Source organism: Podarcis filfolensis (assembly GCF_964270895.1).
Source record: "Podarcis filfolensis genome assembly, chromosome: 12".
NCBI classification, from domain to species: domain Eukaryota; kingdom Metazoa; phylum Chordata; class Lepidosauria; order Squamata; family Lacertidae; genus Podarcis; species Podarcis filfolensis.
In genome coordinates, this window is record NC_139614.1 from 36,909,930 (window position 1) to 37,013,095 (window position 103,166).

The 103,166-nt window shown below is 45.2% G+C and overlaps 3 protein-coding genes and 2 long non-coding RNA genes across 6 annotated transcripts; 2 read left to right on the top strand and 3 right to left on the bottom strand.

Annotated features, from left to right (window-relative positions):
* The first annotated feature begins 1,118 nt into the window (after positions 1–1,118).
* Positions 1,119–11,373, top strand: LOC310746219 (methionine-R-sulfoxide reductase B2, mitochondrial-like). Its single transcript, XM_083580068.1, has 5 exons — positions 1,119–1,324; positions 3,053–3,165; positions 4,101–4,177; positions 8,095–8,242; positions 9,669–11,373. Exons 1-5 carry the CDS (start codon positions 1,183–1,185, stop codon positions 9,774–9,776), a joined length of 588 nt encoding a protein of 195 aa, XP_083436194.1. The 5' UTR covers positions 1,119–1,182; the 3' UTR covers positions 9,777–11,373.
* On the bottom strand, positions 7,159–21,588 carry LOC310746309. Of its 2 annotated transcripts, XR_014540610.1 has the most exons (3): positions 20,876–21,588; positions 19,828–20,166; positions 7,159–7,269 (listed from the first exon to the last, which is right to left on the bottom strand). It is a non-coding gene; the product is annotated as an uncharacterized lncRNA (long non-coding RNA). The 2 variants fall into 2 exon arrangements; XR_014540611.1 differs by lacking the exon at positions 20,876–21,588 and having other exon boundaries at positions 19,828–20,707.
* Positions 21,589–30,344: 8,756 nt separating this feature from the next.
* LOC310745293 (pancreas transcription factor 1 subunit alpha-like) lies at positions 30,345–32,791 on the top strand. Its single transcript, XM_083577482.1, has 2 exons — positions 30,345–31,199; positions 32,403–32,791. Exons 1-2 carry the CDS (start codon positions 30,515–30,517, stop codon positions 32,603–32,605), a joined length of 888 nt encoding a protein of 295 aa, XP_083433608.1. The 5' UTR covers positions 30,345–30,514; the 3' UTR covers positions 32,606–32,791.
* Positions 32,792–37,751: 4,960 nt separating this feature from the next.
* On the bottom strand, positions 37,752–44,702 carry LOC310746355. The gene is made up of 2 exons (XR_014540665.1): positions 44,542–44,702; positions 37,752–37,889 (listed from the first exon to the last, which is right to left on the bottom strand). It is a non-coding gene; the product is annotated as an uncharacterized lncRNA (long non-coding RNA).
* A 1,850-nt stretch (positions 44,703–46,552) lies between these two features.
* Positions 46,553–92,524, bottom strand: LOC310746084 (uncharacterized protein C10orf67 homolog, mitochondrial). The gene is made up of 16 exons (XM_083579794.1): positions 92,286–92,524; positions 89,290–89,410; positions 88,021–88,164; positions 86,530–86,604; positions 85,393–85,542; positions 75,703–75,844; positions 73,789–73,847; positions 72,046–72,117; positions 69,021–69,092; positions 63,150–63,302; positions 62,093–62,172; positions 61,915–61,980; positions 60,591–60,675; positions 60,056–60,139; positions 57,401–57,506; positions 46,553–46,917 (listed from the first exon to the last, which is right to left on the bottom strand). Exons 1-16 carry the CDS (start codon positions 92,453–92,455, stop codon positions 46,853–46,855), a joined length of 1,644 nt encoding a protein of 547 aa, XP_083435920.1. The 5' UTR covers positions 92,456–92,524; the 3' UTR covers positions 46,553–46,852.
* Positions 92,525–103,166: the final 10,642 nt, after the last annotated feature.

Consider the following 103,166-nt stretch of genomic DNA (forward strand, 5'->3'; position numbering starts at 1 on the left):
TTAAGGGAAATTCCCTTATCCCGAATAGGATTCCTCGCAAGAAAAGAGGAAAGTTGACAGCTATGATGGGAGAGTCTTTAAGTTGAAATATTGAAGGTACAAAGGCAGACAATTCCTACAAGAAAAGTCGGAAGCACTTAAAGAAACTGGTGTGGCTGCCTAAAGAACTTACAGATGAGCTGAGATGTAAGAAGGGCATGTATAAGAAATGGAACCTTCTGACATTGGAACTCCCTCGAGAGGTGATGCACTGTCCTTGCTTGGAGGTTTTTAAGCTGAGGTTGAAGATGTCATGTATGATCTAGTTGAAATTCCTGCCTTGCAGGGGATTGGACTAGATCGTCCTCAACATCCCTTCCAACTCTACAATTCTATGAAACCCTCAAACTAAATTGGGGTCTGGAACCATGGGCAGTGTCTCACACACACACTGCTGGACTGCAGTCATAAACCCTCCCCCTTATCTTAACATCTTAACATATGGGACACAACTTGCCCACCTAGAAATATACTTTCCCCCTTCTGTGCCCCCGGAGTTTTCTTTCTGGTGCCACCAGTCAGGAAAGAAGTGTGTTGCTTCTACTCTTCATCCTCATCTTTGCCTTGATACGTTTCATTTTGCTGGGAAGAGTATGAAGATTGGGACCAGCCCCACCATTAGAGTGAAACCATTGCCTCAGGCGGATGATTTGGGGTGTCACAAAAGGTCATCCAAATGGTTCATTATTTAATGTTACAACAGTAGTACTGCAGTAGTAGTAGTAGCTTTCCTGCCAAGGAGGTGGAAGAAGCAGTTGTGGAGGAATTTGTGGAGGAATTTGCCTCCTCAGGTGCCAAAACAACACATTGACGCAGGGCGCTCGTTTGCTGCCTGTACCTTAGGCGGCGAAACGTTTTGAGCGGATTCCGACTTGCACCTCCTGGATTCCTGTCAGACAGTCGTCTACGCCCGGCTTGTTAACAGCCTTCTGGAGCGGCGGCCCCGCCTGCCTCCCTCGAGGAGGAGAGGGCCTTTTCGCGCGCATCCTCCTCTCTCGGGCCCGGGAGCGAAGCAAGAAGCCGCCAGGCCGCGCGCGCGCGCAGAGGGAGGCAAAAGGGCGGGGCGGGGCCTCAGTCCAAGCGCGGAGCCCGGGAGCAGCGCGACGCAGCCGCGCTCGGCGCTCTGGGCTCTCGGAGGCGGCTATGGCTGCCGCTCGAATCCTCAGGAGACTTCGCGCCCTGCAGCCGGTCGTGCAGGCGCCGCCGCTGTTTCTGCGCGCTTCGCAGGGGGCAGCCCGGAGCGGCGTCTGCCATGGCCCCCGAGCTGCGCACACCGACACCGGCGGTAGTTGCTCGGAGCTGGCTGGGCGGCAGAGGGGTGCGGGGGTGGGGGTTGCGTCTCCCTACGGGGCTTCCCGGCCTCACGGGGAGGGAGCGGCGAAAAAGTTGGGGGGGCGGTGCTCCTTCGGTTGCTGCTCGGAGGCAGCTCGAGGCGATTGCTCTGGTCTTCTTATGCGTGACTTAAGAGTTGATTTAATTATAGCAATAGCAAATTACCCGGGTTTATTCGTTAGGGAGACGAGTTGCAGTGCAAAGGAAGGACAGCGTGTGCGTGTGCGCAGAGCAAAACAAAGTGGGAAGGGGTGGTATCATCTTGAAGTGGTAAAATAGGCTATACTACTTGAGACTACAAGTCATACCAGTGTGATTTTAAAAAACACATTTTTTTAATTTTTACAGGTATAAAATTAGCGCCACAGAGAGGCTAGCTGGTATATTACATTGGTGTATTAGAAGTTTTTGGTTCGTTTATTTACTTGCACAGATTATTATTATTAAGTATGGGAGCACTCAGACCCAGTACTTCACTTGCCACTTGCAGCCGGGAGTGGTTCAAATCACCCCAGCATCTCATTCTGCTGCTTGGGTAGATCAGGCCTCTGTTTAGTCACACAATTGCATTGTTTCACTGATACAGTCCCTGGAATGGGCCTTGTTTTGTCCTTTCGCATTCTGGGAGAGCCAGAATGGGCACCAGTTCCTGAATATTTGGATGTGGACCATGGAGTGCCAAGCTTGTTTTTAATTGCCCATTAAATCACTTGGGCAAATAACTATATTTCAGACTCAGTTTTTCCATTTGCAAAATGAAGGCAACTGTAATATACTTCACTGTGTTTTAATGAGGGCAAACAAGATGGTGTGTGTGTGTGTGTGTGTGTGTGTGTGTGTGTGTATATATATATATATATATATATATATATATATATATAATGTTTTTAAATAGACCCCCCCCCCCTTTTCATTGTGCCAGTTCCAGGCTATCATAGTCTGAGGATTTTACCGCTTTGGTGATCTGTTGGTCCTGAAACACTAGCCATCACTAGGCAGCTTCCCATCCACCAGTGTTAAGCTGGGCTATCCATCACACTGGATCCCTTTCTGGCAGTGCAACACACCATCCTGGCAAGTTAGAATTGTGCTTTTAGCTTTGCCAAATACTGCTGGTGTGCAACTTGCCAGGCAGCTTAATATGCTTAGACCAGTCAGGCACACTAGCCAAGCTCTGCAACAGACGCAGGTCAGTTTGCGAGCTTGCAAGTAAATTTGTGTGCACCAGGAAGAGGGGAAATGGTGGTTTAGAAGCAACCTGTGTGTTGCAGGATTGATGAGGCCTCTGGGAGATGGAAGAGCTGTCGATTCGTCAAGGGTGATATGAAGTTTATTTGAAACCATTTTCTTTACAAAGATTCCCCACCCCTTTAACTGTATGCAATATCTTTTTTATTGTTCTCAAGGCCCCATTAAACAACTCCTCCATGAATATGAGCCTTTGACCATTTCCTAGTAAATGCCACCACTGTGGAGTGACGCTTCTCTCTCAGCAGCTGTTCTAAGCGCCTTGTATTTCAGCAACTTGTCAGCTGTAATTGCAGGCCTCCATGTATCGCCTTCTCTTGGCTCTGGATGTAATTACTGTTCGCCTTCTGGTGCAATCTGGCATATAGAAATTTGTTCTGCGCACAGTGGCATATACTTGTTGGTTGAATTTCTTGTTCTTCTACCTTTCTAGATAAAGATGTGGGTTCTTTGACAAGATACGATGAGTCGAGTGTTACCACTGACTGGCAAAAGAAGTTGACTCCTGAGCAGTTTTATGTCACCAGGGAAAAAGGAACTGAACTGGTAAGCCAAGAGTTGTAATAGTTTCCAAGCAGGTGAAATGTATATTCAATGCAGACATACATTGCATAACTATTCCTTAATTTGGCAGAGTTTTGGCTCTGTTCAGGATCTCAACCAGGAACCCCCAAGTAGAATCAATCCCAGGGTGGCTTGCATTGGGCAGCAAATGTAAACAGTACTGCCTGCAAGCCTTGCTGCCACTTGAGCACTCCTAATGATTCATTGGCAGCTGGGGCTTTACCTCTCCTGCACTTGATGTCCTAGACCTAGGACATCAGATGAGTGACAGGTGGGCAGGGCTGGCTGAAAACAGCCATGCAAGTCAAATTTGCCAGACTGGCAGGCCTAATTTTTTCCTGCAGGCTGAAAGTTCCCCACCTCTAATAGATGAAATAGATAGACCTCTTCTTCTTACATGACTAAGTCCGTTTTTAAAGGCATCATCACAAATTGTGGCAGGAATAATAATTATAATAATAATAATTTATTATTTACAGTATACCCTGCCCATCTGGCTGGGTTTCCCCAGCCACTCTGGGTGGCTTCCAACCAAATATTAAAAACACAATATAGCGTTATAGGAAATCCTATAAAGTTCCGTGAAGAATTACTTCTCTTTATCCATCCTAAACTGATTGTAGTGATGAGCACAGATTCTGTCTGTTTAGACAAGAGTGATGTTGGGTGCTGTAAATGTGTGATGACCACATACCTGAACCTGTAAGATTCTGCTCCTTGGTTTGGTTACCCCCAGGAGAGTAAAAGGTGGGAATGAAACTTCTCAGGGTGACAAAGAACATGCAGGTTGAATATCCATGTTACACTGGAAGTTCCCACATATGAGCCTGCTTGATGTTTGGTTTTGCAAGCTGACTTGGAGGTGGAGGGTGGGAAAGATGGCTAAGAATTAGAATATTAACAATGCATGTTTGAAGCCTTTTAGTGGAATCCATCTGACTAACACAGAGCCTGGGATGTACCACTGCATATGCTGCAATGCTGCGCTGTTCAGGTAGGAGTCTAATTGCAATATACTTTTTTCAAATTTACATGTGTGTGTATGTCTGACTCTCTCTGGAGCTCAGGTACATAATGCTTTCCCTTCACAACAAACTAGTGAGGGTACAGTAGGCTGAGAGAGCGCAACTGGGCCAAAGTCACCCATTGAACTTCACTGCTGTGCCTGGATTTGAACCTGGGCTGCCCAGCTCTAAGGGTGCATCTACATGCAGCAGTGAGGAGACCCTGATTCAGATCAGGACTGCGACACTGGAGGAGGACAGGTTAATTTTCCCCACTGCAAAATATTACCAGTTAAAATTCCCCCAACACTGCTATTCATCCATTCAGGGAGAGAGCCTTTTTAGTCATCTCCCCACTTACAGACTACTCTTCCCCATGGGGCTCACCTGGCAATAGCATTAATATATTTTAGTGCAGGCTAAAACTTTCCTATACTGCCAGGCATTTGACTTTGCATAATATTAGCGGATTAAGTTTTGATTGGACATTTGTTGATCGTTTTTTGTTTCGGTGGTGACCAGGCACTTTTTTTTTGTCTGGTGGGTGTTGTTGTTTTTTCCTGTTTACATTGTTGTATCATTGTCCTATTCTTTTAATTCTTTTATACGTTTGTACGTTCTTTGTAAAATCCATGAGATTATTTTTGTAGAAAGCAATTAAAATTTAGTAAATAATAATAATCATACTGTGATCTATGTAGGATAAGTCCCTGGAAATTGTCTCGAACAAGGATAGCTAAAGTGGTGCTCTCCAAATGCTTTGGACTCTAATGCCAAACAGTCCCTACCAGCACAGGCAATAGTCACAGATGATGGAAGTTGTAGTCCACAACATCTGGACATCCCCAGGTTGGCTTCCTCTAGTCTGGAACCTTTAACTAGTGCAGAATTCTCCCTTTTGATTGCCGGGAGCAGTAGAAAGCACAATAGACTGCTATCTCCCACCGGTTCTGACTGCTTAGGTATTCGGGGGCCTGGTCTGAGCTGCTGGATATTATTACCTGTTCTTGCAGCCTGCTGCAAGTAGAAATAAGACCCACATTCAGATTATTGGAAGGAGTCTCCTCCCTAGCTGTATTGTGTTTACTGCTGAACTGTAGGCAAAAGCAAGAGCTGCCCCTTGAGAAGCATCCTAATCTCTGAGCATGCAAAGTGTTTCTGCAGGGTATGTAGGTTACTGCTTTCTCGTATGAAGAATTCACTAAGGATTAGGAATACATGGAACATAAGCCTCAGGTTTTATAGATAGCAAATCACAGAATTTTAATGGAACATCAAACCTCAGCCCAGTCATAAAATTATAGGCAAGGGTCATACTTCTTAAAATCATCTCAACTACATTTGGGACAGCTAAAATGCAGATCAAAGTAAACAACATATGTTGAAGGAATGGTGTATTAAGGGCTAATCTAACACATATGTTTGGGGAATGTCCATTTATCCACAAATGCTCTGGTGAACTACTTCAAAGAACAAATAGAATTTTGAGCAGCAGCATTTTGGTGGCTACTAACATGTTTCTAGCAGACTAAGTGACGTACTTATAAATAAACCGCACAGGGATATTTGTGGTGAGGAGCTATTTTAATAGGGCAGAAAATTGGCAAGGTTGTTGGGGTTTTTTTTTTACAGTAAGAAAATGTAGACCTGATGTAGAAGACACAGTGAACAAGACAATTTTAAACACCTGTTTGAAAAGCCATAGTCAATGGAGAGAGTATAATTGCACTGGTCCCAATCCAGTGGTAGTTCTCATGCAGCAATGAGCTGTTCCCACTGCTTTACATAAGAAGAGCCTGCAGGATCAGGCCGGTGGCCCATCTAGTCCTGCAACCTGTTCTCATAGCGGCCGACCAGATGCCATGTGGAACACCCACAAGCAGGATCTGAGCGCAGCAACACTCTCCTCTCCCTTAGTTTCCAGCAACTGCCATTCAGAAACATTACTGCTCCTGACTTCCTTTGCATAATAAATCTCTACTCTTGTGCACAAGCCCTGTTTAACCCTTAAATTGCACACTGAATGATCCCTGCTGTTGCACTTTCAGTAGTTCAAAGTGGATCTCTGGCATACTTGTGAGCCTCTCTTCCCTGCATTTACATTGTAAGATGGAAAAACAGCTAGGAGTCCCTCTGGTGGCACTTTCAAAGACTAACACATTTACTGTGGCCTAGGGTGTGTTTTTTTTTTTGAACTAGAGTTCACTTCAGGTCCGCCTTTCTTAGAAGATTTGTTTTTATATGCTTTTTACTGTTTTGTTGGTTTTAGGCTCTGTAATGGCATTGTCTGTTTTTATATTATACACTACTTATAAAAAAATTAAATAGTAAGAAGTTTATAAATGTTTTTCGATAAATGAAGATGGTGAAAGAGACTCTTTTCACATGGGTGTCTACTTTCTCTGCTTTTCTTTCTTTGGTTTTAGAACAGTGCTGATTTTGCCTAGTTTGTACACCTTGATCCAGGAGTTTGCAAGTGTGGCTGGACTAGGCATATCAGACAGATTTTTACAAAGTTCCTACTTAATCAGGCTACAACTAAAATGTATATGTCTGATTGAAACAGGACACAATTTCCCACCTGAATGTTTCTTGATAGATCCACATTTCTGAAAGTATGAAGAATACAAAACGTTTTTATTTTGTTAAACCATGGTTGCTAAAAATGTAAATGTCTATGTTTAATTGGAAGACATAGACATGTTTTGTTTGTTTCTTTGAACTTTTCATGTGTCCTGTTCCTTAAAGGCATATGTGGGCAACAGCATGAATATTCATGTGTAAGTCTTCCTGAGCTCAGTGGTGCTTATTCCTATGCAAGTGGGTACAGGATTGGAGCCTCAGAAACTTTGGACACAGTCCAGTCAAAGCTGCACAGGCTTAAGGCTGTTGCGCTAAACTCACTCACTAACAAATACACCCAATAGAAATCTGTTGTACTTACTTATGAGTTACTATGCTTAGTTCATGCTGTGGTTCACTGGTTTTCATGGAGAAATCAAGCATAGGGTTAAAGTCTTCTCTGAAATCAATGGGCTACAGAAGTCCTTAGTTTTTGGTTGAATTGCTCTCCCTCCTTCATCTATTTATTAAAAACAACAACACATGGGCTATAAATAATCCTGGGACTCAGCTAGATTTATATGCGATATAACATTGTGCCACCAGATGGTGATGTGGAGTCCCTTTTTCTCTACCTGTTTTCCCTGTTTAAATTTACAATGCTTTCAACAAAAATGCTTCTATGATGTGTCTAAATCCAGCCCTGATTATTTCCATACTGAACATCTATTTAAAAGCAAAACTTCATCTTTTTAGCCTTCCATTTAAGGATATTCACATGTTATACAAGATTGCCTTTTTAATAATGCAGTTATGGTTGTCAGCATTTTCATCCACCTGCCCACCCACCCCTAATATTATTAAGAGGGTCTCTTCTCCAGTCTTCAGAGAGTAGCTGGAAGTGGGGAGGCAGAAAAAGGTCCTCCTTTCTTTCCACTCTGCAGTTTTAATCTGAAATCTTAGGCACAGTACTGTGTCAGAAACTGCTTGCGCTAATGAAATTCCCTTTTGCAAAATGCACTTAGAACAATGGGAGTTTTGAACACTACTACTGCCATCTTTGGGGTGGGGAGAAAAGAACAAGATAAAAAGGCAATGTTATTTGGGAAAGCAACATCCCTCTCCAAGCTACTTTCTTGCTCATAGGTGAGAGATAAATTTAATGATAGACTCCATGCATCTATCTGTCTGTCTGTCTGTCTGTCTATCTATCTATCTATCTATCTATCTATCTATCTATCTATCTATCTCATCCTCTGTGTGTGCACGTGCGTGCATGCATGTGTGTGCGTGCGTGCGTGCACCACAACCCTTCATTCATATGCAACTTTGCTGTCCTTTATAGCTCAGAAACAAAATATGATTCTGGCACAGGGTGGCCATCCTTTTCAGAAGCATATGGGACACATGGCACAGATGAAAGCAATACTAATATCTTGAGACGTCCTGATAATTCACTAGGAACAAGCAGCACAGAAGTCATCTGCAAACAGGTACACCTACCTTAAAGAAAGCATATAAAGTTCCTTAAATGCAAGTCTCTTATTCTATATGTGTCACAAAAAGCGAAGTGTAGCCGCATTAATACAACTAAATACACTTTCATGAATCATGAATCCAGTTACAGATACGTAGCCGTGTTGGTCTGCCATAGTCAAAACAAACAAAAAAATTTTTCTTTCCAGTAGCACCTTAAAGACCAACTAAGTTAGTTCTTGGTATGAGCTTTCTTCATGTATCTGAAGAAGTGTGCATGCACACGAAAGCTCATACCAAGAACTAACTTAGTTGGTTTTTTTGTTATGAATCATGAAATTAGCCCCAGGTAGTGGACCTAATGTATGAACTTCTGGGGCAAATCTATAAAGGTAAAGGACCTCTGACAGTTAAGTCCAGTCGCAGACAACTCTGGGGTTGCAGCTCTCATCTCGCTTTACAGGCCGAGGGAGCCAGCATTTGTCCGCAGAGAGTTTTTCCAGGTCATGTGGCCATCATGACTAAGCTGCTTCTGGCAAAACCAGAGCAGCACACGGAAATGCCGTTTACCTTCCCACTGGAGCGGTACCTATTTATCTATTTGCACTTGATGTGCTTTCGAACTGCTAGGTTGGCAGGAGCTGGGACCGAGCAATGGGAGCTTACCCTGTTGCGGGGATTCAAACCGCCGACCTTCTAATCGGCAAGCCCAAGAAGCTCAGTGGTTTAGACCACTACAACACAATCCTACACAACATTAATGGTCTCATTAAATCGAGTAGGACTTACTTCTGAGTTGACATGCATAGGATTTTGCCGCACTCTGGTGCACATTTCCAATGGGAATAAGCCCGGTTAAATACAACAATATTTACCTCTGAGTAAATATGCAAAGGATCAGGCTGCACATGTGAGACAGTTGTATGATGAGTGCATGGGAAAGCTGACCTTACAAAAGTTGAAGGAAAATTTATAGATCTGCCCCTTGAGTGATTAAACTCATAGAATCTGCATCAGAAGTCCCAGTGGATTTCCTGACTGACTCACAAATTTAACAATGGTACTGTATTCTGACTGGAATGAGGGCATTCTCCCCCCCCCCATACTATTAATTAATACTGATTTTAAAGTGGTATTCTCAATAAGAATGGGGTTTTTTTTGGCATAGAAAACCATTTTATTAGCACTTAAGGTATCTTTTCCACAGAAAGCTTACCCAGGAGAGGCCACACTTTACACCTGGGGCATTTGCATGCATGCAAACGTGAGCACACTAAAATGAGTGGGCTTCGGAAGTTGGCTCTAAACACAGAAGGTATTGCTTATATGGCAGTTGCAGACTTAATTGGCCCCTTTGGCTATGAAATCAGACTGTTTAATTTATGTAGATACGCTTTAATTTAAAGAACTGGCACTGCAACTAAGTCTGTTATTCTCTTGCAGTGCGATGCCCATCTGGGCCATGTGTTCGGTGATGGTCCCGAGCCATCTGGGCAGAGGTTCTGCATCAACAGTGTTGCATTAACATTTAAACCAAGCTCCAAGCAGTGAGACTTTCCTTCTTTACAACCTGTGCATTTGATACCACTTTGATGCTCTGATCTCCTTTGCCGCAAAGGGCCACTTTGAAAATGTATCGGGAGCCAGGTGCCTGTGCCTATTTTGTGTATACATAGTGATGGTAATTAATGAGAATGCATGTGGGGGGATGCCAAACCATTGATGTGAGATGTGCTGCTCTTATTCTGTGATGGAATAGGCTCATCTAAGGTAGCCAGGCTAGTCTGGAGACCTGTGTGCCCTGCTTATGTGAATGCAGAGCTCTTCTGCATGTAGGCAGTTCCATTAAATCCAGCACAGACAGCATATCTACACATACAAATTAATGTACATGCTGCATTTTTTATTTAAAAAATAGTTGATTGCCTCGTTGTTAATTGGTGAAGCAATCAATTACAGTGGAACCTCGGTTCTCGAACCTCTCCATTCCTGAATGTTTCAGCTCTCGAACGTCAAAAACCCGGAAGTAAGTGTTCCAGTTTTTGAACGTTCCTTGGAACCTGAACGTCTGATGTGGCTTCCAATCTGCAAAAAGCCTAGCTGTCAGCCAGTCGGAAGCCGCACCTCAGAATTTGAACGTTTCAGAAATTGAATGTCCTTCCAGAATGGATTACATTCAATTTCCGATGTTCTACTGTACATGCAAATCACATTCACAAATTTCTAAAAAGGAAATACAGGAGCCTTGTACATGCCTCTTAAGTATAATGTAAATTAAATTATAAATACAATTTTTAAATGATTGCTCATTGTTGGAGAGAAAGGCCACATTTTGTGTTACATTGGTGCAACCGACTCAGTATGCCATTTCCAAGACAAGGATTTGCTAAAGAGGACTCCCAAGACATCTGAAGGAGTGAGTTTGCTCTAATTCATGTTGGTGCAGACTCCATTTATTTCTAGAGCTGCGTTTTCCAAAAACAATTATTTTAGTAGTTATTATGAGGCTTTCTTGTTCACAGCACAAACTAAAATCCACCAGTAGATTTTTAAGACCCAGATAGGAAAGCATAAGTAGCACTATGTCATCGGACAACACACCTTCCTGCTTCTAATTGCCGGAGTGAGGAACCACATCATTAATGTGAAAATTAAAAAGCATAGGGGCCCAAATCATGAGATGAATTTAGAAAGCACGATATTTGAAACCAGTGAAGCTGTGGCACTATTAGCACCTGTCTTCTGACAACTTCACCTTAGGAAAATTCAAATTAAAGGCTACAAGCTACTTCTCCCGCTGTTTCATTGTTCTGCTGAATGCTGGGGACTTTTTGAAAAATATAAATGTCAATGTTGATATAAAACAGCAGTTATCCATCTGGCATATTCTGCTGCTGCACCTTTTCTTTGTAGATCTCTGGCAATTTTGGGAACAATTTTTATTCCCTACTAGTCTGCATTTTAGATTTTATTAATGGGGGTTGGGATGCATTGCAATTCATAAAATAGTATGTCTTCATTACTTTTTTTTTATTTATAAAATTATTCCCTCCTCCCTCAAAAGAAATAATGCAAAACATAAAAGGAGTGTTTACTGCTTCCTGTTGTAAATGCTGGAATAAAATGTTTTGTTCACGGTGGTTTTTAATTTATTCTTGATGTGAGTCACTTATTAAAAGACAACATAACGAGGATCAGATGTGGTGCAGTGTGCATGCAAGTGAGTCAACATAACCATCTCTGAAGCTTCCCCTTACTTCCCTGTCTTTTGTTCAAGCGCCTGGATTTTGCTTCCGGTAGGGCAGCATCAATAGAATATACGGCAATGGAATTTTGCAGAATTTAGGCCTGCAGCTTAATCTTAGGAGGCGCTGCTCTCATAAGATCCTGACTTCAGCATGAAAAAGTTCATTTGCACTTATGTTTGAATCTTTGGTTGACATGAGCCTCTTGAGGCGATGCAGCTTTAGAAACAACACCAGTCTCAGGATTTTGAAGGTTGCCCGGGAAGAAGTAAGACATGACATCAAAAGGAATACTGCAGAGCTGAAGGAGGTTCCGAAAAGAGAAATCAAAATGATTTAAGGGGTAGGAACAAGGCCTTTATGGGAAAGGTTACTGCATTTCAGGCTTTTTAATTTAGAAAAATGGGTAAGTAAGGAAAGATGCTATAGCGGTGTATAGAATTGTGCATGGGGAAAGTGGCTAGGAAGAAGCTTTTCTCATGAGTACCAGAACTCCGGACCATCCAATGAAGCTGGAAGTTGGAAGATTAGGACAGACAAAGGAATGTATTTCTTCACACGTTGCATTGTTAAAACTAAGGGATTTGCTGCCACGGAAGGTAGCGAGATCCACTAACTTGGATGGCTTTAAAAGAGGATCAGACAAATTCATGGTCAGCCAGCAGCCTAGCCTGTTGGGACCCCACAGGCAGAACCTGGTGCTGCAGCAGCTCTCTCCCCACTTGTTCCCAGCACTGGTGTTAGAGGCTTACTGTCTATGAAAGTAGAGGAGGTAAAACAAAGCCATTGTGGCTGCAAGCTGTTGATAAGCTGCATCAGCCTATTTTTTGGAGAGAAATAATCTCTCTCTCTCAGACTCAGACACACAAACACACTTTGTGTAAAATCCTTGATAAAAAGTTCTGGAGAAGCCAAAAACTTGCCACACTATATATTTATTTATTACATTTATATACCGCCTTTGTCTTCCAATAATCTCAAGGTGGTATACATGGTTTTTCTTGCCATTGCATCCTCACAACAGCCCTGTGAAGTTGGGTTAGGCTAGTCCAACACTCTAACCATTACGCCACACTGGCTCTCGGTGTGACAATTTGGTTGGCGCCAGCTGTGGATTTTGGAAACGAATTTGCCAAGTCTGCATCACTGGTTGTGTTTTATTCCTTGGCCCACTGGGATGCTGACGTGCCAATCTGAACCCAGATTAGACCACCAAAACGTACAATTTCTGCCCTGAATAATATATCTCTATTCACGCTGGAAGCCACCTGCGCTTGTCCCTATGTACCATCTCTAGTAAATGTCACTAAGGCTTTGTACACACTGTACCTTTGTAGCACATTCAAAGCACATGCTTTTCCTCAAAGAATTCTGGGCACTGTAGTTCACCCCTCAGTTACATTTCCCAGCAAACCTTAACAAACTGCAGCGCCCAGAATTCCTTGAGAGCAGAAATGTGCTTCTGATGTGTTTTAAAGGTATATAGCCTCAGTTACCCAGCTTTAAAATGGTAATAATATTGACTCTCCCCGCAGCAGGGCTGAAGCACTCAGCAATTAAAAGTGCTATAGAAAATATTAATAATAATTCAAAAGGGATTCAAAGGACACCACAGGGACCTGAGCGCAAAGTTGGCACGAGTTCCATCCTGTTTCCCATCCCTCGGATAAGACCCTAATACCTCCTGCACTTGAAGCATTCTCCCCCCCTTGTTCCTTTGCCAACCTCTGCAAACAATTGGACTTCAGGGGTACAGATTAAAGCTGCGTAGCAGGTGGCAATCTAATTGCTATCAACCTTGTATCTGCATTTATTTTGTCATCTGAACTCGCCTGCAGCTGGCTCTCAACCCTGATTATTTTTTGAGCAATTAGTTTACAGGTTCAAAGAAGGTATAGGCTTCAGATCCTCAATTTGCATGAAACATACAGTACAGAACCAAAGGCGGCAGAGGCCTATGTGATTTGGGAGGTGGCAGCAAAGAGGAGGGCTTTGTACAGGTGCCATGTTTTGAATTGGGTGAAATATTTACCCAGGTTTCAAAGTAAGTGCCCTTTTCAGTCTATTCACAGGAAAGCTTTCATTGTATATATTGCCTGGTCTGGCCAACTGGTACCGGCTTGATACCAGCAGCTGAAAGAGAAGGATTATGCCAGCAAAAGGTGGCATATCCTCCATTGGGTTTGGGATGGTGCCAGCAAACAGCCAGCCAACTAGCAACTGTGAAGGCAGCACCACGAGTGGAACACATCCTTCTTTTCATCTACAGGAATAATGAAAGCTATTTCAGAAGACCGTGAAACAGCATAATTAATAACATTTTGTTTCCAGGACTTTAGGTGTTAAAAGCAATCTCCTGTTACGAGACGGGTGTGAGACTGAGCCATGGCAATTTAAAGCAGCATCATTAGGTGTTTCAAATGTGTGGCGTGAATGTGGCTCAAGTTGGGACAACACCCAATAAAAAGAATCAGGCTGGACATATATGAACTAATCCAGCAAGCTCTTCCCAGGATTCAGCCTGACAATTCGGGTGCAACAGAAGAGCTGAGCTGCTCTCCCAGGCTCAACAATAAGACCAAGTCTGAGAGCTGCAATTCATTCCATTTTAACACACAAGATGGCACCAAAGAACCATTTTAGCCCTATAGGAGTTTTTGCGCTGTTTGAGTGCAGTGGTGCAAGTCATCATTGCCATTCCTGGTTCCAGCTTGACAGATAAGTTTCTGTGTTGTACAGAGCTCTTTGGCATAGAGGAAGTGAGCTAATGCTGGTTTTAAGTTTTTGCAAGCACTGGTGGTCTTGCTTTGTAATCTCAGACCCCTGTTTGTATTCTCAGCAGCATCCCCAGCCATCTTTGGACATGCCCCATCTCCAAGAAACAGACAGTTGTCCAAACATAATGGGTGGGATCCAGTGATGACTGCTGAAGAGAGGTACTCTATGCCAACAGAACAGAATTGTTTTCCTCTCCCTTGTAGCATCCTGGGGTTAGGGTTGGGGTTGGGGTTGGGGGACCCTCTGGAGTCAATTTAGTTGGGGCACCGGGGAGAGTTCCCCCCCCAAACAGTCTAGATGTTTCCAATGAGAGAGAATGCCTGCGCAAATAACAGTAATTAAAAAGGCTGAATCATACAATCATAAATGAACATATTACAAACGGTTGAAGAAACAGGTGCAAAGTGTATGAAGACATAACAGTACAAAGTAGTAAGGTAATCTGCTAGTAGTGCATCACTAAAGGGTATACAAAAATTTGCAAATGGTCAGTATGCAGCAGTCTAGTTGTCCAACTTTTGTAAAGGTCAATAATGATCAATGGGGAAATGTTCAGATAACCCATTTCAGGTGTTACAAATGTGAAATACATTAATTAGAGGGGTTGTAGTGCATATAATTAGTGCTGAGAGGGGACAGCTTTCCTTTGGTGTGTAAGCTTCTGTGATCGATACCTGCCAAAAATATTACACAGCTTCAACATTTGGAATTCAAAGAACAAAATATTTGTTGCTGTCAAAGATACTGTGTTTCTACTCCTGAGCGGTCGGTAGAACCAGCTTTAAGTGCTACTGTTAGAGGACAGAGCTGATACCCTAATGCTGCTAATGTACATCAGGGCATATGACTGAGCTAGTCAGTTTGAAACCAGATCTACATCTGATTGGCCTGCCCTAATCCCTACTTAAAAATCTGAATCCATGCCAGTCCTTGGAACAGTTCCAGCCTGAATCAAGCTTTCTTGTCTAAAGTGCATATCAATCAATTTGGAAATCCCATTTGATATATATTTTTGTGTGCTTAGTATTTCACTATTAAAACAGTGAAAGTAGTTTGAAAGGAAGAGAAAATTGTGCAAGTGGCCCATCAGCCTAGGATGTGTCTGTTGATGAAGAGCAGACCAGATTTTTCAAATGACAGCTATTCACTCTGAAGTGGACTGAAACATGCCAAGCATCTGATCTAATGACGCCAAGCAGCCATGGCATCGTTCCAAGAGGAAAGGAAAACCCAGTGTGAGAAATAACCGGCAGAGGGACGGTAAATTAGGACACAAGCTGCACAGACCTGCACAGCATCCAAAATGAATGCTGGCACCATACAAAGAGGGCACTGGATTCTCACCCATTCCCAGAGGCTTCATATGCCAGCTCAGAAGGCTTGCCCCGACCAAAGCCACATCGCCCGAATGAACAGGTGCAGCCCCACCCAAACAACAACAATAGAGGACAAAGGAGAACAAATAAGCATTAAATCCAACCACAGTGCTACTCATCCTAGTAATCAGAGACAGGTGGCATTGGCTAATTCTGCCAGCCATAGGACCCCCTGGCTGCACATATTGGTAGGGTATAAGCTGCTATTAAATTGATGTTACTTGCAGTCACTACTAAGTTATGTGGCACAGCATATCAAATACAATAAACAAATAAATAATTTCATTTGTATGCCGCCTTTCCAAAGTTAAGACCGTGCTCAAGGCTGCTTACAATGTACAAAAAAAATATATGTAAGTACAAACATAACAAAAGTAGTCATAAACAATAAACACAACGTCAAAAAGTACACAACCTGAACCTTTTTTAAATAAATAAAAAACTGCATTGATTTAGACACTGCTTAAGATACGTTGTAACCAAATTTGGCACAATGGTCCCTAAGGTCAATAAGCAGTTTCCTGACTATATTTGGACACCATTTTGAAACTAAATAACAAGCTCAGTCTTTCAAAAATGCACTGATTAGGACAACTATTAAGGTATTCTAACAAAAAAAAATTGCTACAGTGGTTCTTCAGATCAAGCAGCAGATTTTGGTCCACAGGTAGATATCATTGGATGCCATTTTGAATCAAAATGGTGGACTGAACCTTTCAAAACTGCACTGATTGACAGTAAAGGGTTACTGTTGGTTTCTTAGAATTCCCAAATAATGCCAGCAGCCCCTGCTAGTTAATTGTATGGAAAGCCAATAAGAGATTTCAAGAATAAACACTAGTAAGTAATAGTAACTTGGTTTTTACCCATCTTGAGGCTTTACAATAAGGCAGAACACAGATTTTAAAATATATAAATACAGTGTTTAGAACCACCCAGAGAAGCAGTAGGTCCTTTAGTTGTCAAATGTGTGATAAAGCTTAAGGGAGGCAGGAAAAAATTGTTTTAAAAAGAAAGCCAATTCTTTGCATCAGTCTTCAGGTGCTCAGCCATGTTCCTGTGGGTACCACAAACCAGATACCACAGCAATCCTACAGCTGCCTACAAAAGGCAGACAGCTTTGGACTGAGTTCTCTGTCTTAGTAGCCAGCTACTGTTTCCTGCTGAAGATTGGCTCCACACACCTCGAAAGCTATTGGTTTTTGAGTAAACTCAACGTATGTTGAACTAATGGCAACTTTGTATGGATCACACTTCTGGTAAACGCACACAAGCATAAGCATTACAGAAAGAAAGGCTGGCTATTTCTGGGTTCCTAGGAAATCTTTGAGTAGCTTTGCAATATGGGTTTGATCTTGGTTCTCTGAAGAAACATGGCAAATTCAAAGATATGGAAACAACAGGGAAGAACAGAGAACAGATCTCCAAGAGGAGATAAGGTTTTTTCACTGTTTTGTAAAAGTAATTTTTGGAAAATTCTTTTAAAATATTTTTTGGTGGGAAGAAGTAGCAAGTTCTGTTGAATTTAATAGAACTTTCCTCCCAGGTAAGTGGGGATAGGATTGCAGCCTAAATATCTGAGAATCAGAGGAGTTTCCACTGTGCAAATTCATCCCATTCAATCTGTGTTAAGTTCTCAGACTTGCTCTCATGTGGATCATTTTTATTTCTTGATCTAAGTCTGAAGGAAGCAGCTTTTGGTTGTTGAATTTGGTTGCCTTTGTGTGTGCTGACGGCTGGATTTTAATTTTTATTATGGGCAGGGGTCTTTAAAGCAGCACCAGATTTAGGTCACTGCAGGCAGTTCCTCAGCACAGGGTGCTGATTGGAGGGGGTGCAAAATGTAGAAGATCCATAATTGAGAAGATCCATTTGGAGGCACCAAATGTTGGCCTTGCACATGAAGCCATATTAAGAAAGATTGCATAAGTTTGCCCCTGTTAAAAGCTGGAAGTTACCTGGGCATATCTAGCAGAAGCATATCTAGGCTCTCTTGCACCCTTGAGAAGGAGATGTATTGGTCCCTCCGAAGCCAGGATAGACCATGACCTAGAAACTCAAAAACTTTGCTTTTCATCACCTTTTGCTTAGGTGGAGCACCTAGAGGGCTGCTGCCCAGAAAGCACTCAGGCGGGCTCCTAGCCACTCCAAGCCAGAGCAGAGAGGCACAACTTTTTGCTCCGCCACCCCACCCCGGGCCTGCCCCATAGGGGCCAGCTGCTAGGGGCCAAGGCACTTCCCTTCCCCATTATTATTTTTTGTTCAGAGGGCGTTCGGCTCTGCCACCCGGCTCCTCATAATGTTGCCTCTAGCCTGCACCCTTGGTGGGGGCCAACCTAACCAATCCCTAGGTACGCCCCTGTCTCTGAGATGCCTTGCCTGGGACTAAGCCCCATTGAATTCAATTAGATGTGCTTCTTAGTAGACATGCAGCCCTGCAAGGAAGTGCATTTAGGATTGCATGGTTACAGGGTCCGAACCTCTTTGATTTAAAACGGCTGCCTCTGAAGTTCAGTGGACGGCCCCTAGTTCTTGAATTCTGCCAATAACGTGCCCATTTTGCTTTGAGGGAAGCCTTCAGAAATCTTAACAAACTGATCGTGATGATACAGTGAAGAAGATCCACAACCCCCAGGCTGTTCTTCCATGCCATGGTCCTGCATTAGTTTCCAATCTGCTTTCCCATATGTGGGGGGGGGACTCAAGCCCCACAACATGGGTTTGGGACTCAGGACTGACCCCCTTCTCTGTGTACCCAACTTTCTGTGCCCTAGGGCACTCTCTGAGCCTCTTGTCTGGGTGCCTGGGTGCAGGGCTCAAGGCGCAGGTTGCTTACCAACAAAGCCCCAGGGCAGCCTGTTGTCTCCTTAATTCCACAAGCTGCTTTCCTCACCCTGCACAGCTTTTATTATTTTGTAGACATTGATCCTCGAGGTCTTTTTAACTGAAACTTTTTTTTTAAGCTGCCATCACGTTTTATTGTGTGCTCAAATTTAGCACCATCCTTTATGGAAATCCAGGCGACCCCTCTGCTCTTTGTGAGCAGGTGCCTACGGGTTTGTGAAGCCAACTGTTGGTCAAACTCACAAGAGGACACTGTAAACGTGTTGGCTCCCCCTTTCTCCTTTCCCTACCTCCTGTGCTAGTGTGAAATCCAGTAGCTAACAAAGGTGGTGGTGAGAGCTGGGGGGGTGCGTGGGGGGGTGAATACTTAAAGACCCGCTTTTCAAGCCCACTTACACGTCTGGGTATGATTTTTGTCTTCTTTTTTAAAGAGCCTGTTTATAAAATCGGGGCAGAGGGAGTGGGGGGGGTGGGAGCAGAGAGATGAGGGAGGACAAACGCACAAAAAGATACCTGTTTGGTTTGCAAAGGGCCTGGAAATCACCCGTGAGCGACCATATATAATTTGATTTGCTAGGCAATCTGCGAAGCGATTGCCCATCATTTATAATGTTCATTGAGCATTTTGCTTAATTGTGTCTCTTTTTGTAAAGGAAGCACAGCCCCCTCCCGGCTCCGGAGCGCACAAGTGGCCAGATTCCCATGGACCAGCCCGGTCTGCAGCTTTGCGAAGCTTTCCCAAGCGCTCCGGCAGGGGCGGGGCGAGGGAAGCGTTAATAGCTCCAGGCCGGCTGGACAGGGAGGGGGGGAGAGAGAGGGAGCGAGGCGGGCGGGGGGCAGCGAGCGAGAGCGGAGAGAAAGCAGCTCGCGCAGGTACGAGCATCCTCCGCCGCCGCCCCTCCTCCTCCCTGCAGCCCTTGGCAACCCGCCGCCTTTGCAGGTGCTGCCTTTTGAAGAGCGCCACCCCCTGCCCCTGGACGCTGCTCATTTCTTAGGAGAAGTGGGATTTATAGGGAGAGCCGCGGCTGATTAATCTGCGGGAGGCAAACAGAGGAAATCCTTCATGGGGGCGAGCGCGAGCACGCGCGCATCCCCAGAGCCACGAGGTGCTCAGCAGCTCAAAAGCCACTCCATCTTCCATAGCGCTCAGGTGAGGGGCGCAGTGCCGGGCAGCTGCCGACAGGTGTCGCGCTGCGCGCGGCTTGGAAGCCCAGGGACGGAAAGAAACCTGTTGCAAGCGCCCTGAACTCGCCTGGGTGTAGTGGTGTGTTGTTATCATCAACGCCTCTATATATATATGAATCGAGCCTCCCGCTTTAGGAAGAGATGAGGATCTGTTGGGTCACAAACCAAACTTACCGAGCAGCCCTCTCCCGGTTGATCTTGCTGAGCATCTCCCCAGCCTTTCTTCCCGGCGTTTGATCACTCCCGTTTGCCGAAGGAAGGAATCCGAAAGCGACCTGGTAGATCGGCAGCCTTAGCTGGACAAGGGCGCGCGATCCAGGATGGTGCTTCCTGCCTACTTGAGGAGGAGATCCGCCTTGAGTATCAAGCGTAGATGCAAATCCGCGTTGGACACGCTGTGATATTTCAAGAAGACGCCCCCACCCCCAACAATAAGTTATTCGGCTTAGATATTGTTCGGCACAAAAATGTTTCGGTTGCCTCCTAAAAGCGGGAAATTTCCCCTTCCAGTGGCTGCAAGGAAATAAAAAGAGTTGATGAGCCATATACGTATATATCTATAGGCAGCAGCAGTGCGCCTGCGTTAAGCCGCTTTGCTGGCATGCCCCTCAGTGCACATCGGCCTCTGTGAGTGCGATAAATACACTAATGAAAGAACGAATCGTTCTCTCTCAATTATTTTAACCCGCAAAGAAGGTTGGGGAAGAGAAATGCACTTCACTTTGCCCCATTAATCGCCAAAATGTGTATAATTCTGAATGTAGATTGCCCCATACACGAAGCACAACCTGAACCTGCTCAGAGAGGTTCTCGCGGGGAGGGAAACACCCACCCAAACGGATTCGGGGGCCAAGCCCTACTTCAAAATGAGCCCTTTCGTGCTTCAGACGTGTTTCGGGGCGTGTGGAATAGCAAATGTACCGGAAGGCTTCCCCGACCCCCCAAAACAAGAACGAAGTTTCGCCACATGCTCAGAGGGATCTTATCCCCTCATAAACGTTACTTTCCATTGCACAGTCACAGGAGCCAGCATAGCCTGAGGCTGGAAGAGAGAGAGAGAGAAACCGAGGGGATGGCTTTAGAACTGCTGCAGGCCCGGCAGAGCGAGAGACAATTCTAACCGTTGATTTCACCCTCCGCTCCCCACCTCACTTCGCCCCTCCTGAGCCGTAGCCCCACATCTTCGTCTCCCTCCCCCCCCCCCCGCCGTCATTTGATTTGCCTCAGCAGCGCCTACAAATCGATGGCGTCCCATTTGTTACAGTCTTCCGAGGGTTCCGTGGAGAGAGCGGGGCGCGGGGGGGAAGGCCCTGCCTCCCTCCGTCCCTCCCTCGTCTCCAGGCGCACAAGTGGTGGGATTCCCATGGATGCGGCCTGCTCTGCAGCTTGGCCCTGGGGAGGGGGGAGGGGGCAGGAGGAGACACGGCGACCCCCGGCTTGAAAGGCCTTGAAAAGAGGCTCTTTTATGGCGCATTTACCAGCCGAGGGCTGCTCAGGTACCAGCTCCTCGCCGAGGGCGCGCCGCGCCGCGCTAGGCCCGTGCTTGCAGGTGCGCCCGCAAAGTGGCCGCCTCGGCGCCTTTTGTGGCGGGCTTTTATTCGCGAGGGGCTTTTGTGTTCCTTCCCTCAGAGGCCGCTCCGCCTTGTTGTCCCATTAGCGCCGCCGGGCTGGGGGCGCCATACTGCTTTGTGGACGGGCCTCTGGGCTGCCCCATTGACTGTTTTCAGAGGAAGCTGCGACCATGGGGGGAAACAGCATGGAAGCCAGCTTAGCCCGGCCGACTCCCGTTTCTCTCAGCCCCCAGGATTACAAGGCGTCGGAGCAGGGGAAGAAGGGGGTCAAGGCACCCAGAGAGGTTGCCAGCACCCCCTACAGAGAGGAGAGAGACCAGTCAGATTTCTCTGAGAAAGAACTCAGTGGAACTCCAAAGCCTTATTAGATGGGCCTAAATAAATATATCCTCTCACCAATTCTGCTTATATGATTCCAGTAGGTGCACCAGACCTGATATCTGTATCTATTTCAGTGGCCTCTCCCACATACCTTAAGTGTATGAGGCAGCGGAGAATGTGGAAACTGTCTGTGCATGTAGAAATGTATAATGTAACAGTAAGGGCACACCTACTGGGGATGGAGAAAAATAGGTGTGACTTCACAGCACATGCTCACACAGCAAATGAGCTTGTGAATGTTGCCATGCAGGGTGTTCACAATTCAGTTTGTGCCCTTTTTTCCTATGTGAGTCCATCAAGAAAAGAATTGGCAATACAATGCTAGCCTACAGCTGCCTACACAGAAGTCCCACAGGGACCAGTGTGCCTTACTCCCACTGAGTCAGAAGACCATGAGAAAGCCCTTGCTGGGTCAAACCAAAGGTCCATCTAGTATACATCATCTCTGTTGCATACAGAGGCCAGCTGTAGCTCAGTGGTAGAGCAACTGCAGAAGGTCCCAGGTTCAGTCCTTGGCATTTTCAGGTAGGTCTGGCAGAGACTCCTGTATGACATCCTGAAGAACTGCTGCCAGTCAGTGTAGACAAAACTGAGCTAGATGGATCAGTGGTCTGAGTATAAAGATGCCTCTGGGACGCTCAGAAGTAGATATGGCAATGAAAGCAAAAGAACTTCCCCCAGCAACTAGTTTTCTGCCACCAACTGGTGTTCAGTGGCAGAGTGCCTTTTGAGTCTGAAGGCCACATTTAGTCATCGTATCTGCAACTGATTGATCTGTCTTCCATTAATCTCCTTTAAAAGCCACCTAAGCAAGTGATTGTTACCACAGTGTGCAGTTAATACTATAAAATGTGTACTGAGTTAAGAAATGCTGCCTTGGAGAAAGTGGATGGAGGAATATCTATATATCTCATAATACTGAAACCTGGGGTTATCCAATAAAGCTGAATGTTGGATGATCCAGGGACAGACAAAGGAAGTAGTTCTTTACACTCTGCATTGGCAGACTATGGAATCTGGTGACCTTGGATGGCTTTAAAAGGGGATTACACAAGTTCATGGAGGAAAAAGCTATTAATGACTACTAATCATGACCGCTGTATATTAGCTCCTGTATTGGAGGAAGTATGACACTGAATACCAGTTTCTGGGAAACTCAAGCCTGCTTGTGGGCTTCTCATAGAGGTTAGGTCCCTCTGGGAAACAGGATGCTAGTCTGGATAGGCCTATAGTATGATCCAGCAGGACTTGTCTCAAGCTCTTATGCTTTTTTTTTTTCTATCTCAGATCTTTTGCTAAATCTCCTGAATGAGTCTATGTTCCAGCATTATAGAACCTCCCTCTATCCACTTTCTCGACAATATTGCATAAATGTATACACCTCTACCATGCCCTGCTTTTTTCCGGACAATACGTATACAGTTATCCCTGGTTCATTAAGTTGAGTCACCTACTGTTTCATAGTCCCATTGTGCAGCATTTTGAGATTTTCCTCCAATGTAAATAAAAGCTTAATTGATGTAGGTCCACCCCATACAGGTAGAAAATTATAACTACAAAGTCATCCCTCAAATGTAGGAGATAATCAAATTTCTGACCTTGATGCCAGTAGTCTGTCTTGTATTACCTGGAATCTGAACACTCATGCTTTCCTAAAACTGTGACCCTTTCCAGATGTTTAATCTTACTTAGACATTTTATTATTGTCACCTGATCATAAATTTCATACTGTACACATGTCTAATCAGAAGTTCACATTTCCTTGTTACGTAGGAATTACTCTCATGTAACTTGGTATAGGACTGCAGCTAATTTGTTGATCTGATGCATTTTACTTGATTGACTAGCAAACATGAAACTTCTAAAGAAAGTGCATACTTTACTTTATTTTGCACCTGTATAGATTGCAAATGCATAATCTTATAAGAGGGCCTCATCTTGCGTATGAAAGGAAAGCAATATTGAACCTTCTATATGCATTTTTGTATTAATATTACAAATAATTAAAAATAATGGATTTTAAAAGATAAAGTGTTTTTTTAAGGAATCACTTATTTCCCCAGGTTTTCCATTCTGTATTCGGCTCTGAAGACTTAAGGCTTAGCAACATCAGGAGGGCCACAATTTCCTCACCGATGAACTACTAGAGGAATATTTTGCTTTGCCTCCTAATGACAGTACTTTGCATAGGTGGAAATAATACACTGTCCAACCCTTGGTAATCACACCTACTGATCTAGACCTAGTGTGCCATTTAAAATTTACCTCAGTAAAGACTTCCATATTTGGGTGGGTTGTCTACTTCTGCTCTTTGCCCTACTAGCAAGTTCCAGTGCTAGAGGCAGGATTCCAATGACTGTCCTCTTTTATATTTTCAAAGAGAGAGCATTACTTGATTGTCCTAGTACACAGGGTGAGTTGCACTGAACACAAAATATCTTACTATGCAATCCTATGCATGTCTACTCAAAAGTAACTTCCATTGAATTCAAATGCATATATTCCCAGGTAAGTGCATAGGAAGTCTAATTGCTTCTCAGCAGATGTGTAGGATTGTGCTGTTAGTCTGGAAAGAATTTACTGAGAATGCAATAGTATACCTGCCAACTCACAAGCCCCACTGAGTTCAATAGATTTTATTTCCAGGTAATACGTATACCACATTGCATATATTTCCTATGTCCTAATAAAATCATTGGGGCTTAAACCCAAGAGTACAGTGGTACCTCAGGTTACATACGCTTCAGGTTACAGACTCCGCTAACCCAGAAGTAGTGCTTCAGGCTAAGAACTTTGCTTCAGGATGAGAACAGAAATCGTGCTCCGGCGGTGCAGCAGGAGGCCCCATTAGCTAAAGTGGTGCTTCAGGTTAAGAACAGTTTCAGGTTAAGTACGGACCTCTGGAACGAATTAAGTACTTAACCTGAAGTACCACTGTATATGGTTGCAGCCTCCCTTAATCATACAACGGGGTTCACGAACAAGGATCCTATCCTCAGATTTAGGCTACAATTTCATACTTATCTGGGAGTAAGTCACACTGAAGACAATAGATTGTGTTCAATAGATTCCACTTCTAGGAGGGCTTTGGTAGCTACTAGAGCAGCTGCTACATTTGCAGAGGGTCCCAGGTTCGATTCCCTGGTGTGTCCAAGTAGAACTGGGAAGGAAGAGCTGCCAGTCGGTGTAGACAGTGCTGAGCTAGGTAGACCAATGGTTTGACTCAGCATAAGGAAACTGCCTATGTTCCTGTGTACCAAATTATCCATTCTGAGGGCAAACCTAAAATACCTTACCCTGGCAAGGAGGGTGGGAAGACATATTAAATCAATGTAATGTATAAGCCCTTGTGGTAGGTTGTGAAACAGTTATGTGATAACATCTTTGATACAAAGAATTATACTGCAGAGAAAAGAGTCTGGTGCATGGTAGCAAAACACTGATTGGCTATCACAAGACTCTCTTCCTCCATCCCAGTCAGGGCCCACTCTACCAAGAGACAAATTGAGGCAGCTGGTTTTGGGTGTCACTGAAAGCAAAATGGTTAGTTATTTAGTGTGTTATTGTTCTTTTTTCGGTGCCACAAAGGGGGAGAGGCACTTGGGGAAATTGTTGCCCCAGATGCTAAAATAACTTGGCTGTACTTGAAGGAGGGCAGGACACTCTAATTTACAGTAATGCAGCAAGATATCCTGGGCTGGTCCTTGTCCCAGTGGTGCTCAGAGTGAGCAAAAGTCTAGGATCCCACACTGCAAAATTGAGGGGCCTTCAAATGCAGCAGGGCTGGCTTACTGTATTTTAAAGTGAATGACCTGATGCACATTAGGGAGTCACTTATAACATAGCTAATACCTAAGTGCTGCACCCCACCCTTTCTGTAACTTTGCTACTATTTATGAAACTGATTCAGCTGCAGGCAAAATTGAGCCAAACAGGAGAAGAACAACCCATTATCCTGAATATAATAATACAGTATCAGAGCTGAGTATGTGTGGATCTGTGTGCATCATCTATCCACTCTTTCTTTAGATGGAAATGCTATCTTGACTGTAGGCTAATCTCTACAGTGAGAGACCCAAGTCCAGGTGTAAGATTAGGCATATGCAGCCCAATCCCACACACTACTTGATAAGAAGTAAGCCCCATTAAATTCATTTGAGTTTACTCGCATGCATTGTGCATAGGATTGCAACATTAAGGCACACCTAATTGGGAATAAGTTCCATTCAACACCATTGGGTTTACTTCTGAATAGATGGAGATACGGTTGCACTGCCCATCATTTGGAGCTGTGGGATATGAGAGGTAACCAATGTCTTCTCTTCATTAGAGTCTACCAGGGCCCGTAGCACAGTGAAGAAGTGCCAGAAATGGAATCATGGCTAGATTTAAAGCGTTCTTCCTGCAGATAGCTCCAGCTTGGAGCTGGATTGAATAATTTTCTGTTTCTCTCTGGTATTCTCTAACTCCATCTTGGCTGTGAATTCTGCTCCCTGCCTTGCAGGCCTTTCCCCACGTAGCCTGGGAGGGCAGGGCCCTGATTAATTCCAGCTACAAATGCTGCGGCTGCTGAAGAGGCCAGACACCTGCGATCCTCCTGAGGTTGCTGGATTCCAACTGCTGTCAGCCCAGCTAGCATGGCCAATAGCCAGGGATTGTGGGAGTTGTAGTCCAATAAAATCTGTACAGGTTCCCCATCCCTGACTCCAAACCTTACTGCCTGCCAGTTAGAAAGACAAAGGAGGAACAGGATTGCATGAGGGAGGTTGTGTGCATTCTGGAAGTGTTTATGCTACAATTCATTACATGTATATGAGCATATTTCATTTATAACGTGCTTGACTATTTTTATAGTGTGGCTCACCAGCACAGGGACAACTAGTTATCATTCTACTTTTAAAGATGGGAACTTGCATCTGGAAAAAACCACTTGCCCAGGAACACACAAATAGCAGCAGTGGGCATGAACTCAGGTCTCCAAGATCCCAGTCCATTTCATTGCGCACATGCTTTGTGATATTTTTTTTCCATGTTATCCAGTGGTTAGACCCATCACAACACTGAGGAGCCACAAATTTATCTCCACTGCTGGGATTAAGGGCAACTACCTCTAGGGCAGAGAAAGCCTCTAGGCTGGTTTGAGAGCCCCATACAAATTAGCCACACTAAATCTAAGTGTTCCAAAAGGTCAAGGTAACACATGCAAAGTAGGTAGCTGGAGAGAGTAAGCCAAGCTAGACACTGCGGGGGTCCGGGGGTGGGTGGAGACAGAAGGCAACTTGTGACTTGGTGAGTAATCTTAAAAGGATTGTCCCCATCGAAGGGCGCACATGCATTCTTCACTAAACGTATAAACCACGGGAGCAGCTCCAATTGCAGTTCACACTGATAATCTGTGATGAATGAACGAATCGATTCAAAGCGCTGATCAATCCACGAACGCTTTCACCCTTACCATGTTTTTTATTTCCTCTCCTCTTTTTCGAATGGATTAGTGCAAGATCCAGGACGTTCCAAGAATTAAGCCTTTGTTCGCTGCCGTGCCGGTCTATTCTCCGGAGTTTCCCCCCCGTGTTATCGCGGTTTGTGAAAGGCTTTGAAGTCTGGTCATTCATTACCCTTCTGCCCTTAGCTTTGCACTGCATGGACCGAGAGAAGCGCTGCCTCTTATCTGTATTTCTGCACTGTGCAAAAGGCGCTTCCCGTAAAGTGTGTGCGCGCGCGCGTGATCTACCTCCAGCAGTAATACCCCTGGAGCCCCTATTCTAAACACAAACACTCGGAGATCCTACAAAATTCAGCAAAAATGGGGAAAACGCTCAGTGTAGTATTACTCAGAATCCAAAACAGACTTAATATTATCAGGCGCAATTTGTCTAGCGCTCTCGCAGCACAGCGATCGCCCCGACGGTTCTCACGGCACGAGGTAGCTCCTTACCAATCTGAGAGAGAAAGGACTTACTCTTCAGCAACAGAGGCTGTATGCAGACACCTGCGTGCTTCTCTATTTCCGCGCTAACTGTGTTTAAGGTTAGAGTGGGAGACATTGCACAGCTTTAAGGGCAGAAAACATTGCTCCGTAAGATGACATTTTGGCCAGGTTCAGAATCCCCAAGTCTTTCATCAGCCGGGAGGGGGGCGGGGAAGCTAGGAAACGATCGCTGCAACTTAGGGTTTGAATTTAAGAGGAGTAGAAGGCAGATGACAAAGGGTGGGGAGAGTAAAAATCCGATATGTTTAAAAATCGATAAACACCCAATCACAAGGAGCTGATGTAATTTGGTCTGATGTATTAGGGGAAAGATGTCCTTAACTTCGGGTGTCATGAAAACGCTCACAATGCAAGCCAATCAACCCACGCTTCGGTTGTTCTTGTTAAAGGGCAGGCAAAATCGTGGTTCAGCTTTACTGACCTCTCTCCAATGCGCATAGAACTATATAGATCTGTGCGTGCCCTGGGTGCAGAGGTGCTTGCACAAAGTCACTTCAGGCGGATTAGTTACTCTCCTACTACCTCGTTGTCAAGACATGTCGCCGCCGCCACCACCACCATCAAATCCTTTGCCAAGCGCAGTAGATAGTCCCAGATGGCTACCAACCCCAATACTATAGCAGCCGCTATTACCCAGTAGGGACAGGAGCGCAAGGGCTGGAAAACGCCCTCCCTGGTGCTCGTGGTGTGTTTGGAGGGCGGGCAGAACTAAAGAGTGCAAGTTGTCCTGGAGCAGGGATGGGCAAGCTGTGGCCCTCCAATGTTTTTTTTTGTTGGACTCCAACTCCCATCAGCCCCGTCCACCGTTGCAAATGATGAGGAATGATGGGAGTTGGAGTCCAAAGCATCCGGATGCCCCCAACTTCCCTGTCTCTTTTGCCTAGAGATTAGACAAATTCATGGCGGAGTAGGTAGGCTCTCGGTAGCTACTAGTCACGATGGCTGTGATCTGCCTCCAGAGTGCGAGACAGAATGCTTCCCAAAATCCGTAGCTCCAAACCGCAGAGAGGGAAAGTGCTACTGCGCTCAAGTCCTGCTTGGGGGTTTCCCCTTTAGGCTTCTGGTTGGCCATTGTGAGAACAGGATGCTGGACTAAGGATCCAGCAGGACTCTTCTTATGCTAACTAATAACTTTAAAACGTGTCTGTTCACCCTGGCATGTGGCAGCTGGGAGATGCTGTTTCTGGCAGCCTTGAAACTATTAACTGTGTGAGTGTATGTTTCCCATGTTATTAACATTTTTTAAAAGGTTTTAAATAGTTTTTAAATGTTTGTCTCATTTCTAATGCTATTTGCCACCCTGGGCTCCCTCGGGGAGAAAGATAGGTTAGCAAACAGACAAACAAATAAATAGGCGTGGAGAGATGTGATGGAGTGTACATAGTGAAATATTTACATTTTGTAAAACAACAACAACAACAATAACGGGAGGAAACTCGTTTTGAAAAGTATGCCTCGTGTTCTTTGATCTCTGTTTTCAGCTGAGTAATTGGATATTGTCCAAAATTGCAGGCCAGTGCAAAACCAGAAGAAATTCATTCTGTATTAAATTATCGAGGAGGCAGTTATGGCGATAGACCTGGAAACTCAGCCTCATTGCTTGGGAAATGCCCTGTCCCATATCTCAACCTAAAGCTCATTTCTTGCGCAGTTTCACTCCTCGCTCCCTCCGCCCTAACTCTCGGTCACCGGCTTCATTCCTCTATTCTCGTTTGTTGTTTGATTTACGGTGGGTAGAAAATCCCCTTGGCCCCAACGGGGTTCTTTCTGAGTAGACACCTGCGCATCTTCAACTACTCCCCACTAATTTCACTTGCTCTTACTTTGCAGCCCGAACGCAGGCATCTGTAATCTTTTACCCCGGATTACTGACTCGCAGTAACCACTCTTGGTGGATCCACACTCACAGTCAGCAAAGTGGGCGAGACTTTCCAGTTTCACAAAGTAAGTGAAAGGGGAGGCCTCCCTCTTAACCTCCTTTTCTTATGAGTGTGATCGCATGGTTAAGTAGAAACTAATTCAAATAAAGCAACATTGACATTTTAAAAAAACAAACCATTCTCTAAATGGTCAGGATTTCCCCCCTGGTGTAATGCTCCAGATCGGAGTTCACAGCGTCTAGGTTTAAGGGACTGGTGTTCTGCGCCCACGTTGATGACATTCCCAAAGGTTTCCTGGTGTTCATTTGCGCGCTTGCGGCGCAAAGTCGTCTGGCTTCTACCGGCTAATAAAGACACCACGGGCAGGATCCTGCTTTCGGAGAGGCAAGAGGGCGTTGTTGGTTGGGCTCATTGGCAAAGAAGGTGGGCTAGCCAAGTGCGTTGGCTTTATGCTGAGCGTTTTCCTTGCAGAGGCACAATGGCACCGCGCTGCCTGCCAGTCCCGTGGCCTTCCCCGCGGCGCGGCGGACGTGCACCTGTAGCTCCCACAAACCAGCGCCCCATTGGACCATCCGCTGCGCAAAAGAGACGGCGACGGGCAGCAGGCAGCGCTAACCGGAGAGTGGCAGGAGAGAGCGCGCGCGCCGGCCTCCTCCCCCGCCGGCCCCGCCTCCTGCCCAGGAGCCGTCTAGGTGTGCGCGACCCCCTCCTCCTCCTTTACCGCGGGGTCCCTCCACTGCCCCCCTCCACCTCCGCCTGGCCGAGCTCCGATTGGCTGTCGCTGTTGGTTAATGGCACGCGCCTGCGGTTGTAGTTATAAGAATCCTCGCGTGCCAGCCCTCAGCTCGTGTAAGTCCGCAGCCTCCCTCTGGGGAGAGAGCGCGCGCGAAAGCCCGAGGCAGGAGTCGCGGCAAGTCGAGGCGCCGCAGGAGCCCGAGGCGGGGGGCTGAGGAGAAGGAGACGGAGGCGGCGGCGACGCCTGGCCTCGGCCCGCTCCCTGCTGGACAGTGTCCCGCCAGGCGGGAAAGAAGCCCGCCATGGAGGCGGTGTTGCTGGAGCACTTCCCCGCGGGGTTGGACTCTTTTACCTCAGCGCCTTACTTCGACGACGAGGACTTCTTCACCGACCAGTCGTCCCGCGACCCCCTGGAAGGCGACGAGCTGCTGGAGGCCGACGTGGACTTCCTGTCGCCTCAGTTCCAGGCCTGCTACCGCGCCGGCGGCGGCGGCGGCGACGGAGGGGCCTGCGTTGGCGCCGGGCCCGGGGGTCAGCCGGAGGGCGCCTTCTGCTGCGAGGGGGCGGCGGGCAGCTTCTCGTCGTCCTTCTCGCCGCCGTCGTCGCCGTCGTCGAGCAGCTTCGGGGCCGAGTGCTGCGGCAGCGCGGCGTCGCCCCGGGCGGGCCTGAAGGCGCTGAGCGCGGCGGCCGCGGCGAGGCGCCGGCGCCGGGTGCGCTCCGAGGCCGAGCTGCAGCAGCTGCGTCAGGCGGCCAACGTGCGCGAGCGGCGGCGGATGCAGTCCATCAACGACGCCTTCGAGGGGCTGCGCTCGCACATCCCCACGCTGCCCTACGAGAAGCGCCTCTCCAAGGTGGACACGCTGCGCCTCGCCATCGGCTACATCAACTTCCTCAGCGAGCTGGTCCAGTCCGACCTGCCCTTGCGCGGCGCCGGCACCCAAAGCCCCTGCCAGCCCAAGAAGGTCATCATCTGCCACCGCGGGACAAGTAAGTGCGGGCGCCGCCCCCGACCGGCACCCGAGACAGGCGCGCGCGCTGGCCGGGGAAGGAAGGCGCTTCCTGCGCTAAGGTGGCTCTCTCGGAAAGCCGCTCCGGCGCGCGCCTCAAGACGCAGGCGCCCTCGCAGGCTAGTTCTCGCGCTGCGCTCGGGTTTGCCTCGCTTTCTCCCCCCGGAAGACATGTACCCGCTGGCATCACCCACCCCTGAAAACCCCACCTTAAGCTCCTCTCACACTCTGCCACACGTTTTTCCTCCCTCCCTCCCATGGGCGCACGAGCCAACCCTGGCACGCAAACATACCCAACCCACTCTCGGACTTTTAGGGTTGGCGTTTTCACACGCGGGGAGACCCGCAGACGCGCGCGCAGAAATTCTCACCCGCACGTACCCGGGCACATTTGTTGTACACAGACGCAAATGCAAGCAGTCCCGGAAAGGTAAAGAGGAAGGAGCGCACGCTCGGGGAGACGGCAGGCGCTCGCTCTTTCTAAAGTGCGCTCCTCTCGTCCGCACCCGCAAACTCTTCAGGTCTAGACAACTAGAGGTTGGAAAGGAATCGCCGCCACGACTAGGCATCTCTCTCTCACACACACACTCACTCACTCACACACACCCCACACGCGCGGCCAAGCGAGCGCACGGATTCATGTGCGCGCCCTAGCTTCAGGAGGGCTCGTCCTACGGAGTAGCACAGACTTTTGCGCCTTTTGCGCGAATACAACGCGCCTCATTGTGGTTAGGAAAAGATTTAGAAATCTGGCAGGTTCAAGGGAGACTCCTACGTGCTATGCTAAAAGTTTCTTCTAACCCCTTCCGCACTCTAAAGGAATGCGCTTCCTAGTCGGTGTTTTCCTCCAAGCACTCAGGAGCAGTCCGGGTGGAGAAAATACCTTTTTGGGGGGGATTGGGATGCAGATATTAAGAGTTCTCTCTATATTAGATAGATAGATAGATAGATAGATAGATAGATAGATAGATAGATAGATAGATAGATAACCGCATGGCGGTGTGCGTTGCCGCTGCGTGCAACAGGCGTTGAACGCCAAGGTTAGCCAGAGCACCTGCTGCTGTCCTGCGCTACAATAGCCTAGAGAGAAAACGGGGCGCTTTGGCGCAGGTGTTGATTCTTCCCTGTATTCGGTGAGAATATTGCGATTGTGATTCACCCCTCTTCCTCTCTTTTCCTCCAGGATCACCTTCTCCAAGCGACCCGGATTATGGGCTTCCTCCTTTGGCTGGGCATTCTCTCTCCTGGACTGACGAGAAACAGCTGAAGGAACAAAACATTATTAGGACTGCTAAAGTGTGGACCCCTGAAGACCCTAGGAAATTAAACAGCAAGCCTTCCCTAAACAACGTAGAAAATGAACCCCCCTTTGACTTTGTAGCATGAAATGTGAAAGTTACTGGGTTGTAAATATCAATAATCTTTATTACCAATGTACATTTGTACTTAAAGGCATTTATTTTTCAAAGGTACTTTACAGAAAGGTATTCTAATGGCAATCAACTTTTTTTTATTTATCTATTTATTACTGTTTAGAGTTACAGGAATAGAACTGTCCTTTTGAATGTATAATTTATATAATTTATGCTAATTTAAAAATATGCAATGAATTTGAGATTTATCCACCAGCACCTTTTGGGCACAATTATTTGTTGGAAAAGGAAACATACATCCCAGAAAATGTGAACATAATTTATTACGATTTGTCGAATATGCCAGTTATATTTTATTATTAATAAACTTTGATTAAATCTGGAGGTGATTTTATTTGGAGGGGTATGTGCATGAGTGGGTGGTGTGTGTGTGTATGAGGGCATCAGTGTTCAGCTATAACTTTAAACTGGACAAAACTACCTTGATCCCAAGAGAAGTTGCTTTGAGATGGGAATTGGTCTGTACCTATGCATTTAGCAATAAGAGACTTATCCTGCATTTACTATGAGTAGTTTTCTGGCCACATCTATGATGCAAAATCCTAATCCCAGTTTATTCTAGAGTAGAGTGACTCATCTGGATAGGATTACACTCGTGTTGCAAACTTTCCTGGCGAAAGCTTCACCTACAAAATTTCCATGGGTCTGGCTCTCCCTCTGACACACAAAGCCCTCTTGAGTGAATGTTGAACTCAAAAAAAGTTTGGAGACATATACAGACCATGGAGAGAATGGGTAACATTAATTTTAGTGTTTCAGTCTTACATTTTTATTCTCTAGCGTGATACTTTTTCCTATAGATTTGTTTTCTTATGACAGCAGAAAGTCCTAGTTATAATTTTTAATGAGTTTTACTGAACCATTAATTTCAAATGAGTTCATAAACGGCCTTGGCCAGGTGAGATGAGAAATATCTCCTGGGACCAATATAGATGTATATATGTATAAAAAGCTCTATGATGGGGAACGGGGATCTTCTATCAACTCACAGCACCTTTAACAAACTACAGTTCCCAGGATTCTATGACTTTTTAAAGTGGCATGATACTGCTTTAAATATATAGTGCGGATGGGGCCTCTATATATTGGATGCTATTTGGGACAAATAGCACTAGGAAGAAGTGAGCTAAGAAGCACTAACGGGGCATGGTGAGTAAGGTTGGCCGCTGTGAGAACAGGATTCTGGCCTGGATGGGTCACTGGCCAGATCCAGTGGCTCTTCTTAGAATCATAGAATCATAGAGTTAGAAGGGACCCTGAGGATCATCTAGTTCAACCCCCTGCAATGCAGGAATATGCAGTTGCCCCGTAGGGGGGTCGAACTTGCAGCCTTGGTATTATCAGCACCACTTCTGTTCTTAATAATAAAGGCAAAGGTTTGAATCTGTAGATAAGTGAGGCTGTACTGCAAATCCCTTCCCCATCAATGGATCTATGAGACTGAGAGCAAGGAAAGACACAGACCTCTTGAACAGCATAGAGGCTGCAGAACCTTTCTAGCTGTGTCAGCTGCAATGGGGAGGATGCATTCAAATCCTTTTTCCCCCCCACAATACTGATGGGTATTGAATTTTTTTTTTAAAAAGTTCTTATTGCAAGAGATTATTCCTTTTGTGGGGGATCATTTCCTTCTAAAAAGTAACTGTCCTTTGAAAGGGCATGTTAATTAAGGAATACCTTCATTAAGATTCTGTACCATGCACGTCTTTGATTAATTAATTAAAATGCACCAATTTTCAAAAGAAGTTTTGATTTAAGTCCATCATCATCATCATTATTAGCAATAACAATGCTTGCAGCAGCAGCACAGTTTACTTTCAGCCTCAGTTTTTCATCTGTAAAATAGGGATAAACGTGATTTAACGCCAGATGGAGGCGAGATTAGTGTGCCTCTTAAAATACCGAAAACACGATTCAGAGCAATGAACATCAACAGACGGGAAATAACCCTAAATAAGCATTTTACCCCAAGCAGCAGGGCAGCGTATGCAGAGATGGAGGAAGAGATGGGATGCAAACCTCTTGCCCGGAGAAGCAACTTCAGGGCATAACGTTCTCAGGCCTTCCTTGGAGGTTCCTAAGCAGAGGTTGGACAGCTGCTTTAACTGAGATTCCTGCATTGCGGGGGGTTGGACTAGATGACCCTCGGGATCCCTTCCAGCTCTGCCATTCTATGATTCTGTGAAAACGGGGAATGATGGTGTTGCCCTGGCCAGGAAGAAGTGGCTTGTTTGACAAGAAGCCCTGTGTTGAGCGGCAGCCCTCAAACACCTTAAAAGGTCTTTTTTATTATTTATTGGAGAAGAAATAAAAAAGAAAAGAGGATCGGAGCCCAGGAGATGTTAGACCAGGGCAGCCCCCCTTTCTGCACCTGTAGGAGTGGGACCTTGGCGCGGAGGGAGTTCATGTGTGCCTGGTGTGTGTGTGTGTGTGTGTGTGTGTGTGTGTGAGAGAGAGAGAGAGAGAGAGAGAGAGAGAGAGAGAGAGAGAGAGAGAGAGAGAGAGAGAGAGAGAGAGACTTCTGGCCGCGCTGGGCTGCTGCTGCCCCGGCCGCAGGTGCTGATTTTCCCGTGGTACCCGCCGCTTGCGAAGCCTGGCGGGCCGGGTGGGTGGGCAGGATGGATCCCCCCGGGGAGAAGATCCCAGATGCCCAGCCCAGGCCTGCAGCTTGAGCCGGGAGCCTTTGCGAGCTGCCCCGGGCTGCGCTGCTCAGCCGAGCGGATGGGAACCGCGCGGAGTCCCGGGTGGATAATCGCCCCCCCCCCCGCCACTCCGGTAACTTGGGGTTAGGGGGAGCAAGATGATCGCCTGGCCTAATTGCATTAACCTAGATAGGCCAGCCTCGTGGATCCCTTCCAAGAGCAGTTACCCCCCCCCCGCGAGCCCCACTGGGCCACATCAGATGGGGCCAAAGCCCCCCCCCCCCACGCAGTCTGCTCCCCCCCATCCCTCAATCCGTGCAAAAGAAGAAGAGGAAGAAACGAGGACAAGCTGGAGAAATGCAGCGAGGCTCTTGCAGCGCGGGCGAGAGAAGGAGGGAGGCAAGCAGCCCAAGTTCTAATTCGATTTTGCCCTGTATTACGTCCTCATTAAACACAGAAAGTCGCCTTGGCACAAACGCTTCCAGGAGGCATGTAATCGCATTACACTCATTAGAAAGTCAAATGGTCGTCGGACTGCAGCATAGTCGTGGATCTGAGTTAGGGAAGGGCCGGTCCCGTTGGCTGTGTGTGTGTGTGTGTGTGTGTGTGTGTGTGTACTCGATTGGATGTGCTGCTGTGGCACTGCACAATTCAAACACTACACGCATTGTTAAGGGGCACCTTTTCTTCGGCCGTGCCACTTGTGTGTGTGGTTTTTGTCATTCAATGCCTCATCACCCTCCTTTAGTATGGTGCAGATCAAGCGGAAGAGCCGGCCTGCGCGGGGAAAACACCAGGGTCTCTATCTTGTCAGTCTCCCGTCTTGACTTGGCAAGTCCCTTTAAAAGGCCGGCTTCAAAGAGGCTGACAGGTTCTTGGGCGTTCGCTCATAAATCCATTCAGACCAGTTGCAGCAATTTTGCTGCTATTATTATTATTATTATTATTATTATTATTATTATTATTGCATAACTTTCATTTCAGACCCCGTCTGCTTCCCAAATAACCCCTCCCAACTCCCACCACAAGCCCTACTGGCTTGGAAGTTGCAGCAGAAAACTATCAAGATATAGAAGAGCCGTAGCAGTGGGTGGTTGGGGGGGGGCCGTGGAAAATATTGCTTGGCACTGGAAGGAACCAGCGTGTGGGCTCGCATGACTGACAGCAATTCAAGCCTTTGAAATCAGCCTCCCCTCTTCGCCCCCCCCAAACAATAACAATATTCATAGATGTGCCCCCTCCCCTTGGGTTGGTGGGTTTGTATTCAAATAAATTATGCATTCACACACTCTCTCTCACACACACACACCGCTCAGCTGCCTGATCGGAAGTAAGCAGCATTTATTTATCGTTGCTGAAGCAGGGTGGGTGGAGAGAAAACCGAACCAGCTTTCAAAATAATCCAGTTGCAGGTTTTCCAGCAAGATTATTGTGATCTGGTTGACCACACGATACCTGGTCTACAACTCGAAATAGTCCTTTCAAAGTTGCCTGCCAGTCAAATGGGGGGGGGAGGGTTTGATGATGGGAATTATGAAAACGATGCTGGTCATTATGTTGCCTATGAAAAACCCAGACCAAACCCTGACTGCTCCGGGACTGGCCTCAGGGTGCTCTTTGCCCGCCCCGCCCCTCCCCAGTGTGCGAAGGCGCAGCCTCGGGTTATTTATTTATTTTGTTATTTCTAAATACCCAAAGCAGGCACAAAAGCTGCAGGCATTTTTTTTTTTTAAAGTTATCTCCTGAACTTTTCCTGCTTCTTGTCAGCCAAGCTGTCCTCGCCCTTGAGGCCAACAGCATTCGTGATGCCCCTTAAATCCCACTGAAAAGGCCATTTCGTCGTACACAAAGCAGGCGCAGAGAGACCATTAAAAACCTCGAAGCATCAATCTCTTTGGGGAAAAGGTATGGGAAAGGAAGTGTCTCTCCTCCTGCAAGCAAAGGCAGGGTTGCAGGGAGACTTGAGAACCTGCTCCCTTGGGATTCCCAGGCCTTCTAATCCGCCAATATTAGGATTAAGGCCCCTATAATATATGGGGTGTGAAACCTCGGCTAGGCATGAACTCATCCCATTTTCATTAAGGTCTCTTTTGCAGTGGCACCGAGGACCAGCTGCCAGGATGAACAAACACCAGTTGAGTGTCCCTGGTAAATCTCACTCCTCTCCTCCTCCTCCCCCTTTTTTATCCCTCTTTCTTTCCACCCCCACCCCCTTTCTCCCCCTCCCCAAGGCCTGTGGGAATGGGCCCGCGCTCATTCCACAACAAATTGCATTTTCGAGATCTGGAAGCCTTAGGAGGCAGCGATTCCCACGACGGGATGTGAGGTCTGGCCAACAGGTGTTCGGATTTGGCCGAGGGAGATAGGAAAGGAGGCTGGGGAAGGGAGAAAGCTTTGCTGCCAGGAGAACAGGCTGCCCGGGCGCCTCTTGCCTTTTACATGGCGTGGAAGCCGCAGACAATCGAAATGATATCTTTATTGCTAGGTTCATGTCCTGGGCTATAACATATCAATCCCTGTCGGGTTTCCCTCGGATGCACCTGGTATTTCAAACTTGTTCTTTTTGTGTTTTTCTGGGTGCTGAGCTGCAGCTGCCTAAAACAAGCAAAGGGAGAGAGAGGCCCTTACAATGTCTCCAAGACGTGTTGGCATGGTTTGCTTGTCTTTAATGTACCATTAAGCATTGTCTTGACACAATATGGGAACTGTAAAGCATGGCATGTGTTATAATAAAACACATTTTCAATGATGCACTTGCAGTGGGAGCTGAGATGCTAGCAAACAAACAGGCCCAGAGTCTTGCTTCTTTTTTCCCTTTTTTTGTCTGCCTTTGCTCAGCCTTCAACGGGCAATTAAACTTAAGACCACTACTTTCCCCCCTCCTTGATCAGCCAATTACATTTTATGTCTCCTAATTTTTCACACAGAAAAAAAAGTCTCCGTGCTGGCCTCTAAAGACATTGATTTTCTTGCTATCACCTGGCGTTCAGACCTTAGTTCCATTTATCAAGAAGGGGAACGTCAGGCGTTGCATAAAGTGACTCTGTTACCATACGGCTCTCACCATCCTGGCCTATTGTTTTCCCTTGTTAATAACTCATTACCAGGATTTAACAAATCCACCATTACATATGTTTTGTGTCTCCATATTTTGATCCGTACGATTAAGCAGATGTTACGATTGAAAATTGAAAAGTCCAAGGCTACTCTAGGCTGAAAGAAAGAGGGCAGACTCAAACAACGAGCTAACAATGAGATTCAGAAGATCTTCAGAAAAACATTTACGACCAATAAACAGACTCCAACCTGCTCCATTTCAACCATTGTGTGCCTGGGGGGAATAATTAAGTTTAATAGGGAATAGGTCTGCGGGGTTTTCAATGCCAAGATCACAGGTGCGGGGTGGCACGCTGAATGATTCGCCTGATTTTTGCCAAGCTCAAGGGCCCTTCTCCGGGACTTGCGAGCAGGGGGAAAACATTGTCATTTCTTTTAATTCGCAGCATTACTTTTAAGGCGAACAAAGGGGCGGGGGGAGGGGGGCGCCTGAGTGGCTGGCGCGGCGAATGAGGCGCGCGCGGCTGCACAAGAGAGCAGCCTCCTCAGCCGAGCGCGCCGCCAGATTGGTGCGCAGGGGCCTCGGTGGGCCTCCTAAAAGCCTCGCTCCTCACCCCCCCGAGCGCCCCCCCGGCCCCACTTCGCCCCCAGCAGGAGCCGGGGAGCCTCCGGAGGCCTCCGCCCAGCGCTCTGGCGCCTCACGTTCGTCGCTCGAGGGCCAGGCGCCTTTCTGGGCAGCTTGGCCAAACTTTCCCCAAACTGTGGAGCGAGCGCCTGGGGAGGGTCCCCGGCTGGAGACGCGCATGCGCCCCTCTTCTCCCCTCAGTGCCTGTGGCTCCGGGGAGCCTGCGAGAGGCCCGCTGGCGGCACCCCAGAGAGCAGAGGACCCCCTGCCGCGGAGCCAGCCCCCTTCCTTTTGCCCACGAGGCCCCGGGAGACGGCAAAGAGACCTCCAACAAGAGGTGTCCGCCTGCCCTGGCCTCGTTGCGCATGGAGGTCTCCAAGAGGGACCCCCAGCAAGGCGAGGCGGTCTGAGGCGCGGGCTCGCGAGCAGGAGGCGGCTTGGTGGCTGCGGACACCCTGAGGGGAAGGCGAAGGGGCGAGCGTCGCCTCGGCCCCGCCACCCGCCCTCCAAGCGCCTGTCAGAGGGAGAAGAACCGGGCTCCCCTGACAGGAACTGTGTCGCTGGCGCTCGCCTCCAGCTCCGCGCCCACTCCTGTCTCCAGGCCGCTCGTCTCGCGGGCCAGAGGCGCCCAGGCAAAGGGTGCCTCGTCCCTGACCTCGGCCCGCACCCCGGAGCCCCGTTGCGGTTCTCTGAACCGCCCGGCTCATTCGCTCGTCGCGCCGGCAGCTCCTTTCCCCTCCCCTTTGCCGCGCACCTGCTCTGAGGGAACTTGTTGCGCGGAACGCCTGTCACGCTGCCAGCGAGCTGCTGTCCCGCGCAAAGCTTCCCTGAGGCAGCCTGGGCTTGCCAGCCCCGGGCGAAGGCCCACCTCCACCCGCCTTTTCTGGGGAATGGCCTTTTGGGGAGCCGTTTCCCCCTCTCCTTAAGGCAGGTGGGTTGTTCTTGTCGCCTTTGGCGCAACGGCGCCTTGACGGGCCTCCAGTGCCTAGCGAGGCCTATGCCGAAAGCGTTGCTTTTGAGGAGGGTAAATGGGGACGCGGGAAGGATGCGGGCGGCCGGGGGAAGAACCCGGAGTCTGTGGGGGCAAGAGGTTGGTCGTGGGAGGCACTCAAAGCAGCCTCCATTTCCCATGACTGGAAACCCCGTCAGGACTCCTTCTCTCTCCAAGCTCCTCATTTTGCTCTAGACCGAAGTTGGGAAAGAGAGTGGCCCCACTGGCTGGGCATTACATTCCTTTCCAATTAAAGCGATCGCTTCTGGGGAGCTTGAGCCTTTCTCAGCCCCGACGGAATCTGAAAAGCCCCTGGAGGGTTGCTGAGTGTTTTTCTTTTTTTGAGGTGCAGAAGCGAGGAAGGGAGAAGGGAGTGAAAGGTGATGCCGTTTGTGGCGCTGGCGAAGAGCTGGGGCGAAGCGAAGAGGCGAGAGTGCAAGGAGCGCGCGGGGGGAAGCGGGAGAGCGCCTGCCCGGGCAGCAGCCTTCGCGATTTGCAGCTCGCGCTTTGGCTAAAGGGCACTTCCGTTAGCAACAGGCCGTTTCCACGTCGGTGCAAAGTTATTTGGGACTTTGTCAAACTTCGCTTTGTGGGAAGGCAGCTCCTTTGGCTAGGCGCTCAATGGGCACCCACCCGAAGCTGAGAAAGCGCCCCCCTTCTTCCTTCCCTCCCAGCGCTTTCAAGAAAAACTTGAATAGTTGTTGTCAAAAGTGGAGAAGGCAAAAAAAGGGGAGTTCCAAAGAAGAAGAAAAAAGCCCCTTGAAAAGTCTTGGAAATGGGTAGATTTTGCAGGTGTGTAGAATGAAGTTAACAACCATGCACAGTGTGGGCTCCCCCAGTGCGGAGAGTGTGACAGGGACAGCTGGCTCCGTTTTCCCTGTGAAATCCCCCCCTTGGTGGACCATACACAACGACAGTGACCTTTCTGCAGGGGGAACCAGAGCCGGCCCTTTGACTGAATTAGTCACAAAGACGTCTTGCTATGACTTTTGTTCCTCGCCAAAGCCAAGAAATATTGCGTTTAATATGAGAAGGATTGTCTCCAGCTTTCTCGTGCTCCTCCAAGAAATATGACCGGTCTGCTTTCAAGGGAGCTCGTTTCTCTTCCCTTGAGCGCCTCTTGACTCTTGCTCCCCCCTCGCCCCTTTCCCTCCCCAAGACCTGCGGACGAGGAGGCGCACTTTTTCCAGCGTGCCTCCTTCTTGCAAAGAGGAGCGCTCCGTCTGGGTGTGCAGCGGCGAATTTATCAATCTTTTCATGATCTGACAATACTTGGAAATACATCATTGTCACTGGGGGTGGCTTGATAGATTAGCTGGAGGCGCGGAGCCCTTTTCCAAGGTCAAGTTGAAGATTCTTATTTGCTGTTGCGCTGAAGTTTGTGAGAGCGCCGAACAATGCCAGCCTGTTAACTTGCCTCTTGTTTTGGAGAGGCATCTCATCCTCTTCCCCCCAAAAGCCTTTTCTTACTGATGTCTCTTATGGGCTGGGGGGGAGGGGAGGGAAGAGCGATTAAAAAAAGAAATGCTCCCCTCTCGGTTTCCAGTAAAAGTTTACAACCAGTTAACAGGGGACGTCTGAAATTAAGGCAGATGGAAAGAGGCGAAGGGCGTTCTCTTGACTGTCCCAAGACACTTTCTTCCCTTAAAGCAAGGTGCCAACTTTTTATCTTTCGCTCACATGCATCGCCTTCCCTCCTAGGTGCCTGGGGGCGATTTCTTTTTACGAGTTCAGTTCCCAAAAGCTTTGTTAGTGGCAGGACAGCGCTGGATGGCAACTGTTGCCAAAAGCTTCATTTTTTTTTTTACACTAGCCTTGAACCTGTTGTCTAACGGACTCTTTGAACTTCTCTTTGCTGGGCTAAACGTTTTCTTTGCCTCTCTTTGCAGACTTCTTCAGCGTTAGTGTGGGTTGCGCAGACAGTTCCTTCTCCCTCTCTCCCTCCCTTCTCTCTCTGAGATGATTGATATTTGTTATTCAACCCAACTTTTATTTACCTTGCAAAAAAAAAATGTTCGGGGGACCCAATGTGATAAATTACAGATATGCAAATCACATTGAATGGTCTTGTAAGTGTGTCTCGCTGGAGCTGAATAAGACCTTGCAAGCCGGTCTGTGCGCACTCAGGACCCCAGGGAGCTGATCAAAGCACCCATTCTCTTTCATCCCCAGTATTCTCCTCCAAACTATTTCGATACAATATGTTTCCATGATGCCCTTAATAGGCTAGGGACACAGAACTCATTACAACCTAGCTAGTTCTGCCGACCCCTTTGTTCGGAGGCAGAAAGTTAAAGAGGAGAAAAAGGAGTGGGGAAGGGGGGAAGGAAAGAGAAACTCTGCCAGTTGCCAGCTTTCTGAAATGCTAAAGCATGCGTCATTTTTCACTGGGTCTCGTCTTGATATCCTCAAAAGAGAATCTATGAAACCGGCTTGGCCTTTTCTGGCATTAATTACACTGCTGTCCAGGCGACCTGTTTTTCCTATTATATGCATTTCTCAGCAGGGTTTTTTCTTTTTCTTTTTGCAAGACTTTTTTTTTTGCAGCTGCCAGTTAAATTATGAATGCATTTTTATCAGTATGGGAAAAATAAGAGTGAATGTTGCCTATTCTCATTGTGCACTCTTCAGTTTTAAGGAGTTTTGTGGTGGTTGTTCCATATTTAGGGGAAATGGAAATATGTGATCCAGTTTAACAATCCATATTTTGGTGTGTGGTTTTTAACAAGGAAGGATCCAGCTTCATTTTATAGTTCATTTCTCAGAGTGATTTGTTTTTAGTGTAGGTTAGCTGGATGCAACATATTGATTTCTCTAACCAAGTACCAGCGAAACTCAAAAGCCTTGCTAAAAGCCTACAGCAAAGGGATCGCGTGGGTGAGTGGCTGCGTCCATCTGTAGACTCTCACACTTTAGACGCAGTTTCCAAGCCTTCTCTTGGGGAAATGGGCTAAGTAGGGATGCCTTGAAAGTAAGGTCAAGTGTATACATGACTTCAGGGGATTACTTGCACGTGTGGAACAGCCATCACAAAAAGTCAACACGCCTAAGAGATAGCTCTTATCAGCTGACACCACTTCAAACGCAATGCTTTCCAACAGAGGGCGTTCACGCAAATACCCACATTGATTCATACGGTGCTGAGGGACGTGTACATGCATGTGTGAATCAGCCCCGGCGCTTAGTTAAAGTCGGTGGGACTTATCAAAGGACGAGGTTTTATCTTAGAAGGACGCGGTTATGCACGCCCTAAGTACAATTCAAGGACTCTTGATGCTATCAGTCCTCACAATCGCATGCAATCCCTATCCACATTTTACAAAGGAGGAAGATGACGGAGAAAGAGTGACCTGCCCTAGGCAGAAAACGAGCTGAGGTTTGCGTTTATTTCCGCGTCCAACCCTCTAGCTATCCATTTCTCAGACTGTAACCCATTTGGTCTGGGTCCCCCCCCCTTCCCCCTACCCTTGGAATAACATTAGGCAAAGTCGCTCATTTGGGCAGCTTTTGCTGCTGGTGTCTCTCAAAGCAAAACCCCACCAGCTCTATTTCTCGGGTAGGTATTGCGACTAGAGCGTTTGTTTTCTGGGGTTGATTGGTTGGTGGAAAAATGGCTGGCAGCCAGTTCTGGGAAAGATTCCAGCCCTGACTCCGATTAACCCTCTCTGGTGAAACTCTGCTGGAAACCAACTCACCAGCCATTGCCATTAATCTACTTACTAATTAAGCCAATTCATTTCTAAAGGAGGAAAAAAATTCCTTTCTTTGGCCCAAGTGATGGGAGGAAATTTGAAAGAAGCGCCAAACTGTGTAACTGTAATTCAGCCAAGGGACTGCTAAAACAAGCTTGTTGATATATAGCAGGAGGCTGAAACCAAGTTTCTAGGGCAACAATCCTTTGGAAGCGCCTGTGGCACACACAGCAAAAGGAGCTGATGCCTGAAGAATGGCAAGGGCTGCTGCAGAGGGGCCATTGTGTGGGTCGGGCGTGGGGGAGAAGCACTTCCCTCCCCACCAAACCACAAGGGAGTCTCCAATCAATTCATCACCATCCAGGATCAATCAGGGTTCATTATTAGGGGGTCCTCAATGGAGGACTTGGCGCTTGGAGTCCCAACAATTCAAAAAGGTGAAAATTGTTAACATTGTGCAACTGGATTTGAATGTAGATGGTTGAAGTCAGTGGTGGTCAAATGGGCCCTCTCAATCCCTCTGATTGGGCTCTTGGGATTATTCCTGCACCACGCCCCTTTCCCCAAGCCACACCCATCACCGTCCCTGTTGCAGGGCTTTTACCTGGCTGGAATGAGTCCTTAAACCTTCACGATGCCTCTTTTAACGTGGGTGGAATGTCACCTACCAGGCAAAATAAGCATCACATTCATTGTTCTAACCACCTTTACCTGTGGCTGTACCCACCGTTTGGCTCTCAGAAGGTTGGCTTAAGGGATGGAGGAAGTCACTTAAAAGAGTGCAGTACCTCCCATATCACCTGGTGCTTCTTGTTGGCATTCCGTTTGGGTGTGAAGGATGGTTGGTTGTGCTTGAGGGGCAGTAAAAAGCTCCTTGCTCACCTGAACTGTGGGATGTGATCCATGAGAGGCAGTCAACTACAACGTTCCTTGTAATGCTAGAGAAGACATGCGAGGGAATGTTTGGTCCAGCCAGTCAAAACTTCCTGTTCCTCCTGGCTGGAACATCCTTCCTTTTGCATGTAATAGGAGGTGGGCATGACCTAACCTGTCCAGGTAAAAAAAGGACGAGTCACGCAGCACACTTTTTGATTTCCTTCTTCCTCTGACCAGCTTTTAGCTAGGACTGCTCTGCTAGCTCTCAGCTAGCAGAAGCACTGGGATTATTCCCCCATATGGGGTAGATCTGCATGTACATATTTGTAACTAAGTCTGCCTTCAGGAATCCAGCTGTGAACTGATGTGAGTAAACTTCTTTTATTGACTTTGAATAAGATTGTTGAGTCTTTATTCTTTTAAGAGGGATTTAAGGGAACTTACCAGGAACGTTCAATTCAATCTGAGACAGACTGAACTGTACAATAGTGAGAGGCTCACACGAGCCTGCAACCAGCTGTCTGCTGTGCATGTAAAAAGGGGGATGTAACTCTGATAAGTAACGGAACTTGCTAACGCAAGTTAGGAAGGATATTTATAAACAATATATCCTCTCCTGCCACCCTGAACATTCCCACATGAACCTCACAGGCTCAAGGTAAATATATTTGCATTAGGAAGAAGATTCCTGGCTACGTAAGCCTTGATGCAACTTGAGTGAAGATAAAATGGCATCTGTATGTTCTTATTTCAAAATAAAGTAAAAACAAAACAAAACCAGACATGCTTTCAGCATTTGCTAAAGCAATGTACAGTCATACCTCAAGTTGAATGTGCTTCGGGTTGAGCGTGTTCAAGTTGTGCTCCGTGGCAACCCAGAAGTAACGGAGCACGTTACTTCCGGGTTTCGCTGCTCGCGCATGCGCGGACGCTCAAAATGATGTCACGTGCATGCGCGGAAGCAGCGAAACGTGACCCGCGCACATGCAGACGTGCCTTGTGTTCCGTTCGGGATGCGAAAGGGACTCCGGAACGGATCCCATTCGCATCCCGAGGTACCACTGTACAAGGCTAAAAACAGTAAGAGGTATTAGGAAGAAATAAGGATGGTAGCTTCCTGGCTGGGCACATGGAATTCCTGGTACCTCCAGGTTGAGCTGGGAACCTAAGTCCCCGGAGAACTGCTGCCAGTCAGTGTGTGGATAATGTGATAGAAAGGCTAATGGTCTGGTTCAGAGTCTATGTAAAGTAGTTTCCTATGTTTGTAATAATTAAAGAAACCTTTGATTCTGAACAGGCTGCCATTAAAAGGTTACAACATCACCATAAGATTTTAACTACAGTGGACGCTCGGGTTGAGAACGTGATCTGTGCGGGAGGCACGTTTGCAACCCGCAGCGCCGCATCTGCGCATGCTCCGAAACCCAGAAGTAACCCGTTCCGGTACTTCCGGGTTCGATGAGGTGCGCAACCCAAAAACGTGCAACCTGAAGCATCTGTAACCCGATGTATGACTGTAATCTAATCCCAAAATACGTGATGATATGTCCACACATGAAAGAGAATGAAGATGAGGCCTGGTTCACGCTATCATGCCATTCATCTGGTGTGTGATGGCTCCTTAGATGTGTGAATGTGCCATCGAAGACAGCCACACCACAGAGAGAATTTTCAAGTCACTTTTCAATTGAGTTGTTTCACATATTTGGTTGCCAGGCCTCATTGAAGGAATTTGTGTGGCAAAAAAATAATGTGAATGACCCAACCCTGGGATTATACTTAAACATACAATGTAGGGGAGAAGTTTTATTTCATTATCTGCAAAAAAAACCCCACCATCCTAGTTTATTAAAGAAAACATATTCTAATATGGTTGCAGAATGATGATATGGGATTTGGTTTTACTCCTTGCCAAAACTGGATTTGCAGCCTTCAGGCTGAATTTAAGGACCAACTTCTAGTTACATTTTAACTGAAAGCAGTTGCAGTGTAATGTAAAGGCTCAGAAAGATGTGCCTTAAGTTAACTCTTTATTTAAGGCTGTTTGTTCTTTAAGGCAGAAAAAAGCAACCCTAAGCCAACTCTCTGGACAAACTTGCCCACAAAGTGTGTGCAGTAGAAACTATTCAGCTTGGAAGGACTCCATTACTCAGGAGAGATGGTTTCCTGTGCACCCCATGGGATTGGTAGGAGAACTGAAAGCATTCACTGGACAGGGCAGCTGTGCAGGACATCCTCTGCATGTGACCAGATGTTGAGGGGGACTCTTACTTTCTCTCTTGCCTTTTCTTCCCACAGGTGGCTCTTATCCCAGCTATCAGCGTATAGATGAATGGGGTGAAGGCAATTGCTCAAACTCTTCCTCATCCGCGGACTCTGAAGCTGAGAAGAGGAAGAGAGAGGACACAGATAGCTTGAAACTGCACCTTGGAATTCAGTGCAACGCTGTATTCCATACAGGTCAATTTGGAGGGGGTTACAAACAGCTATTTCCCACTGTCGGAAGACTATGATAAAAACAGCATTTGGCATATTGCCTTCCCATGGCCTTGTTCATCGGACTGATGAGCCCTTCTAAACCAAATCAGTCTGCTGCAGAAAGGACTGCTGCACCCTGAAGGGTAAGGCTTGCAAGCCACTGCATCACCTACCTGGAGGTAAGCACCACTGAGGAAAGCAGGGCTTGTTTCTGAATAGACACGTGTAGGATTACACTGCATATAAGTTTTAGTGTGGACCAGAGTCTACATCAGATTCAAGGAGAGGATACTACTTCATGCATCTGTTGATGTGGGCTCTGGTCCACAACAGAGCACGTCACACATTTGATAAAGTCTACACAACCTTCTGCCACCACAATAAATTGTGGGATGTAATCCACTGGGAGCAGTCAAATACAACATTCCTTGTTTTGCTAGAGTGGACATGCAAGGGAATGTTTGGTCCAGCCAGTTGAAACTTCCTGTTCCTCCTGGCCTGGAGCACCCTTCCTTGCATGTGACTAGTAGGTGGGTGTGACCTTTCCAGACCTGGTAAAAGGCCAAGTCACATTGCTACCTTTCTCTCTTTTCGACCTTCCTGTTCATCCTGCCTGCTTCCTGCATTCACCTGGACTGTACTGCTGACTGCCCACAGCAGTTCCCCTGATCATCTTCCATATGGGGTAAACCTGTTTGTACATGTTTGTAACTTTAAGCCTTAAGCCTGCCTTCAGGGATCACACTGTGCTCTGCCTGATCGTGAGTAAAACTCCCTTTTGTTATGAATAAGACTGTGGTGTCTTTATTCTTTTAGGAAGGATTCAAAAGGGGTCTTACCAGGAATATTAGAACATACCTCAATCTGGACAAGCCAGATTGAATTGCTTATTGTCTTAAGAAACTCACACGAGTTTGCAACCAGCTTTCTTCTGCATAAGAAAGGGAATGCACTCTGCTAAGTGAAGAAACTTGCTAGCGCAAGTTAGGAAGGATATTAATAAACAATATATCCTCTCCTGCCACCCAGAAGTGGAGCATATGCCCGGGCTGCCCAGGGTGGGCATGCTCCCAAGGGGGGCATGGCACAGAGGGTGCCCTCCCAAGTGTGGGATAGTCGCTCGGATGTCTGGAGTGGTGCGTGTGCCCTGCAGCCAGGGACGGAGGAAGCCCCTCACGGGGGTGGAGCAAGCCGCCCATGGCGGACATTTGCCGCACTGCCCACCTACGATTCCCAAGCCTCCCCCAAGCTGTCAAAATGAAGGGGGAAGGGGGGAATGCCACCAGCAAAGTGGCGCAGCTCCCCCCTTACCCCAACAGCTCAGGGTAGGCTTGGGAGTCATGGGCAGGTGGGGGCGCGCACCAAATGTCACTCCCCTCAGTGAGGGCACCCAGGGCGACCTGCCCCCACCACCCCCTTCCTATGCCCCTGCTGCCACCCTCAACAATCCCACACAAATCTATTAGCTTTTAGTGTGCCACAAAACACTCTTTTTTTAAAAAAAACAGTAGCAACTACTACATAGACCAGGGGTGCTGCAGGCAACACTGGCCTCTGTCCCTCTATCCTTGCCTCTCTCCTATGATGCCTTCTTGCATCTCTGCCTCCCAAAGGCTTGCACAGCTGTTTGTTGCAGCAACACTGGCTATAAGCTCCGCAGGCAAATGTTGCCTCTGGGGCTGGTCAGGGGGTGCTGGTTGCCAGGAGCTGAGGCAGTCTCAGTAAGTAAGCAAGCAAGCAAGCAAGCCCAGCCAGCCTGCCCGCCAGCCCTTGCTGTTGGGAAATGGACAGACAAGTCCCAGGACCCTTTGGGTCAGTGTGAGGAGGCACCTCTCTTTGGGGAGGGATGAAGGGTAGCTCAGAGACCAGGGGCGGCAGCAGCGGCTGCCCAGAGGACTCCCAAGGAGAGGGGAGAAGAGAGGAAGCTGAGGGAACACTCCACAAGGGAAAGAGGCTGCCAGCTCTGCAGGCAAGGGGTGACATAACTGGGCTCCTGAGCCCCACAGGGGTGCCGCAGAAAGAATGTAGTTGGTAAAGGGAGCAATGGACTCAAAAAGGTTGAAAACCTCTGACAATAGACCGTCAAAGCAATACATGCACCACCAGATGCTCCCCCACCTGCCACCAGACAGGACATCACCTGCTCATGAGCTAAGACCAGGAAGATTTCATGAGGGGTTTAGTATACCCCAACCCCAACTCTATACTACCTGCCATGTTTAAGCCAGCGCCACAAGGAGACCTGGTAGAACATCAGAGAGATTTCAGGTCCTTCTCTTGAATATTTTGTTGGTATTTTTCTCTTATCTCATTTTGATTGTGCTTCAAGTTCATTTTAAAAACACACAAAACAGGCTGGAATCAATGGGCCATCAAAATGGTATAGTATTTTGATGGCATGGAGATGCTCCATTGGCTTTTAAAGGCGCAAGACTCACTTGCATGTACACATCCATAGGATTGGGCTGCACACCTCTAACTGCTCACTTGTAGTTTCCAGGTGGCTAGCCACCTTAGCCTCTTGCAGCAAAAACAATAAAGGGTTGTGTTAAGTGGTAGTTGTGCACCAGTGGTAGAGCACGAGATTTTCATGCAGAAGGTCCCAGGTTCTGCAGATAGGGCTGGGAGGGAAACAAGTCTGAAATCCTAGAGAGCCCTTGCCAGCCGTGGTAGACAATACACTGAGCTAGATGGACCAATGGTCTAAAGTATAAGGCAGCTTCCAATGGAATACAGATAATCCAGTTATCTGTATTCCGTTGGAAGCTGCCTTAGGCACCACATAATCAAAGGCTACTAGCCTATGCAGACCTGAAGACAGACCCTGAAACACACTATCTTTAAAGCTGCAATCCTATGCACACTTACCTGGGAGTAAGTCTCAGTGAAGTCTGTGGGGCTTACTTCTGAGTAGACATGTATAGGATTGTGCCAACTGTCAACCTGAGCACTAAACACATATGGAAACACATTCTGTTTCAAGCAAGGGAGACTTACATACAAGGAATTAATTTGTGATGGGAGGGCTGTTTCACCTGTTCAAACATTCGCACAGGGGAGGGGATTTTGAAAAGTTGTCCTTAAAATGGAGACAGGCAGAGATGATTTTTCACACCCTGTTGTACAATGTGGTAAAATCAGGGTGGTTATATTTTCCTGGCAGAGCCTTTGCCTCGATGAGATTTGCGCAAAAGGCAGAAGTTCAATGGGTGCAGCCTTTCCCGGCATGCTGAGATAAAGTTACATTCGTTGAACTTCTGCCACGATGCAGCTGTTCAGAGTAGAGAAAAAGGAAAAAAGAAAGGTGGCAACTCTATTGTGGATCCAGCTGAAAATTCTCAGGCGGAGGGGAACGCTGTAGAAAAGGAGCCAGTGCTGTCCTTTCACGTGCCACATTAATTTACATGTTAGTTTTTATTCCAGCTGCTGCGGAAACCTCTCATTGTTCACCCACATGTTGCTGCTTGTGTGGAAAGTGACGTCTTGAGGCTTAGCAGTTAATCAGGTGACGTCACCTATGCAGCAGTTAATGAAATACTGCTGTCCTACTTTGAACCTTCCAGAGTTTGGGAAGCAGGTGCCTATGGTGCCTCTGAGGGAATCCCTATAAATAACCAGCCTCAGTCTCTGCTGGGAGGTGAAACAAGTAAGCCTCTCATTCTAGGGCAGGGAAAGGGCAGAAGTTAGCTGTAGCCAACCCATCTGAAACTTGCTTACTTCTGGCACATCTGTAATGTGAGCTCTCCATCCTGGTTCAGGAAAATAACGCAGAATTTATAATATGTGTGTGTGTGTGTGTGTGTGTGTGCGCGCGCAATTAAATTATGTATGTATTAAGATAACCTATATTTTCCAAATAGGGAATAAACCACATGGATATTCCGTGTAATGTACACACACACACACACACACACACACACACACACACAAGCAGCCTAAAATGAGATTCCAAACTATTTCAACTGCTGTGCCTCCAGTTATAAATGAAACACTGGTCACAACAATTTGTTCCAGTGCAACAAATGACTTTTTACAAATTGCCTGAATATCTTGAAAAGCTTTTTACAAAAAAGGAGGGTTGGGAAGAGTATTATTATTATTTATTAAATTTATATACCTTTCTTCATCCGTAGATCTCAGAGTATGGGGACTGAATAAAGAGAAAATATCAATCTAGATGCTGTTGTAACACACACACATACACCAAATGTATTTAAACAATGATTTTGCATAAACTCTATGTAGGAAGATATGATCATCGCGTCATGCTGGAGAAATCAGCGCCACATGCTATTATCATAAAGAAGGCAGCAATAAAACAAGAAGTTTGCATGAAACTTTAGTTTCCAGATACTAGGATACCAAAAATAAATACAGAATAAGAACAAGGGGAGTAAGAGTTAATACAATGGGGGGGAGGAGCATGTTTCTTCGCTTCAAGCCTCTCTTGAGTTTTTCATAGTAAAAATTGGATGCAAATATCCTAAAAAGACTAATGACATTTCACAGGTAATGCAATTTAGAAAGAAACACTTCCATGTTTTCTTTTCCAACAATGTGCATTTTTGTAAACTGCTATAAATTGCAATTCAAAAGCACTGATCTCGCCATCCCCAATCATTTTTTATACTGATCAAATGAATGCAGATACTCCCCTTTGGGAGGGGCGACATGACATTTCACTTGGCAGTTCTAAACAGGTCACGGACCTTTCACAGACCCTAAGGCAGTGGGAGGGAGCGCTTTAGGAAACCGTGTAACCAAATCAAACCAATGGTTACCCCCTTTCAATACCATTGGAATGGTTTGCACAATGCTTATTCACATAGCAGCAGAGGAACTGAAAGGATGGTCATCCAATGGAAATGTCTTTTCCTTTGTTTGAACTTAACAGAGCTCCAAAAAAAAAATACTAGAAAACAATTATATTTGGGAACAGCAAAACCTGAGGGAAACTCAGTGCATATCTGCAGAGCCAGTACATTAGAGACCGAGGTGTGCTAAGATGTTTAAAAGTAGCTATGCTGCCAATATGGAATTGTATGTGGACATTTATTGGAGATGTTGCTTTGTTTGAAGCCATAGGCACAAAGACACAACATGGCTGCCCTGGAGATGACCTATTGCTTTCAAGTTGCTTGAACACATCAGAATTTCCATTGTTAAGGTTGATTAATTGAAACTGATAAGTTACCATGAATAAAGATTGTTTTTCTGTTTAATGTGGTGGGCCTGATTTGGTAAATGCTTCATTCATGTAGCCTTGCAGCGCAGCATATGGGCAAGATTCATTCAGTATCGCAAACATACACAATTTATTATGCTTGTATGGTCACAGCCAAAAGGCTTTTCTAGTTTAATGTCAAAGTCTGAATGAAAAATTCCATTTAAAGAGTCACTAGTAATGTTACGTGTGAGGGTTTTTTGGGGGGTTGGTTTTTTTTGGTCATTCAGTCTGGCTTTTATCTCTCAGCAAATTCAAATCGCTGTAAATATATATATAGATAGAAAAAAAGTTAAAGAGATATGCAGAGGAGAGAGCCAAAGGGACATTGGATGTTTTTTTTCCAGACCAAAGAAACAATTTATCTGAAATGTTTGTAGACACCTATGACAAAGGCACATGTTGTGGGCTGGAGTCACCCTGTGTCACACACTGCTGATAAAGTTATCACTATAATGTTTCAATAAGATACTGTCACTGCAGCTCCAGGATCTGACATTCCTGTGCTGGGATAAAGAGATCAGTTTATGTAATAAATAAGCTCTTTTCAGAAAGAAAAACCAGAAGCCAAAGCTTTATCAGTCTTTCAGTCTCGATGGTATTGGCATGTCCAGAGTGACATGTGCCCTTCTCCAAGTTCCACTACTTTCATTAGAGCCTTTAGCAAGTAAATGATGTTTGATTTTGATTTCATTTTCACTAGGCAATTGGTTACAGTATTGAATGAAAAAAAAATATTTTTAAGCAGCCCTATTAGTAATTACTGTTCTTAGGTGTTCAGAAAACTTTGACAAATATTTAAGGATTTATTTTCACACAGATTAAATAGAGAAAATTGTTCTCTCCATTTCCTGTTTTTAAAGCATATGTGGAGCTGATATTGTTGGTGAACGAAAACCATGGACAAATGGATTAGGAGGTAGGAGCTGCTGGGGAAAGGAAGAATTTTCGCCAAGTCTTTTAAGAGTACACATCCACTGCTCAGATTCTGTCCCTGCTAGAATCACTCCACAATCAGAGTTGTTAGGGTGGCTGTGCAACTTTGATACATGCCCCCCCCGCCAATACAGAGGTGGCTGGTGCCCATTGGGACTGCAAGGGGGGGAGAAGATAAGGACGCCAAAGGTAGGTAGAGCAAGCGCCAATCACAGGTGGAGCCAACTAATTTTTGGTTTGTTCCCATCCTCCTCTCTGCTCAGTCCCCCAAGGACAAGAAGAGGAAGCTGGCAGCCACGGGTGCCTCCTGGACTGGATGCCAGTAAGAAGACAGACAGGTGGGGGCTAGCAGACTGACCAGTCTCTACTGCCTACATATCCAGTCCATTTATATCAATGAGCTTAACACAAACTAATGACTGAAAATTCAGACAGAAAGGATGTTAGACAGCAAGTTATATACATGGTGTTGCTCCTATAAGCAATAGAAAACAACAAGTGGGAACTGCAACATGATGTTGCAGTGGGGGGGGAGGAGAGTCGTTCCTGTGCATGGTTTCCCAGAATGCTTCATTCCATTCTTCCACCCTATGCAGTTTTTTTGTTTTCCCGCCAACAGGCAGTTGGCGTTATGAGCACGCTCTGTCTGAATTGGGCTGTTGTCTCCCGTCCCACATATGGACTTCCCCCTAAAGATTTGTGGGGGTTTTAAATATATAATTCTGCAAATATTGGAGTTCCCCAAGCCCACTCATACTTCCTGCTTGTGTGTGGCTGGTTGCCACTTTGACAGCAAAAGGATAGTGCTTGGAGAATTGAGCCAATGCATTTGTGCAGATGTAGATAGAGATATGATATGTCATCATGCAGAATGAGTCGGATCATTCTGTCTCACTCCAACCTTCCGCCACACTCCAGTGTGATCAAGAAACAGAGCACAGAGTTGGAACTATTCAGATAGGAGTTGGCTTGAATTTGGGGGGGTTATATTCAATTCTATGGAACACAAACACTGCTAATCAACTTCTGTTTGGTGCAGTGTTGGCCAGACAGCTTACAGGTTTCTTTCTGGCCAAATACTATTTTTGGTGTCCCATATAATAAGTACACCTTGTACTTCCACAGATCGAACTGGTTGAGTAGGCAGCTACCGTAAGTTCAGCTTTACAAGTGCCATTTAATACCTGTTCCACATTTGCTAGGAGTCAACCTTTCAGTGTGGCAGCAGCTATGCTTTGGAATGCCTTGTCTATTATGATTAGGCTGCCACCCTCGCTTTTTTTAAAGATGCCTGCTAAATACTCATTTACCTCAGACAGGCTATATGGACATATACTTCAGTTATGCACACTTGTTTCTAACATTTTCTAACTTCGTTTTATTGATTATTGTTTCATATTGTTTTATGTACACCTCTTAGCTTTTTTTTTTTAATTAAGCAGTTTATACATCTTTCTAAATAGATAAAAATAATTGTTCTTATGGATATCATCAAAACTTTAAGCGATAGCCTAACTTTGGTTAAATCATATATTTCGCCCCCCTCAAGCTAGCAGTGTTGCATTTCTCCCCTTACTGACACCTGCTGAAAACATTCCTTTGAGAAGATCAGTTGGGAATCCATGTGAATTATTTAATACTTTTAAGTTTTATACTTCAAAGGGGTTACAAGAATGACAGAGATATGGATTTCAAATTTATTAGAAACTCCTTGTCATTCCCTTCACTGTGACTGTCTGTTAAGAGTGACCTTCCTCTTAACCCCTTCTTCTTGCGCTGACAAAGTAATTTGAAATAGAAACAAACAGTGTAATCTATCAGGAAAAAAACTGGAGTTGCTTCTGTGCATCAGATATTTCTGTTTGAGCTCTCTCCTACTGACAAGCCACGGAAAGAGTCGCTGTTCCTCAGTGGTTTTATCTTAGGGGTTCGTGTCTTTCTTGCTCATTAAGACTGTCTCTAAAGATTACAGTGCAAATAGTGCCTCTCTACCAGACTGTGAGAAAAGTCTCCTTGAGTACATAAAACAAAACTGAGGTTTCTATCACACAATGAAGAGCTCAGATGCTATCCCATTTTTAACACTGCTCAATTATATAGAGCAAAGGCCCAGGAAGGAAGAAAAGGAGCAAAGTCTGCAATCCTGTGTACACATTTATTTGGGAGTGAGCACACTGAACACAGAAGCTTACTCCCAGGTAAGTGTGTTGGTCAGGGATAGATAACGTGGCATCCTTCAGATGGTGTTGGACTATAAATCCTGTCTTCCCTGACCACCGGCTATGCTGGCTGGAGCTGATGAGAATGGCAGTCCCACAACATCTGGAAGGCACTACAATGGCTACCCTGACACAGTTCAGGGGTAGAGCACAAGCAGGAGGTCTCAGGTTCAATTCCAGCAGCTTGTGATATGAAATGCCTTCAGCTTGAGGACACCAGAGAGCCATTGCCAGTAAGCAGACAACATTTGGGCAGATGGAAAATAATATGGCCTGATGTAAGATAGTTTCCTATATTCCTAATGAGATGGGTGAGCTCCCGTTGCTCGGTCCCAGCTCCTGCCCACCTAGCAGTTTGAAAGCACATCAAAATGCAAGTAGATAAATAGGTACCGCTCCGGCGGGAAGGTAAACAGCGTTTCAGTGTGTTGCTCTGGTTCACCAGAAGCGGCTTAGTCATGCTGGCCCCATGACCCAGAAGCTGTACACCAGCTCCCTCGGCCAATAAAGCGAGATGAGCGCTGCAACCCCAGATTCAGCCACAACTGGATCTAATGGTCAGGGGTCCCTTTACCTTTAAAGGCAGTTGTTTGCATCCATCTGTCTCAAGAGACAATGGAGTGTGCCTAGAGGGGGTGAACTCAAACTGCTGTGTTAGCAGCACCAAAGTGACCTCCCCTGGGTGCAAGCCTGGGCAGTGTGTATGGAGGTCCTGGGCTGTCCAGATGACAAGACCTTCCTCTTAGCCCTGTTTATGTGGTCCAAGGGAAAGCAGAGCAATACACTTGGCACCTGCTTGGCTGCGGGAGCTGCTGAAAGGAGACATTCAAGGCACCATGTAAGCACTCTAGATTTCTATAGGGTTTACTCTTTAGCCTTTTCTTCTTCCGAAGAAATCCTGCAAGGCAGGAAGTTTCCTTTTTCTAGATGCGCTACCTTCCCAGGTCGATGAGCCCCGAATGTCCCTCACTTCCCTTGACAGCACATGCAGAAACCGCCTGCTGGACGGTTGGACCCACTATTAGTCTCATCTGCTCAATCTGCCAGAGCCTGTCTTTACATGCAGGGGAAGTCCCTAACTCATTGAGGGTTTGAGACCCACTGGCTACCCTCACCTGGTTTAGCAGGCCAGTCCAAGTCATTCCCAGGGTGTGGCTGCTGTTGGATGCTGACAGCTTCTAGGAGCCACAGGTTAGAGCTGAGTTGAGGGTGGGGACCAAAGGTGGGCAAAGTAACCCAGAAGGAGCACAAACGTCCCTCACCGGAGCTATTACCCCACCGGTATCACCCCAGTAAGGGAAATGTGCTTCTTAACACCAGTTGCTGGAAGCAGCAAGAGAGGAAGAGTGCTATTGTGCTCAGTTCCGGCTTGAAACTTCCTGTAGGCATCTGGTTAGCCACTGTAAGACCAGGATGCTGGACGAAATGGGCCACAGGCTCTTCTTATGTTTATAGAATCTGGCTTTTAGCTTGTTGCCTGCCAATGGGAACGCAACCTGTGTGATGTGACCTGTCAGCTGTTAGCTCAGCGGTTGGGAACCTTTGGTCCTCTACTTGTTGCTGAACTACTTCTGAAATAAAATTAAACTGAACTCTTCTGACTCAGTCTCTGAATCTTATCTTCTGACTTTGTTTCCATATCTTTTCCAACGCTTTCTTTTAGTCTTATGCAGGTCTATCATATGCAGGTCTACTCAGAAGCAAGCTGCACAGATCTCAGCAGTACTTACTCCCACATAGATGTGGATGGTAGCTTTGTTATATATATTTTAACATGTTCTGGCATGGTTATGATACTAGCTTTCACACACAGCCTTCTGTACTATTTTGAAAGGGCAGGATAAAAGTTTTAAACGAATAAAGCTTATTGGTTCCATTGTTAATATAATTTTGGACACATTCTCCCCAACTATAATCCAGTTTTAATAGCAAGAGAGAAGACAGAAAAAATGTAATGTTTAACTGAAGACAAACAGTTTCTGCAACATATAATTATGTCATTACTTACCAGCTTCAAAAGCGCTGGGAATTTTAATCAGAACTGGGATTTTCTCAATATCCATGCCTTCTTCATCTTCATTTGAACCTGAATCTGCCTGAGAACCTATCTTGGGCTGAACATGGAATATTTATTTTTAAAGTCACTCAAAAGCCATTGCACAGTTAAATTAAAGGAACCTTTTAATTAAACTGCATCTTTTGGTTGACCAGGATGGTAACTAACATAAATCTAGACATCTTAAGCATCATGAAGTATGGCAGTTATGAATAATATGAATTGTGATACCATTCTTTACACAAAAATAACTTTCCCGCACAAAGGAACATTCTGAGAAATCTCACGCTAGAAAGACCCTGCCTTTACACTATAAAGGCAGTGACTCCTCCTAAATTGCAGAAATTTGTATTAAAATAATGAGTTTGGTATCAGCAATTTTATAAACACAACCTGATTATGGGAAGGGACTTGGCTCAGTGGTAGAGGAAATGCTTCCGAGGCACAAGGCTCTGGGTAAAGTCCTTGGCATCTCCAGGAATAAGGAGATGGGAAAGACCTTCTCTGCCTGAGAGCCTGGATAGCTGCTGCCAGTCAGAGTAGACAATGTTCGGCTGACCTAGAATAAGGCAGTTTCCTATAAGCACATAGCTTGGGGAGCAGCAGTCACATTTTACAAGTGGAAGGTCCCTGGTTCACACCTGGGCATCTCTACTTAAAAGGAGCTTAGTGGGTGCTTGAATGATGGAATGGAAAATGCTTCTGTTCGATACCTGACAGTGCTGTGGTACTAAGCTAGGCTATGTACATTATTGCAGATATTAATATTGCGCAGCATGAAGCAACTGGATGCATAAAAGCTGACCCCTTTTGGAAGGCCCATGATTCAAAGCTTTACTAATCAGAACTTCTGCAAAACATGTACAAAAAACGATCAATGATACACCCAGATAATTCCATAAAACATATGCTTATCTAAGTATAGGTTCTTCTTCTAAAGTATATAACATAATTACGACCGGAGCAAAAATCAAAGCTCTCTCTCCCATAGCTTGCATTAGCCTGCATCCAGCCTAAGGCTATGCAGCTCCTGGAGAGGCTTCATTATCACAAGGTTTCTCTGACTGTGAACAAAAGGCAAAGGCAACTCCCTTTCAAAATGGAGATTTGCAATTGAATGTCTTAATCACATGATCTAAGGTTAAACACTCATGTATAAGCTAGCAGAGAACATCAATAGTTAATTATCAACCTGTTACAGCTCAGAGAGCTTCAGTATGCTTCAATTAGGGTTGCCATATGTCCGGATTTTTCCCGGAGATGTCCTCTTTTTCAGGCTTAACAATTCTGTCCAGGTGGATTTTTAGAAGTCGACAAAATTTTGCGGGTGTGTTGTTGTTGTTTTTTGCTTAGTTCCCCCCCCCCCCCGCTTCTTTTTGCTTTGGTTGCTGAGTGATGTGAGGCAAGGAGGCTCTCGCTTTGCCTGGATTGCCTGCTTTGCCCCTCTCTCTGTCTCTCCTCCTTCCCAGCATTTCCCCCACCCTGTCCCCTCCTTTGCTGGAGCATCTGCTGGGCAATGAGGGTCTGCTGGTGAGATGGCGGTGGTGGCTGGGGCTAGGCTGGGCACAGACCTGGCAGAGGGGAGGGGAGGGGAAGGAAGCAAGGTGAATCAAGGCCTGGGACTGAAGCAACGGCTCCCTCCAGAATGCACTCCCGATTTCCTCCTTCCTGCTCCCTCCCTCCTTCTTTTCTTCCCTCCCTTCTTTTTTAATATGATACCTCCCCTCTGCATCCAAACCGTGCCCCCCGGCGCTTTTAATTTTCATGGAGTCTTTTTCTCTTGGGTGTCCTCTTTTTTGCTCTTCAAAATATGGCAACCCTAGCTTCAATGGAATTTTCATACATACAGGCATTCTCCATTTCAGTGTGAACTAAACAACGATATTTAACACACCACCCCATACATTTAAAGCACCCTGTCACCTCGATAATCCTAGGAACTATCATTTACCCTTTAGTTCCCAGCACCTTTAAGAAACTAGTTTCCAGGAATCTTGTGTGTGTGTGTGTGTGTGTGCGTGTGTGTGTGTGTGTGCTTTAAATGCACTTTAAATATATGGTGTATATCAGGCTTCCTCAACCTTGGCCCTCCAGATGTTTTGAGACTACAATTCCCATCACCCTGACCACTGGTCCTGCAAGCTAGGGATCATGGGAGTTGTAGGCCAAAAACATCTGGAGGGCCGAGGTTGAGGAAGCCTGGTGTATATGCAGCCCTAGTTGGACTAATGATGTGATTCAGTAACAACATATTTTGTTCACAAAAAAGGACGGTGTGTGTTCATTTTTGTGTTCCTGCAGGCATCTATCAATGCTTATGATGCACACAAACTGACCAAAGGAATCAGCAGTTTTGTTCACCATCTTATATATACACAACTAATAAAATTATAAATATAAATTATCTTTCAAGTTATGTGCCCATGTTCAGAATCCCCTCCTGGATCAGGAGCTTTGTGGGTAAAGGGGGGTTGTGTACAGGCTGCTGCCAAAGCTGTATCACCTTTGAGAGGGCCTGTTTACCTGTTTGGAATGTGTGGGCAGGTGTGAGGAGAAGGACACTGAAGCGAAGCAATATATATTATAGACACACATCAAACTACGTACCAGAGGAGCATACTGCATATACAAGCTGCTCGTAAATGAAGCCAATTTGCCTGTAGGGTGCTGGATGTGCAGAGGAGGAGCTGTCTGGAAGGAGCATAGGAGACATTTCTGTTATTTATAAACCATGATCAGTGCTGATCACAGTACTTTCAATGTTATGGTTTGCCAACCCAGTTCAGAAATCATGGTTTCATGAGCACTTATGGCTCTGGCCCTACCCACAACTGGCATCTGATTCCCCACCCTGCCCAGATCACCCCCAAATAAATGTAGCCCTTAACAGAAATAAATATATATTCCTCACCCCTGCCAACACCAGAGGTTTGAAAGAGGGGATTCCCTCCATTAACTGTTTTTTAAAAAGAAGTTCTTTACAGGGCAGCAGGAGAGGCCTCAGCCAACCGTCAACTTAATTTCCCAGAGGCATCTAAGCACGTGAATTAGCATATGCAATTTTTATGCAAACTTTCTGCCCATGCCCCAAGTTTGTACCTAACAATGTGTCTGCCCTTAGTGGCTGCTTATCTGAACATACCTTATCAGCCAGCGAAGGGCGTCTAAATTTTGCTGATTGACGCAATGATTGTCTAAGAAACATCTCGTCCTTAATGGCATGTAGGCTAGAAGATAAATGGGAATGTTTAAATTGTATTTCTTAAATTAAAGGCAGTCCCCCCCCCCAAAAAAAAATCAAACAAAAAACAAAACCCCAAACATTTATTTTCAAACAAGGATAAAGCCAAAGAGCTACAGAAGCCTCTATGTACCCAATGGGAGTTTTGGCTCCCTTTAACCAGCAGACGCTTCCTAGTGCCAGTTATGCTATACAGATAATGTACAACAGCTGTTTTCGTTATCTTCTTATGGAAGCTTCATTTACATGAATTAAGGTTATACAGTGGTACCTCGGTTTAAGAACCGTCCTGTTTATGAACAATTTGGTTTATGAACTCTGCAAAACCGGAAGTAGTGTCCCAGTTTGCAACCTTTACCTCAGTCCAAGAATGGAATCCGAACGGTGGAAGGGTACCGGCAGCGGGAGGCCTCGTTAGGGAAAGCGCGCCTCAGTTTAATAACAGACTTCCGGAACGGATTAAGTTCGTAAACTGAGGCACCACTGTATATGGCTAGTTGCACCAATATCCACTTAACAGTTTCTCTCTCGCACCTGTAAGTATTAGCAGCAGAAGTTCAGATCCAGACTGAGTTACTCCTACTTCCTATTGAAACCAATGGGATTTAGATTAAATCATAACTAATTTTGACTAGATACAATTAACATAGTTCTGGATCCAATCCAAAATATATAGGTATTTATGTTAACCGTATGACCCAGACATATGCAAAAGTATGTTTCCACTGAAATCAATGGATCTGAGAAATGTTTAACTGTGGGTAGAGAGTGCCCACAATTGTTTGCATAGGATCAAAGTATTGTAGTTAGAAGGGAGCTGAAGGCTCACCTAGACCAAGCCCCTACAATGTGGGAATGAGGGCTAAAGAATCCCTGACAGATGGCCATCCAATCTCTCTTTAAGGAACTCCAATGAAGGAGAGCCAACCACCTTCCAAGGGGATCCGTTCCACTGTCACACAGCTCTTCGTGTCAGAAAGCTCTTTCTAACCTTCACTCGGAATCTCCTTTCTTGTGATTTGAAACCATTGGTTCAGGTCCTACCCTTTGGAGCAGCAGAAAACAAGCTTGCTCCACCTTCCATGTGGCAGCCCTTCAGTTTTGAAGATGGCTGTCCTATCACCTCTCAGTCTTCTCTTCTCCAGGCTTAACGTGCCCAGCTCCCTCAACTGTTCCTCATAACGCTTGGTTTCCAGACCTTTTATCATCTTGGATGTAATAATACCTTTTCTTTAGAATTTCGAACTTCATTTCCCAAGATCGACTCGATTTACTGAACTCTTGTTCAAGTCTAAATAGAGAGGCAAAAATAGCATTGGTATGTTTTGTGAGTGTGGAAGTTAACAAATCTTATAATATACGTGACAAATCCTTGTGTACACAGCAAATTCTTGTGCATATACCTTTTTACGCGCAGTTTTGCATCTCGTTCAGATTTTCTAAGCCTTTTTATCTCTTCTTGTAAGGCTTTTTTCTCATCTCCCTGTACAAGTGTATTACAAAAGAGAGCCATGCATTGATTGCCACTGTATACTAAACACACACAACGATAATAGTTGGCCACTGCTATTAATTTTCAATCCATCAATCCATGACTTAAATCTCAATTTTTCTGTAGCAATATATTCTAAATTATCTTGCAATGACAAATATACTATATATTTTGGAAAGTGGTTTGTCTGCCTGTCAGTCCATCTCTTATAGGGTCAGCCACCTCTCGAGATATCATCGCCAAACTTAGCATGAGGGTTCCTCTGCAGAGGGAGAAAAATGCTCTGTCTAGAGGAAGCACTTAGAATCTATACTGCTTTATCCGGCCAACTTGGGAGAGCCCTACTTGCAAAGGATCAGGGGTTGCAGGGAGCCCGCTTGCAAAGGAACAATCGGAAACTCACTTTAAGTTCTTGGTTGTTCCTGTGGGACAGTGGGCATGGCTTGTGGGGAAGGCATCACATGTCAAATTGGGACTTGGGCCAGACCAAATTAGGCCCACAAGCCAAAGTTTCCCAAGTAGCAAAATAGCAGGGAATTTTTTGTAAAGATCTGACATCATCATCATCATCTGGATTCTCCATAAAAACTGACTGGACGTAGGATTGCAACCCCTGAGCAAAGGGCTAGAATGGGCACAACCAATATGCCTTGGTCTATCTGTCCTGAAAGTCGAAGAAGGAAAGCACGGGCAGTGAAAATCTCAGCAAAGGCGTGCTTGTGCTCTTGAGGAAGCACCCAGATGTGGTGCTCTTCTTAAGGATGGTAGTGAGATGAGGTGTGTGGGTTACCCCAGCTGTTTTGGACACACGATGGATGAAAAATATCAGGTGAGGATGCAGGTGTCCTTCTGCTGGAAGTGTCATTAAAAAACAAACCACGACTCTCACCTTTATATGGCCTGGTGTCTATTCCCCTAAGTTACGTTAGATCAGAGTAATAAAGCAATAACTTATCACCAAAACATACCAACAATTCTGCTTCTTTTGTGGCAGCTTGTCTGGCCTCTTTGGTGGCAGTGGCAGCGGCAACGGCAGCGAAGACAGCAGCAGCTTTTACTACTTTCCCTTTCAGTCCTTTCCTTCCCTTCTTTGCTAGCTTTCCTTCTTGCTCTGAGGGCACCTGTGAAAAAATAACAACAGCGATAAACAAACCTGAGTTACTGTTGCGCACTTTGGACATCACACCTTGAGATTTTCAAGGAACACCTTGTCTCAGAGGGATCCCCCTCACCACTGAGATCCATTGTCTTCCTGCTCTGCAAACAGGGAGTATGGCAGGTAGACATGAGCAGCAGGGCCTTTTCCATGGCGTTGTTCAGAATCAGGGATGCCCTCCCAAGGGAAGCCCAGCTGGCCTTCTCTGAATTGACATGTATAGGGTTGTGCTGAAAGCTACTGGAGAATACAGAACACATCTATTTGTATTTTGTTTTGGGATTGCATTATATTTTACACCACTTAATATACAGAATCTCTAAGTAGTTTACATAAAAAAATATTCTAATGTATGCAATCACACAAAGACAAATACAGAAATTTATCAATAAAGCAACAAATAGCATTTATATGGACATTGCCTTAAAGTTTTAACAACATGCATCAAACACGCAACTTGAAATTGTCAAGGAAATATGGATTTTAACTACATGAGGTATATGAGCTATTTATTTGCACATAGCAGCTCGTTTCTGATTTGTCAAGATCCTTAGGCTAGCCTTTTTTGGATAGCGGGCATTGCTCAGAGTTAAACAAAACCGTACAATTTATTATTATAAACATGTGAGAAACTCTCAGGTAGGTTAAGAACTGGTCCTTAGGTGAATGAGGTTATTATATCATATTTCAAACCCATTTCTTTTTCTTAAATATATAATCAGTTTTCAGTAGTTAGCGGAAAGTAAGATTTTCATTAGAGGTGACTGAACTTTCTGTGAAACGCAGGAATCCTGTTGTGCTTTTTTTATATCTTCATGTTAAAAAAAAGAGCAAATTTCCTTGCGCAAACACAACTCAGATATATACAAATACAAGGCTTTGCAAACCTTTTGAAATGGCTGCAGGTGCCCTCCACTGTATCTGCCTACAATTCAAGCGACTTCACCAAATCTGTGTTAGATGATAAATATTGAACAAGGTGCATATGTGCTTAACAGTAATTGTATTCTATTTTCTCTCATGCTGCTTTATGAACCTTGTTGGATGCCTTCCAGTATGCCTCTGAATACCAGCCAAAATTACCCAGATAGATAGTGCTATTTGCTGACTTATTCACATAAAGGCCACAGTAGCAATGGACATAATCAGCAAATTAAGCAGGGATGCTGGGATGCGGGGACTCTGAGGTTCTGATTGGCACCAATATTTTTTTCATGCTATAACAGCGAAAGAGTTGAGTGCAATCCATACCTTATCCTATTTCCTGTTACTAATATATTATTTCTTTGTGGTTAAAAATTGTCCTCCTCTTCACAATTGGTACACAGCAGTGCATAAAGACCCACACAGTCAGTTCTGCATACATGGTTGAGATATTTTCACACTCCTGAGCTTTGTGAGACCAAACCATAGGGAAGTTTCTGCCATGCTGCCACGCGTGCGCATGAAGTGGGCTTCAGCCCAGGGATCCTAATCTGTTCGTCATTCAGGTGCTTCCAGACTAGCCTTTGCCAACATGGTGACATCCAGATGTCTTGGACTGCAGCTCCCAACTGCTGAAACATCTGGAGGGCAGCAGGCTGGCGAAGGCTGCTCTAGACAGAGGAGAATCAGTTCCCTGATCTAGGAATCGACAAGCAGGTTACACCAGGCCAATCACTGCTAGCCCCATTGCTGTGCAACAGCAGGAACAGCAGGTAGTGCCAATTATTTCTAGGTGATGCTTGCAACAAGGAATGGTTCCTTGCAGCGTCTATATTATTCAAGAATATGGCATTCATGTAATAGTGAAACGTTGTATTGAGCTAACTTTTAGAGTAAACCCATTGAAATTAATGGACCTAAGTCAGTTATGGTGACTGATTTGAATGGGTCGACTCTTGAGTATGATTAATGTTAGATACAAGCTAGTGCTCCTTTTCAAGTTATTAATGATAATTTAAAGCATTGAAAGTCGACCATTAAATTCTTTATAAGGATGGTGTAATCTAATAAAGGAATGTTCTGCCCCATAATTTTATTATGGCCTCATAATATATTTCTTACTTTGAAACTGTTCAGGCGGCATTGCCCTCAGCATTATCTGATCAATGCTATCACTTTCCTTTCACTTCCACTCACACCTTCTGCTCCAGTTTTCCTTGCAGCTCTCACTTCTTGCCCTGGATAGACAACCCCACTCAGGACGCAGTCACCAGATCAGCAGCCATGGCCACCTCACAGGGATGGCCCTCACTAGGACCAGGGAGACCAGAGTTTGAATCCCCACTCTGCCATTAAGCTCTCACTGGGTGGCCTTGGCCAGTCACTGTCCCTCTGATTAATCTACCTCCCAGGGTCAAGTGACGTTTAATTGAGGAGCAGGAGGACCATGTATTCCACCTTGAGCTCCTTAGGGGATATAAAAGGTGGGATATATGTAATAATATATACATGCATAAATACAAAAAAATGCCAATAGGATGGCTAGGATCCAAAAAAGCTACTTTAGGAGCACCCAAATGGTTTGGTCATGCCCAGTAGGCTTTTTTGATTCCCAATTCCTTTAAACAGCAGCCCTCTTGAACTCCTCTCTCATATCATATAAGAAACTTTTTTTTTTTAGTTTACTATTTATTCTTATTGATTTATTTACCAGGATTTATATACCGTTGAAACATCAAAAGCTCTAAGCAGTTTTGGTGTAATGGTTAGAGTGCTGGACTATGACCTGAGAGACCAGAGTTCGAATCCCTACTCAGCCGTGACGCTCACTGGGTGACCTTAGGACAGTCACCATCTCTTAGCTTAAACCACCTCAACAGGGTTGTTATAAGGGGATGAAATGGGGCGAAGGAGAAGAACCATGTACACCACCTTGACATGGTTGGGAGATAAAGGTGGTATATAAATAAAATAAGTAATAAGGTAATAAAATATACATCAACATTTCTTAACAATATGAGCTTTGCCATGTGGCATGGTGGAGCTGTTTGAGAAATATAAACCCTTCAGCTTACTGACCTTCGGATCCTGGCCACGATGTCCCGCTTTTTAAACTCTCCTTATTGCAGGGGTAGCCAACATGGTGCCCCCCTCAGTGTTGTTGAACTACAATTCCCATAATCCCAATGGAAACTGCCAATTGTGGCAAATACATATTGGAACAGAAATTTCTGCTTTCCTACACCCCTAGTTACGGATGAGCCACACTTCCAAGTTTCCAGCTGTCACTACCATCTCTTTGCTCTGTTGGTTGGTCTAAAAATATTAATCACGTAGATCCCCCCCCCCAAATTAACCCTTTGGCCCCTATCCAGGGAAAGTTAGTGATGCTTAAGCCCTACTGAAATCCATGCTGCGAGTGAGTTAAGACTCACCTAAGCCATATTACTTTCAGTGGGCTTTATACTTTATCAGCTGGTGATCCTGCAGGTTAATTTATTGGGGAATAGTTTTTAAGGGATTAATGACACTGATGCATGGGGTTACTAGCTTGCCTCCTAAAGCACAGCAAACAGAAAGCTTGATAACACACTGCATTTTATATTTATCAGTACAAACTACAGATATTTTGAAACTATTTGCACATTATAATTAACTGGTCATATTTCTGTCCTTTCTTCTGGAACAGTTTTTAGAATCAGCTAATCTCAGCATGTGCGGCTTTCCCACTGAATGTCACACTTCCCCAAATATCAGTTTGATTAATAAAGGAAGTCAAATACCTTTTGCGGGCAATACAGCTTCAAAGAGCCAGGGAGATTTATAAATGAATTTAGATGTTAACTTTTGAGTACTTGGCTTGCTGAGTGCCACTATTTGAAGTTTGAGGAAGATGTAAGGTAACAATAACCTTTAGTCAGTGTTTATCAGCTCTAAATTCACCCTGCCTTTTGTGAAGGAATATAAAAGTAACATTTTGTTATTTAAAAGGCACCCACTGCATCCACCTTTTAAGTTAAGCACTGCTGAGAACATCCAGGGAACAGAGACCTCAACAGATAAGGCTCTGAGTCACATGATCTCATGGAGATATTTGTTTTATACTAGGTCAATTGAAAGAAACATGTCTTGTGTACAAAACTATCTTTGGAAACCTCACTAGAGTTTGAGAAGATGAACAATTAAGCAAGAACCTCTCACTTTAAAAATCTAAAAGCAGTGGCATAGTGGTGGTGAGGCCTCGCAAATTTCTGAGGGGACACAACCAGACGCCCTGACAACAGGCTCCCTCATCAAGGCTGAAGTCACAGGGAGGCAAACTGTGCCTAGGCCGGGCCTTTGGGGCAGGGGCGGTGCCTCCTCCTCCTTCTCATGGCTACAAAGAGACACCTGTGCATGCCCTGCCCCTCTGCCAGTTGTGAGGGAGGGAGAGGAAGGGCGCTGCCACCACAGCTGCCCACTGAGAAAAGAGGGAGGAAGAGGAAGGTGGGAAAGCACTGGGCGTTGCCCAGAGCGTCTCACTGCAAGGAAAGGAGGATGAGGCGACACAGCGGGGGGGGCATGACACCAGTAAGGGACAACGGGGCCACCTCCCATTCATGAAAAATCATGGTTGAAATGTTACTTGTGCTAGCGCCTTTCCCTTGCCACCTAATAAACAACCCTAATAAACAACATTGAGGTTGAGGGATTGAGGCTGTCAAGTTCAGAGGGTGGGGCTTCCAGGGAGTCTTGTGCCTCAGAAGTCTTTAGCTCTGGGCTGGCAAGCGTGTCTCATCTGCAGAGGGAACCAAGGGCAAGAGAAGAAGTGCGCACACTGGGGTCCTTCGGCTCCTCATCCCTGCTGAGAAATGCATTCACCAGGCAGAACAATTAACTGAAGAAGGAGACTCGCCTCGCTTTCCCCTCCCTCGTGTGGAAGATCCCTCTGTCTCCATCCTTTTTGTCCCTTCCTTTCCCTTCTCTCCAAGTTTGCCCGCCATTGCGGGGAAGGCGCCCCTGCTGCCTGGCCGCCCCTTATGCAGCTCTGCGTCCCACCATGTTAGGTTGAATTGCTGCCACTGAGGCAGGCAACCAAGACTTTGACTGAAATGGGCCACGAGTGGATTGCCACAAGGCAGGCTGTGGGCGGTGCCATTTGCAAAGCACCAAAGCAGCAACAGCGGAGGCGGCTGAGGAGAAGAGCAACCCTCAGAGAGCAGGCTTTCTCCAACAACTTCTATCACAACACACACACACACACATTTTATTGTAAGATTTTCCATAAGTAACAAAAGCACATTCAGTGTCTCTATTTTCAAATCACAGAATCCTTCATACATGTCATTTACAGTCATTTAGAGACATTTTTTGTTGCAGGCAATGTGGGGCTGAGGGAGAAAGAGAGGAGAAAACAGAGAAAGAGAAAAATAGGAGGGCGGAAAGCGGAGGAGGTGAGGGAGACTTTAAACTTTCATTCTTTACATGGTATATGAGTGGAGCTGTTTTAATCAGTGTCGCGTGGATAGGCGTTTTATTTTTTCTGGCACAGCGAGAGATCAGAGGCCCCAAGGTATGGCTGGTTGCAGGGTGTTCTATTTGTGTGTGCGAAGATTCCAGCCTGACTGGCATGTGCTGTGCTTTTAGGCAATATCCATTCCAATCCTCTCTCCACCTCCATCTCCCAGCCCAAAAGTCAAGCATACCATACAATGTATATCAGGTACACCCCATATCATTAGGTAATAAGAATATAAACAACAAATAAAGTAAAAATCACCTTTGGTACAGCAGCAGCGGCGGCAGCAGCGGCCTCTGCCATTTTTACAGCTTCTTGTGCTTCTTTCACTTCCTTAAAAATACAAAGACAAAAGAAAATTCAACATGGTTGCAGGAATAAATTGTTTATAAAAGTTCAAGAACTAGAAAGGAAAGCTTGGCGATGGACGAATATGTCCAATTTGGTTTCTTTCAGGTTCTCATTCGTCCAATCAAAAGTTCATTTCTCCACATTTCTACATCAGTTTGCAAATTTTTAAAAAGATCCTGCCTGATATGTAGTCCACATTTTTGTGTGAATTTCTCCTACTATACATATTCTTGTGTCCAATTTCTCCTAATTTACACATTTTGCAAAAAAATCTCCTCTATTACAATACATTTGTGTATGTTATTTTCACTGATATATGCATTTGCATGCAGTTTACCCTAGTATAGGCATTTTTGCACACATTACTTGGCCAGAGAACTGGATTGCAATATTCAGACGTGTGAATTTTGAAGGATAGCTCTTTTTCAATTCACATACTGTTTTTAAAAAGTGAAAATTTGGTAAGTTAGCCTTTAAATGAGAACCACATTGAATGTGTTCCCATTCTCTGCAGGCAGGTTTGTGGAGTGAAAATTGTGGCTGCTGCACTCCACCCCAGGTTCTGCTGCTACTGTGCTGGAGTGAGACACCCACAAGTTGTCACCCAGTTCCACTCACCACACAGAGGCAACTTAAGGTCCCAAATAGTTTGCTGCTACCGAAGAAAAGGCTTCAGTAATACAGTTCCAGATGTTGATATATACATTCAGCTTGTAGGCTATGCAGATACACACATACCAATACAAATTCTGTTGCTTCAGCAATTCAAGATGTAATGCAGACTTCGACCCACTGAGTGACATGCCTTAATCATTTATATAGTTAACACTGGGCCATTGCCATAGCAACTGGCTTGGCTGACCTTGCACCTGTTGGCTTATCTCATGCATGGGGTGATTTGTGAATAACAGAGTCCAGTCAACAGTCGAGGTTCAGCTATAACGCTAAGCCAAACCACAGCAGCAGGACTGGGGGAGGAGCACATTGGATGCCACCTTTGATCTGGGAACCTGGCTAAGAACATAAGAAGAGCCTGCTGAATCAGATCGGTGACCCATCTAGTCCAGCACCCTTTTCTCATAGCAGCCAAACAGAGAACTATGGGAAGCGAGAGCTGAGCACAACAGAATTCTTCCCTCCAGCAACCGGCATTCAGAAGCACACTGCCTTTGACACTGGAGGAAGAACACATTTGTCAGGGATAGTAACCATTCATAGCCATATACCCTATCAGTTCGTATAATTTCAGAGATCTTTGGATGAAGGGTGGTATAACTAACAAACAAACAAACAAACTTCATATAAAGCCATCCAAGATGGTGGCCGTCACTGCCTCTTACGGGAGCACAATCCATGGTGTAACTAGGCAATATGTAACTAAGTTATTTCTTTTGTTTGTCCTGACTGTTCCAGCATTCAGCTCCATTGGATCAACCTGCACATTGCTGATTCATGCTAAGCCCTGGTTTGGCCAAGTGTTATGTGCAAACTATTTACAAGCAGCAGTTCATTTAGGTAATTCTAGGCTCTTTAGATGGCACCGTGCATTACATCGCTCACATCCAAATGTGGTAATGCAGTAAGCCAGTTTTCGGCGTGGAGGTCCTCCTGCGCATTCTGCTGAGTGGGGTCTCAAACTCTCCAGAGGACCAGGTTAGATATAAAACAGATTGGAACACAATGTCTCCCTTTGCTATGCCCAGAGGCAATGACTCCCCATCCTTGAGGGAAGAGGACATGGATTCAGAGGCCTCATCTTAGATGAGGAAAAGGATTTGCCCTCTGAACCAACCTTTGATTGTCTTGCCTACTCAGCATTGGAGGTGTCCACAATGACACTGTCTCTTTGGCCAAAAGAGATTTCATAGCCCTCCCCAGAGGCCATAGTAGAACCCTGGCCTCCCCTCCATGCCACAGGTGTCAATGGCTTCTAAAAGAGTTGGGTGCTGAGAGGAAGCTGCAGTCCTGTTTAATACTCAGTCTAGGTTCACTGGTGTCTGGAGCGACGCTCAAGCATGCCTTGCCTAAGCCTAGGAGCCACTTGGAGCTATCCATGGTGCTGCCTACCTTGCTTATTTGACTTTTGGACCTTGTCATCTCAGTTGCTTGACTTTGCTTGTCTGCATCTCTTCTCTACTTTGTCTGACCTTGCTTTGCTGGAACCTGGCCTTAGCTTGTCCAGACTTTGATCATGGATCCTGAACTGGTACTACTGACACGTGATGTGGTGCCTCTGGACTCTGTGCCTACTACATAGCCCCATTTGGGCTAGAACTTTGTTCCCTGGCTGGGACCACTGGGATAAAATACCCTTGGACGCTCAGATATCACAATGAGACTCCGTATGTACATTAATGGTGAATGTAATTATGTATTTCACATTTAAATACCAACTTGAACCCCTCACTCATATTTTAAAGGAGAAGGTAAAAAATGCAGAATATGTCATAATGTGATTTTCTGAAGTGAATATTAGGATACTGTAATTAAATCTGGCATGCACACTCAAGAGTAGAATTCTAATTTCCAAGTTCAAACTCTAGTGCCACCTGGACTTGTCTTCAAGAGCTGAAGAAAGACGCAAAATAAACAGTTAAGGGATTGTAATCTGATACTCATGTACATATTCAGAATGGAATTTTAAACGTCAGGATCACACACCACCTCTGCTCCCATTTTCAAGGTGGCTGAGAAAGCTGGGAAGCACATTTTGTTATATAATAATGCCAAGAAGCTTGAGAGGTCACAATGGAGCTTGACCTAAATTTATGAATGAATTCTCCATTTCATGTTGGGACACCAGCTCAATCCTTCCAGCCATTTTACTGGGAAGGGAAAGATGAGGAAAAATGCACAAGGTGCGATAATGCAATATCTGAACAAGACCCAGCAAACATGATGTTTAGTAGCTTAATATTTTTCTCTAGGAACTTACCAGAGCTTTAGCTAGAACTCTCTGCTTCTCCCTGTCAAGTTCCAGTTTTATGATTTCTTGAGCGTTCTGAAGCTAAAATGTAAAACATGACTGTGAGGTTTCAGATTATAAGAGGGTACCACTGTGAACTGCATCCAAAGAGCTCCTCTAGACTGGTGTCCCGTCCCATCCCCCGCCACAGGTGTATTCAATAATAGCGCATTAAAGATGGATTCATACTGTACCATCCACATATCATCATTCTGCTTTATTATTTTTGTGATGCTTCCCCAATGTTACCACATTATAGCCATCTGGAGGAGCACAAGAAAATGAGGACAAAACAAAACACCTTGTAACATTTGTGGTTTAAAAGTTACAGGATTTCAGCAGGAATCTATGGGACATGCACTGATAGGAAACTAAGCAGCATGTCCATCCCCAAAACTTTTGCAGGAGCAGACAATATTGAAAGTGGGATCACATATACCATCATGAGCACAAATAATAATGAAGGACATGGGGTGGGGGTGGAGCTTATTTTATTTTATATTTGCTTTATATACTGTCGTTTATCAAAAGAACTCATGGCAGTGTACAACATTAAAAAGATATTTTATGGAGAATAATAATGAAAACATAAAACGAAGCATAATAATAGACAGCATAATAATAAAATAGTCATACTAACAGTCCCCCAGCCACACAGTGTTAACAGACCATAGATTATTTGATGGCCAAAGGCCTGGGTAACAGGAATGTTTTCGCCTGGTGCCTAAAGATATGTAATGATGGCCTCTCTGGGGAGACCATTCCACAGATGCAAGGGCCATCACAAAACAGGCCCGATCTCGTGTTGCCACCCTCTGAACCTCTCAAGGAGAGCCTTGGATGACAAGAGCAGGGTCCAGGTTGGTTAATATGGGTAGAGGCAGTCCTTAAGGTACTGAGTTCCTGAGCTGCATAAGGCTTTATAACTCAGCATGCTTTTGCAGACCCACCAAAATCAAAGTGTTGTCTAAGATTAGTAAACCTTCATGTTGGAAATAGTCAGGCAGCCAGTGTAACTGGTACAGCAGCGAAAGGAAGCCCATGGGAAAGGGGAAATCTCTGTCTTCCGCAAAGTTCCCTACAAGCGAATGCAGCCCTATGGCTTAAAAAGGTTCCCCAGCCTCTGCATTCTCCCCACTCTATAGGCCCAGCTAGTATCAACATTTTGTAAGTTCTGAGACTACACAGGTGCTTGTCAGGCCTTTTGAGGGACTTTAAAACATTATTTTTCATTTGATTTACAAACTGCATTCCTATGAAGTTTTTTAAAACCACCCTGTTATTTTGTGGTGGAGCCATTTCACTTTCACAACAGACACTCAGCAGCCTGAATTTGCTGTTGGACAGAATATTAGACATGTCAAATCCACATTTTTCACACTGTCTCTGCTAACTGCAGGTACTGCACTGAAATTTCACGAGCTTGTTCCCTTGCACACCTGACCCAGGTAACTTCCAGCTTTGGGACTCTGAGATTTCCCAGTTCAAGCCCCTCAATAGCTGCATCTTTTAAAAGGAAGAACACCAGCTTGTTTGATCTCCGAACAATAAGGGGGCTAATATAAAACATAGCTCAAAAGCTGGGGCAGGAGGATGGCCAGCCTTTGAACAGCCTTTCGGCTATATGGGGGCGAATGACTCCCAGGCTCTTGCATCTTTCTATGAGTTAATCCATCACTGTCAACAAAATAAATAAATAAAGGAATACAGTACCTTCTCGATTGTCTTGATATCGTTTTGCCTTTTGTCCTGCATATGTTTTATTTCAGACTCTGAAAGAAGCAGGAAAAAAAGGGGTGGTGGGATAAAGCAGACCATGAAATTACATGGCTATTTAAAGAGATTCATATTGTGCACTACAGGTCAGTCTGTGAGCCCACTGGAATGCAGGGTGGATGGAGGCAGTGGCAGACCGGTGACCTTCACAACTGCCCTTGACATTCGCAGCCCTTCTCCCCGCTGTTCAGCTGGCTGGCCAGAGAAGCGAGAGGGAGAAATAAGTTCAAGAGCCAAGTGTGTCTGAACGCCCATTGCTTTTCATTAATACTAGCCTTGCCCATCCTTGCTGTTAGTCACAGCTAATACAAAGTGCTTTAGCAGGTGGTTCTTTATTGCTCAGACCAAGGTTCTGAGCATTGGGCAGCGTTGGGGGTGGGGTGGGGAGAAGACACCATAATGTGAGGTGATGAAATTACATCAGTATAATCAGTGCTTTTTTCTGGGGAGATGCAGGGGTACGCATATCCCTAAATATTTTGTGAATCTTTGTACTTTTGTCCATTTACTGTCTCAGTTTGATCTATAAAATGGTGATTTTCTTGAGTCAAAATGAAAGTACCCCTAAACATTTTTTAAGGGAAAAAAAAAGCACCAAGTATAATTCTGGCTTCATGCTTTATTCTTGTCCAACAGCACTGATGCTTTTATCCCCCTTAATTCCATTAACGCTGTTGTAATGACTTCATTTGTATTGTTAGGATGGATGTTCTTACTTTTTTATATATATATATATATATATATATATATATATATATATAAGCACTTTACCACCGTAAAGCATGCTAGCTGCATTGGGAGCCCCTAGAACAGGGGTAGGCAACCTAAGGCCCGGGAGCTAGATGCGGCCCAGTCACCTTCTCAATCTGGCCCGCGGATGGTCCAGGAATCAGCATGTTTTTACATGAGTAGAATGTGTGCTTTTATTTAAAATGCATCTCTGGGTTATTTGTGGGGCGTAGGAATTTGTTCATTTTTTCCCTTTCAAAATATAGTCTGGCCCACCACATGGTCTGAGGGACGGTGGACCGGCCCACAGCTGGAAAAAGTTGTTGACCCCTGCCCTAGAAGACCAGAATGCAATATATTTTATTTTATTTTTTATAGAAAAGGTTAAAAAAAACACCTTCTATACCCAGACATTTCTGAATTTCCAGCATGCAACAATAAAAAGCATGTTAGCACTTGCGTATTTATATTCTGATGGGTTTTTAAAATACTCAAGCGGAATATAAATTTTATGAAATAAAAAAGAAATATGCACACATTTTAAGATGTCATAAATTCAAGCCTTTTCTAAAAGAGGAATTGGTAAAATATATAACTAATTAAGGCTCTGGGACATCAGCTCTGCCTTGAAATAACTAGCAAAACATAGCATATCACCCCGCAGCAGACGTATTGTAATGTCTATTATACACCTCACTAAAATGGATTTCTTATTATACTTCATCGTCAGATGGGTACTACGTAGGAGCAGGTATGAGCTATTGGTTTATTAGAAGAATAGGTATTTGTTAAAATGAAGACTTTGGAGAAAATTCTTTCACAGTATTGTACAACATAATCATTTGGAACTGTAAATATAAGAAGTCTCAACATTTGTGTAAATAACAAACCTTTCTCTCCCTCCCCCCCCATTGGTAAATACAAGGAAAACATACACTGAAACAAGGTTACTTTCTACTACTTCTGAAAGTGTTCAAGACCACCTCAAATTACAGAGAAAATGGGGGGAAAACAATAATTACCACGCTATGCTTATTGGCTCAATTTAGGCTCTGAATAATTTCCACAAAATTTCAATAAAATAAAATAAAATCAGTTTCTTGTTCTATAAGGAAAGTTTACCTAAATTAGTCATTTCTTTCACTTTGAGTTTTATAACTTCTTGAAGGCGTTTAAGCTTGTCAAGCAGGGTAGCGTTTTCTCCTTTCAACTCCGAGTTTGCTTGCTGAAGCAACTCTTTTTCAATCATTAAATCATGTACGACCTGAAAGATTAAGAAGCCGCCTGTTTTCAAAACCGTGAGGCGTAAAAGGAAAAACACCACCACAAACACACAATGTAAATATGCCGCTGGGGTGTGGGGGGTACGCACACAGTAATTATACAATGCAAGCTATCATATCGTTTTTCTGAATCCTGTCATATTAGTTATAATATGAATGGGAGGGGAAACTAAGGGGACTAAATAGAACTTTCCGGAAGAAAGGCTGCGGAACCCTACATACAAAGACTGTAACACATGGGGACACGTTATTGACAGGAATAATGCATATCATACTGTTTGTTTGCCCTCATCATTCAGGCCAATTTATTGTGGAGCCTGCATCCAGGAAGGCAGCTGGGGCCTATCCACCCACACTTCTCTCTGTGCTTATGAAGTGCTGTCCGTAACTAGGCAGGCAAGAGAAGCCATGGGCAGGCAACTCCAGGGGGTTGCAAAGTGCGCGGCTAAGGAGAAAGGGGGGGGGGGGCTTGTCGCTTTTGTGCCGTTTCTCAGTGACAGCACTGCCATTGCCATGAGGAGCACATCAGACGTCAAATCGGTGAAATTTCCAGGCTGGGAGCCACATGGAGTCCATCAGGCAGCCTGATACCAACACAGTTGGTTTTTCTGCTTCATGCCGGAGCCACCCAGAGGCAATTCATATTCTGAACATTAAGATAACTTTGCATGCACGTCACACATAGGCCGTCCAAGGGTTTCCTTTTTTTTTTTTTAATGCCATTGAAGACTCTGGTTTAAATCTCCATGCGAACAGTGATAACCTTGTAGGAAAGTTCCAGGACAGCACGCAACAAAAGACTTTAAAGTTATACTTTTGGTAAAGCAAACTCATTTACATTTTTATTATGCATGCCCTTTGTTAAAATCTTGCCACGTTCATTATGGAAAGGACTTCGTATGCATCCAAGCTTATTGGGAGAGCCACCCTTTCTTCTTGTCTGCTTCAAAGCTATTTAACACATTTGCATAGATTGTCAAATGGCTGTCGAGATTTTTACTGCCGCATATTTCTTTTCAACAAGATGGAAAAAAGCTCTCAGAAGAAAGTTGAAACGCGACTTTGCAATGGCCACTAGAACATCATGTGGATTTCTGATATCCTTATGGGAAAAAAGTCCCAAAGCTAGTTAACACGATGGCTAGTAATTATTTAAAGGAAACATGTCTTTTTGATTAGTTTCGAAAGCAGGTTTCCCCTTTTAAGATCATCTGAAGATATAGAAGAAAGAAAACTAGCAGACAATGCCTGGAACATATTTATACCGAAATGTGATTTATCTTGATGGTTTCCAAGCCTGCCCCCCTCCATTCTAAGTCCCTTGAGTGCTGGGCTGGGACCAGAGAGATCTGGGTTCAAATATCTACTCTGTCATGAACCCCACTGGGTGACTTTAGACTTAGTCACCCTCTCTCAGCCAAATCTACCCCACAGGGTTGTTGTGAGATAAAACAGGAGATGCTTCTTTACAGAAGGGTGCCATTTTTAAAATGTAATAATTTCTATCGTTTTCCAACCTTTGTGCTTGCTATAAGTACAATTCATAGCCCAATTCAGAGCTAAGGGAAAATGCCCCCCATCTGTTCTATTTAGGGCAGAAAAACTGTGGTGTGGGTGGGAAGAAATGTTGCTGAATATTTCTGAAGGGAGAGGTGAATTTTCCCCAATTTTTTTCTCAGATAATTATATTCTGAAATGTCTTGCCTCACTTCATGTTGAATTAAACCGAGTTGGCATCGGTACATGAAGAAAACAGTGAGCTAAGAGAGAGGGAAAGTTAGAAAGAGGAGGGCCTAAGCCAATCCCATCCTTCAAATAAGGCTAAAATATTATTAAACAATATTCAAACTTGGGCAAATACTCGATGAAATGCATCTTTTGACATGGATATTCCTCGACCTTAAGATTGGCACCTATGTTCTTCAGGTGGCCTCTTACATGGGAATTTTGGAAGGTGGCAACAATGGAGAAGGCCATTTCAGTTGTCCCTCATGTAGGGAATGCTCTCCCATGCAAGGCCTGCCAGATGCTGACATTAATATTACTTTAGCGCCAGGACTTTCATCTTTTCCCAGGGAATTTCCCAGCAGCAACAACAACAACATCCTCCGCCATCAACAGAAGAGGTTTACTTCAGAACTGAAGAGGGGGAATGAATATTCCAGTCACAGGACAAGTATCTGTGGCAAATTCTCTGAACCAAACTTTGCAAATTATAGCAAGAGGTGCACTAAATGGTGATCAGTGGGAGAGCTGTGTTTTTCAGCAACAAAGGATTGGCATTTGAACGCTAGGAAAACATGATCAACATGCAACAGCAACTCTGTACCCGGGAAAGATATTCCTTCTGCACATTTTCTTGGCCCCCTGCTCTCGGTTTCTTCTGCCATCTCAGGACATTAAAAAAAAAGAAGTAACGATGTACAACAGCTGTGTGTTTGTTGCACTGTTATACACAGAGCATCCACAGAGGCCCTTCACTTACTCTTCACTACTAACAAGTCCCAATTCCTTTGTTTCTTTGTCCTCCTTTGTGCCTGGTTGGTGTTCATGTTAGCCAGCTAGATTGCGAGCCCTTGAGGATTTGGGGAGGGAGGACTCTCTTTTTCATTAAAACTGCTACTGTCCACCCTCTCTCCACTAGATAAAATTCTAGCAGCTTGATCTCTTGGGGGGGGAGGGGGGAAGCTTCAGTTGGTTGGCTGCAGATGCCCTAAGTTGGTGGAGCAGAACCACTTCCCTGTTTGCTTGTTGTGCTGGATCAGGTAAAAGATGCATTCAACAGGCATCTTTGAAGGGCCATGAAGGGAAAGGCCTGGCTGTGCTCAAGTCACAGATTTTGGCCTGTCTCCCTCCCTCCTGCCCGCCCCTTCCATGTGTGTATTGCATGAAATGGCTCCATCTGCCAGGGACTGGGCAGGTAAGGAGGACTGGTGGAGGAACCCCGGAACCTTCCAGAGAGGAGGAAGGGGCAGAGAGTATAGACCTAGACTTGTGGTTTGAGACAGGTCACACCCCAGAAGAAGAAGAAGAAAGAAGTTGGGAAATAATGAGTGATGAAAAACAGGAGCAAGGTGGCATTGAACAGAGGCAGGAGTCAGCCGTGTTAGAATCTGTGCAGCAGCCAAGTGACACACTGTCTTTGAACAGTTTACCAGAGCCCTCTCCCTCTCTGAGAAGCAGATGTTCTATGCCATAGGTAGGCAAACTAAGGCCCAGGGGCCGGATCCAGCCCAATCGTCTTCTAAATCCAGCCCGCGGACGGTCCGGGAATCAGCGTGTTTTTACATGAGTAGAATGTGTCCTTTTATTTAAAATGCATCTCTAGGTTACTTGTGGGGCATAGAAATTCATTCATGCCCCCCCAATATAGTCTGGCCCCCCACAAGGTCTGAGGGACAGTGGACTGGCCCCCTGCTGAAAAAGTTTGCTGACCCTTGTTCTGTGTGAATCACTGAACAGAGAGCCCAAAGGAAGTTTGCACTTAGTACCCGCTGTTAGCAGCAGGAGGAGTCTGATTGATAGGAATTAATGGCCAGAGAGGGGTGGAGCTTTGCTATGAGGAACATGGGCTTTAGAGTAAGGTGCTCTTCCTGTGTCTTCTTGAGATCCTGTAGAAATAAAAAAACTGAAAAGCTCTCTCTTTCTCTGTGTCTGATTTCCTGGGGGGTGAGCCAGCAGCCGTCGGCAGCACCCTGACACCATCGGAGTAAAGGCAAGCCGGATGGTGTCCACCAGCTCCACCTCACTGACCTACCTGTCCCCCTGATCCATCACCCTGGCCTCTATGCCTTGAGAGAAGGTCTGCATGGTTTACTACCTGTACTTGTGAGAGTTCCTCTATGCAATCAGAAGCCCTGTGCAACCAGGAGTGTTCACAAGATGCGTCAAAGGATGAGTGGGGTCACATCTGGCAACCAAGCTCTCTCCCCACCCCTGGCTATGCATGCAGCACATGTAAGATGGGAACCTTCATGCAGCCAAGGTATGCACCAGAGATCAGCCATGCAAGAAGGAACTGGTTGGAGCTGGAAGAAGGGGCACAACTTTGGGGGCAGGCCCGGTGGTAGGGCCCCACTTCCCTATACTTATGCAAAGCCCCATCACAAAATCTTAAGCTTGCTTACAATCTAGCAGTGCAACTTTGCCACCAAGCTGAGGCTGGCCTCAAGATTCAAGTGCAGGTGAAAGTGGGTGGCTGTCCCTTGCACTCGGACTTGTGCTCTGTGCAGCACCAACTTTTCAAAGCGTCTGGTTTATTTGATTAATCAATTAATTTTATTGCTATCCCTGGTGTCAGGGTGCTGTTGGTGGCCACTGGTTGCCTGCCCAGTAAAGCAGAGAGACAGGGGGAAAGCGAGTTTTTCAGTTCCTTTTTATTATTAGAATTACCAGGGCAAAATTCCATCCGCACCGTTCATAATCTGACGTTGCCTCGAGTGAAGCTCCACCTCCTCTTCTCTGCACTTCCTATTCCTCGGACTCCGCCTACCTCCTACGGCGGCTGTTAAGTGCCACCAACCTTTGAGCCCTCTTCTCTGCTATTTTCAATTTGGTTTTTGGGGAGGGAACAGGTTCTCGGATACAGTGGTACCTCCGGTTAAGAACTTACCGGTAATTCGTTCTGGAGGTCTGTTCTTAACCTGAAACTGTTCTTAACCTGAGGTACCACTTTAGCTAATGGGGCCTCCTGCTGCCGCTGCGCAATTTCTGTTCTCATCCTGAAGCAAAGTTCTTAACCCAAGGTACTATTTCTGGGTTAGCAGACTCTGTAACCTGAAGTGTCTGTAACCCAAGGTACCACTGTACAGCGGTACCTTGGGTTAAGAACTTAATTCGTTCCAGAGGTCCATACTTAAGCTGAAACTGTTCTTAACCTGAAGCGCCACTTTAGCTAATGGGGGTCTCCTGCTGCTGCTGCGCCGCCAGAGCACGATTTCTGTTCTCATCTTGAAGCAAAGTTCTTAACTTGAAGCACTATTTCTGGGTTGGCAGAGTCTGTAACCTGAAGTGTCTGTAACCCGAGGTACCACTGTACTCTCAAGTGACAGTGTGTCAGTCAGCTGCTGCTCAGGCTCTGCCTGTTCTAGGCTACTTGGTTCCTGCTCCTTGTATTCCATTATTTCCCAACTTCTTCCCTCTTCTTCTCCTAGGGTGTGATCTGTGCCCTCCAGATCTATACTATCTGCTCCTTCCTCCTCTCTGGAAGACCCCTGGGGAGGCGGTCTCCACCATTCCTCTTCATCTGCCCAGTTTATGACATATGGGGATTCCTACTCATCCCCTCAAATAATTCCCCAGGGCGGCTCACATGGCTGCCTCAGCCACAAGGTGTTTCTATCAGAACACAACTGGGTGTCGAACGCTGGCTCAGAATGCTTTTATGTCTGGTATATGTTGTCATTATGATCAGCCCAGACCATGGAATGGTTTACAGTTCTCTCCCATGTTGTGAAGTGGCTGCATTGACTTAACTGGTTGCAAACCAGAACTGAACAAGTTGAATAATTTGTAGGAGAATCTGAGTAAGTTAGGTTAAAATACAAACACACTTGCTTAGAAGGAAGTGCTACTGGACAAAATGGGACTAACTCCAAGTAAAGTATGTTTAGGGTTGGGATGTGAAGTAGGATATACATATATTGCTGTACACAGAGTTTTGCTGTCGAGTTAATCCTATTGAAATCAAAGGGACTGTTTCAAGGTTATATTTTTATCTTCATCATCTGTATGCTATCCAAGTTCTCTGGGCACAGATAATAAAACACAGTTTACAATAAAAAGTCACCATCATCATCGCCACAACCACCACCACCATCATCTGTATACTGTCCATCTCTGGATGGTACTGTATACTATCCATTTGTGTAAATTCTCTGGGCATTTACACAAAATAAAAAAGCTCAAAGCAAAAAAATAAATAAATGATCATGTAAGTACAGGAGTAGGTGATGATCACAGTGATCAAGCACTTGACAACCATTCAGGTTTATGGGAATCAGTGGCCAAAATGCAGAGATGTGAGAAGTCATCCATTATATTAATCTGCAGCTGTTCTTCTTTAGAAATAATTACAATTAATTAGGAAGCAGCATCAATTATTGAAGCTAAAATTGGTATATAACCCTCAAAAAGCACATGGGCTCATAACAGGCAATTTAAAGTGAGTCCCTAACATCGTCCCCACCCCACCATCGGTATAAGCCATGGGTTTCAGAAAACTGTTCTTACTTAGTTGCTTCATTGGACTTGACACGATTCCTTTTTGTTTTATCAACTCCCCAAAATACTCCCCCAAACCCTCTAGGATTTCTCCAGTTAAGGATCTGCCAGAGGGTGTTAATAAACATCACACAGTACAAAGAAACGATTAGTCAAAAGTCCCCTGAGACATCGTTCCACTCTATGTGGTTACACAGTAAATTCACGGTTTCAAAGGATCTTTTAAAGAACTGTTTCAGGACTTAAGAGGCTTAAAAGGCTAGCTCCTTAGCTGTGGCAGAACTCACGCATCAAAGGCTCACTGTGCTGTGAGCCACAAGGATCATAACTGAAATTAATTTTATCTTGTTATCTTATTGCCTTGAATTCCGCTGCATTTTACTTTGGGGGCCCTTGGGCTAAAAAGAGGCATATAGATTATTATTGCTACTACTAGCATGAGACACTTAATCTCAGGGTTGTGGGTTCAAGTCCCACGTTGGGCAAAAGATTCCTGTGCTGCAGGGGGTAGGGCTGGATGACCCTTGTGGTCCCTTCCAACTCTACAATTCTATGATTCTACTATATAGCAAAATTGCTCCACACCCCCCCCATCTGCTGCAGAGTGAGAGTATATGGGGGCAGTAGTGGGAGGAGAGGAAGGGGATATCAATAATAATAACAATAATAATAATAATAATACTGATAACAATGCTTGTCACCAGCACCATCATAATTAACAACAGCAACTATTTGTAATCTATTATTTACACAGATTGAAAAAAAATGTTTTACAATCAAATGCGGTCTGTTTGTAAGAGACAGTTCTCTAAAATCTAGTTGTGCTGTAGCTTCAGTTTTGTGGGCTTTGCATGGTGAATCTATAGCTCTAGCGCCACCATCTGTCATAAATAAGAACTGTAAATAAAACAATTAGCCTTGCTGCAGCAAGGACACTATCAAAATGAGCAAAGGGAGGGTTTTCTGCAGCTTTTTGTCACAGAAGGAAGGCTTTGTGGTGAGGCTCTCCCTACCATCTGCCCACAGCAACAGTTCTTTTTTGCTTAGAACAGAGGTCGGCAACCTAAGGCCCATGGACCACAAGCAGCCCATGGGGGTCGTTTAACAGGCCCATGAGCCGCCCCTGAACTGAGCCGCCCATTTGGTGAGTCCCTGTGCGCTGAGCTAAACTGGCACAGCGCGGGGACTTGCTTCTGCAGTGCTGGAAAGGTAAACCTTGCCAACCTGGCTTAGAAGATAGATGCGAAATATGAATGTACATCGTTTTGGAGACTTCAAAGCTTTATCACCCTATGTAGTTTCTGAGTTGCTAACTTCATGCTGCAATTTACCCACTGCAAAACCGTATGTTATAAGACAGTGGTTAAAAACTTTCTCTTTAAACCCCAGTATGACTTGTGGAGTTCTTTGATGGAATTTAGGGTACATTTGCTATTTAATCATCTATCGTTTAGAAACAGGACTGAGACCCAATTCACCATGCAGACAACCCAGTCCAAAGACATTCCATAATGGAGTATCATCAGTATAACATAAGAACAGACTATGCAATGCTCTCCCTGTAGCAACTCACAGTCCTAGAGGGAAATACATTTGCCTTTCTACACTAAAAATGTTTAACAGCTACTCCTATTTATTTTTATTTTATTTCATACAATTTATACACTGCTTGATTATTTTTTAAAACACAACAACCTCAAAGCGGTTTACAAAAAGATAAAACAATAAAATCAAGAAAAACCTGCAACCATACTTTGAAACATACAAAAGTTGAAATACTAAGATTAAAATTACCTTAACTCTCTAAGCATCTGGGTAGGCTAGTCTAAACAAAGAGGTTTTTAGCAGGTGCCGAAAGGAGTTCAGCGGAGCATTGCTCTCAATAGGCAGGGAGTTCCATGGCAGTCAAAAATCTCAGGGCCCCCCTCACACTGAACTAAGAAAGCTCGATTGTAATTTTATTTCAAGATCAAATCAATATTATTTTGATCCATTGTTGTGGGGCCCCTAGAAGGTGTAGGGCCCACAGATCAAGGCCTACTCTGCCTATTTGGTAATCCAGCACCAGGTGCTGCCTGTAGGATGTCTCATTCACTGTAGCAGTCAAATACAACATTTCCTGTTTCCTAGAGTGGACACGCAGGGGAATGTTGCTCCAGACAGGTAGGACTTCCTCTCAAACCTGCTCTGGAGCCTCCCCCCCCCCTGTGTGTGACCAGGTAGATGGGCATGGCCCTAGCAGACCCTATAAAAGGGCCAGTCAAGCAGCCATCTTCCTATTTTAACTCTTTTTTGCCTTCTTCCCATTTCACCTTTCAGACTCCTCTGCCGGCTCTTAGCCAGCAACACACGGCTCATCCTTACAGAGGATGGAAGCCGCAAGATAGAAAGTGTGAGGCCTACCTCAGACTTCTTTTCTCTACAACTGTAACTATGACTACAAGATTAAAGCCTGCCTTCAGGACAATACTGTGAACTGAATGTAAGTAAACTTTATCATTACTTTTAAAAGAAGACTGTTGTATCATCCTTGTTTTTAAGAGGGAACTAAAGGGGAAATTTACCAGGAACAAGCCAGACTGGATCGCTCAATTCAAACGATTCTAACAAATCCATCAACTTGCTTCCAGCACTGTGCAATGGAATGTGCTCTGTTACTAGCTCACTAGCGTGAGTGAGGAAGGATAATATTGAATCAATATATCCTCTCCTACTATCCGCAACATTCCCACACTGCCACACTAAACGACTGAGTCCTTAAAAAAATGGAACGGGTATTATGTGGTCCTTGTTGTAGTGCCAATTCCGCCCATCAGTGGTTGAGTGGGCACACGTGGGTAAATTGGTCCCAAGTTGTTAAGGGCTTTACAGTGGTACCTCGGGTTAAGTACTTAATTTGAACATCTTGAACTTGGCCTGGTAGTAAATCAACCAGTGCAGATCTCTGAGCACAAATGTTATATACTGACAAGGCCTCACTTCTGTCAGCAATTGTACTGCAGCATTCTGCATTAAGTGCAGCTTCCTATGGGGATCTGAATGGGTGTCCTGAGGCAGACTGATATGACAAGGACCTGGGAGACCAGGGTTCAAATCCCCACTTGGCCATGAAGCTCACTGGGTGACTTGGGGCCATTAAGTCTAATTTAACTTACGGGGTTTGAGTGGGGATTAAATGAGGAGGGGGAAACCTGGTAAGCCACTTTGACCTCCTGGGAGGAAAAGGTGAGATATAAATGCAACAAACAATAACAACAGCGTTTGGAAGCCCACATCCATGTGCTAAAGGCTTTGGAAAACCACCTACCTTTTCAGGGGACATTTGTTTAAGCCTCGTTACCTCTGCCTCCAAATTTTCAATTGTAGCAGCCTGCTCCTCAAGCTTGCCCCTCAGTACCTGTAACTTTGAAAGTACGGTTTCTCCACCTTCTTCGGATGGGTCAAGTAAGAAATATTTCTGCCAAGGAAAGAGGAGCATTAATGAGAGACACAAAGCACTTGATCGCAGTCAGAAGGCACAGCAGCAACAGCTGGATTGGTTTTTGTAACACTAAATCATGCCTGACTTTGGCTACATCCTCACCCTAGGTTTAGAGCACTATAGTGCCACTTTAAACAGCCATGGCTTCCTCCAAAGAATCCTGGGAGCTGTAGTTTAGGGTGCTGAGCATTATCAGATGAGCATTATCTGATTATCTGATGGTGTTTCCTGCTTGGCAGGGGGTTGGACTCGATGGCCCTTGTGGTCTCTTCCAACTCTATGATTCTATGATTCTATGATCAGTAGGCCGTTCCACAATTCCCCTCCCAGAGCTACGATTCCCACATTCTTCACAGAGAGCTTTGGAAATTGCAGTTTTGGGAAGAGAATAGGGGAATGGACACCATAGTCTACCTGGGCACACAGTGTTTGCCAGCTACCTACAAAAGCAAACTTCTTGTTTTATTTCAGTAGTTAGGGAAGGGTGTGGGGGAAGGGAGGGATGTGTCTGGATGGATAGTTCAGTTGATAGAGCATGAGACTCTCAGGGTCGTGGGTTCGAGCCCCAGGTGGGGCAAAAGATTCCTGCATTGCAGAGGGTTGGATTAGATGATCCATTTGGTCCAACTCTACAACTATATGACCAGCGATGATCAGATGGGTGAAAGGGATAGGTGGGGGAGCACCTGCATTCCAGTACCAGTAGCTGCTTCTGCTATTTACGAACAGCTCAGCCGGGAGCAGGGGTGAATCCCAAAGCCTGCACAAGGATACCACATCGGCTTGTATGACGTTTGCACCTGACCCTAAGAACTGCTTTTTTGTGCCCTGGCTCATGGGGCCAGGTTTTTAGCTGGGGCATTCCAACTCTGAATTCCTTAACCAAGCAAACCAGGGTATGCTGCACCCCGCGCTGTGTCAGATAAATAAAATACACACAGTAGCAATAATTCAAAAACTCACCGTATAGTTTGTTTTGAGAATTGCAAGTGCATCACATAGTTGTTGCTGGTAGCTATATCGCATTTTCTCCTCTTTCTGTAATTGAAGGGCGAGATTTAACTTTTTACGGATTATCGAAACGGTAAAAGGCAAAGCCCGCAAGGAAATGTTTCAAAGTCCACTGTTGGGCAGTGCCTTTCTTAGGATGTTTTGGTTGGTCCCAATAAAAAAGGTGCTGCCCAACTGTAAATTTCAAAATAAAAAAGACATATTCAAGCTAGTGTGGCACAGTGGCTAGAGTGTCAGACTAGGACATGGTAGATCAGGGTTCAAATTCCTGCTCAGCCATGAAGCTCACTGGGTGACCTTGGGCCAGTCACTACCTCTCAGCCTTAAACTACCTCGCAGGGTTATTGTGGGGCTTGAAAGGGGGGGGGGACTGTGTACACCACCTTGAGCTCCTTGGAGAAAAAGGTGAGACAGAAATGCAACAAGAAGGAAGGAGAGAATGTGGAAGGAAGGAAGGAAGGAAAGAAAGCAATTCCATCATTATCTTTGCTCTTTGGAGCAAAGGTACAATCCTCAAGTGTGTTTTTGCCTCTTCCAACACCTTTAGCCCTTGCAACACCCAAGCACACAAGTTCTGGAGAAAGGTTGTGACTGGTACAGTAGAAGCAGTTACAATGGATTGCCTTTAGGTGGAGCCACAAGCCCACAGCATCCTGTTCTCTGGTCAGGGAGGGACCAGGCGGCAGTTCTGTCCAGTCCCCTGCTGTGTCAGCATTGATGGCACATGAACCCTGCAGATATCAGACCGTGCCCAGGGCTTGCCAGGGCTCAGCTGCCTGTGCTGGCTCTGCTGGGGCTCGGCACAGTCAATCCCTGGATCATATCCGTAGTGTATATCCCACTGTTCTGAATGCAATTGGAACATTGCAGAATAATGGTGCAGAGCCACCTTACGGACGCTAACCTGAGACTACGCCTTATGGAACTCAGCTCATGCTTATTTTTGATTAAGCAGTGAACAGCGGATTGTGCTGACAATTGCTGTAACACATGCCCAAACTGAAAGGCTGATTTTTTAAAAAACAAAAACATATAAACGTAATCACTTGTTTTAAAAAGAGAGGAAAGGAAAAGGAAGGGAGACCCTTTCAACAATCTCTCTCTCACCACCCTGCCAACAGCAAAAAAGAGCTCCAGTTTGGGGCTGGTTCTTAGGCTGAGTTCTATAGTGCTTTATAGCACAGCGAGGGAATTACAGGGTAAACCACTTAATGTGCTTTCTGTATTGCACTGCTAACTGCCAGCATATGATATTCTCTCTCTCTCTCCCTCCCTCTCTCTCTCTCTCTCTCTCTCTCTCTCTCTCTCACACACACACACACACACACACACTGCTTTAACCAAATAGCAAACAAACACAAAACCTTCACACAGATTACGCATTGATGCTTTACACTTCAGCACTTGGATGCTTAAAGCGGAATGAGGAAAGTTGCCCTGTACCTGCTTGTAAAAGTCATCAATGTATTTTAGCCTGTCATTTATGGCTAGCCAGAGCTTGGTTGCCTCTTCCTGTATTTTTTCCTCATACTGCGCTTTAAGGATCTTTCGGTGCATAGCAAAATCATTGTAGAGCCTGTCTGTGAACTGAAAATACAAAAGGATTAATGGCACGCTCATTCAAAACGATTTATTATGTGGCTGTTGAACAGAATGGAGCTACCAAACTAGCTGTTTCAGCACACTAAATGAACAGCACCACACACAGACTGTGCCAGCCCATGTGTGATCTCAATGAAGTTGGCCTGGGAAGGGGCATCTTAACCCAATACAACCACACCCAGACACCTGCCGTAATTGCATACCTGTTTCAGTGGGTTAGTTTGGACAGAGCAGTGAAAACCAGGGATAGGGAGCCTGGGGGCACCCTGATATTGTTGGACTACAACTCCCATCAATCCCAGGCAGCATGGCCGACAGGGATGATGTGAACTGTAGTCCTGCAACATCTGTAGGAGACCAGAGGTTTCTCACACCTGTGCTAAGCTACAGCTCAGCATTACAAGTTTTAAGGCTTAGCATTACAAGGAGGGGCCTAGCTTCCTCTAGGCTTGCACACACATGCCTCATAAACAGTTTGATCTCACTTTCCCCCTGCATATGCTATCTACAGTTGATAATAGTGGCAATAAGGACTTTGACAATGAAAGGAATGAAAAAAATAGCCAAGATTTCTGAAGCAAGAATGAATGCAGATGTTAAATTAGAATGGTTAAAAATGGCTGTTGTTGGCACAAAATAAGAACTAGCTACTTTATGTAAACAGCTAAAGGTAAAGGGACCCCTGACACTTAAGTCCAGTTGCGAATGACTCTGGGGTTGCGGCGCTCGTCTCGCTTTACAGCCCGAGGGAGCTGGCGTTTGTCCGCTTCCGCAGGCAGTTTTTCCAGGTCATGTGACCAGCATGACTAAGCTGCTTTTGGCGAAGCCAGAGCAGCGCATGAAAACACCGTTTACCGTCCCTGCCGGAGCAGTACCTATTAATCTACTTGCACTGGTGTGCTTTCGAACTGCTAGGTTGGCAGGAGCTGGGACAGAGCAACGGGAGCTCACCTCGTTGCGGGGCCTCGAACCACCGACCTTCTGATCGGCAAGTCCAAGCGGCACAGTGGTTTAAACCACAGTGTCACCCGCCTCCCATGTAAACAGCTACAGTGCCACATATGTATTCCAGCAAAGCTCTTCTTGAGAGATGGGCAGAAAACAGCTTACCTGTAATAAAGTTCTTGTCGTTTCTATAAAGACCTTTATATCTCCTATTTCACTTGTATCTGTTTGCGTAGCATGATCTGAGATCCCAAAACCTATTTTCAGGTTATCTGAAATCGTGTGCCTATGGAATTTTTTGTTGAAATATAGTTAGTTGAAACAGCAAAGATATTATACAGAACAAATGTGAAGCTTAAAGTAGCAATAATCTGCTAAACTATCCATTAAGCTTTTAAGTTATTGCCTCGTTCAAGTGTTTTACTCATGTGTAAAAGCAATGCAAGAGAGGGGACAGGCATGTGAAGCTCCGCTCCGCTCCCTATTGTTCATGAGCTGGAGGGTGAACTTCTGAAGCAGAAGTCTATAAAAATTTTGCACAGCAGCAAGGAAGTAGATACAGGAAAGTTTTTCTTCCTCTCTCATAACACCAGAACTCGTGGACACCCAATGAAGCTGAAGGTGGAAGATTCAGGATAAAAGAATGTACTTCTTCACAAAGTGTAGTTAACCTATGGAACTCACTGCCACAGGAGGCAATGATGGCCACCAACCTACATGCTTCTGAATACCAGTTGCTAGAAACTGTAAAAGCGGGGAGTTCTCTGATGTTCAGATGAAGACTGCAGGCTTCCCAGAGACATCTGGTTGGCCGTTGTGAAAACAGGATGCAGCACTAGATAGGCCATTGGCCTGATCCAGCAGCCTCTTCTCCTTTACTTGTGGAAGCTGCCTGCACAATGTAGAGCATAGATCAGGGTCTTAAATTGTGCGGGGATCCTCCATAAAGTACAGAAAGCTCCCTGCTTCAGAGGTTTCCCTCTAAATTTTGGGGAGCAAAAAAGTGACAGTCCCCACTCTCCACACTACTTGTATGTAGAAAGTTTAAAGAGGGTTTATATATGTTCCTCAATAATGAATAATTCTAAAAGGATATCCCGTCACTCACAGAGTTATTGAGTTCACTTTTATCACACACTCGCTTTCAGATCAGCTTGCATAGGGGATTCTATGCAGTCTCCCATCAAGGCACTGGCCAAGCTAAGCCCTGCTTAGATTTCAAAATGTTATTTCTCTGGGGAGCACAAATGGATCGCCATTTGGTTACATCTGCCATGCACACTCTTCAGTTGTACTACAGGGGTCCCCCTCCTTCCTTCCCTCGACTTCCACTGTGGCAATGTTTTGGAAGCCCAGATTAACAAGGTGGGTGAAATGACAACACGCAAATCTTCGGGAGGTGGCTGCTATTCTAAACATGACTGGATTTTCCAGCAACAGGGAACAGGTGGTCAAGGCAGCTGCTTAGTCTCTTGGCTGTAGAATGAGTCAATGTGTACGTCACCCAGGCTAAACTTGGCTCATTTGCAGGGGGAACTCTTAATGCAAAATGGGGACACATGCCAGTTCGATTTTTAAAAATAGCCTTCTGCGTTAACATCTCTCAGAACCACTCCCCTGATCGCATTTCTGCAACATGCAAGTGTTCCCTGTTTGTAAGTCTCATCATATCTACAAGTTCTTTAAATAGCAACGTGATAAAGTTTAACATCCATTTTTAATGGCAAGGATGATAGAGGCATTTGCTGGTTCAGAAAGTGGCTCAGAGATACAATTCAGTTTTAAACCATTCTACACTGGGAGAATAAACTGGAGATGCCAGGAAACTAATTCTGGTGCACAGCATTAATGGGACATAAAGGTAAAGGGATCCCTGACCATTAGGTCCAGTCGTGACCGACTCTGGGGTTGCGGCACTCATCTCGCTTTATTGGCTGAGGGAGCGGGCGTACAGCTTCCGGGTCATGTGGCCAGCATGACTAAGCCGCTTCTGGTGAACCAGAGCAGCGCACGGAAACGCCGTTTACCTTCCCGCCGGAGCGGTACCTATTTATCTACTTGCACTTTGACGTGCTTTCGAACTGCTAGGTGAGCAGGAGCTGGGACTGAGCAACGGGAGCTCACCCCGTCACGGGGATTCGAACCGCCAACCTTCTGGAATTGCACAAGGAAGCATGGAGTTGCCAATTAAATCTGGAGTGTCCATGTAGTCATTCAGTATGACGGGATTTGCAATACATTGTGCTATTTAATTCTTAAATGAGGGATACCTGGTAGGACAATTCTCTGGTTTCAAGACTCAATGGAAAACAAATGAAGAAATATATGGGAAGCTGCCTCATACCAGACAGTCCATTTATTTATCATCTAGTTTTTATTTTCTGCCCCTCCTTTAAAAGAGGAACACACAGCGGCTCACAAACATAGAATATGCAGCACAGAATAAAGCTATGCACCTCTCCTCTGGAATGCACACTCTCTTGGGTAGTTTGAGATAAGACAGTAATGACCTTTAAAGGTCTCTTATAAATTATATTTATTCAGACTTCCTAGACTCTGACTCTTTAATTATTAACTCTCTCTTTTGAACACTGTTCAGTTTCATTTTGGAATATATACTTTTGTTTGGTTTTTATCTAGCTTTAAGGAAATTTTATTATAATTTTATTGTTTTTTATGTAAATGACATATTTTTTATTAAGCATTATATATTTCTAATAAATAAATAAATAACAATATTTTTAAAAGTAAAACACAAATTAGCAGCTATGAATAGCCAGCAGCATCTGCTCCAGAGTCAAACCCAATTGGGTCTTACATGTGGTGTATTATATTGTGGTATGGCAGTAAGACTGCTGGACCAGGACCTAGGAGACCTGAGTTCAAATCCCCTAGTCAGCCATGAAGCTGACTGACTTGGGGCCAATCATAGCTTCTCAGCCTAGCCTTCCCCACAGGGTTGTTTTGAGGATAGAATGGGGGAGAATCATTTTCACGCCTCCTTGAGCCACTTGGAGAAAATGGCGGTGAGATATAAAGGCAAGCTTTTGAATTTTCCACAGAGCTTCATTGGAAGGAGAAGAGAGGAAGAATGCCTTTGCTTCGCTTCCCTTCTCACCCGTCCTCCCCATCGCCCCCTGCAGGCTGCTCTGATGCGTTACCGGTAGTCCAGCTCCAACTCATCAAAGCTGTTATACAGTGTCAGGAGCTCAAGGATGTTGGGGTACATGCTCAGCCTCCGCGTGGATTGCAGGGCCCGTGCGCGCTCAGTGGCACCAATGTCCTCTTCTTCAGGGACGAGGACGGTGGGGAGAGATATGGACTGGGCCATCTTTCCTCTTCTTTCAGAGCAAGTAACAATGCTGGCCAGGAGCTAATGGTGGGGGTGCCATGGCGACAAGCAGGGCACACTCAAAGGGAGGGGCTGCTGCTCTCCATTCTAGGAAGGAGGAATGATGATTTCCTGCAGAGTTCTTTCCCTCCCCTTCTGCCTACTTTCCCCCTCCATTCATGGAGCCACGAATGGGCATGAAGAATCACCCAGGGGCACCTCTGCCCATCCTCTCAGATTGGAGGGAGCGGGTGGCGCTGTGGTCGAAACCACAGAGCCTAGGGCTTGCCGATCAGAAGGTCGGCAGTTCGCATCCCCGCTATGGAGTGAGCTCCCGTTGCTCTGTCGCAGTTTGTACCAACCTAGCAGTTTGAAAGCACACCAGTGCAAGTAGATAAACAGGTGGGAAGTGGGTGGGAAGGTGGGAAGGTAAATGGTGTTTCCGTGCGCTCTGGCACTCGTCACGGTGTTCCGTTGCGCCAGAAGCGGTTTAGTCATGCTGGCCACATGACCCGGAAAGCTGTCTGTGGACAAATGCCGGCTCCCTCTTTTTGAAGCGAGATGATTTCCCTCCCGGATGCAGAGTTTGCCTAACATCACTCCTGTGCCTAAGGCTAAAATGGAGGGTAGGTTTTGAGGCCGCTTCCCTCAGGCTCCATATTGGCTGCCTGGGGTCTGAGTCTGTGCAAGTTGAGAGTCATATCCTCAAACCCTCCCATCTGATTGAGGGAGTGTACTCTGCACGTTTTCAAAGAAACCCTCTTAATCTTTTTATGTTATTGCAGTACCGAACACAGTTTCTGGGCCTACTCAAGCCTGTACAGTGGTATCTCGGGTTACATACGCTTCAGCTTACATACGCTTCAGCTTACAGACTCTGCTAACCCAGAAATAGTACCTCAGGTTAAGAACTTTGCTTCAGGATGAGAACAGAAATCGTGCTCTGGCGGTGTGGTGGCAGCAGGAGGCCCCATTAGCTAAAGTGGTGCTTCAGGTTAAGAACAGTTTCAGGTTAAGAACGGACCTCCGGAACAAATTAAGTACTTAACCCGAGGTACCACTGTACAATTATTGTTCTGTTTTTACAGACAGGACTGAGAATGTGGTTGACAAGACAGAAGAAACACTATGAATTAAGGTACTTTATATTGAGTCAGGCTATTGGTTGGCCTCTAACCCAGTATGGTCTCTTCTGACAGCCAGAAGCCTTGTAGGGTTATTCGGGGGGCAGAGGGCGGGTTCTGTTCTTTTGTGGACAACCCTCTGTGTCCACATGCCAAGGGTGGGTGAGGCTGGAGGCAAAAGTAGGCAGAGCAATGCATGTGACTCCTACCTCGGTACAGCAGGCTACTTTGCAGCCACCCAAATGTCAGGGGGTTAACCAGCTCCGCAATGCACATTCCTCCATCCAGGGAAGCAGGAGGCATTGCCACAGCTCAAGGACACATTGCAACCAAGCAAAATTACCTAGGGAAAATGTGAAGCAGGACCAGTGAAAGGTGTGGCTAGGGAAGAAGGGGGTGTGGCATGTGCAGGGTCACCTGGGCCAGATAGAGATGTTAAGAGGGCAGAATTTGGCACCCAGGTCTGAGGTTCCTCCATTGCTGTGGTAAAGTGATTCTTTTGTAGCATTGCATTGTGAGGCACAGACAACTGAGCTTGGGATCTCCTGCATGCAAAGTAGGTGCTCTATCGCCAAACTTAGGCCCTTCCCGCCCAAATACCACCTATTTTATATTGTTTGCATGGGATTTGAACCCCACTTCAGACCTGTTGCACCCAGAGCAGGAGTCTTGCAGCAAATCTCTTGCAGATAAGACAAGGCCTTCTTACACCAAGCTTGAATAACCACCCATTTTTAACTGTTCAAGGAACGTTCTGATGACACAGTTTTCTGCCTTAAAGATAGCTTGGGATGAGTCTACATGCAGTGTCTGAATTTAGATACAGCAAACAGAATTAATGACATTAAATGTGTCTTCCTGTATTTACTGGCGTTGAATGTCTTTTTTTTCTACATTTCTTTTATTAATTTTTCATTGTGTCCTGTGAGGAAAAGTGACTTACAAAATGGTTCCGTCCTTCCTTCCAAAAGAGGCACGTAACTATAGCAATGCAAATGTACATGATTAATGGAATGGGTAAAAAAGCTATAATATCTGCAATAATTTCTGGCGTGGGTGTGAACATGATTTAGAGGTTCACTTTTTGAAAACCAGCACAGATCTCTATTCGGAAAGGTCTCAGTTTTATGAAACGCGGGGGGGTGGGGTGGGGATGGGGGATGGGGGATGCTGGTCCTAGTATTTAAAGGAGAGTAATAGATTTGCTGCCAGATCCTCCATACTAGAGCATGCTGGAACAAGCATTCAACCCTTGTAGGTGAGTCTAGGACAGGGGTCAGTAAACTTTTTCAGCAGGGGGCCGGTCCACTGTCCCTCAGACCTTGTGGGGGGGGGGGCGGACTATATTTTGAAAAAAATATGAACGAATTCCTATGCCCCACAAATAACCCAGAGATGCATTTTAAATAAATGCACACATTCTACTCATGTAAAAACACCAGGCAGGCCCCACAAGCAACCCAGATGTGCATTTTAAATAAAAGGACACATTCTATTCATGTAAAAACACGCTGATTCTCGGACCGTCTGCAGGCCGGATTTAGAAGGCGATTGGGCCAGATCCGGCCCCCAGGCCTTAGTTTGCCTACCCATGGTCTAGGACTAGGTGCTATAACTGTGCATTGCTCCTGCCATTTCTAGTGTTCAGGCTGTGAGTGCATTTCCTCATGTAGCCAAAACCTGGAGAGAGGTACCCATAGACTTGAGAAACCCCAGCGCTTGCAAACAAACCATCTTTATGGGTGGGGGGAATCCCTAAGGGGCTGGGAACTCCCCAAAGAGGCAAGTAAGGATTCAGAATGCTCAGCGACCATACAGTGCTGACTGGCAGTTGCAAGTGGAATGGGGGTGGGTAAGGAGAGAAAAAATGAATAGGATGCAGTAGCTTTAATCCTCAACAACAGCATGCAACAGTTCTTGAGTTGTTGCCACTCCACGGAGCGCCCGAGTTGTGCAACCAGCCTGGCACAAGGCTGCCAAGGGGGGTGGGGTGGGATAATGAGAGCCAGTGTGGTGTAGTGGTTAAGAGCGGTAGTCTCGTAATCTGGCGAACCGGGTTTGCGTCTCCGCTCCTCCACTTGCAGCTGCTGGGTGACCTTGGGCCAGTCACACTTCTCTGAAGTCTCTCAGCCCCACTCACCTCACAGAGTGTTTGTTGTGGGGGAGGAAGGGAAAGGAGAATGTGAGCCGCTTTGAGACTCCTTAGGGTAGTGATAAAGCAGGATATCAAATCCAAACTCCTCCTCTTCTTCTTCTAGAGTGGCTGCTGTGTTGCAGTGGGCAGGGCTTTGGCACGGTCCAGAGGGAAGACTTGCTTTCTCTGATCTATGCCTAGGCTATTTAAGGCAGCGTGGCCATGACAAAGCCTTCTTCCCCACCCACCCTTTCTCCCTTGTAACTGCTCTTGCTTGGATGATAGTTTGTGGCTGGGAGATATATTTTTTTGTTCACACTGCAGTTTATATTTTTGCCTTTCCTTTTTTTGTATAATTTTGTTTTACAATTTAAAATACTCATTTAAACATCCTTAAAATATCAATGACTTCCCTTCTTCTCTTTCCATGCTTCATTTTGCGTATCATAAATCCCTGCATATTTTTACAAGAACTAAACCATTCAGTATTCCATTATTACATCCATCAAAACTTATTTACACTGTTGAATTTATCTTAATGCTGCCAGCGTTCTGAAGTGTATACAACTTTCCCCCATATATTCAATAAACATTTTCCAATCTTCTCTAAACACATGTTCTTCTTGTTCTCTCATTCTATATGTTAAATCTGCAAGCTGCACATATTCTGTCAGCTTAAGTTGCCATTCTTCTTTAGTTGGGACCTCGCTCATTTTCCATTTTGGGGCTAACAAAACATGGGCCACAGTAGTGGCATACATAAATAACCTTTTTTCGACACTTGGGAATTTTAGTCTGAATTATCCCCAACATTTCTGCCTTTCCTGTAGCAAGCGTATGTTTACTGGTTGAGGTTTTTGTGTGCACCTGTCACGACTCGTTGGTGGGGTGGGCATTAGGCAGGATCCATAGACAGTGAAGGAATCCTTATAGGTGGTCTGGAGGAGGTAGGAACAGAATGCCTCAGGGGATTGGGCAGGTTGCCCCATACCCAGGTGGCCAGCAGGAACCACAACCTTTGGGCAACACTGGTGGGACCCATAGTCCAGCAACCAACTCTTGGTGGGTCCAGCAGGTAGGCTAGCTCCGGCATATTCCAGTGGACAGGCTGTTTGATAACTGGATCTTTGCATCAAACTTTGATATAACTATAACCAAAAAGATTGTGGCCATATTCAGCCCACACTCCCTGCTCCCTGAGGACCTGCCCAGCTAGCAGTCAGTGTCTGGGGGTGCAATACAACATTTTGTTGCAGGACCCACTTGCTCTGTATTTTGGGGTTGTGAGCAGAGAGGGAGAAGGTCTAGCATTATAGCCAGGCAGCCTGTACAATAGTTTATGACAACATAAAGAAAGGTATGGGTGGGATTACTGTACTCTGAGCCTGTAATAAATCCTTTTCTTCCACCCTGCCCTTTGCACTTCCATGAGTTCTGGCAGAACAAACAGGTTCCAATATCTCCCACTGTAATGCAAAGCAAGAGGCAGCGAGAGGGTTCCAGTGATCATAGGCAGTGCATAACACTTTCATAATAATTTATGTATGGAGAAAGGTGGAATATGACACTTGAACGCTACCAGCTCACCCAATATGCACACCGTGATAGCAATCAGTTATAGCGATCAAGTCACAGAGAAATATTGTGCTAACTATTAATATTAATGATTGCAGTGAAATTTATGAAGCATATTTCACACCAGAAACGAACCATTTCCCAGCAGCTACTGACTTTAGTTATTCATTGTTGGACAGAAAGTTTCTATAGACACCCGGACAGATAAACACAAATATAGTTACATTAAAATGCCATGCATGGATGTAAATATGTTTGTCTTGTTTGTTTTTTTACCTATGTACATCCCTTAGCAATGTAAGTGTTATATGATTAAAGCATCCCAACCCTCAAAAGTATTTGCTGGCCAGGAGAGTGGGTGTGCCGTCTAATCCTTGGTGGAGCGGAATGTCTTCAAAGTAATATTATTCTCATTATAGGAATATTTTTCTAGCACTTATTAGGACGTGTGCTTGCTAGAGGCCTCACTGTACTATTTCCATTTACTTGACTGATGGATCAAATTATGCATTAGAAATGTTACCCAAAAGGAAGATAGTTTAACAGAACAGTTTAGGGATGTTTACTTTAAAGTAAGTCCCAGTGCATCCACTGGGGTTGGCCCCCAAGTACTTGTGTTCAGGACTGCGGCCTTACTGTGTAATCCAATACATGTCTACTCAGAAAAATATCCTATTGCATTCAATGGGGTCATCTCTCAAGTAGACTAGGACAGGGGAAGCCATATGTTGTTGGATAGAATCGTGGAATTGTAGAGTTGGAAGGGACCACGAGGGTCATCTACTCCAACCGCCTGCGAGGCAAGCGTCTTTTGCCCAACGTGGGGCTCAAACCCACAACCCTCATGTTCCACCAACTGAGCTAGCACTTCACCTGGTGTGACATGAGTCACAGTCACTGGCTTGGGTGGCTTTAAAAGAAGGATTGGACAAATTCATGGAGGATAAGGCTCTCAATCGCTACTAGTCATGATGGCTACACTCTGCCTCCACAGTCGGAGGTAGTAAAGCTTCTAATTTCCAGTTGCTGGCAACTGTGAAAGGGGAGAGTGCTCTGGTGCTCATGTCCTGCTTGCAGATTTCCCGCAAGTAGATCTGGTTGCCCACCATGAGATTAGGATGCTGAGCTAGATTTCAAAGTGGAATGTTAGCACAGGAATACAGTGGTACCTCAGGTTAAGTACTTAATTCATTCCGGAGGTCTGTTCTTAACCTGAAACTGTTCTTAACCTAAAGCACCACTTTAGCTAATGGGGCCTCCTGCTGCCACTGTGCCGCCGGAGCATGATTTCTGTTCTCATCCTAAAGCAAAGTTCCTAACCCAAGGTACTATTTCTGGGTTAGCGGAGTCTGTAACCTGAAGCGTATGTAACCCGAGGTACCACTGTAGCAAGAGCCAACTGGAATTTGGAGAACACTTGTTATTTGTCATAACTTACCATTTATTGAATCCCTGGGACATATTTATAGCACCACACAGAGCGATTCCTAGTTTCTAAGAAGGATGAAAGCATTCCCTGCCCCCATTAATGGAAGAGTATTTATGAGATATTAAACTGCTTTATCATAAATCAGATCACTGGTTAATCTCGCTCTGTGCTGCCTAATCTGATTGGCAATAGTGCTCACATTGCAGACAGTGATGTTTCCCAGCCTGATACCTCTGAATTACAGCCTCTCCCAAAAGTTTTTGTGGCACTGAAGTTCTGTGTGTGGCACAGAAGTTTTGTGGCACTGAAGTTCCCATTGAGATCGATGGGACTCAGACTCCCAGGAAAGCACAGTCCTCTGCTCTCAGGTAAGTAAGCCCTGTTGAAAGCAAAGAGAGGCTTACTTCTGAGTAAATATGTATAGGATTGCACTGTTAACTATATATATATATATATATATATATATATATATATATATATATGAACACTGTTAGCCAAAGTTAATGTCTTCAAAGTTCTCTTGATGTGAATGGGGGTGTTTTAATCAGCGTTCAGCTTTTCTACTGAAATCAGAGGAACTTTTAAAAAAGTTGGACATGGCAGCCTCATTGTATTCAAATTAAAATTCAGAAGGATATGTGATTGATTTTGGAATATTTAAGCGGCAACATGGATGATGTGCTGGAGCATGTTTGTAAGTTACATAATTAAATATAATTTAGAATCGTTTTCCACTTGATGAATATTGATCAGTGGTATAATATAATCTGGCAAACAGCCATAATGGAAAAGCTGTTGCAAAAACCGAAAGTGGCAAGGGGAGAGAAAAACAAATATAATTTTTACACTGTATGGTGTGATTTTATTAAATATACAAATGAAACAACACAGAGATGCGAAATACTTGCAGCATATATTGCAGTATGGCATAGATAAGCAGGCACCACTCATTAGCTCACGCCTATTACCCTCCTGTTTTCCAGGCTGATTTTCTGAATTACTCATCTTACCAGTTTACAGTAATTATCTCATTATTATGTACTGTAAAATAATACGTTGAGTAGTTTATTCCCCTAGTGACCCATTTTTTGTTAGGCACGTCATGTTTTATGATTTAAGTCCATACAATTTTGTGTGTACAATTTTGCAACAAGGAAATTTAAATACATAAATAAATAATAATGGTTTCCATTAATTATGTAATAATTAAAATTTGATAATGGTTAATCATATTTTTGCCTGTTGTTACCTAGGAGACATAAAATATGGTTAAACTGCCCTGGATATAATCATCATCATATATACTACCGTAATAGGAAGCCAGTCCTTTTGTAGCCAGAACAGCACCATCCATATCCAAAAAGAGGCATCAGCATTAAATCATAGAATTGTAGAGTTGCAGGGGATCCTGAGGGGATCCTGCCCACAGCCATCCCTGGCTGGGCTCAAACCACCAACATACAGTGGCCCCAGGAGCTTGCTGCCCTTTGTGGAAGTGGGTATATCACAAAACAATATGTAACATTCCTTGCTGGTGTGATAACTGCTGCTCAACATTCAATTGCTTGCAACACTGTGCAAGGTATTTACAGAACACAGATGACACATCTCTGTCCAAGCTGTTTATTTACATTATAAATTAGATAGGCTGGATAAACAAAAAGAACAACTCTAAAGGAATAGGGTTGGCATAAGTCAGGATTCTTCAAGGGAGCAGGCAGAGTGAAGGAAAGTATAGCTCCCTCCTTCACTATTTGCAAATGTTCCACTTGTAGTCTTTGCCCGTCTTATATTTAGTAAAGTAGCTGTTAGCGCAGCATTGCGGCTGACGTCATTGGATACCAGTGTTTTGCCAGAGTTGTTTGCTCTGTTGTGGTTTTCCTCCTGTATAATCCAAATGCTCCTTGGAATGTGCCCAGCAATCAATGATTACTAAACCACCAGAAACTTTGAAGTGTGGGAGACATTTTTCTTTATTAGCAGAACCATGAGATTGCGCCTACGCACATAATATGCTTTCTTTCCCTGACTGCAGCAGAGAAGTAGACTTTTTGCATAAATGGCAGGGGTGGGGTGAAGAGGCAGGTGACATACATCAGGGAAATCGCTTTTCACAAAATCCAGTATTTTCTGTGGCTCTTCTAGTGACTACAGCATGGATATTTTCATGCATGTTCATAGAAGATACAAAGGTGTATGGCAAGATGTAGAACAATTGCTTCCTTATTTTGGGAAGCATTTTGAATTGTTGTGGTTTTGCAGGATGCATTCAAGTGCACGCTGGAATTTTAGCTTTGCACAATTAAAGTGATACTTTGCTCTAGCGCAACACATCCACTTTTTCCGAATGGTTTTTTTTTGTGGTTTGGAAAGGGATGTGAAAATGCATTGAACTGTATGGGACAATTGAGCGATTAATGGGAAGATGTGTAATACACACCCTACTAGCAAAGCAGGATCAATGCAGGATGAGTGCTCATTGTCATACCACCTCCCTGTAAACAGCTCAAGAGTGAATGTTCCATATAAACTGGACTCCCACCTAGGCTTTGTGCAAGGGAATCAGGATGGATGATGGATGAGCAGAGCCTGTGGACAAGCTCTCTAATGGTTACTGCCTTTTTTATCTTTTGTCGCTCTGTTGTTTTCCTCTTTTATGGCTGCTTTATTGAATTTATTTATTTTTATCTTGTTTTATCCCGTTTTTCAGACAACCATTAACTCCGAAAAGTGGCTGACATCAAGCAAGAGAGGCAGGCCCTGTTGTCAGTCTAGCTGCAAACTTGAAAATACACACAAAGGAAGAGAAAGGAGACCAAAATGAAGCCATATGCTGTAAGTGGGTCTTATTTATCCAGCTGATCTTCCCTGGCTGCTGTTCTTGCTTCAGTAACAAATGTTTGCTCAGGCTCCTTTGGCTGATGGACAGGACCAGAGTGTCCTTTTCCCTTTCTCCCGCAGTCCCCAGGCACCTGGTAATTGGAGTTGAACCTTCTCCCTGGCAGGGAGATAAAGGTAAAGGGACCCCTGACCATTAGGTCCACTCATGACTGACTCTGGGGTTGCGGCGCTCATCTCTCTTTATTGGCCGAGGGAGCCGGCATACAGCTTCCGGGTCATGTGGCCAGCATGACTAAGCTGCTTCTGGCAAACCAGAGCAGCGCACGGAAGCACCGTTTACCTTCCTGCTGGAATGGTACCTATTTATCTACTTGCACTTTGACGTGCTTTTGAACTGCTAGGTTGGCAGGAGCTGGGACTGAGCAACGGGAGCTCACCCTGTCGCGGGGATTTGAACTGCAACCTTCTGATTGGCAAGGCCTAGGCTCTGTGGTTTAACCCACAGCGCCACCCGCGTCCCATGGCAGGGAGATAGGAAGCCAGTTATTTATTTCTGATACCAAATTGTTTTTAAAATTGTTAAGTTGCTCTTTTTTAAAAAAAAAACTTGTGCTGTGAGCCATGTTGGGCTTATTGAGGAAATGCAGGATAGAAGTGGTTTTATTTATTTAATTCACCCCATTTCCATCCTTGCCCCGTTACTCTTAAATGTTACTGGAAGCCCAGTCTAACTTACTTGTGCTTTAGAAATAAAAAGCACATCTTCTCGTAAAAGACCAGTTCATAATACTGACACATGCATTTTACCACTGAGTATGTAACTTACATCATTTGTAGGAATGCTGATTCCAAGTATATGCATAGCATAGTTGCAGTGTCACAAAGAATGTCTGGAGAGCTGCCAGGCAGTGACATTTCAACGGCATTGCTGGCAGTCACTGCGTCCCTTCATGAACACTAGGTTGTAGCGTGGGCTGAGTTGGTCAGAGATTTTATATGTTTAAGGCTATAGGTCTTATGGATTGCAAAGCCATAAGAATAAATGTAAATAAATTCAATGAATTGCGGAACCATACACAATTTATTTAAAATGTCCAGCTTCACATTTCTGACATGCTTTGGCTACTGTGTAAAAGCAGCAACTTCTGTATAGAGTGTTTATATTTTGGTCTGTTCTGAGGCAATTCTTTGATCCAGCAGATTCATTCAGATACCTAGTCGGCCTGTCCAGATGGTGACTTTGAAGACCCTTGACAGTCAACATAACAGTATGCAGGCCCCCAAATTTCCCTTTCGCATCCATACAAGAGACAGCAAGTGAGCACAGGATCTATGGAGACCTGGCAATGCAACCAACGATGATTGTACAGTGGTACCTCAGGTTAAGAGATAATTTGTTCTGGGGGTCAGTTCTTAACCTGAAACTGTTCTTAACCTGAAGCCCCACTTTAGCTAATGGGGCCTCCTGCTGCTGCCGCGCCGCTGCTGTGTGATTTCTGTTCTCATCCTGAAGCGAAGTTCTTACTATTTCTGGGGTACTATTTCTGGGTTAGCAGAGTCTGTAACCTGAAGCGTCTGTAACCCGAGGTACCACTGTACTGCACTTGT

Excerpts from the sequence above, each read along its gene's own strand:
- LOC310746219 (XM_083580068.1), top strand. The coding sequence starts at position 1,183 with ATGGCTGCCGCTCGAATCCTCAGGAGACTTCGCGCCCTGCAGCCGGTC. Across the intron at positions 3,166-4,100 it reads GGGAAAAAGGAACTGAACTG|CCTTTTAGTGGAATCCATCT; the intron begins GTAAGCCAAGAG and ends GCATGTTTGAAG. Across the intron at positions 4,178-8,094 it reads TGCAATGCTGCGCTGTTCAG|CTCAGAAACAAAATATGATT; the intron begins GTAGGAGTCTAA and ends TGTCCTTTATAG.
- LOC310745293 (XM_083577482.1), top strand. The coding sequence starts at position 30,515 with ATGGAGGCGGTGTTGCTGGAGCACTTCCCCGCGGGGTTGGACTCTTTT. Across the intron at positions 31,200-32,402 it reads CATCTGCCACCGCGGGACAA|GATCACCTTCTCCAAGCGAC; the intron begins GTAAGTGCGGGC and ends CTTTTCCTCCAG.
- LOC310746084 (XM_083579794.1), bottom strand. The coding sequence starts at position 92,455 with ATGGCCCAGTCCATATCTCTCCCCACCGTCCTCGTCCCTGAAGAAGAG. Across the intron at positions 86,605-88,020 it reads TTGATGACTTTTACAAGCAG|AAAGAGGAGAAAATGCGATA; the intron begins GTACAGGGCAAC and ends CTTCAATTACAG. Across the intron at positions 57,507-60,055 it reads ATATGCAGTATGCTCCTCTG|CCCAAGATAGGTTCTCAGGC; the intron begins GTACGTAGTTTG and ends TTCCATGTTCAG.